The sequence below is a fragment of the Cygnus atratus genome, chromosome 15 (assembly GCF_013377495.2).
Source record: "Cygnus atratus isolate AKBS03 ecotype Queensland, Australia chromosome 15, CAtr_DNAZoo_HiC_assembly, whole genome shotgun sequence".
Taxonomy (NCBI): domain Eukaryota; kingdom Metazoa; phylum Chordata; class Aves; order Anseriformes; family Anatidae; genus Cygnus; species Cygnus atratus.
Genome location: NC_066376.1, coordinates 17944044 through 18088222, shown reverse-complemented (window position 1 = coordinate 18088222; position 144179 = coordinate 17944044). Strand labels below are relative to the sequence as shown.

At 37.4% G+C, this 144179-nt stretch overlaps 2 protein-coding genes and 1 non-coding gene across 17 annotated transcripts; all 3 read left to right on the top strand.

Moving 5' to 3' along the window:
* Positions 1-5045: 5045 nt before the first annotated feature.
* ERCC4 (ERCC excision repair 4, endonuclease catalytic subunit) lies at positions 5046-32603 on the top strand. Of its 3 annotated transcripts, none has more exons than XR_007708861.1 (12): positions 5054-5257; positions 5796-5976; positions 8768-8963; positions 10325-10532; positions 11583-11763; positions 12106-12234; positions 12820-12930; positions 14163-14754; positions 15513-15605; positions 16292-16404; positions 17481-18274; positions 31218-32603. XR_007708861.1 is itself a non-coding variant. In XM_050713731.1 (12 exons), exons 1-12 carry the CDS (start codon positions 5084-5086, stop codon positions 24778-24780), a joined length of 2535 nt encoding a protein of 844 aa, XP_050569688.1. In that variant the 5' UTR covers positions 5054-5083; the 3' UTR covers positions 24781-26338. The 3 variants fall into 3 exon arrangements, 2 of the variants coding, with proteins under 2 accessions (XP_035404698.1, XP_050569688.1); XM_050713731.1 differs by lacking the exon at positions 31218-32603 and adding an exon at positions 24776-26338 and having other exon boundaries at positions 17481-18032; XM_035548805.2 differs by lacking the exon at positions 31218-32603 and having other exon boundaries at positions 5046-5257; positions 17481-20738.
* A 2570-nt stretch (positions 32604-35173) lies between these two features.
* On the top strand, positions 35174-125797 carry MRTFB (myocardin related transcription factor B). 13 transcript variants are annotated; one of them, XM_050713729.1, is made up of 21 exons: positions 35174-35313; positions 37648-37692; positions 38397-38979; positions 43300-43425; positions 43531-43673; positions 44618-44872; positions 57316-57533; positions 91303-91368; positions 95011-95066; positions 95663-95738; positions 96713-96874; positions 97410-97594; positions 105298-105438; positions 106994-107241; positions 108844-108997; positions 111130-112155; positions 113590-113733; positions 116609-116767; positions 117066-117203; positions 118302-118362; positions 120350-125797. In XM_050713729.1, exons 7-21 carry the CDS (start codon positions 57380-57382, stop codon positions 120886-120888), a joined length of 3309 nt encoding a protein of 1102 aa, XP_050569686.1. In that variant the 5' UTR covers positions 35174-35313; positions 37648-37692; positions 38397-38979; positions 43300-43425; positions 43531-43673; positions 44618-44872; positions 57316-57379; the 3' UTR covers positions 120889-125797. The 13 variants fall into 13 exon arrangements, with proteins under 13 accessions (XP_050569686.1, XP_035404567.1, XP_035404568.1 ...); XM_035548674.1 differs by having other exon boundaries at positions 38154-38979; positions 44378-44872; XM_035548675.1 differs by having other exon boundaries at positions 38154-38979; positions 43499-43673.
* A 6873-nt stretch (positions 125798-132670) lies between these two features.
* On the top strand, positions 132671-132742 carry TRNAT-CGU (transfer RNA threonine (anticodon CGU)). The gene has a single exon. It is a non-coding gene; the product is annotated as a tRNA-Thr (tRNA).
* Positions 132743-144179: the final 11437 nt, after the last annotated feature.

Sequence of the window (144179 nt, the reverse complement as noted above, 5' to 3'; positions counted from 1 at the left end):
AATTTGTATGTTCTAATCCCTGCATTTTATAGCTATTCCGTTGGAATCAGAAGGATAAATACTCATTGAACTGCACGTTCCAACTATTTGTGATATATATCTGCAATTCAAACAAACAGTTTTTAAGTAATAACATTGCAAGATCATTTCTTTTCACAAATAACAACTTGTAGCACTCAGATAATGTTTTTCCAACATTTTTTCACTTAGGGCTCAGGAAATATAAAATGTTCAACTAAAATGGCAAAGCCAGATTTGCATTGCCACTGCTGTACCGCAAATCTACGCTGGCCACAGCTGTGCAAACGTTTCTGCACTTGTGATACCCTCTACATCCAGCCACAATGAAACACTTCCCATTGAATCACCAACTGTTTCTTTTGCTAGTACCAAAGTAGTTAATCAGTGAAAGTACTTCTGTGAAACAGAAACAGCTAAACACTTCTGAGTGAATACAATCACCTCCCTTAGAAACGTAGGACAGACTTGCATGTAAGTAATGCATTAATACACTTGATCCATCTGTCATTGATATACATTGCTACAATAAGGAAACCTCAACGTATGTCATGACTTTAATATATAGAAACTATTAAAGTGGAATATTCTACATGGTCACTATTTATCTAAGATGCACGTGTGGAGAAATAAATCAAAATTAATATTGTTCAGGGTACTTATTAAAAACTATCTTTAAAGCTTTTAATTTAGCTTTGCAATTGTGGATAAAAAAACATTGGAAATCATTAACAGCTGCTTAAGTTTAATTCTGAGTTTACTTAAAGCAAAGGGAACACAGTTGCTGTTTTTGTATGGCAATTATACCTAAGATGGAAGTTAAGGGGAAGGAGTTGGTAATTCCAGGGTCTCAGTCTGTGCAAAGACAATCTGGGCTGAGAACCTAACTTCCCTTACTAATGTGCCCTAACCATCAGACCATAGACAGACCAGTCCTTTAACTGGTGGTCATTTTTAAGCCGCATGTCACATTTAATTTTTAAAATAGTTTCATTGAAAAAAAAAAAAAAGATTTTCTTTTATGGGGGAAAGTTTTTTTTTGTGTTTCTGTTTGTTTATTTGGTTGTTTGTTTAATCTGCAAATAATTCTTTATGTAGACTGCTGTTCTTTATGTAGACTGCTGGAAAAAATTATATTTCAGTCCATCACAAATTATAGAAAGTGCCCACCGTAGGAGTAAATGTTCTAAGAACATGAAGAGATGTGGCTATAAGATGGGTTACAATAGATCTCAAAAATACTATTTTTTTTTCAATTTTGAATGTATTTTTATATGTACAGATAAACATCAGCATTTCTATTTTTATTGTTTTCCTCAGAAAATAAATTTGTTCATATTTTTGAAAAGCTAAATATATTTCCTTGGTAACCTGGGTAATAAAACCATGCATTGTTTTAGAGAATTTTGCTTCACAGTCTTACCTTTATAATTGTATCTCCAGCAGATCATTGTTTTCACTAAAACATGAAGAAGTACAAAGATGTATTCGGTGAGGTAATGATGCAAGGTAACAAACACCAGGACTATGGCTGTTAACCTCTTAAAATTCATCAGCTAGTGAGTTTAAGGGATAGTAAACTATCAAGTCTTACGAAGAGCAGCTGAGGGAGCTGGGCTTGCTCAGCCTGGAGAAGAGGAGGCTCGGGGCGACCTTATTGCACTCTACAGGTACCTTAAAGGAGGCTGTAGTGAGGTGGGGGTTGGTCTGTTCTCCCACATGCCTGGTGACAGGACGAGGAAGAATGGGCTAGAGTTGCGCCAGGGGAGTTTTAGGCTGGATGTTAGGAAGAACTTCTTTACTGAAAGGGTTGTTAGGCACTGGAATAGGCTGCCCAGGGAAGTGGTTGAGTCACCATCCCTGGAGGTCTTTAAAAGACATCTAGGTGTAGAGCTTAGTGATATGGTTTAGTGGAGGACTTGTTAGTGTTAGGTCAGAGGTTGGACTGGGTGATCTTGGAGGTCTCTTCCAACCTAGGTGATTCTGTGATTCTGTGAAACTAATCAGAGATAATGCATCAAACTGTATGTAGGATTTTAGATAAATAAATATAGTAGATTTTATTTATGATGAAGTTGGTTCTGTGGGAAATTGTGAAATGCAAGAATTTTTAGGCCAAAGAAATTGGCCAAAGAAATTGGCTATAGTCTTATTAGTTGGATAGCACAACTGAGGCTTAAAACACCCCCTAAACCAGTTAGAGATCTTTCTCAGTCGATAAAGGGGTCGATCAGGCTAAAATCCAAACTACAGACCAGGCCAAATATACACTAAAAAATCCACAAAATGGGAAATCTCACCACATTTTCATGGCTGAAAATACTGAACTTTTCTTAAATATGACAACAGGATGGAAGACAAAACGTCAATATTTTAAAAAGAACATAAAGTAAGCTTTACAGAAGTTATCTAAATACTGGTTTTCTTCTCACAGATAGTTCTCCTCAGCTCTTTACATTATAAGTAACAAAAGTTTGTTAACATAATACACAAGAACTGTCAGTCGTTTTCAGACAAGGCTGTTGTCATTACACAGATAGATTAATGACTTAGTCATGGCTTCTTGCATTGTTTTCTTCTCTAGTAACGATTAATAGTAACTTGTCAAAATTACAACTTTAAAAACAACTGGTTGTCAAAAGCATAGCGTACAAAGAAGATTCATATTAATATTTTTGATTATATTAATGACTGAAACAAGTAATAAGCTTACGTCCAATGATTTGTTCTATTGTCCTACCATACAATTAATCTGCCTCTCATATAGCATTAATATTATGAAATAAATAGGTGATTTGATGCATTGTTAAAATGTGCAAGTACATTTCATTCTTGTGAGGCTGGTAACAGGCTGTACCAACCATTTATCGGCTTGAAAGTAGCCTATAGTTTGTTTTTATTTTTATAAATAAAATACAAACCATTTTATATGGCACGGACCTCCTACAGTTATTCGTGTTTACTGTGTGTATATAAGTTTTGTTTAAAATTAAAAATAAGCCGTCATTGTTGAATACAGAAATATATTGTTCTCCTAACCTGTCATTGCCAACTTAAAAGTTATACATCACTCGTAATTCTTAGCATTTTATTTATACTGTACCTGTACAAGTTATTTCTTGTGTTTTCATGGAGACTTTTTTTAATATTACTCTGTTTCACAAAGGAAGGGAGGAAGGGAGGAGGGACTGCAAGACTTTTTAAATCTAAATTCTGCTCTCCCAATATAACCCTGACAAATGACAGCCCTCTACTGGTTAATGAATATATAAGGAGAAGTACATCTCATAACAATTGTACATTAGTACTATATTTAGCCAAAGTAAATACATATATATATATACATACAGTACAAGGGGTAAGGGGGCGGGGGGAAGGGCTACTAAACTGCCTGAATTATTCCATTTCATTTGGACTGCTTAAAAATCACTATTTCTAATTCAGGTGAGAAACATTTGTATAAGGAAATGGTTGGCTCCTAAATTCTATGGACATCTCTATAGAATATTGTAATTCTTCAAAGTAGCAGCCTTATTGGGCAACAGCTTTTCATACAATATCCAAAAATAGTAATAAATGTTAATAATAATCATCATGTTTTTGTGTAAATGTTTTGGCCAGTAAAATCATAAAACATCCTGAGTTGGAAGGGGCCCATGAGGATCACCAAATGCACCTCCTGACTGAAGGCATGGAAACAACAAAAATGAAATATTGCCCATGTAAAAATACTATTTTTCTGACTTTTTTACAGTCTAAAATAAGTTTAAATGTGAACATCAGAGAGCTGAGTACCAGCCAGCTAAAAATGAGAACCAAATTATGGTACTTGGCACAAGAGTTGACAATGACACCCAATTTATAAAGAAAAAATTGTTCAGGTATCAACATACCTGAAATGGTACAACAAGTGTGTGAAAAAAAACTCAAGAATAGTCCCAATATTTTATTACTTTATGTCCATTTTTAAACATTTTTTCTGCTTTGCCCTGAATGTTTGCCTATTAAAATGCAAATGACTTCTAAAATAATTTGAAAACGTCCTATATTAAATGACCACATTCAACAGCTAAATTTGCTAGCATGTGGCCCAACCAAAGCAGCACCCGTCTGCCCTGTGGCAGGCCCAGAAAATGTCCAGATTTATCGTTTTATTTTATATTTTTGCCTTGGCACCCATTTTGGGAGCAGGCCTGGGGCTCCTCTCAGCGGGACACTGCCAAGCTGAGGTGCTGCTACCTCATGGTGGTGAGAGAGGGAGTTAGGAGAATCTTATCAAGTAGAGATAGAGCACTGACAGCATTAAACTAGGATGCTACTTAGTGTCTTTGCTAACTATGGCGCATTGTGCAAATTAACTAAAGCAAGAAGCCTTGGGCCCCTTACCAAGGTCAGTCTCTTAATAAGAATGTGAGCCTATCTTAAGAAACTGGCAGAAACTGGTCCTGCGGATGGACAAGAGCCAAGGAGCAACTGAGTCTGTGCAAAGACAAGAGGTCAACTAGCGGTGACGAGGAAGAGTCATCAACCTTCATCCCCACGACCCCCGACGACCACCACCAGGAGACACTGTGCAAGATCAGATGGGAGGAATTTATGGAAATGACTCCTTGGAACTAATTTTAATATGAAGCAGGGACAGGTTATGAATATGTATAGGCGTATTGTGAAACTTCATGCATATGTAACTCTTTACTGCATATAACCAAGGCAAGTTGCCGTGTCAGGTGCGCACTACTTTGGTGGGTCTACCCCCTGTGCTGGCCAGCACTGAATAAACATACCTACTTTACAATCTGATCGTGGAGTCAATTTTCCGCAAGTCAGTGGAGCGCAGGCTGAGATCAGCCAGCTTCCTTGGTTAAGAAATGCCTCTAGTCTGTGACTAAAAATGAACCATTTGTAATTAAAAATGACCTCCGTACCTGACCCGGGCCCTCAGAAGACCCGCAAGTACGAGTGGAGGCAGCGCCTCCAGCCGCGTGAGGGCGCCGCTCCCGCAGCCGCGGCGAGGCCGAGGCGGGCCGGGCGCAGGCGCCGCTGTGGCGGGCTGGGGCCGGCGGCCATGGCGGCGCTGCTGGAGCACGAGAGCCAGATCTTCCTGGACCTCTTCCACCAGGACGGGCTGGTGGTGTGCGCCCGCGGGCTCGGCATCGACCGCCTGCTGCTGCGCTTCCTCCGCCTCTACAGCGAGCCCGCCAGCCTGGTGCTGGTGCTGAACACGAGCCCCGCCGAGGAGGTGAGGGGAGGAGGAGGAGGAAGGAGGGATGGAGGCGGCTGCCCGGGCCCGAGCAGAGGCTGCCCGCCGGCTGCTGCCGCCTTGGAGATGGGGTTTGGCGGCTGGGGGCTCTTCCGCGGCGGTTTGGCGGGCCGCGACGGGCCGTTGTCACTTCTCGGGCCTTAAGTTAGTATTGCCTGCTCCCTGAAAAAAAGAGCTGTTAAAATACTTTGAAAAACGCAAGAAAAAATTTTCAGGGTACTTAAGATCCATCGAGTGGCAGAGTCTTGTACTTTCTTAAATATTGTCTAACTGCTATTGAAAACACTAATGTTTCTAAGTCACCTGAAAGGGTTTGAAACTTAGCAAAGTAAAACATCAAAATAAAACATCACCATAATTCTGACTTCCTTACCTAGTATCTTACACTGTCATGTTTTTATGTGGTTGTGGACAGCTCTGCAAAACTAATGAAATAGGACTAATTGCGATTCTTTTTGTATCTATTTCATCAGTTGTCAGAATGAAGTCTGTTGTGGTTTTACTGCATTTGTTTTAGGAGTATTTTATTGATCAACTGAGGTCAGACGGAGTTGTTCATCTTCCTCGGCGTGTTACCAATGAGGTTGCAAGTAACACTCGCTATGAATTTTACACGCAAGGAGGAGTTCTCTTTGCAACAAGTCGAATCCTCGTGGTAGATTTCCTTACCGACAGAATTCCTGCAAACCTGATTACTGGTAAGAGCTTAATGAAGTCAAGCCATGACTGAAAATACATAAAGCATAATTCTGTTGAAAGAGTCCGACTGACTGACGTTGAGGTTGAAGAATTTTTTTTTTTTTTACAAAGACTGAGGTGAAAGGAACAAATATGTAGTTCTTTCTTTTTTTTTTTTTTTAATGGTCATCTTTGCTCTAAACTTGTTTGCTTTATTTAATCACACAATTTGAAATCATCCACATTCTTTTTAGGTAGTGGATAATATCCCTGTATGGCTTTCTGATATCAATAATAAACTGGAAAACAATCAGCAGTTAAACTATGCCATGACGTAAGAAACGTGGAAATTCAGAGTGGCTTCATTGCTTTCCAAGGAAAACAACTGATTATACTTGAGAAAATAGTGTCCAGAATACTCTCCGTAAATGGCCTGTGATTGAAACTGATTTTAGATTGCATATTTATCAACCATGCACACTTGCTGGTTTTTGCATTAATGAATTAGTCCTGATGATTTTTCCTGTCAAATAAAATAATGTCTTACTAATCTTCTTGTAATATCTCAGATGCTGTCTAAATAGCAATATTATGAAATAATGTTGTTAAAACTTCGCAAAGATTTTTGGGCACAGCTTGTGACTTTATTTGTTGTTATATGGAAGTTACACATGAAGGATGTTCCAATTGTCTTGTTCTCTAATGTTCTGGTCCCCCTCTCCTCCTGACCTCAGTTGTTTTTATGTTCTTGTCGAAGCTGGAAACCCTCTTACAGCCTGGAGAGCTAGTAAAACAGATGCCTGAGAGTATAAGAATATTTTACTGGTATATAAATATTAACATCTTTATAATGTTTAAACGCAACAGAATACTAACTGTGTAGAAGAATATAAGTTTTTGCTTCATAAGCTGTATCTCCTTCCTTTTAGTCAACCTTTAAAACCTCAAATCTGTGAAACATATTGAACAGGTTCATGCTAAGGCAAATGGACTCTAGACTTGTCTGTTTTTTCCAACTTTAAAAAAAAAAAGTAAACGGTTCCTGGGCACCTCCTTCAATTTCTGTTCTTTGGCTCCTTCCTGTTCACCTTTCCCCCTTATCCTGAGGAAAAATGCAAAACAAAATAAAACACGTTTGGGTTTTGTGTGGATGAAAGGAATAAATGCACTAAAGATTTTTTTTAAATTACGGACCTGAAATGACACAGAGTTGTTATACTCGTCGTCATGACACTGGAGGTCAGTGTGACAGCAGTTTTTACAGACCTGGTACTTCATTTAAAGCTTGGGTAACGCACGTTTCTATTGGAAACGTACTACGTGTGTGTGAAGTTGTACGACAAAACCAACAAAAGCTTGTAATAGTGTTTCTTGAGGAACTAACATAGAAAAAATACAGTAAAGTGTTGGTGTTAGAAATATCATTTATAAAATCACTGAAGAATCACATGTGAATGAACAGCTCATGAACTCATAAATTCAGCTGAATGAAAATAAGAAATTATCACTGCAATACATAAGTACTCCTGGTGGTTTGGGCCAAACAGAAATGCTGTAGCAAATAGTATAGTCTCATTGGCCTGTAACAAACTCTCTGTCTCCTGTAATTTCCATTCAGTCACATCTTGAGAAACTTGACGATATTCAGAAATGAGTGCAATTGTTACTATGTCCTGAAAAAAATGACTTTGTGGGAGAAATGTATGAATGTTTTATCCATCTTTCAGTGGATTATTCCATGACTTGATCATGAATGGTTAGCAGTTGAATGAAAATCCTTTTCATATAGATGCTTTCTAATTTGCAAAACAAAGACATCAAAATCAGTGGCTAGATGCTGAGTTGAAGAAACTTGCTGTAGAAATTAGATGCACTCTAAGTTTGTCAGCTTATCAAGGTACATAATGAAGCCTTTGTTTGATGTCTTTTGCTTCCATTTTCGAAAGGCATTTATTATTCCATTGAAGCTGTGAACAGGTAAGTGTCACATAGGCCTTGTCACTAGGGGCAGAGCGGAAAAAATACAATGTGCCATTTTACACAATTAGGTATGAGGAAGGATAAGCCTTGGTTTTAAAAGGTTTTGGCTGAGTGAAGTGTAAATCCCAAAAGTGTTTACCTCAATATGCTTAATGTAGTTCAACTATTGTTTCATTTCTCTGTACTGAAATGTGTATGATAAATCTTTTTTTCCTAATACCCATAGCCATGAAGAAAAATGTTGGTGTAATCGCTCAATTTAAGGTCCCTTCTGTCCTCAAGTGGGAATATGTTCATAGAACGGGGGAAAAAAGCACCAGAAATGTTTTCAGAAGTTCTTTGAATATCACAAATACTTGAACTGTTATCAAAAAAAAGCATATTTGACAACTCTAACTACAGAATTTGTGTAATAAAAGAATTCAAAACTCACGGGCTTGAACTTATCAAACTTGCTTTGCAGAAATACTGTTACATCTTGCATTCACTCTTCTCCCTTTCAAAAAGCATGAGTTCAAGTGCTCAAGTTTTTCTTTAAGAGTAAAGAATTTTCAAAGCTGTTAGGTCCTGCCATTTGAGTGCAAGCTTTTTTTTGGCTCAAGATGCATCACTAACCAAGCTCTGTTACTGGGAGATTCCATGGTACTGAAACTGAGGAATCACTTGGTTTGAACCCTTAAAAGTTTGTTCAGTGTCATTTTAGAAGATTGAAATTCCTATTGTACTTTATTTAACAAAAACAGTTAGAAGAGTAAGACAGACTTGGAAAATGTATACAGTATTCAAGTTCTCTTTACTACTTTGTAACTTGGAAACCTTTTATTTTGCCAGGCATTTTGGTATACAAGGCACACAGAATCATCGAGTCCTGCCAGGAAGCATTTATCTTGCGGCTTTATCGCCAGAAGAACAAACAAGGCTTCATTAAAGCTTTTACAGATAATGCGATTGCATTTAACACTGGCTTTTGCCATGTGGAAAGAGTGATGCGAAATCTTTTTGTCAGGAAACTTTACCTGTGGCCAAGGTAAGATACTTCTTTATTTCATTGAAATCTTATAATTATTAAGGTTGCTACCATGGATTCCTAACAAAATGAGGTTTATGTAGTCGAACTGCTTATCTCCGTTCCCTATTTGTATTCTGAAACTAATTTCATTCAACTTGTGACAGAAGAAATGGTCTTAAAGACCTACATTTCTCTAAGTATTTTTGAAAATAGACTAGAATTAAATCTTTAGGAGGCTGAACCTTACAGTATAGCTGTGCTTTTAGCCAGTAGAAATCACAGCAGAAAGTGATAATCTAAATAGCTTAAGAAAAACATTATTTATTGAACAGATAATTTAAACCATGAAGTAACAGGAACACAGTCTCACAGTTTCACTGCTTATGGAAGTATTTTTTTTCTGATTGTGGTGAAACTCTACGGATATTTATTTCTTTGTGTAAGGTTGTGTTGTGTTTTGTTTTGTTTTAATTTTCCTTTTCATGTATGGGATATATAAAGAATATTTCTTGATGACTGATGGAAACCAAGCTGCCAAGTCTGTGGTGTGCATTAAGTCTTCCAGGAGCAGAGCCTGAAATGGGACTGGGCAATTCAGCTGATTACCCATTCATTGCTCTTGCCTTGGGCAGGATGTCTGCCTTTTTTTTTTTTTTTTTCTGTCCAGTCTAGAATGTACATCTTGTGTACTCACACTCTGCATTATAAACTCTACCTTTTGGTATTACAAAGATGCAGAAATGAACAACACAAAGCTCTCTGAATTTTCCTTCTTGCCTTCTGAACCATGAAAAGACCTGGGGGTGCAGCACAAAGTAAGGAAAACGCTCATTGAGTTTCAGAGTTCTTCAGACATAGTGTTCTTCTCCGTGCCTTATTCTGTTTGTAAAATAAGCTGGCACCTTTGTAACTGTGTGGTTAGATTGGATTATAGAGGCTGTGTTGGAACAAGGACCTGCTACTTATCCAAAGCTGGGGATGTTAAATTATCTGCCAGCAGATCCATGTGACTTCAAGGGATTTGTGAGTCCATTACAGTTTCTTCCTTATGAGATTTCTGTTGTTGTTCTTTTTCCTTTGAGGTTTGTTACTTGTAATGATGATGTGGAATCTAGTGCAGTAGTTCTCCATGGATCAGTCATCAGAGCTACAGGCTCACATGCCTAGAATGAGAACAGTCATAATCATGAAATCATCAGATGGTTTTATGAGACCATTCATAAGACTGCAGTCTTTGCATCTGTAGAAGTGGATTCATCTTGCATTTAGCTTAATTTACATTTAAATCGTTTGTAACTTTAGTTTATATGAACTTCTTTATAATTACAGTATCAAGCAAAACATTCATGTGAATCCTAATAAGCTGTTTTTCCTCATAGATTTCATATAGCAGTGAACTCCTTTTTAGAGAAGCATAAACCTGAAGTGGTGGAAATACATGTGTCGATGACCCCTGCTATGCTTGCTATCCAGACTTCAATCCTGGACATTTTGAATGCGTGTTTGAGAGAACTCAAACGTTACAATCCAGCTCTTGAAGTAGAAGATCTATCTTTAGAAAATGCTATTGGTAAACCTTTTGACAAGGTAACCATTTTGATTGTTTTGATATGCCTAATTATAAAGGAATGTAGATCTTCAAACTGTCCATCATGCAAACAAAAATATTATTTATAAAATAACTAAGTAAGCAGCAGGTGATGTTACGGTTACTAGCAGGATTTTTGATGAATTAGTATGATTGTTCGCCTTTCATTTGAAAAGTCCCTATATCAAGAACATCCTGATCTGTGGTTGGTGTAATAATATAATAATAATATCATTTAGAGATAGGTATGTATTATTCCCTCCCCCCATTCATTTGAATTTCATACCTGTATTTTCTATTTTCTTTATTAGGAGAAGCGCTGTAAAGCACATTTGTGTAAATAATATGCACGTGCATGCATCTGTTGTATTTTCAACCATCGTATATGTCCATTAACTGTGTGTGCAGTGTTATAATGGACAGATCTGCAACATGTTTGGCATGCGTATGCTTTCTGTAGGGTAAAATCATAAATTTCAGCCATCATAGCGAAACACTTATTAACTGATACTTACTGTTGATGTGAAGCCTTCTGTACTTGAAAAAATCTGGAGGCTTTTATTCCTCTGGCTTTCTATGTTGTGTATCTGCATCATACTCATATTAATTTGCAAATTAAATGACATTTTAATGTTTTCTACTTTAGCTAAATAAAGAACGCTAAACACTAAAGGCATAGGCCAGTACCTGTAAAATAAGATTTTTCCTTTTTTTTTTTTTAACTGATGCTTATATTACCTTTTTTTTCGTTAATATAGAAAGGAAAAGATGTACTGAAAGCATTAAATTGTAAATAGCTGCTAATCGTTGAATTGCATGTATTTGTTGAATTTATGACTTTACATAATGGCATCTATATTATAACTCTGCAAAAAATGGTTACTCATCAAAATAAATGTCTCACCATCACATCTTGACTTGGCTATTTTTTATCCCAGTTGGGATAAAAAGTGGCAAGTGGCATCTCCTGTAAAGGAAAAAAGGGCATTTCTATCTTGATTAGTATAGTAGAAATCTGACATCCTGAATTTTCCAATTTACATTTCTAGACAATACGTCACTACTTAGATCCTCTCTGGCATCAACTTGGAGCTAAGACAAAATCTTTGGTCCAGGATTTGAAAGTACTGCGTACTTTGCTACAGTATCTAACTCAGTATGATTGTGTCACTTTCCTCAATCTTCTGGAGTCACTGAAAGCAAGTGAAAAAGCTTTTGGTGAGAATTCAGGTAAACACTGAATAACCATACAAGTTAATGCATGAAACAGAGAAATGATGATCTTTTTAATTAACATTCCTAAACATATGAAGGTATCTAATTGGGTTTTATGTAACTAGCCATACGGGCGTAGGTTTTTATTGACAGATAATGCTTTCATCTTCCCACTTAACTGCTGTTACTTAACAGCGTGAGATTTGCATCACATTTCTGTCTTTTATTAAGCTAGTAATTACATAGTAAGCAGGTAGCACAGGTAATCCAGATGAGAGATGTGAGGCTATTATTGGAAATGTCTGAAGCATGTACACTTCAAATGTCAAACTATTAATGTTTTCTTTTTCTCTTTAGGTTGGCTGTTTCTTGACTCCAGTACTTCGATGTTTGTAAATGCTCGAGCAAGAGTTTATCGCATTGCAGATGAGAAACTGAATCAGAAAGGCAAAGTCTCTGGAAACAGTGATGTAAAGAAGGAAAATGGTACTGATCACTCCTAATTTTGAGAGTGTAACACAATTTCAAACACTCTGTATATTATTACTTGTGCTGTGGTTTGTTACAGGATCTTACACAGCTCTAGACCTCAGTCTGGTAGCTGGGATATATTGAGACATAATCTTTGTTCAAAAAGCATATAATAAACAACATAAAACAGTCACGAACAAGTAGGGCATTCTTTTCAGTTTACTTAGCTGATCATTGGGAGAGCTTTTATGGATTGTTCTTGAATTACATAGATTTCAGCTTGATCTTTTGCATTTTATATGAAGGGATAAGAAGCTGCCATTACTTTAAATACATATATATTTTTTTATTCAAGAGTTTCAGAATTGAAGAACAAGTCAATACTTTAACTTTTTGCTTCATTAGAGCGTTTTTCCCCATTTTTAAATGATTCTGTAAGAGTACTCTCCTACCCCATCAGCAAAACAAGTCACATATGTAGACTGTTGAATATTGTACTTGCCAACAACCATCACACTATTGACATTGAACCACTAATTTAAAGTTCTGAAGGGTATTTTGGCTGTAAAAGCTGCTATGTTTAATCTTACTTTGTTTCAGAACTGAAAAGGGAATTGGTTCTAGAAAGTAACCCAAAATGGGAAGCTTTGAGAGAAGTACTGAATGAGATTGAAAATGAGAATAAGAACAGTGAAGACTTCGGTGGTCCAGGTGAGAAAATACTAAATGAAGTAAGTTTTCACAGTACATCTGATTTTCTCTTCTATTTGACTTTTGAAAGGGGTAGCTCTAATTCTTTACTGTGATTATACTAAAGAGCTGGTTTTAAACAGTAATTTGTAGACTTAAGACAAAGCGTTTTATATATCGTCACCGGTAGGATAGATAGTTATAAGACAATTATCTATTCAGTTTATCCCAGTGCAAATCAAAAGATCTCATCTGCTGTGGTCTTTGTTCTAAATAACGAGGCAACTTGTACATGTTCCAGCCTTCTACAGCAATTAAAGTAATGCAGAAATAGAACTGTTTCATAGCTTTACAAGCTGTATCAGTCTGTTACGCAGTCTTCCCTGAACTGTTCAGACAAACATAGTCCCCTTGCTTGGATTGCAGAGGGGCATGGACCTTCAGAGGGCTAGAACTATAGTAATTGAGGTACTGCTTGGTTCAGGTTCAAAGAAACAGAGGTTCCATCTTTTGCCCATTCTGTCTTATACATTTTCTTGGGCACCTAAAAATCTCTTCTCCAGGAGGTGCAGCTTCTTGGGTAGAGAGAAGAAGGTGAGTGTGTATCCAACTAACTGCGTTGCTGCCTTTCCTATTTTAGGACTTTTCATCCCCTTAAATTTCACCAAGTTTTATTTTAGGAAATAGTAAGGGTAAAAAAGTGCTCTTTTCTCCCACCCACAGTGTTCTGACTATGGATAAGAACTGGCTCTCTAACCTAGTGTTGTAGGAGTTTATCTGAGTCAGCTTGCAGAGAATTGTTATTCAGGGCCCACAAACGTCAATAATACTGTGTGAAACGTGTTTTTTGGACTCCCTAACACAACTGACAAAGGCTGAAAACTAGAATAGTCTCAAGTTCTCTCTTATCCCACATTTAAAAAAAATAAAAAGTAAGCATCTGAGTATGTTTCAGCCCATGCTGTATGTGCTTCATTTCAAATGGTCAAAAGAAAAACCTTACTGTTTTAGATGGTGTAAGAATAAGGAATGCTGAACTTTTATTAACCTTCTCTAATCTTGGTTCAATACAAAATATGATGCAACTTACACTCCCTGGAAGTCCAGAACAACTGTGACCACCAACTGTAAAAGGCATTTGGCAGGCACGCATCTAGGATCATTAAAAACAATTTGCTCAAGGTGTCTTGTAGCTGGATTAAAAGAACTACATCATAACAGATTATAAACGTGATATTGTTTCTTGACTGCAGGGCAAGTGCTTATTTGTGCCAGTGATGACCGAGCTTGTGCACAGCTCAGGGAGTATATTACTGATGGAGCAGAAGCCTTTTTAATGAGACTGTATAATAAAACCTTTGAAAAGGATGAGAAAGCTGGAGATGTGTGGATTAAGGACAGAAAAGCCATCAAGTCCAAAGGAAACGCCAGACCAGACACAGGGCCTCAAGCCAAAAAAAACAAACTCACAACTTCTTCAAAACAAAACAAACACAAGAAGCAGCAAGACCAGACTATAATCCAAATGATAGGGAAAACTGAGGAGAAAAACAAAGAGGAGTTGGATGTGGAAGATAACAAAGAGTTAAACAGTAGCCAAGAAGGCAGTATCGATGAGACCATTCCTGAAGATTTCCCTGTGAACTTACCTTCAGATTCTTTCTACGGTATTTTCAAAAACCCACTCACAATTATTCATCCGTTGCAGGGTTGCAGTGATCCCTATGCTCTCACCAGGGTATTGCATGAAGTAGAACCAAGATATGTTGTGTTGTATGATGCAGAGCTAACTTTTGTTCGGCAGCTGGAAATCTACAAGGCAAGCAGGCCTGGAAAGCCTCTGAGGCAAGTGAACTTGGTGATAATCAAGACTGTTCTTGGTCTAATTTTAGTCTTAAAAGAAAAAAAATATCTATTGTGCACTTCTGACAGTCGAGGCACAAAATGCATCTAGTGATCTTCTTAAGCTACCTTTTAATTCCTGTTTAGCTTTCTTTTTAATTTTAAACAAAACTATGTTGAATGTAATTGCAAGATAATTTTTACTTCCCACTAGGTATTTAGTCCCTTAATAACAGAAACGCACCTGTAATAAAATGTCCATTCTATAAAAGGCAGTTTGTTCTATGTAGAAGATAAGATATCCTCATGCAAATACACAATTTGAAGTCTTATATGTTTTGGTGTTTTGTGTGGGGTTTTTTGTTTGTTTTTCTTTTTTTTCTTTTTCCTAAATCAGGACAATTGCAGATTGTAGTTAGTTATACATAGTCTTCTGGGAAGATTTTAAAAATAGTAAGAAAGTAACTTCTCCATTATATTTGCTTTGTGTCTGACTAAAATCTGAGTCCACCCTGGTTGAATCCCAAAATTTCAGTAAGCCTAATTCTTCTTAAGAAAAGAGAGAAAAATGGATATAAGGTTTTTTGTTGCTGATTCTGGAGTATCTTTGCAGAAAAAAAAATGATGTTTTCAGCTTACCTTTTTAAGGCAAATATCAACTTTTCAGGCACTTACTGCTACTAATCTTAAATATCATTTTTTGGTGTCTTTTTTTAATTTACTAAATAGTTTTGTGGGTTTTTTCCCCTCTAAACATACAGGGTGTATTTCCTCATATATGGGAGCTCAACAGAAGAACAGCGCTATCTGACAGCTCTGAGAAAAGAGAAGGAAGCCTTTGAAAAACTCATTCGGTAACAAAATTAACCTTTGTTATTAATTTCTTACATAATTCCCTTAAGTGCTCACATTTCAGATAGTGAAGTTCTTAACTGTGTGAAGGCTTTAAGTAAACTCCTAATTCAATTGCTTCTTAGATTCTTAAAGAGAATTTTCTTATCGATGGAAAAAAACAAAACCTTCCTTTTCAGAGTACCTGATATTTTGGCTTTTTAATATGAAAGTTCAAAGACTACCCAGCATAACTGGTAGTTTACTTGATTGTTTAAGATTCTCCTTTTGAGAAACTTCTGAAAATGTGTTTTTGTCCGCAGGTAACCTATGTTGTAAGGTATTTCGAAGGCTTTCATGACTTAAGTAGTTTTCAGGACCAAACCAATTATTTTCTTAGACTGCATGAGATAATGTCTTCTCACTGAGTTATACTCCTAGTACTAGTCATTAGTTCTTTTGTTGTATGTGCTCTATGAAATTCAAAAAATATAGAGAGATGTTCAGAAGTACTACAAATTGAAAATAAAAGTTCAGAATCTAGCCCAAACAATCTGGAAATCCTAATGAATTGCGTTTCTAGTCGGGTTTGCAATTAGTATTCAACTACATGTAATTTTACATCTCAGTGAACAGTACGTAAATGTTATGAGGTATTCGTCATATATAATTGCAATTTTTCAGTGATTCTTTGTTTGTGGTTCCTTAGAGAAAGGGCCACTATGGTTGTTCCTGAAGAAAGAGAAGGAAGAGATGAAACAAACTTAGACCTTCTGAGGGATGCTAAACCTGCCTCTGTTTCCACTGACACACGCAAAGCAGGTGAGTGGTTTCTGAAGCTGGGCTCGCAGCTCTGAGCTGAGGCTTGTAACCTATTTTGTTTAAATCTTGTCCAAAGCATCTGGGTGGTAGAAGCACGTGGATTCTGCAGTCCTGATGGAAAAGAAGCATTATCTACCTTAGTGCATCTCTCGCTGTCATTCTGAAATAGCAGTGAAGTATGTTTTTCTTTGAAAAGAAATTATAGATTAAGGAAGTATTTTACCGTTAAGACAGATACCATTTGGATTGTTTCTGGGCAGCCTGTTGCCTTCAGTGAGGTGGAAAGAAACTAAAACATTAAAACTGAAGTCTACAGATAGTCAAGTGATGTGTTTTGTTCTTGAACTAGTCAATGTTTGGGACTTCTGATCTTGGCGAAACAGATTGCCTGAATGAACAACTGCAGATCATGTATTTGTCTTTCTTTCCAATAAAGCATCTTTTTTTTTCTTTTGTTGCATTTCTAACTGTATGTTTGTTCCCTTCCTCTGATGTATATTGTGTCTTCATCTTTACAGCTCTGCCTCTATTTTTCTTAGCTGTCATTTTTTGAAATCTTGCTTTTCTTTACCATATGCTCTCTAATCTTTGCTGTGATGTCTTTAGTCACCTCAATGCTGTGATCTTTTCATGTGTCCTTTTACAGATAGATCTATAGAAGTTAAAATATATCTTCTACAATGAAATGCCATATTTCTGTGGGAAACAGCTGGAAATAAAAAGCAGCAGCTTCATTATCTGATTTTGCAGGAAACATTTTAGACATTTTCTTCACACATTTAAGTAATTTTCCTCTACAGTTTAATATATCTCATTGTCACTACACAGCGTATAGAAGGTAACATGATAGTTCTATTAAACTGCAGAGCATACTCCATAAACTATAGTATATAATGTGGCAACTCATTTGTCTTTAAAGTTTAAAATTAAATAAAGTCTAGATTTATTATACTGCTGAATTTGAGGTATAATGTGAAAGGTGAAGTTCATCCATTATGGAAGTGTTGGCATCACATGGGATAGCTAGAGTTGGAGGTCATGTGTTAGTTTGGTTAACTCTTTATTTTGCTCTTCAGGTGGACAGGAACAGAAGAGTACTCAACAAACTATAATAGTGGACATGCGGGAATTTCGTAGTGAGCTTCCATCACTGCTTCATCGTCGTGGTATTGACATTGAGCCTGTTACTTTGGAAGTTGGAGATTATATCTTAACTCCTGATGTTTGTGTAGAGCGGAAAAGTATCAGTGATCTTATTGGTTCCTTAAACAATGGAAGACTGTATACACAATGCATTTCGATGTCCCGTTACTATAAGCGACCAGTTCTTCTGATTGAATTTGATCCTAACAAACCTTTTTCCTTGATTCCACGAGGTTCTCTACGTCAGGAGATTTCCAGTAGTGACGTTACTTCTAAACTAACTCTTCTTACACTCCATTTCCCAAAGTTACGTATCCTGTGGTGTCCTTCTCCCCATGCTACTGCCGAACTGTTTGAAGAGTTAAAACAAAACCATCCACAACCTGATGCAGAAACAGCAATGGCTATAACAGCAGATTCCGAAACTCTTCCTGAGTCAGACAAGTATAACCCTGGCCCTCAGGACTTCCTACTAAAAATGCCAGGTATTAATGCAAAAAACTGTCGTGCCTTAATGAACCACGTAAAAAGCATTGCAGAGCTAGTGACTCTGTCAAAGGATAAACTCTCTGAAATTTTGGGTAATACCATCAATGCCACACAACTGTATGACTTTATTCACGTGACCTACAAAGAGGCAATATCTAAAGAAAAAAACAAAAGATGACTAATGGAACTGAACAACATAAGTTATAGATGAGCTTTTCTCACACAGGACTTTGGCAAGGTACATGAAATATTTTAACAAATGCCCTCTAAGTTAACCAGCTGTTTCCTGCTAATGCTGTTCCATCAGTTTTAACATTTAAGTTAATTATTACTGTAGGCAAGCTTTATGAGGAAAAGAAAGTTTTAATAGAGGAACACAAATACTTTTTATTCTTTCTATAGTACATAATAATAAATTCTATATTAGCACTGAATGAAATAAAATTCTTCATCAAGCCCATTAAAATTAAGTGCTAAGACTAATAGATAGAGGTGTTTTCTTTTGAAAGCTATGTCTTGTTAAAGCAAAAAATGTACGTTTTGATTAATTGTGTCACCTGATGCATCATGTATCACTTTGCTTTTGCCATTTTTATTATTAACGTCGTGCTTTTTTGAAACTGCCAGTTTTCCACTGACAGTGGTGGAGCTGTTTGAAACACATCATGATCACTTGTGAGGAGTTTAACTACTTTAGAAGAACATACTTGGAATCAATCATGAATTTTAGAACTTTATCATAAACATTCGCCACAGTAAACTGTAATTGAATGGTATGTTGTCCATTATATTTGCCTACTTTACTAGAAGTTATAGTCATTTTTGACATTCCAAAATTGATACAGCTCTGTCTTACTACATCTTGTAAAGTGCATTCCTTTGGTCTTGATTGGACACTGTGACATGTCCATGATGGCACAATACAATATTATTCTCAATGTGCCTTATTTATACTTATAAGATACTTTACTTTTCAGTCAGTTTTGATAGCTCTTTCACCTCATTCACTTGAAAGTAGAAATACAGGTATACAATTGAGACAATTCTTTTATACCAGAGAATATTTCCTCTCATATAATGCAGTAGTTTTCTGAAAGTATTAACAGTTCTTCCAATATTGTCTTATTCCTATGTCCTATTGCACTTGCATTTTAATATCTTAAATAGACCATCTGTCAATAAATTCAGTAAAGCTATTGTCACTTGGAAGGTACCTTTTAGCATTCTATGTAGCATAAAGCAGGGAGAAAACATGATTTTTTTAATAGTTTGTGAATACGTACGTTGTTAAAAATATGTATTATGCACTGAGCTTTGATATGACAGCTATATAACAAACTGCAATTGCTAAAAGATGGGTCATTACCAATTTCTCTAACGTATTCACATTGGCTGTTTACAAAATCTTTGTCACGACTTGCATATATATATATTTGTCAGATTCTAATTCTAATGACACGATTTCTATAATTAAAGGAGAAAGTATTAATTTTTTTGTATTCAAGTTCAGAAAAAAACTGTATTGTGCACTTTAAGATTTAAAGTATGCTGTGCATTTTAAGGGTGAATTATGAATTTGTTAATTTATAGTCTTGAGCTGTGACAGATTTCCAAAGTGAACATTATTCTGCAGGTGCAAATTTCAGTATTAAATAGATCAATAACAAAATTTAAATTGATTAATTTAAGCAAATTTAATTTAAAATTATGGTAATCGTACATATGTCTTCTTTCTGATTTGTTTGTATTGAGATTTGAACATTTTTTATGTTTAATGTGTAGCTAAGATGAGGGTTTCTGTTGCCCTATATTCTAATTTATTTCATTTAATATAGAAGGAAGTCTTTCCATGAGATTTTCTTATTCAAAGCAGTAAGGTCAGAAATGTTCGGTGTTGAGAATGCCATTAAAGTGGTGCTAAGAAAACAGAAAATGGTACTAAAAGCATAACTATCTTGAATGCGTGTCCTATAGAGCTTGGTACAAAAAAAGGAGCTGAACAACCTTTCCAAACATGTATTGTTCATTAAGATATTAACTGTTTATTTGTTTTGGTTTGTTTGTTGCTGTTTTTTTTTTCCAGATGTATTGCATGTCAGCTTTGTCATGCAATGTTGGGGTTTTTTTGCCCTTGGATTTGTGTAAGGCAAAAATGAAGGGTATGTGAACAGGTTAAAAAAGTTGTAGCTTCGTTTTGTATGGTAGATCGAAGTCATATAAGGCAATCAAGAAATAATTAGATTAAATTTCGTTTGTGTAGAATTACTGTGACTTTTTTTTCTGTTGCATGATTTTTTTCTTTAAAATATACTGCAATTATTGCATGGCTTTATTACTTGTGAGTGGGTATCTTATGTTATGAGGTTAGATTACAGTTTAGGTTATAGTAATATGTAAATGGTATGTAAGTGGTTTGAACTTCTGGGGCAGTAGGTACTAACTGTGAACAGATGGGGGAGATACCTTGTGTTGTGAAACCCCTTAATGCTGAAATAACCAAACCACCGAGTCACACTTCACCTGTATGCAGACACAACGAAGTATTTTGGGTAGATGATGAAAATCCGTATGATGTCTTCCCTGGCCTTACAGTGTTCTTTAGCTTGCTTTCATCAAAAGTAAAGAAATTGCACATCTGTTGTCATTGCTTGCCTCTAAGTTTGTGCTATCTAAAAACAAATAGACACTTAATACATGAAACTGGGGTGTTTTATGCACTATTTGGAAGTAAGTTAGCAAGCTGCTTTTTTCTGAGCTTTCTCCTAGGCTTTGCTTGCTCAATGTTTCTTGTAGAGTAACAATAAAAACAAAATCTCTTCGGAACAAATGCAGCTTATATTGGCAAACATTGTTTTGCACAGGATAGGTTGTGTTGTAGTACGTATGTTTAAGTTATCTGGATACTATTTCCAGTAGTGGTGACACTTGCAGTTTCTAGCTACAACTGCCAAGAAGGCCTTTTGCTTGCCCTGTTGTCTGAGCAGTTCCCTAACCAAAACAAACTTTATCTTCAAAATGACTTTTTCTGCATGAACATTAATTGCTTTCAAATTTATGTTTGCAAAATTAAATATAAGCCAGCTGCAGAGAAATCCACACTGCTTATAAAACATACAGCCATACTGTGGAAAAGCAGCGACTTCTAAAAGAAGTGCAAAAGCTTGAATGCGAGTATTTTTATGATTGTGAGGCTTTCTCATTTGCAGTGACAGCAAAACCACAAATAATTTTTAAAAATAAAAACATCTGTCTCTGAAACTTTCCTCAGTCATCCAGAATTCCACTTCTGTGACTGCAGAATAGAATCCAAAAGCTGCCATAAAAGTTACTGAATGAATACATTTTTGTTGTGCCAAACAGCATAAAGAAACATAACAGAGGATTGTTAAAGGAACTTGTCAGCATTGCTTAACCAATTGACAGCTTTTATTTCAGGCTCCATAAACTGGGTGCTACCAAGGTTTACAATCCTTTTGTAAGTGCTATTTTAGGAAGAAGTTCTCTTTAGCTCTTACACAAAGACAGTCTAAATTAAATTAATATTCAGTTGATCTGTTTTCTACAGTATGCAGTTTTAAGAAATGCAAGTAGGGTTATAATCTGAAAAAAATCAGAAATTATTGCTACAGGATTTCATAATACTTTGTAATTATATCACATTTACTCTTTCTGGATATAATAGCAAGAATCCTGGATGTTTGCAGAATCAACACAAGCATAAACCCGTTGTTTTTTTGTTGTTGTTGTTTTTGATATAAAGTCCTTAACATCTACTTGACTGATCTACCTTCTTAACCTGAAAATATAATCACTGGAAATACATGCAGTAATTGTTCATAACTTTGATTGTATACACTTTTTCCTCACAGTGTTTTTTTTCTTTAAGTCATCCTCTCCAAAACTTCTATTCTTGAATAGTATTTCTAAATATTCTGTTCCATGGTTGGCTAGCAACCTAGTCAAGAATAATCCATAAATGATGAATGCATTTGCCAGTCATGTTTCTCCTTTCTGCTATTTTCTAGCTTGTTCTAAAGTTAGCATGAGAAATAATATTCCTCATCTACAAGATATGGGGGAAGAATTAAATATAAAGAATCTCTCTTAATTTATCAGTTAAAAATGACTTAACTGCTAACAGTAAGTTTGGTGAGACTAGTAGTGTGTAATTGTTAGGTAAATTTCTTGTAATCTGTAGTTGGTTTGGTCTGTTTATTTTAAATCAAGATGTAAGTTCTAAAGTATAAATTTGAAAGGTTGCCTGACACGTGGCACAGAAAAATAGTGAAAACTTTTAAAGATACTCTATTAGCAAATATTAAACCTTCCTGCCTCCCTCCACTGGCCATTAAAAATCATGTTCAGACACAGTCATGTTGAAATTTGACCCAGAATGTAGTGGAGTGATAATTCAGAGCCACAGTTCTCTCTTTAGCTTCAATAGATGAAACATTGTGATTTGAAGTTTGTTCCTTAGCTTTAGCTTCTCTTCAGCCACTTCAAGGGAAGCAGAAGCCTAATTACTGAATATAAACAAACTCTTAGCTCTTTTCCCTACTAACATGATGCAGCTAATTTTACGTATACATTGGAAAGCTCAGAAAAACAGATACTAAATAAAAAGGGACTAGGAGAATTCTCTAGAAAACAAACTCTCTAGAACCATTAACTTCCCTTTTATCCTTGAAATCAGCTAGTAGAGTCTGAGGGGGAAAAAAGTTACTCCATTTGTAAAAAAGCCAGAGAGAGAGAGAATGTACGTGACTAAATGTTTTGATAAGGTTGTACAAGGAAATACTCGAGTATGTTTTAAAGCTTCAGTGCCTCTTATTTTGAGTACAAAATGTTAAGAGTTCATCTCCCAGATATTTCAATATAAGTAGGATAGCCATTTTTACTTTGCTTTTTTGATCTGTTCTTTACAATCTTCTCTGCAAGAGATGTTCTCAGCAGCACTGTCTTGAAAACCTGGAAGAAATTTTCAATAGCTTGGCTAGCCGACGGTTGCCTAAGGGACGAGTTCTTTAGTTTTACAGAACTTAGTGAGTGTAACCAGGGCTACTGCACTGCTATGGTGATTTGTTGTCTAAACAGAAGACGTTGCTGCAATACATCAAAATGGGCCTGCACGTGTACTAATCCTAGTGTGATTTTTAGAGCATGGCAAAATGATCTTAATCCACAACTGCTATAAAACAGTATTCCCTGGAATATTAAATTATGGTTAAATAGATACTGGTTTTTAGATGGCATTTACCAGTTCTGTTTGCAAAAGCTTCCCTCTGTAAATAAAAAGGTGATTCCATTTCATGAACTAGGTTCAAAGAAATTACTTGGTTCTGAACTAGATTTCAGAAATGGCTAAGTTAGCAACCCCAACAGGGAATACTAATCAAAGGTTTTTAGATAGGAGCCTTACAGGAGGACTTTTGGGAATGCCAGAATAAAATGTATACTTTTCAATGGTAAATTTTTCAGAATAAGTACAAATATATATTGCAAATATAGTATAAATTTGTAAGTTTTATTTTAAAATCACTATTCCCAACTGCTGCACCTTCCCTTCGATAACTAGTTAATTGAATTCAAATTCCATAAGCCTGTACTCAGAAAGCTCACACATATATGCTGGAATAATACATAATTGGATTAGCAAGAACAGAAATTTCCAGAGTAGATTCTGTGAAACAGTTCTGTAATCTCTCTTCAGCAACAATTGCACGTTGTCCACAGAAACACACAGAAACTGGCTTTATGGCTTCTTTGAAACTTTTTTCATATGATTGCTGTGTTTGCATTATTCTCAGGTTCTCCATTCAACTTCTACCTTTCATCCGCTTTTCCTATGTTTTTTTGTTGTTGTTTTTTTACCCTAACTGTATTGTTGTCCACTTGTTTGCCTTTCAGCAATGCTGCTACTGTACTGCTGCAGTTTGTGATGTGTACTGAGCAGAAGTAACACTGAGCTCTTTGTAAGACTGGCTGCACTGGAGCCTTGTCCAGTTCTGAACATCAAAGGGCTTATATCAGAAATGTATTGTGCTTCGTTTCCATGTTGGTCTCAGACTCGAGGCATGTCACGCTTGGAAAACTGACATGTAGAGAAAACACAGAGCAACCTCTTGGCAGTTCTTGCAAGATGTAATCTTTGTGTTTTGGATATTATTTTTTGGAAATGAACTAAAAACAGACCAAATATAGATACAATTATAAAATTATAATCAGTTGATAGTATAAAATATTCTTAACCCTAGAAATAATGAAACGTTTAGCTGCAACAAAATTCTTAGAATCTGAAGCGTAAATAGCAGAAGTTGCAAATTTTCTTGTGGCATTTATATCACAAGACCCTTTTAACAAATTACAGTAATATAATTGTCAAATATTCAGAGCCTGCAATAACTTGTATTCCATGCATAATCATTTGTATCAGGACTTTGGAGATCTGCAACAGCTAAGAATATTAACGCTGACTATGTCTCCTACTTCCATTTAAATTTTCTTCCACCAAATCCCCCTACCTGGCTCTTCTGGTTGCCAAGGTATGCTTTGTTCTTGCTTCATCTTTAAAATCTGCAAATGTTCAGAGTTGGAAAAAACTACAGACTTAAAAATTCACTGTATGTTTCTGTTAAACTGTTATGTGAGTCTAACTGCTAAAGCATATGCATTCTGAAGTGTATCGATCCACTTTTTTTGTAACTTACAGAATGTTATACTGCATTTATTATTCTTGCAGTCTGAAAGTATTGTGCTGTGACTACCAGTTGGAGACAAGAGATGCTCCTAATGGACATGTAAATGTTCAGATCATCTTCAGCTACACCACAACAGCAAAAATTGAGAGATCCTTCAAGAAACTCATGTGAAATACAAAAAACACCTAGAAACATTTGAGGCATGTTCTACTGCAAATCTTGATGCATGAGATGCTATCTATAAAGAGTCTTTCAGAAAGTGAAAATATTTCAACCAATGCCCTGAACTGCAGCAATAAATCTGCTGTATTATATTTCCTTTAACCATTACAGTAAACTATTATTTATTTTTCAATAATAGAAGGCGTTATATTGTGCATCACCCACTGACAGGTCCAAAATCATGATTTTCTTTTTGACTTGTATTTACTTGATGGGAAGGTTTGAATGATCAAATTGTGATCTTAATCTTCCACAAAGATTTACTACCACTAAAATGTGATTGATTTTTTTCTTCCTTGCCTGCAGCAGCTTCTTAGGTATCCCTGCCATATTTCTGGTGCTTTGAATAACATGTGCTACCCCTGACAGAGGAGTTTCAACTCACATCCACTGGGAATCTCTGACTTTCCTTCCTTCATTATCAATTTTTCCAGTAGTGTGTAACTACATACATACGCATTTGCACATGCACACACACACAGAGTGTCTGCTATGTTGGGTAATATGAGCCTGCACTTCTTCAGCATCTGTCTCTGAAAATGACCCTGAAAAAGTAAGCTAAGCCCATCCCTGTTTCTATATATAAAACTTTGTTTAAGTGGTGGACTGCACCAAGAATAAATAATGAGGTAATTCTGAAGATCATTCCCAGAACAGTCAGCTAGGATAGTTGCTGCAAATCAGAGCTATCTTCTATCCTTTTTTAATGGTTTTATTGTCTGAAGATGAACAGCGTCTTATCTAAATGCAAGTTTATGAATAGCACAATATTTCAAGAACAAAGCATTCATGCTCTTAAGTGGGGGGTTGGAGTGTTTGTTTACTGAATGTAAAAATTGTTAAACGCTTAAATCAAAAACAATTAAGGATTCTAACGGGGGCAGGGGAGGCTTCCAAGTATTCTCAGTCAATCAGGGAAGACTACCATCACATTTTTTTCCAAGGTATTGTGCAGATCTTGTTTATCTCGAGTAATGATTTAAACTAGTAAATTAACTACAAATTTTATCTCAGAAAAAAATACAGATTTTAGAAAGATTTAAACAGGTATATTGTTTTTTTAACTCTAGCTGTAATAGGTGTTAAAGGCTTGATAAGAAAATCCTGGTTTTGCTCTTTTGCTTTGTTTCTTCAAATGTATCAGAAGTATACATGGGTCCTCACTGTCTTGGTCTGTGCAATAATGCATAGATGAGGTAAAAAGTAGCATATCGAGTTCAGTTCAGTAATTCAGGCACAGTAATGGGGCAAGCTTGCTGGTGATTTCTTATATGAATACAGTAATGGTCTTTTTAATGACTGTGTGAAGGTCTGTAACCTGACCCTTTTGGGGCTGAAAGAATAGAAGTTGTAGTCAAATACCAAACAGACTCTCATGAGGAGAGTATTGTGCCTGTTTGATAGATAATAAAATAAAGAGCTTAATTCTGTTGTGCACTTGGTGATGTATTTATGTTGCCTGACAAACAGGGAGCCAGAAGAACTAAAGGCAAAGGGATATTCCAAAGTTGATAAAGCAAGTCTATGATGAAGCATGAAACTGAAATTACAAACTGACTCATAGATCAGTTCATACCTGATTAGTCTTATTTTTGTATCCCTCTCTATGCTTCTTCAATTCTGAGATAGGGTTATTTATTACCACTTTCAGGTAAAAGTCTTAATATTCCTTTGACTAGCATACACTGAAGAATTTCTCTTGATTCCTAGCACTGCTGCATCAATTCACCTTGAGCGAGCCTCAGCCACAAAAGAAACATTCTGCCACCTCCAGTGTGGCAGCTAGCTGTGGTACTGCTAGCTCACTGGGAAAACCTTTCCAGAGTCAGCCTCTTCTTACCTTCTGGGTAGTCTCTAACCGTACCCTGCAGAGAGGACGAACAGGTATTAAGTAGTGGCATGGAGTCAGGAGCCCAGACGTTACTGTTCAGCTATGACAGCAGCAGTTCCAGCCCTTGTTCAAGGCATCAGTTTTGAACACTACAGAGAAATTCAGGCTGGCAGGTGGGATCCAGCTCAGACCTAGAAAATCTACAGCTCTTAGCAACTGTAATTAACTTGGCCCTTATTGTTAGGGTTACTCTGCTTAAACCAGCAGATTCCAAAACAGGATCAAGGCCAAATCAGTTATGAACTGTTTTCATTTATCTAAAAAGCTCGTGTGGACTCAATTTGTTATTGTGTGTTAAGAAATAGTAAGTACAAAGGATTACGAACATATGTTTGGCCTAGAGAAGAAGGAGAATGCAGTCAGTGCTTCAATTTTGAAACATCTTATTTCATCATAAGCTTAATGTTCAAAGCTGACACTGGAATTTCAGTAAATAATGCCTCATTTTCAACTAATTGTGCCTTCAAAACATCCAAACCTTCAATTTGGAAACTCGAATTAGCAGTCAGGTATATAATGGCTTTTTTCTTCACATGTGCAGATGCCAACTAGAAGATCAAGGCATCTTATAAGTACTGCATAAAATAGACTGAAATAGAAATGAGAACTCTTTATTTAACATTAGCAAAGGAAAAAGGGAAAACATGGGGAAGAAATGGTTATGCAACACAGGAAAGGAGAGAGTCTACCTCTCTCTTTTAGCAGAGAAGATGTCTCCTATCCCCTCTTCTTACTTTAACACTTCTGCTTTATCACTCTGTATTTGAAAAACTTATGCTTCCTGCACTCGTGATCTAATATTTCGTGATCACATCTCTCTGAATCACATCTTACACTAGGAAGGTGCTTACTATTAGCTCTTATGGGTCATTAGAGCTGGAGGAGCAATGGCTTTGTGCTTTTGGTAGGGCACACCTGAAGCCTAAAAGCCTAACAAATTGTTTTTCATTTCATAATAAAAATGCTCACATGGAACCAGTGAGCTAACTGCTGACTTTAGATTGAGTATGGTTGTGAAAAACATACAGCCACCAGAAGAACTATGTAGCAAAGCCTTCTGAACGTTTTTACAGGCAGCATTTTTTTTTGTATTTTTATAAGATTTCTTCACCTAAATTAATAGTTTCTGGTAATGACAGAAACCTGAAATTTGCAAAAGCGTAAATTGTAACTCGCGATCTAGTCCACCTTTACTTTTACTAACTAATTAGGACATTGGAGAATTAATATATAAGTAACCACAAAAAAAAAAAAAAGTCATTATTTAGCAGTTATTGTATTGTAATTTTTTAGGAGCCAAAAATAGTACCACTATATCACTTTGCAAATGCACTGGTACATCAGACTACCTTCCTGTCAAGAGTACCCCAAATTTTACAGTTATAAATCCACCTTAGTTCCCAGTAAGTGATATGCCAAGATGGTCTAAAACTCTTAAGATGGACCTATATGATCTCCAAGACAAGAGCGTGGGGTTCCTTCCTCTACTGAACCAATAGTAGATCATGAACAGCTGACAACACCATACACCACTTGTCCACTTGAGCCTTGTTTTAGGGCTAAAAAGAAACTAAGAAAAATGTAAATTAAAAAAAAAAACTCCTATGCTACATTGTGTCAAAACTGCAATTTAAAGTTGAAATTCACCCCAGTAAATTTATGTGAATTCCCCAGTACAAGCATCCCTTTAAAGTATTTGAATTGAATGATTCGAATTTGAAGAATGAATTCTTCACTCGGGTATGAGGTACTTACATTCTAAGCCTGGCAAAGTGATTAATGGCACGGGCAATGTAAGTCTTGATTCACACAGAAAGCATCTGCAGATTAAAAAATCAAACACTAGCCAAATTATAACACTCTATTTATGCCTTCCACTCTGTGCATGTTGAATGATGGCTGTGGCAAGTGAATCAAAGGGGAACTTTACAGCTTCCCAAATGCCCCAATCAGAGAGTAATTAATTGGCAATGTTTCTAAAATATTTTTTTCAACCTGGGGTCCAAATAATTTCCTAAAGAAAATCAAACCTAGAAACAAAAGCAACCTTGTGCTCTTTGAAGTCCCACAAAAAGACACATGAAGCCAAAGTGTTTGGACTTTGGTGTCCAAAAGGAGGTGTGAGAAGCTGCAGAGGAGGAGTTATAGCAAGGGGTGCTGAGTGCTCCTGGTTGAGACGAAGTATGTGCTTCATAGAACAGCCATCTATAGAAGCTGCAGTCTGTGGTCTCCATCCTCCTTAGGACCCATTTATGTCTTGGTCCATGAGGATAAGGACACACACGCAGCAGCATGGGACAGAGAAGAAGAGAAGCCTGAGCCAGCGTTCTTGGGCTGAATCACAGCTGCCTCAGCATGAGCATTGGTGACGATAAGGCTGGGTTACACCACTCCACCTGTCACATCATTCCGATCACAAGGAGCAAGCAGAACAGGGACATGCAAAGGATGGTGCCGGAAAGGTAGGATGAACATGAATAATTAATTTTCAGGGAGTGCAAGATGATGTGATCACCTTCAGATTTTCCCCCTTTGTTGCTAAGCAGCATTCCTTAGTCACAAGCTCTGACTTACAAAATGAACAGCAGCCTCCGCACATTTTGCTATTTTTACATTTTAAACTGTTCTTTTGCCAAGCTCTCATTATAACCATATTTCAAAATGCTTTATAACGAAATAAGATGGCACTGAGATATTTGCATCCCTTGGGAAAAGGTCTTAATTACTGCTTGGGACAAGTAGACCATGAACTCTCCAGTCTCCAATGAGGAATGAGCAGAGCTTTCATATCCTGTGTACCATAGGAAGTGCTTTTTGCATCTCAAACCAGAGCTTTACATGAGAAACTGAACTCACATCAAACAAAAGGCAAGAGTATCATATGGTTGGTTCTGTATTTTCATCATCAGTTTCAATTTGCACTAAAAAGATCCCAGATTTTTTCCTGTGGTGGTGGTGAACTAATTGTAATAATTCTTCCAATCTTTATTAAGGATGTTGTTCCAATGCTCAGACCCCATTCAATGCTCTGGGCATTCTGACAAAAATGAAAATTAAATTAACTGCCTCTTTGTGTGAGGAATTCTCTCTCTCATTTAGACGTAAACAGCTGGCCGCCAGTGTTCCAAAACTGAATAACTAACATCCCCCCTAAAATATGCTCTCCTCAAATGCTTTGGTGCAGAACCAAGCATTTCAGAACTCCTAATTCTCAAAGACCAAGAGAAGCAATTGACAAAGAGTTCAGGATCTTTCAAGGGCAGGAGGCTCTTGCAAGGTCAGCTAAACTGGCACCAAGATGATAAATAATACTAATTCTTGGTAGACCCTTTACTGAAGACCAATAAATAAGTAATATCATTAGAACTTTTTTTTTTCCCCATTGTCAAGAAGACTTAATGGAGATTCCACCACAGAAACACAGAATCCATCATTAGCTCCATAGAAAATCATTTCTCCAAGGGATGCCCAGAAAGCTCCCTAGGTAGAAAGCGTAACACAGGCACAATGGGATGATATAGGGGATTCATGTACTGCGTAGGAAGAAATTATGAAACAAGGAAGCTATGAATAGGATTAGAGGAAAGGAAAGAGTGGGAAGATCTGGATAAACTGTATTCAGACTACACGGACAGCTGGCACATTGTAACAAACCATTTTTGTTGAGCCATACTTGATTCCCGGTTTCTGCTTTTTAGGAGATACCATATAACATCCCATTTATATAGCAAATCAAAAACTCAGTTCAAAAAAAAGAAGATATAACTGTGTACAGTACTAATTCAAACCATAAACACACGCCTTCATGTGCTACAGAAAAAGCTAGCTACAGGAAAAGTTTAGGCAACTTGCTTATAATCAATGACAACGACTGCTTCTTAAAGAAAACACTGTCATAACAACCTGTGCATTACTATTACTGCTAAAGGCATGCAACATGCAGACCTCAGTATTTTTCATATGTTAAGAAAAAGCTTAAGATGACTATTCATATCATATTTCTTGTAGTTGCATATATTTCTACTTTTAACTTTGAATTTCAAAAGGTTATAAATATTTTCATTTTTTCAGAAACAAAACTATTTAGTGAAGGTTCTCGTGCTGGTTGGTTTGCTTGCTCTGTTATCTGGAGAAAAGAGAAATGCAGAAGCTTTTAATGTTTAGCATCATTAACATTCAACCTTCAAACAAATGAAAATACAGAATTTAAATTCACAATTAATATCTGTAACTGCTGTGTTTGTTAGTGCTACAACCTCAGGCATTAACAGCCAACCTCTGCTTACTAATTTAACCAGTTATCTGCTGGGGGTTTCCTTTGCTTCACTCTTAACTATTCTGCTGGCAAATACTGTCTTTTTCTCTTCCAGTCTCCTTATCATATAGAAATAAGCGCTACTGCTGCAGCTTGGACCAGACGTACACCTGGACTAGTGTCCTCCCTCTGAGAGCAGCCACGGTAGGACATGTCACAGAAACACCCCTGTCCTTTGTGTCCTGGTGCACTCAGGAGCTGTTGGACTTACTCTCTGTGAGAACCATCCATTTTTAACTATGCTTACTTTTTGTTACAGCCTTTGTAATAAAAGTGTTAAAAGCTTATTCAAATCCAAACACACTGTATCAACAAGTCAGCTTATCCACTTTCCCCTCAATTATTTCAAATTACTCATAAAGGCATTAGACCTCTTACAAAAGCTCCACTAACTCCTCTAAACTATATCCTGTACTAATGTATGCACTATTTTTTTTTCATTCTTATCTTGATCTCAAGCCTTTAAGGAATATTTTGGAATATAATAATTACTATTCATTTGAGAGTGACAGAAGACAGAGTTATCATCTGCCCCTTAAAGACCTAGCCAAAGAAATGTGGATTTATTTCTCTGGAAAGTGAAAATAAGGTAACTACATCTGCAATGTGACCAGAAAGTTTGCTTCTAGCTTGGACACAATCAAAATTTCCTACCAAGCAGTTTCTGCAGACATACCTTGTATTTGAACTACTCTTGGGCTTCAGTGGTCTTCCTTTGAGGACTGAGTATGCTCTGTAGATATGCTGGAGAAACTGGACTTACTTTCTGACAAAAATGCTTGCAGCAATGAAGAAGTATTATAAAATGTTTTTCTCATCTGATGGATTCTAATAACACATAATTAAACTCCTTACAGTTAATCATTCAATAACCATTCAAGATCTCAAATCCTATGTACTAACTGAAACCTGAGCAGAAAAAAATAAAAATGCTGTGGTTCAGTGGTGCTCCTGGGTAAAGACAGATTTACAGAAATACTCTGAAATGCATAGGTTTTCATGGTACATGCAGAAATTGATTTTATGGATATGGATATATTGTTTCCAGTGCTTCAGTGGAGGTATATTTCCAACACATTCTGCAACAGCATTTAAAGAAGTCCTAACAGCTTCAAGATACTCTTATGATGAGAAAAAATAAGAAAACTATTTTTATGGTTAGCATAATTCATTTGTATGGCATTTCTGTTTGTAAAGAGGTGTAGCTGTATGATACACTTCATCTGAGTGGGTGCTAATTGTGGTTGGCAAGGTAACCCATGAATAAAGCTTGTCTCTAAAGCAGCATAAATTTGGCTATGTTTTAAACCAAGTACTTCAGTTATTTGTGTTAGGAGATGCAGGCTTCAAGTGCTTTCTTGAGAAGGATGTTACAAATGAACATCACAATGCCTGAATGAAAAAAAAAAACATTACTTGAAAATGTACACTAATATTTTTAAAAACTCCTTGCTAGAGATTACACAGAATGTGGTTTTATTGAGTGGTACACATGAATTTCCTTCCCAGAAAGCCGATGTGATTCTTCTATATATTTAAAAAATACTTATATGTCAGATACAGAAAAATATAACTGAAGACCTGCTGGATACATGTAAGACCATGTGTTTCAATAAACAGCAGTAGGAAGTTATTATTTATAATTAGTCAATCAGATGCACTGGTTACTGTATTGGCAGCAGTGAAATTCCACGTTCATATTTAGATGAGGAATGACAGCAAGACATCCTTAATATTTCTGGACAACTGAATATGCTTCTTCTCTGTATCAACTCATATATGGATTTCTTGCCTGAAAGACCCATAATAAAACCGCTCCTGTCTGGTATGCTTGAGAAAAGAACTGCTGGGAAGCTTTTGGAAAAGACAGCACTCTGAGCACCACGTTGCATGTAAGGTTTTTACAGGCACACCTCAGACAAATATGCTGATAATTGTACTAGCACAGATTGTGTTTGATATGATTTTGAAATGTGTAAAATTACACAAAACTGTAGGAGTGAATTTGGTAATTTTGTGCTAATTTAACATTAATTACAGAATATGTTTATGGTGTGCTTTAATGAATTTTCTCTCATTAATAAAACTGATCAGTGTCTATATTTCTAGAAAAAATTCTTTACATAATGCTTGTACTAGAACTAAAAAGCATATATAGTTTCTGAATTTTTTTTGCATTTTTTCTTTAAATGCTATCCTCTAAAATATACAGCTTACAATCTCACGATGAAATAAATACTTGTTATAAATCATAACAAATATTGAATTTATGTAATATTTTGGATTTTGAAATACTGACATCGTATAATTTGTCTGCTTTTTCTGTTTAGCAGTTTATAGCAGGAGAACTCACGAGCAGCAGAGTGAAAGGAGGCCCACCTTTCCTTTCAACATCATTACTCTACCTGTTCAAATTGTTCCACCTCTATTTACAAGTATTGCAAGTAAGGGCGTAAGGGGCTCACTGTTATTCTTGGAGGCAAGTGCTGAGTTCTGTGGTTGAACTTTTCTGCAGAGAGAAGGAAGTTTTGTAAAAGTTCATACCTAAGACAGGAAAGGTGGTGCTCAAAGAGCAGAGCTATTGTGTTGTGTTGGACATTTCCAGGGAGCAATTATAAGTCAGAAATTGTTTTCAAGTAGTTATTTGCTTGTTTAAATGCATTTTCCTTTTCATGCACTGTCTAGTGCCACTTGGTTGTTTAAAAAAAGTCCAAATACCCTCAAGAGATACCTTTGTGCATTAAACTCATCTTCACCAGTTCCAGCCAAATGTCTTTACTATAACATAAATACATCAGTTTCCTCTATTGCTGTAGGTTTTGTGTGCACTGTTGACTATGTAGGTGGGGATTTTTTAATTGTTGTTTAATTATAAGTTTTCCTAGAACTCTCTAGAGCAAGTTTTTACTCCAGAACTGTGAAAAAAAAATAGATTTGAATATTTAGTCATTTTGAAGGATGATGTACATGTTCTAGGCACGGTCGTTGGGATGACTTGACGAAGCTTCCTTGATTTGTCCATAGAAACTAAATGTTAGAGATAGAGATGTAGCCATGTTCAGCTGAATCCCTGGTTTGTGTTAAAATGCAAATATTGTTGAATAAATGTCAGTTTGTAAATGTCTTTCCCTTATCATTACAAATTTCTGACCAAATTAAAAGCATCATTTCATGGAAAAAGGCCTTGAACTAAAGGAACTGGAGTTTTTTTAACTGCAAGTCTTCCTACTTCCCTGTTAGGCACACCACCTCTGCTACTCTTTGTGCTGTTTCTGTTAACAACGATGGCTGTTTGGTTGGATGTTATAACCAGCCCCGAGTTCAGCCTGGCATTTCTCTCAGTGTGAGATGGTAACATTTGGGCACAATGGACACTCACTGAAATAATGCCTTTTATCATTTTCTCTGTTTTAGAAGTTTTAGGATCGTCTCCAAATAGCATAATGGCAAAGCAGGAGTAAGATCTTAACCTCCATGCCATTATACAGCCTTTTCCCCATTTTCTTAGAAATATGCAATTTGAGATACAAATTGATTTTGTTGAATTTCACCGTAATTGCTTTGGAACCTTAATTTGATTTATTAAATGCGACACATTGAGTACTTAGCTGAAGTTGTTTGCAGCGCTGCTTCTAACAGCGGCCACACATCTGAACTATTTTACTCAAAGGGTGGCAGAAATAAATCTGGAGTGAATCACAGGTTTTAACGAGATCTGCACACAGCTCACTGCTCAGTATCTGGGTCATTGCTCTTCTTAGGTTGTTTCTGAAACTGGTTAAAATCTGATTAGCTAAGTGTAATGTAGAGGAAGGTAAAAGATACGTATCCTATTTAAACAGAACAGAAGTAATACCACTTCCCAGCCCGCCAAACAACTCTTTAAATGCCCAAGCGCCGCCCCCTCCCCGCCTCCAGCCCGCTCTCACCTCAGCGCCAGGGCAGCCCCGCGGGCGGGTGGGGGAGGGGCTGAGCTGCACCATCCGGGCACTCGCCGCCCCCTCCCTCCCCACGCGTGAGGCGGCCGCGCAGCCCCGACGCGCGCGCGCACGCCGCCCTCCCCGCCCGCGGGCCAACGGCCGAGGCGCGCGCCCGAGGGCGGTCTCGGCCGCAGAGCTCGCGAGAGGACATGGCCGCGGCGGCGAGCGGGGGTGAGCGGGGCTGACGGGGGCCGGCGGGGCGGGGGGTGGGCGCGAGGCCTGCGGGCTGAGGGCACGGACGGGCCCGGCTCGGCCTGGCCCGGCGGGGAGCGGGCTGCCGTGAGCGCTTCGCTTCTGCCTCAGCCGGTGGGGCTCGGCCTGCACTGCCCGGTGGTGCTCCGAGCTGGGGCGGGCGCTCGGTGGGTCGGGAGGGAGGCGGGTGTGTGCTCGTCGCTCTGGAGGGGAAGCTGCCTGCAGCAGCTGTACGGGCACGGACGGAAAGGAGTGGGGTGAGGCTCTGAATGAGGGAGGGAGCAGCGTGCCTGTGTGTGTCTTGGGTGCCATAAACATCTGCCTTTATTCTGCCCGTGGGGTTGGTGCTGTGTCCGAGTACAGAGAGGTGCTACTGGGGCTTCTGCGACTGCAGCACAAAAACGTACAGGACTTAAAGTGAACAATTTGTTAAATTGGGAAGTAAATGTTATAAAATCATCTTTTTGTGCATATTTGACAAACAGCGCATAACTTCACTGTCAGCGTCTAAAAGATCGAGACTGACTGACTGTGCTGTGAGCCTGCTGTGTTCTAAAGTTCACCTTTATGGGAAGGTGATTGCACCCCTTCTTCACGCCACTTCTTTTGCCTTGTGGTGGAAGAATGCCCGGGTTTTGAGTTAATTGGTGTTTTAGAGCTCTCAAAGGCACAGCTGGCATTTCATGAAGTTATTTTCTTAATGTTTGACATGTTATCAGGTTCCTTCCTGAAGTTTTCTTTCCTATGTAATTAGCTGGGGCTAATTATGATTTGGTGGTATAATTTGTGTTTAAAACTTGACGTTATCAGTGCTGTCTGGTAATCACACTGTTTTTTAAGAAAATAAAAACACATGGAAGCTGAAAATCCGTAGTATGTTACTGGAAGCACAGAGCAACTTTCACAACTTAAATATATTTGGAGAAAAGTAGAAGACCGTACTTGGTGATTTTTTAGGAACAGTTACACAGTAACATGAAAATCATGTAAAAATATTTACCATTTTTAAGTTGTGGGATTCTGCTGAATGCTTTTTTTTAAAAAAAAGCTCTAAAGGTGGAGGTTAATACACATATTCAGCCAAATTTAATGTTTATATACATAAGCCATTGCTTGTCAGCGTAGAAATCAACATAGATAATTCACGATGATATTATGGATTAATGTGTTGTTGGATACGGAATATAGTTGGTAGTGTTTGCTTTTTAAAAAATAAAATGACATTTTGATTATTGAATAATTAATTATTGGAAGGAAAATGGGATACCTCTTCGTATTAGACCATTTCCTCCTGTAGTACATCTTGGTATTTGTCTTTTAACCTCTTCCTCTTGCATGTACGTTTTTTTATGTGTTGTAACCTCTGTCATTGATACATATAGAAACCATAACATCAGCTTCAGCCTTTGGGCATGCAAACCTTTACAAGAAGTAAAACCCTATCTATAGGACTCATCTCTCAGAACAAGAACCACTCTGCGAGGTTGAGTTGTCTGGAATATTTTGATACCTATGGGATCAAAGCCAAAATTGGAAGAACTCATTAATGTTGTATGAAATGGCATTTAATAAATGCCAACTCTAAAGATAACTGTGATTTTTGAACTTTCCTAAATTTAGTACGCAGTAGGTTTCTGCTGGCATAATCATGTGTGTGTGTAAAGAATCAGAGTCATTCAGGTTGGAAGAGACCTCTAAGATCATCTATGTACAGACATATTCTAAAATGTACAAATAAATTAAGGATTGATGATTGAGGAAATACGTTTGTGTTGTCATAGCAAAAAGACAAACTTTGTGAACAGTTTCGTTTTTCTTCATAAAGGTTCCTTCATATTGGAATCTATACGTAACTAAAATATATTTCTGTTAGTAAATGAAGTTCAAGTGATTAGATACAAAGAGCATTTAAACTTTCAAGTGTGGAGACATTCCAGCTGTAAGGGATTATGCAGGTAGGACTTGAAGGAGCTAGAACTTGTCTTTTGTACTGCACTTGAGTTAAAAGGGGTGGGTAATGCACTGTTATTCTTGCCAGAGGTAACTAGAAAGACAAAATTAGTGTGTTAGTTTGGGCAGTAATGTGAAAGGTGCTAAAGAATGAGTCTAGAGCATATTGAAATTAGTTTACCTTCAGGGTTTTTAACCCAAGAAGATACTTCAACGTCAAAAGTGCAAACGCTAAGAAAGAACAACTTGTATCAATGTATTAGTTTCCTAGCCAAAATAACATATGTAATTTTTAAAATAAAGAACCTTTGTGACATTTTTTGTAACTTTTGTTTTTCTTATCTTTACTTTCCCATTGACCAGAAATGTGCTGAAACAGACACTATAAAAGGAGGATAAAAATACAAGGTAAGTGCTTTATCTTAAACCTATTAAAACTTTTAAGTTATGTGTTGTTTTTTTTTATTTAACGAAACTATTATGTAGCTGCTATTTTTTTAATGAGCAGTGTATCACTTTAAGTTATGCTGGTTTTATACCACTGTCAGAAAGGGAAGGTTTTCCGAGAGATACGTTCTCATACAAGCAGGAATTTGGGGATACATATTACCCATGATATATAAGCTAAAAGCAAATCATTGTGATACTTCTGCTTAGTTGTTGGGTATGAGTGTTTTTTAATCATCTCTTAGAATTTTGCTTTAAATACTCTTATGCTGATTAAATCATATTTTCTCTTTTTTAAAGGACTGTCATGCTTGCAAGCCTTTGCAGATTTTGTTAGACTTTTTCTAAATGTTAGTTTTGATATTGGTAATTGAAACTTTGGCCAATACAGCATTTTGTTTATTTTAACAATTATTTTACAGCGACTCAAGCTAGTACCAGCAGAACACGTTACAGTACAGCACTTCCACAGTACCACCAGACCGATGCATTTTGATTAAATACATCCAGTTATAGATGAGGAAACTTATTTCTCAAAGGGAGTAACTAAGAACGTTTAACGGCTGCTGCTAGAATTGTACTTCAGTAAGCGTTAGGGTAAGACTAGGGGCTCAAGTAGCTTCATAAAATAAGGATGTAAGTTATATCAACTTAAATATTTGCAGTTTTGAAACAGCATGCTTCTGATGTCCAGCTACTACAGAATTGGTGAAAACTCTGATCCTGTCCCCTCCCTCCCCATCTTTTTGTATGAGAAGAAGCAAGAGCTTTGTTTTGGGGAACTAGGAAGGGATGGTTTTATTTTCAGAATTACCAAGGCAGAGCACCAAGCTTAAAGTCTCCTTGATTACTTCCACTGAGGCCCTTCTAAGATGTTACAGAGTGTTGGCTACACCTCTACTGAAAAAGCCAGACACTGCACACAAGTTTGATGGCTAAGAACTGCTCCAGAGACTGGAAGAAGAGCAAGAAGTACAAAACCTTCTGGATGTATGCAGAAGGTACGATGTATCTGGAGCACTGATGTGTTCCAGCAAATCTGCTTACAAACTGAAACAGACCAGAATCTACCACCAGAGTATCCTGGCTAGGGAGTGTGATGTAGTAAAGATAAGCACATGTACAGTCTGACTTTAAAAAACAAAGACAATTTCCATTTGTAGTAAGAATTGTTAAGCATGTCTCTAAGAGTGTGGTGGTCAGCCTTCATCCAGACTTACCATATGTGTAAACGTACTGAGTAATGGGGTAAGTTTGACTTTCCTGGTTTTTAAATGTTATCAGATACTTCATCGACTCATATTTATTCCGTCATCTTAAGATGCAGTGAATGCTACCAATAATGTACTTAGAAATGCTCAACATGTCATTTCTCTGTGCTACACCTAATCACTTGTGAAAGACTGTTGAAAAACTGTTCCTTTGAAGAGCACCAAAGATGTGACTTGGATAGCTTCTAGATGGTTTTGAGTTGGGTTGCACTATCTGCTGCCTTGTCTATACATTGCCTTCTCTTGTAATTTTTATACAGGTCTTACACAAGTAGCTTTAATCACATTTCTGAGAAAATTATCTCAAACAACTAATTTCTTAATAATATTCACAAGGTTGAAGTTAGTAGAGAAAACCCCCAGCAGCCTCATCAGGGAAAGGCAGACAGAGTTCAGCAGTTATTTACTGTGGTTGGCAGCAGCTGGCTGGACAGTCAAAATACATTTACTCTGGACTACCCATATAGCACAAGTGAGGCACAGCTGGGAACTGGAGTTACAGATAAATATTTAGAAGACAGAGAACATAAGCTTATAGGAAACTAAACTTTATAATTTCCACTGTACTTGGAACAGATTTGTCAGTGTTTGACCTTACAAAACATTAATACATCCATCTCAGAGTTCAAAAAAAGTCCTGACAATTATTTGGTATTGTATGAAGAGTAATGATGTTTTTTCCAGTAAGACTTTTATATACTGTACAGGTATATGACAGTGACAAGAGAACCAATCAAGTAGTTGTTAGGGATGGATGAGATCGGAGTCTAAACTGTTGGAGGAAACAGGAGAAGAAATCATTCAATTGCATGTACTTGGAAGAAAATTGTGGACGATTGAACTGTTAACAAATCACTGTTTTTCAAAGACTAATTGTATTTGGTGATAAGCATTCACCTCTAAAATCAGTAAGAAATGAGGAAACAGACTAATTAAAAATAGTATTTCAGTTGCTGTTGTACCAGTATCGTGTCAAATCACTTTTAAACTCTTAACTGTTGTATTAAAAAAGGCAAATGTAGCATGAGAAATGAATAAATGATGTTCTTAGTATAACAGGAAGGTGCCAAAATGAAAATGTAATCATAGTCCACTTCAATATTCTATAACTACACTGCTGGATTTGTTAACTTACTGTCTCTTTCTAACCACAGTATAATAATTTGCAGTTTATCTGCATACTAAAGGTAAATATGAAAAGTCTTCCCAATTTTGTAGTTGTGCCAAATCTCATTCTGTGTTGATTAATAATCATTCATTATAGATGTATTATTCATCTCTCATGATAACCAAAAATACAGACTTAGGTGGTACGTAGGAACAGCCAGTACACCATTCTGCTGACAATGGTGGGAATTGTGCTCATGTGTAGTTGAAGGGGTGAACTTAATGCTGAGCTGCTTTAACCCCCTGAGGCAAGACTCGTGTAAGTTTCCAGTATTTGTTGCCTATCCAGCATGAGGGAAGGGGGGTGAGGATGACAACGACTTTCTTTGTCAGTAAATACAGTAAAAAAAAGTTTAAAAAAAAAAAAAAAAGTAAATACAATACTTTGTAGGTTTATGTTGCTGCTGAAAAAGAGTGGCCCAACTGTTGCTGTATCTGTGATATTTTGGTCTCTTTTCTATGCAGTGAGAGCCACATAGTGGGTCAGATGAAGGAGCTGATCTGATGGAAATTAAATCCTGTTTCTAAAAAAAAAAAAAAAAAATATATAAAAAAAAAATTTTTTTGCAATTCTAGTCCTCAAAATTGGTAGTGGTATGTGAGTGCCAGTACCAGAAGCAAAACAGAGGGCAGAGCCAGAAACAGTATTGGTGAAATTGGGGGGAAAAAACATCTCAACTTAAGTCGGTTCAAATACTTGTAAATCAGCACCCTGCAACTGTAGTGTTAGGCAAAAAAAATTAGCAACTGGAAACACTTAAAGATGGAGGAACTTGTTTTAATCTGAAGATTAGGTGTGGTTTTGGGATGCATTCAGGCTACTTGTAGACGAGGAGGTTGGTTGGCTTACGTTTGGCAAACCACTTCATGTTCTGGTTTAGTGTATCTGCAGCCTTTGATTCTTACAGTGAATCTACCTGCTACTTTTTTAGCAGCATGCCTAAAAAGATCAACAACTGAAATTAAGCCTACTTGCACATCACAACCATGAACGTTTCATGTTTGCATCTTTAAATGAAATTATTCTCTGCTGCACTAAGCACAGTGAACCCATCTTCCTGGCATCAATTTGTAAACAGTATTCATCATCTGAAGTTCGAGAGCCTAAATTCCATAATAATTCACTTTGGAACAAAGCTTTTTCAAACTTTTCTTCTGTGGTAAAGATTGACAGCTGCTGTAAAACTACTCTTTAGTGTTGTTGAGGCTCTGTCTAAGCTACTACCACAAAAATCTTCCACATCCTGAATCTCCAAAGCAAATTCACATTACAGAATTTATTAAACAGTGTTCAGATTACTTTTATTAAATCCAGATGTTAATATAACAGTTATGCACTTGTGCAATAAGCTGAATCTCTGTGATCGTTGACTCAGTATTTTAAGATTTCATATTTGGGTACTTGGCTAAAGTCATTATTTAAATGTTTGAAAACTGGCTTAAACCTGGGCATGATGCCAAAAGCAACAAAATGAGAGAGAAGTCATAGTTGAGCTCCTTTTTGATCTTCACACTGAATGTAACGCAAATGAGCCAAACATTTAAAAAATAATAAATAAAAAAAGACAACACCCCTGTTTTTCTTCCTTTATTAAACTGTGAATTTATAAGGTAATCAGCCCTAGATTATAGCCCTGAAAAGTGTGGACAATGGCATTTTCATTTCCGGATTTTGTTTCTAATGTTAGAAGTCTACTAGAAGGCTAGGAAACATTTGCTGAAAATTTGATTTAAAAATTCTGGAGACATTAACATTAGTTTGTCAGACATTCCTTACTTTAAATGAAGGAGAGGTAGCTCATAAAAATTCAGAAGCAAAGAAACTTGTGAAAATAGAGTTCAAGTTGGTGTATTCCACTGAAGTCCACTTAATACCTGTAAGTGGCTGTTGTTTCTCAGTATTTCCTATGCAAAAAAAAACCAAACAAGCCAGCTACTGACATTCTGTCTAATTACGTTGCAGGCACAATCCTTTATTTTTTTCCCCTTTTTTTAAAAGTGAGAATGTATTCTTTGTTAAATTAATCCTGAAAAGCTTTAAGTGTTCATTTATGATGTTATATGCATTACACAAAGTTGAATGTACGCTTCAAGCTTTTCAGGATTTAGGACCAGATGCTAGTGAAGCTTTAGGAAAATAATAGCTGTGCCTTAGCATAAGCAAAGAAATCGCTGTATAAATATCATTGTGGTGGATGTATTTGTTCTTGCATCACAGTATCATAGATGCAGTAAGTTTTATGTACAGATGATCTATTTTACACCGAATATTCATCAATCTAAGCAGTGAATTATGGTCTGAGTAAGTGTTTATATTTAAATGTTATCTATAAGGAGGTGTTACGTCACCAGTAATCTCGTTTTGTGTTTTAAAATGCTATCTGCATAAGTGGTATGCGTTACAAGTATTTTTGTATGTAGTGAATTAGCCATCCTTCTCAGCAGGTTTGATTTTTTTATACGTAAGTAACTTTGTACATGTGAAAGCAAAGGGGTGTGTTTGTATTTTATTTATTTGGTGCTTATGCAGTGGAAAAGGGACTTGGAATGTGTGCATTTTGAAAATGGAGCTTGCTAAATATGCTAAAATGACAGAAATTAATGGGATCTTTACATTGATTACAGTTGAACTGTACTATTTGTGTATTATTTAAGGAGTTTTTGAATGGACTAACAAATCTCTTTGGCTATTTTGGAGCATTTGGTTATTCATTATGATATCGTGTTACTTGGTAGGAGATACTTTTATAGCATATTTTTAGGGCTGCTTCTTTAAAAAATATCATCACAAAAACACGTTGGTGGGAAATACAACTCAAAACAGGTAACCAAAAGGAATTCCCTAATGATTCTCTACTTTTTTTTCATTATGTAAGTTGTACTCTTTGTATAGCTATCCTCTACATAAATATATTCAGTGTAAGATTTTTGTTAAAGATTTATATGCCATGTGAATTAGAAAATATAATTTTAGAAATCATTTTGAAGCAGCTCTTGACACCATTGAGTAGTGATGTGTGATTTTGTATTATTTCAAATCTGTACCATAATTTTCTTCGATGGCAATATGCTTGTTCACACACTGTCATTCTTAGTTATCCTTGTGCTTACTTCAGCTCTTGTTTTATAGCTTTGTGTCCAACAACAGAAGGAAATGTGTTCACACCTATTAAGACAGTTCTGAAGACAAATTCAGATGCTCGTTGACTTAATGCTCCTGTGCAACAGCACCATTGAATGCAAAATTGACAATAAAGTAATGTCTTTGCATGTTACTTCTCTGTTTTAAAGTTTATCTTCACTTTAAGTGTTTTTGTTTGTTTGTTTAGTAAAATTATGGGTTTTAATGCTTGTATTCTAGGGCAGTAGTTGAATTTGTAGTGATGAATGTATTCTTGAGAATCCTGCATTAAGATATAAATACCAACTGCAAGTGGTGAAAGTGACAGCAATACTTGCTATCATGGAATACTGAGGAATAGGACCAAAAGCAAAATTGATCAGGTAATGGGTCATTTGTTTGAGACTTGCTGTTATTTCTTTAAACAATTCCAATGTTTCTGGAGTTCGGCTGTGGTTTAGGTAAATAATGAATATAATCACAACGTCAGACAATTATGTGAATTTATAGGAATAATGGAAAACCTCGTTGTTTTCTGCTTAACGTATGACACACTACAATTTCATCTGGGGTTTCTGTACAGCAGAAAAAATTAAATATCCTGTTTGAGGGTACTAGTCACCTTGTTTCTAGTAAATATTTGATTAAAGAGAAGTTGCTGCTTACACAGTCTTTCTTATTTCTGAATTTGTATGGGTTATTTATATTAATGCTCCTTTGTGTCAATGTCAGTATAGCAGTACTTATTCTTTCACTTGGTGCGAGATAAAGGTTTTAGCAAATGCTATCAGTTTGTGCAAAATGTAAACCAGCCTTATGGCTACAGGAATTATAAATCTTCCAAGGTGAAACAAGCTTCAAATAATTCACTCTATGTCTGTAGACAGTTTAAACCAACTTTCTCCGCTTCTATGAATAACAGCGTGTAATGGCTGATTTCTCCTGGAGTCAGATCAGCATGGTGAGGCAAACTGTTCTGGCTGCGGTAGATCCGAGTTGAGTGGTTAATGACTCCCTCCTTCCTCTGCCAGATGTTCCACCCTTCCTCTGTTCTGCCAGCTTAACCATTTGACTGCTCTCTTACCAGGTCCTGTAAAATGAGCCTAATCTTATAAAAGCATTGCATAAAACTGGGAAATACAGAAAGGTCGACTCTGGGAACGGTTGAAATGCAGATGGTAGCAACCTACTTCAGTGCATCTTTTTCTGCCCTGAGGAAGCTTTGAGCAGAAGTAAACAAAGACAATAAGGAGAGAAACTAGAAATCTGAAATGGAGGATGGAAAAGACACTGTACAATACATACCATTCTCTTTCCTTTTTTTCAGACTAAACCAGATCAACTAACTGAAAGGAGACTTCTGAGCCTAGCCACAGTTATAAATTTACAGTTTCTTAAATATTTGGGGGCAGTAGCAGGACCAGAAGATAATCCAAAAGATGGAGATCTGTAGCAGTATGTGGATGTAGTCAAGAGAGTTGGTTTCCAGATAATCTCGCTCTCTGAGGCACGTGCTCATGAGAAGAAAAGATATAGCCAGGAAACACACAGAGCACTTTTGATGGGTAAAGTGGAATCTGAGGTAGGTGTGATATGAGAATTGATTTAGTGATACATGGAGGATAGAAGAAATAGCAAATACGGGAAGAGGAATTGAGAAGGAAAGCGGTTACTGAATTGATCAAGAGAAGTGAATAACTGTGATCTGTTGCCAGAAAAAAAAGTAATGAAATAAAGCCACAAGAAAAAAAATGGGGCTTAGAGATTATATGGTCTAGAGATTATATCTTAACAGACAATGCTTGATGAGTGTCTTGTTTTGATCAGATCATCAGTAGTTTCCCAACAGAGTCTCGAACAAAACTTTGTAGTATTTTTGCAAAAACGGTTTTAATGGGGTTCAAAACCATGTGTCTTTCGGGAAGGAGTGGCACTGGATACATTTTTCAGCCTTTTTGACTGCTATATTCATGATTAAATACTTTGTTTCAGAGTTAGTAAATTGCACTAGCCAAAGTGTTTTAGGACATACCCTGATAAATTACATTTGATGACTGTTAGATGATGTCTTACATATCAGAAGGAATATTAAAGCAAGTACATTTCTTGTTGTGCTGTTGGAAGACCAACAATGTCTATTGCATGAATAAAATTTAAATTACTGTGTAGGAGAGAAATTATGGCTTGAACTATATTTCAGACTTAAGAGTTTGTAAATTGTCTGTTACCCTAGTTTTGATGTGTTCTCGAAATGTTCAGTAAGAGCTTTTTCTGCATCATGCAGAAGGATACTAGGAAAATATATTAAAAACATTTTTTTTGGTCTGTGTTTTAAGGGTTTTTCTGCTGACCCAGCAGTTTAGACATGGTCATAATAACCAGAGATAGGACGGTGCATATCATCTGACAAGGGGGTAATTTGGTCATCCAGCATGACTGCGGATGAACTTGGTGCTTCTAACAAAAATGACCTGTGTTTAGTCATCAGACCTACTTAGTCAATAACTATAGTTTAAATTATTTAAACCTTTGAAGTAGATGTTCTAGTGGTAGCAGGTGTTCATTAGGGAATGACCTTTAGTAAGCTGTTGAAGTTTGGTAATAATAAGGCAATGTTGCACTTCTTATATTAGTATAACAGAATTCATTAACAGTTTTCCTTTTTTATTTTAGAAATGCTCTGTTCTTTACTGGGGGGCAGTTTACAGACAGTCTGTCTTTCAAACTCATATGAGTGTTAAGTTGATTCTTTGTGTTATCACTTTAACTGGTAAGTTTATAAATATTATTTTCCTTTAAGAAGATCTTTGGAAGTAATCAGTCTTAATTGACTGAGTGAAATAATTTGTTGCAGTCAGGCTTTCTCAGTCTTCAGACTACACTTGTAAAATTTTTTTATCTTCAAATCAAGAGGCCTTCTTTCTGTGTTTATTAACTTGCTATTGAGTGGTTTTGAAGTATTTCTGAAGGCCAGTATGTTCTTCTCTGTATCAGCTTATTCTTGAAATCGGCCATTTCTGCATAAATGGAGGACCTTTTCTATTTAATTTAAAATGGAGAGGCATGAGAATGATAATTGTTTTACAAGGGGAAGATTGAAGGCTTTACAAGGGGAATTGTTTTACAAAGGGAAGGCTTTTCTCATTTGAAGTTCTAATCAGAGAAAATTCCAAGAAATGGAGAATTTAGATGTGTTACGGCTGCTAAGTCTAACAATTTATGCAGAAATCTATAGTAAACAGTTTTATAGTTACCATCTTTTATTTATTTATTTTAATCAAGCAGCTTTGTAAAGAATGAAATATTGGAACATACAATAGTTTAACAGATAAGACTTCTTTTAAAGTGGCCTTAGGCAACATAAACTCTCCTGACCCAAAGTTTCTACCCTATTAGTCTTTAGCTAATTTCAGTATGGAAAATGGAATTCCAGTTCATTTTAGTCTTGGAGATCGTGAGAAATTGCTTCTTAAAGCAGTGAGGGCATGGACTGTGGATTATAGCATTAAACTGTTTAGAACATCAGAGTTTTCAGGCACCATACTAATAACATACTTTTTCTGTTTATTTTAGAGTATGGGTGTAGATCTGGGGATTAAGCTTGATCTACTCATAATTGTTGTTCAGTACTCATAAAGAAACAATGTAATACGATTTCCCTTCCTGTGGTCTTCCCTTGGTAGCAGGGAGTATTGTGGGTCTTCTTAGATGCATTATAGATTTGAGAAGTAAAAAGGTTGGATTTGTAAAAAGCATTGTTTTATTTTTAAAGCCAAAATATCCTGTTTCTGATATATCTTCATGCTTAATTTCCAGTGTTTAGGAAGTTGGGGTTTTATTTTTTTGTTTATTTTTACCTGAAAGCCGGTGATTATATATATAGATTTAGCATTCTCTTGGTATACTTCATGACTGTATCTATGAAAAAAAAGGACTTCAGGTCTTGGGAGGATGCTGTGAGGTGTAAATCTATTACAGCTGATATAATTGCAGAGACTTTTTGTCTCTGCTGCATAAAAAATGAGGTCACTTCATACGATGTGGGATGTGAGCAGTAGAACCACTGTTAAACTGTTCACTGTTTTGGTTCACTGTTACCAGATTTAATATGAAACTTTGTACTGTTTGCTTCTAGGTAAGGTGTAATAATTGTTCTTTGGCTCTGCTGTGTTAGTAGGTAAAACTTTGAGAAAACAGGAGTTGAAGACTGGGGAGGAAAGAGGTTGTCCTCCTAAAGCCATGGTCTAAATAACAGCTGATAAATAAGTGATGAAACCACTGTGCTGTTTACCTTTTAAGTGTGTTCTAAAGTTTGTAGTAGATTTGGTAAGCCCTGATTAATACTTCTAAGCCAAACAGTCATATTCGTCCAGTTCCAGTAACAGTTTTGGCTAACTGGAGTAGGAAATGTGAGAAGTATATTGACTGTTGATCTCATTCTGACTCTAGAATAATGATAAATACAATGGAGAATAATTCACATGTTTAGTAGAAGAGTAGGCAATAGAATGAAGTGGGACCGGGACTGCCAAAACTTTGTGTCACTGCCTCAGGTTAGCTGAGAAAGATCGGCATTTATATTCACACACCATTCGTGTGATGAATACATGTATATAATGTATGTAGCTGTGAGTTATCCCAGGGTAACAAACCCTGGGAGTCTTCAAAATCTTCCAGTTGTAGATCATCGAATGATTTGGTCTGATCAGGACAGCAGCACTATAAATATTATCTCTAAAAACTTACAGTTTAATTATCTTTGCTTGTACTTTTGTTGCTACTTAAAATGTTACATTGTCCAATGTAAACTAAGTTGTTAAAAAGAAGAGCTGATCCCTTGAACTTTTAAGTCAGACATTAATCTTTTGGTACTAGGCCTCTATTTTATTTCTAGTTAAAAGAAACAGAATGGAGGAGATTAAATACTTCTAATTACTTTCAAAGTAAACCCAGTTGTTTGGGACAATTAAAGACATAGAATGCTCTGCCATGCTTTTTACAGGGAGGTTATATGATCATAAATGAGAGGAGGCCAGAAAAGACAATCCTTACTTTAGAAGAACTCTAAGCACTTAGCATAAATCATATGAAGAAAGCATGGTAAACAGCTGCTACTTAGGTTTTACAGAACGTTGATTTTTTCACACATTAATCTGTCACCTTCTACGTTTTTCTTTTGTCCGCTAGTGGGTTAAATTGGACAAGTTGTAGAAATTAAGAATAATAAGTTGACTAGTTTCCATGGGAGCTAATTCAAGTTATTGTTTGCATTGTTAATATCTGAAAATAGTTGTGTTGGTACAAGTTAACAGGCAACAATAGGTTTGTGAAAGAGATTTTCTGTGCTGTCTTGAGGTTATGAATAGGGACTGCTTAACAGCATCATCTGGCTATGTGCATTGAGTTGCAGTTCAGACATACTTGCTCTGATATTTGCAAAATCTCTTATATTGAAGTTGCTAACAAGCCCTAATTATACAACGTGATTTTGAATTCATGTCAAATTAGTATTTAGTTAATTGTTGAATGTAATAATAATTGAAGTTCTGTCCTGTATAAGTTTATTGTATTTTTAAAAGTTAAATATTAGTCTTTTGGTATTGAAATACAGTATTTTACTAATCTCTGTAACAGTGTGTAGAAATAAAAAGAAGCAAAGTATATCTTTTTCAAGAAATTTCATTTTACAGAAATCATTCTGTGACATTCAGTCATGCTCGTGAAGGAAGGTAGAGAGTAGCATGTTTAATGGGAAACAGTCCTGCAGTTCCTTCCTCTTTGACTTGAATCGTAATGCTTTCCTTGCTTTGTTCAATTCAAGGGCTTGGTTTACAGGCACTAAAGTAAACAGAATAGCACCTGCAGCTTAGTCATAAATGGGAACATCTTGAAGTAGCTAAGCAAACAAATGAAATCATGGAGTTGTTTAACCTTTTCTGAAATGCCTTGGAAGTTCTACCAACACTTGTTTTTAAAATTGAGCAACGTTTTGGCTATCAAAGGACTCTGAACGTGTTAGAGTTTGATCCAATTTATTGATAAGTGTTACTTTCTGAACTGTCAGAGCTCTTCTTTGAAAAAGCGCTCTCTCTCTCTCTTAAATAAATGCACACTTCTAGGACAGGACATGACACTAAAATATCTAGTAGTCATATGATGTGTTCATATAAATATTTGACCCTTACTCTGGACTTGAGCTATCAAGTGCTTTTATAATACCAAAATGGACATTTGTGTTTTGATTTTTATAGGTTGTCAACTTCAATTACATAAATACATTCTGCTAGCTACACTATTTATGTTTCCTAGCCACAGAAAATCATGGGACACGTTATCTTATAAAGTCCTTCCACAGAGTTCTGTCATAGTCCAGAGGAACTGAACTTGCTTTTTGGCAGGTAAATTGGAGTTGCTCTTGCAGTTACATTTTCTTGCTCTACTTAGACTTTGTGTAGTTTTCTAAGTTGAGTATAAATGTACTTGCTACTTGCGTTAACACAGACATTTTAAATTTTGGTACAGTACTAAAGCAAATGCAAAGAAAATGGTGATCAACATTGACGTCTTAGACTGACAAATAGGAATGTCACATCTGAATTTCACTGACCATTTACAAAGGGCATATTTCCATCCCCTGTACTATGTATGTGTGTGCATCTGTGTGTCATATCTAAACAAGATACTATTTTGTGTTTTACCTGTCTATTTTAAGGTATTTTTATGAAGCTGTTTATTTTTGTAGAACTAGTGAAGGTGTGTTATAACAGCCTTACATGTATTTTAAAAGTTGATTCAGCTGAATGACTTAGCCAACAATGCCCGTATTGAGACAATACTAACAATATCCACAAAAATGATAAGATGAAATTATGTCTGTTCGTAAGATGATCAAAATTAATAAACAAATAAAATGTTGAAGACTGTATCTGGATGTCCTTTCCTAATGACAAGCCTTTAAAGTGTTGTTGCCGTAATTCTTGCTGGTACTGAATGCTTAGGTAGCAGCTGTTAGGAAGGATGGACTTACTAGTTGTAAATGAAATAACAAATCTTCATATCCTGATCTGGAGTGTTCAACATGAGTTAAACCTTCATGAACTTACTGGATTTCTGCTACAAATAGTACTGTACTAGAAGTTAAGCATAATGTAGCTTCTAGTTAAAAAGGACTGCGTCAGCAGACGTTATGTTAAAAGATGTTCTGGGTTATCAGAATGGGTTAATAGATGCTAGCATCGATGCTTAATTTTTAATAGCTTGCACAACTGCCTAGGTGACCGTATCTCCCTTTCACATGATAGACTAGCAAAGCAGTTCATACCCTTCTTTCAAGAAAGTTGTTAACCATACGTTATCTTTGAGAGGCAGCTAATCCTAGACTCAGCTTTTTTGTTTGGTCTGTCAGACCATCTATTCATGGATTTTGGTGCACACTGCATTATTTTTGTAACTGTTTCTTAAAGGAAGTTGGTAGATTTGAAAAGTTCTATAGTCAGTAAGCAATTCAAACATTAATACCATCTTGAGGGATTGGTTTGGTTTCAGTGACTTGTATGCTACGCATATTGAACCCTGTCTTGTTTACTTAAAATATTTATTAGAAGTTTATCGTCTTGGGAAAACTTTATTAATTACCATTTTAAAGTTCACTAATGGTAAACACAGAATTTTTTTGTAATATACCTAATTACTTAAAAAATTTCAAGAGACCTTGAAGTATTTAAATACTAAGCTTCACAACATTGCCATGAACTACATCCTTTCCGCTGAAGGTTTATGGGAGACCTAGAAGTTTCTACCAAATTATATTCAAATAGATGAGTTTTGAGGGGTCAATAATGTGAATAAATCATCTGTATTGCTCTACATGACAACTGGGTAAGCTACCAGCTTTGGGGTTTAGCGGAGCTGTGGGAGGCTGCCATCACAGAATCAAGCTCTCTGCCTGATAATTAATTTACACTTAGAGCAGGCCACATCTCCCATTATGTACCAGGTGCCTTTGTTTGGTCTGGAGATGGTTCAGGGAGGAATGCATCACCTGGTGTTCTGTTGACTCATTCCCTGCCTCTGTCCAGATACAAGTAATTTTCAGTTCTTTACACAGTTAGCTACTGTAGCACATTGCTTTTCAGACTTTAATTGGTCATAATGCTTAAGATTTCAAGATTTCCATAAAGAGAAACTCGGTTTAGCATTGTCTTTGTAATATGCAAAAGTGGTGAAGTTTCTGGAGGTCTTGTAGTGTCTGTTCACTTGTATTAATATAGGTAGAGTAGACAGTTATAAAAAATTAATCTCAATAATTTCCCATCCACTATGGAATTATGTAAAACGAGGGACATAAATCTTAACAGATAACAGAGTGAGCATTGTTCTTGCAACAGAGGCAAACTCAATTTGAAACGTTTAATCAGTAAAAGTCTGAATGTCAAAAATTAATTAGATGAATCAGTTGATTTACTGATAATGATTATTAATAACAATTACTTTCCATGTCTATGTTCATTTTGTACTCAGTCATGTATATTCAGCTTTGCTGGTTCTAAAAGCTATTTCAGTAAGTGGATTTGAAACCTACAAGGAGAAGGGGGGGCAACTTTTCTGTAACAGTTTATTCTTATCGTGCTGCATGCAAAAGGGTTGGTTGTTTTTTGTTGGTTTTTTTTTGTTGGTTGGTTTACATCCTCACTATTTTTAAAACACCAATATATTAGAATTTGTCTAAAAGACACAGGCTAGTGATTTTGCAGAATAGGTCTAAGTGTCTTTTAAATACTTTATAAGTATTTCCAAAGTTTTTTTATTATTGTTTATCATTTGATTTTGTAAGTCTTTAGAATTTGGGGAAAAAATCTGTATACACAGGCAGAAAAAGGTATTCAGAATAACTATAAAGGGAAGCCTAATAGCTTTTCATGTAGGAATTTAATATCTCAGAAGCGTAATAGGATGCAAGCACAGCTGAAATAAAATTGTACATAGAGGTGCTAATATCTTCTAATTAGAACACATCATAGAACATTTTAGAGGCCACCGTGAAATCATTATGTAGTAGCCTGAAGAGCAGCACCTGTAAATGCATTATTTGTTTTGGTAGCAGACACCTGGATCTTGTATTTCTTCAGAATCACAGAATTGTAGTGGTTGGAAGGGACTGCGAGAGATCATCGGGTCCAACCCCCCTGCCAAAGCAGGTTCCCTAGAGCAAATTGCACAGGTAAACTGACTTGAGACAGACTTCAGCAGCCCGGTCCTACTTCTTTCTTAATTTTCTTTTCTTAAGGGGTGCCTTCCTGATAAGGTAGCATGCCAAGAGGAATCATTTTTTTAAAAAAACGTTGCATCTTTTCTTCTCCTTGAAGTGGGTAGTTAATCCCCAGCTCTTCTTTCTGGGAAATCACTCTTAGCTCACTGAACCCTATGGCAGATGTTAACTACAAATATTCCTCTGTATTTTGAATATTTATGTCCAAGTGCTGTCTGCGTTGATTCTGTGGAAGAAGGGAGGTACTGAGAGCCTTCCAAGAGTCCGACCACTGGGACTCAGCTAATTTGAAGATTAGAGGAAATTTATTGTAGGCATATCTACACACTTGATAGGGCCAGCTGCATTGTGATAGCATAGTTCTTGCCCTTATGAGAGTGGAAAGAGGAATTGCCAAATTAGTCTCATATTGTGACTGAGCACATTATCACAGATACAAAATGATAATGCTCGCTGGACAAATTGAAATGATATTTGAAACTGTAGCTGTCCTCTAAGTGCTTATTACCACCCTAGAGTTAGAGACCATTGTCCCCAGTATGCAGATTTTTGATTCTTCCAAGGCACAGACAAGGAGATCAAAGAGCTTAATGGAAACGACTTTTGTTGGCAGTTGTTACAGTAACCTGCTGGATATGGTGCTTGAGCTTTTACGAGTCTTTTTTAGTGTTTCCTGAAACACTGAAAAACAAACAAAAAACCACACCCATTTGCAATTCTAGTATTTTTCCCACTGAAGATTCTGGTGTATTACAAACTGATAGCTGCATCATTTAAATATTCTTAAGTTTTATAAATGGAGAAACTGGAAATGACCTAAGTTCCTTGCAGGTGTAAATGAGTGAAACTGTTAAAAACCAGCCATTTGCCTTGGCCAGTTAAAATGCACTGTGATTCTTGAGCTGTTTTTTACAGCCAATTTTGTATAACACAAGCTGACTTAACTACCTAATACCATCCAGATTTCACAGGTTATGCTGAATAAAATACCAGCTCTGGTGTCCCAAGTGGCAGAGAAGTATGCATTTTCCCCCTTCTGAAGGTTTTTCTAAGGAAATGTACTTTGTCTTTTGAAGATAAAATGTTTAAAAATAAAAGAAGCGTTTGTCTTCAGCAGTTAAGAAAGATAGCAACCACCTACAATCTGCGGGAACACTTACATAAGACGGGTACACTGTACAGCGGCTCCTTGCCAGCACTGGCACATTGCTTCTGCATGCCTGTCAGATAAATGGGAACTGAAGCCTTGCTTCCAGGGTTGGTGCATATTCTATTTTGATAACCTATTCTGAAGGTTAAGTAGGAAAATAATTTTGTTCTAGTTTTCACTTTACTACTCTTTCCCATTTTTCCTAATTCTGTGTAAAAATCCCCCAAACCTGAAAGCCTTTGGGACAGTTGGTAGAGCGGAGTAGTTTTATTTTAATTGCTACAAACTAAAGAGTATTACATTTTTCAAAATTTTGTAAATAGAAATGTTTTTCATACCAAACAGAATGATGGTTCATACAACTTAATCGACTTTCAGATGCCTTAATTTGAAGGGAGTGGAAACCCTGGAAGTAACACCTGACTGCTGTCTGTCAGATTGGCTTTGTAGGAAATGGTGCTTTCTCAGGTTGTGCAGAGTAGAATATTGAGACTTCCATTAACAGTCTGGATATTTCAAAGAAAGAAAGTATTTTTTCATGTACTTTTTTTTTTACTGTTGCATTTGAGCTTTAAGTTATTAATACACTTTTGTGTCTAGGCCTGCCTAAAGTCAATGGTTACATAGATAATGGTTACCATCTGTAAATGCAGATGACAAATATGAAATACTTCTTCAAGACTGAGGAGGGTTCAAATAAATGAGAAAGAGGAGGCAAATGTATTTTCTTTAACTGTAACGGTATCACAATTGTAATTGTATTATGGTATGGTACACTAAATTGTAAATCAGATAAGAGTTTCTCACATCTGCACATGATGTCTGGATAAAGCATTCATTGGTCAGGGCTTAATTTTAATCAAGGTAAACTAATGTTTTCTCCTCCTGTTTTTGTGTTTCAGTTGCTGATTGCCAAGCAGTTGTATTAGAAGTGTTAGAAGCATTAGAATGTAGTTTGGCTTTTGCTCTAGTGTTAGAAGACCACTTGGGAATATACCTGGACTTCTAACAGCCAAAAAGTGAAAGGTCTTACAACATCCTTACAGCAAAAGTTGAAGGAGGACCTTCTGCACCTAATGATGTGTTGTGACCTCACCCAGCTCTGTCGGTCAGTGCAGACAGCAGCTTGAGGAAACAATAGGAATAGCTTCCTGCGTCTGCTGTGGTACTTCAGGGGGCATTTGCTATTGCACACTACAGCCTCTTTTGGTTTTGCTTCATAGAGTCCTGTTGCTGTGAAATTCTGTACTGTTAAAGGATGGTATACCAATAAATAGTGGATGTTTAGGCTTAGTGTTTATTTAATTATTTTTTAAATTTACTTTTAGTGGTTAAAATGGTGCACATTTTTTACTAAGGTTTTTCCAAAGTTTTTAAGACAAGGAACCTGCAATATCTGAGGCTTTGCTTAACTTTCAAATTAAGGTTAGAGTTCTGAATTGGAGAACTTTGTTTTTAGAGGCTTCCTAGTAACCTAACCGAGTTTGGATATTGTATGAAACCATAGCAATAACTCAGATTTGAGATGCACAAACAGCAGTATCGTCCTGTGTTACAGCAGAACAGCAAGACACAGCAGTCATAGGTAGCAGCAGCAGAAGTTCTTTTCAAAGAGGGGGATGCAGAGGGAGAATTCTCGGTGAGGTTTCCTGAAGGTGGTGGAATTTCATTTTCAGAACTTACCAAGACAAGATACTGAGCAGCTGGTAGCCCTACTCTGGGGCAAGGGCTCATTAGGTGACGTCCAAAAGGGCCATTCTCACCTGATTCAGTCAGAGTCGAGCTGCTTTTTGTGTAAGTCACTTTGAGTTACAATGCAGTGCAATGAGGGATATCATTTGACGTGGGGTGTAATTCAGGCCTGCCTTGTGCTCAGTTGAATCAGGATAACTGAGCCACGTTTATACACAATCCTGGAAATAAAAGTAACGAATGGACATTTAAGCTAATTTATCTGCATGTTGTGGAAGTGATAAAAGTTTTATTGGCTGAACTTAAAGCAAGATATTTAGTTATCTGACATAGGGAATAGAGTCAAAAGCTAACATGCGGCATATAACAGATGTTAAACCTTTCATACAAGGTGTTTTATTAATTTTCATATGGATTTAAATTAATGAATACAGCTGATGTGGTTTGATCTCTTTGAAAAGTGACTCCAATGTGTAACTCATAGCCAATACACCGTGGATAAAATGCCACGATTACAAGCAGATAAGCAGCTAAATTTTCACTTAAATTCTGCTCTGAAGAAACTTGCTTGGTTAATAATGTACTTAATTTGTATGTGTGAGTGGGAGTTTGAGGAGAGTGTAATGTCAGTAAATCAAATGAGAGCTGGGTAAATTATTCTTCTAAAAGCTAAGAACAAAGAAAAAAATCTTGCATAACAGTAAGTTAATGTCTTCATTTAATGTGAAAGCACCAATGGGTAACTATGGAAAATAATGAAAAATATGTACTTAACCATCATAATTGTTCTACTGAAGTACATATCAAGCAGTACTGGTTATATTGCTTACTTTCAAATTGGTGCTTTCAGCAACAAGATTTTTACCCCTTTCTGTAGTGTAGACCATTGTTTTTGTCATCTTTAATTTTTTTAAATGTCACTTGATATATTCTGATTGTGGTCATTGAAACATGGATTGCATGTTAATGGCCTTTAAATGTACACCCCAACACATAGGTATTTATATTGTGCAGACCTAAAGTTTGAAGTTTAAGGCTGAGTATTGGCAGCAGTGGTGTTTCTGAAGAAAAATAACTATAACTAAACAATTTAACAATAGTGAGATGTTTCTCTGGCTTTATGTATCCTCGTGAATTTTCCTTATTGTGTATTGCTTATGTTTCCAAGAATCCATGGATGAACTTTTTTGAAGTCCATAGCGATTTTAATGAAGTTTTAAGGATTTGATAGAGTTCTGTGAGCTATGAAAAGCCTGTACCAGTAATCCATGCTTCTGTATTTTCTCACTGCCAACTAAGTACTACATGAATGATAGAAAGGAAATAAATAATAAATTAGGACTTATATTCCAGTCTGTAGGTTATTTTACAATGAGTGGCTAGTATGAAGTACAATTAATTTGAAAATTTTCATGGCAACAACCCTTCCTTGTTAGAGAGATTAAAGATTAACAAATCCTTATATGGCTCTTTGGTGGTATCAAGTCCTGAATTAATATCAAAGTTGATTATTAAACCTAAGGAAAATTGTGGAGTGTTTCAGAAAATTAAAAGTTGTCTGTATGTTATGTGTTAATTCAGCATTCCCTAATAAAAGCTAATGAAAAAAGAAATTTCACTGACAAATTGTCTGTGTCACGTGCTAGAAGGTAGTGCACGGGAGCTTCTGGACATCAGTGCTGAAAGTTAGCATTGTAGGTCTTCTGTAAAACTGGCAGAGAAACTGTCCTGCTTCTCAGAACCAAATGACTGTTAAATTGCATGTAAATACGTTGCTTAACTGCATTTTTGCAAACCTGTGCTCTATGTGGAAAAATTTTAGATAATTTATCATTTTAAAGTAGAATTTTGTGTGCAGAGGAATTGACCAGAAGCCAGCAGTAACATGTCTACATGATTTTTTTTTCTTCATTAGTTTTTATCAACTGTAGCGTGATTGAGACCACTTGCTCTCCCTGTGTCCAGCCAATTTTAACACAATGGATCACCTGGGGACAGCGGATGCCGAGGATGATTCTGGCTCCCTAACCCGGCTTGCTCCTAGCCCTCACAGCGAAGCAGTTGCACATGAGTTCAAGGAACTCTCCTTGCAGTCCAGTCAGTACTTACCTCCCCTCAACGAACGGAAGAATGGTGAGTGCAAAAGTGACTGTTCTCCTTTACTCTGGGGTGCTTAAATGTATGCAATGGGAATAACGCAGTTTGTTTGCTTTCTTCAAATAATATTATTGACTGCCTTCACTTGCTTTCCCAACCCACATTATGTAAAGTGCTACAGTGATTGCTTGCTATAAAATCTGTCCTGATCGGCTTCACCTGTCATGACCTTAAAACTCCAACTGGAGTACTTTGCTGAGGCATATAGAATAGAGAAGTTTATATTTTTAAATATTTTTTAAGCCACAGATAGTATATAAGAGACGTATTAATAGGATATTTTTGAAAGGAGTTGTGTTAATACCAGACAAAAAGGGAAAATTACCAAGAACAGATTTTTCTGCAAAAATAATAAAGAATTGAAGTTTCACGTTGTATCCTAGAAAGTTTAATTCACCACATAGTTTAAGATTGAACAATGAAAGAGAAATAAGATTTACATTTCGGGAATCTTTCCAATATCTGTTCTCATTGTTGATGTTGGCATGGCAACTTAGAAAAAAAGGCGTTTCCACTGTTGCAGTAGGCATCGGGAAGAATTACGTCTGAATCCAAATGTAGGCTCATTTTTATTGGGAAGAAGGCAGGGACCTTTTTTGTTGTTTGTTTTCTCAGACTAGTATCTTATAATAATGAAAATGTGTTTTGTAATATTTATAGTAAGTATTGGGAACGTCGAACATATGTAAATGCAGTATTTTGTTTATTAAATCAGTTTAGCTACAGTAAGTTATTAATGAATTCAGTTGTAATGGTACAAGCATTAGTTCATAAGAAGGACAGCTATCTGAATATCCCCACTTTAAAGCAGAAAAAATTGGGATATGTGTTAGTCGGCTGCATGTGTATCGAATAGCTAGGGACGGGTCCAAGTCATGCTATTCTCCATTTCAGAAAGACACGGAATGGTGTCTGTGATCAAGATGCCTCTGTTTATGCAAGTCCATGGTGCTTTGTGTGCGTACCCTCAGTACTCCAAGAAAGACGAATGTAACGAAGGGAAAATATGACGGGAGAGACTTAGGCTTAGCTTAAGTAAATGTGGAATGACTGCCACTTTGAATGCTTGAGCTTGTCTTTGACAGTTGTTTCTTTATTTTTGTCCGTGTATGAAGATCCTGAAATACAGAATACTGTGTTAACCAATATATTAATGAAGTATTTTAAACTAAGGGATCTGCAGCTAATTTATTAATATTTTGACTCTATATCCTTAAGAATTATTTTCTGTAAGAAAACAAATCTGTAACTTGGGAGACATTGCTTTTTGTTGTCTTATTATAGAATCATAGAATATCCCGAGTTGGAAGGGACCCATAAGGATCATCAAGTCCAACTCCTGGCACCGCACAGGTCTACCCAAAAGTTTAGACCATGTGACTAAGTGCACAGTCCAATTGCTTCTTAAATTCAGACAGGCTTGGTGCAGTGACTACTTCACTGGGGAGCCTGTTCTAGTGTGCGACCACACTCTTGGTGAAGAACCTCTTCCTGATGTGTAGCCTAAGTCTCCCCTGCCTCAGCTTAACACTGTTCCCGCGGGTCCTATCACTGGTGATAACGGAGGATAGGTCACCTGCCCCTCCACTCCCACTCATGACGAAGCTGTAGACTGTAATGAGGTCTCCCCTCAGCCTCCTCTTTTCCAGACTGAACAGGCCCAGTGACCTCAGCCGTTCCTCATACGTCTTCCCCTCTAGGCCCTTCACCATCTTTGTAGCCCTCCTCTGGACACTCTCCAACAGTTTAATGTCCTTTTTGTGCTGTGGTGCCCAGAACTGCACACAGTACTCGAGGTGAGGCTGGACCAGCGCAGAGTAGAGCGGGACAATCACCTCCCTCGACCGACTAGCAATGCCGTGCTTGATGCACCCCAGGATACGGTTGGCCCTCCTGGCTGCCAGGGCACACTGCTGGCTCATATTCAACTTGCTGTCAACCACAACCCCCAGATCCCTCTCTGCGGGGCTGCTCTCCAGCGTCTCATCGCCCAGTCTGTATGTATAGCCAGGGTTGCCCCGTCCCAGGTGCAGGACCCGGCACTTGCTTTTGTTAAACTTCATGTGGTTGGTGATCGCCCAGCTCTCCAATCTGTCCAGATCTCTCTGCAAGGCCTTTCCACCCTCATCTGAGTCCACAACTCCTCCAAGTTTGGTGTCGTCGGCAAATCTGCTCAGAACACCTTCTAGTCCTACATCCAAATCATTTATAAAAACATTGAAGAGGACTGGCCCTAAAATGGAGCCTTGAGGGTGACCATCCACCAGCCTGATGTGGCCCCATTTACCACAACCCTTTGAGCCCTGCCCATCAGCCAATTGCTCACCCATTGTATGATGTTTGTGTTAAGTTGTATGCTGGACATTTTGTCCAGTAGGATCCGATGGGAAACCATGTCAAAAGCTTTGCTGAAGTCCAAAAAGATCACATCAGCTGGTTTCCCTTGATCGACTAGATGGGTGATCTTATCATAAAAGGAAATCAAATTTGTTAGGCAGGACCTACTCCTCATGAACCCATGTTGGCTGGGACCAATGACTGCCTTGTCCCCCAGGTGCGCTTCAATAACTTAAAGGATCATCTTCTCCATAGTTTTACCAGGCACTGACGTGAGACTGACAGGCCTGTAATTGCTAGGGTCTTCTTTCTTACCCTTCTTGAAAACTGGCACAACATTTGCCAGCTTCCAGTCTACTGGGACCTCTCCAGATTCCCAAGATCGTTGAAAAATAATTGAGAGAGGTCCCGCGATGACGTCAGCCAGCTCTTTAAGCACCCTGGGATGAATCCCATCCAGATACATGGACTTGTATGGATCCAGGTGGAGCAGCAAATCCCACACACGTTCAGGGTCGGTTGGGAGTTTGTCATTCCCACCGTCATGGTCCTCCAGTTCAGGGCACCCTGGGTCCCGAAGTCAATCATCAGTGACAGAGGTGAAGAAGGCATTAAACGTCTCTGCTTTGCCTATGTCATTGTCTGTGAGGAGACCTTCCCCATCAAGTAGCGGACCTATGTTTTCTTTGGTTCTCCTTTTTCTGTTCACATATCTAAAAAAAAAAACACCTTTTTTATTGTCTCCCACAGACATGGCCAGCTTCAACTCTAGTTGGGCTTTGGCCACACAAATTTTCTCCCTGCAAATACGAACAGCATCCCTATATTCCTTCCTCGTCGCCTGACCCTCCTTCCAGCAGCCGTACACTTTCTTTTTTGCCTAAGCTCCAGTAGAAGATCCCTGGTCAGCCAGGCCGGCCTTCTGCCCCGCTTGCCTGACTTCCGATATTTTGGAATCGCCTGATCTTGTGCTTTTAGGAGGCAGTGCTTAAAGACTGACCAGCACTGATGGACGCCAATGCCTTCAAAAGCAGTTTCCCAGGGGATCTTGCTGACTAGTTCCCTGAGCAGCCTGAAGTCTGCTTTCCCCATATCCAGGGCTGAAGTTTTGTTGACAGTTTTCCTTCTGTCACCATAAATTCTAAACTCAACCAGTTCATGGTCACTATGACTGAGACGGCCGCCAATTGCCACGTCTCCCACAAGACCCTCTCTGTTCTCCAGCAACAGATCTAGGAGGGCACCTTTCCTAGTTGGCTCCCTTAGCACCTGCATCAAGAAGTTATCATCTAGGTGCTTTATGAACCTCCTGGACTTGGTTGTGTCAGCCATGTTGTGATCCCAGTTTTGATGTCTGGCAAGTTGAAATCCCCCATAAGGACAAGGGGAGTCGATCTTGAGGCATCTCTTAGTTCTGCAAAGAATAATTCATCAGCGTTGTTGTCCTGGCCAGGTGGTCTGTAATAGACTCCCACAACGACATCCCCTTTATTTGTTCGTCCCTTAATCCTTACCCAGAGGCTCTCAACTTTGCCATCGCTGACTTGAAGTTCCACACGGTCCAGCCCATGCTTCAAATACATCGCCACCCCGCCACCTCACCTACCCTGCCTGTCCCTCCTGAAGAGCCTGTAACCATCTATTGCAACACACCAGCCACAGGACTCATCCTACCAGGTTTCGCTTATGCCGATGATGTCGTAGCTGTGGGACTGGGCCAAGACTTCCAGCTCATCCATTTTATTCCTCATAATGCGTGCGTTTGTGTAGAAGCACTTCAAATGTGCCTCCCTACACGCAGCACCTTGTGTAGCCGACCAAAGGACCTCACTAGTACACAGTCCCTCTGATTCTAGCGCACCATCTCTTAGCTCATCACCGGCGTGCCTGGTTTTATCCCCTTCCCCCTTCGACTCAAGTTTAAAGCCCTATCTAGTTTAAAGCCCTTATTATTTGATGTCCAACTGATAACCTGTTTTCCTGTACCAAAAGCTCACAAGATAGCTCACAACCTTTTACCATTTTGTCAAGGAAGCACCACAAATACATATTTAAAGAAAGCTATTCCATAATGAGACTAAACATGCCAACACTTAACTCATAAACCTCATGAAGAAGAGAATGTAGTGGGTTTATGCATTCCCTGTGTGTAATTATACCCCTGGGAAATTTGTTTAGTTTTTTAAATTGCCTGTAAAATTGAAATGGATGACTCAGGTGTGTATGTTGACTCTGAAGTCAAACCTTGCATTTTCTGAAGGCTAGTAATACAAGATTCCACTAAATTTAAAAGCAAAAACGCCTTCTAAGATTGTTAGCTTCTAAATTTCTTTAATGAGCAACCTTGCTACGAGTGTGTTAATTATATATTTACCCTGTTCACTTAATTTCATTCTTCTGTTACTTTTCTGCTTTTAGGAATACAAATAAATTGTCAAACAAGCAGTAAAACGAGGTGTGCAGCATCAAATCCTAAACTTAACCATGTTTGTTGTTGAGTATTTAATTTTTAGTTCTTCCATATCAGACAGTTGTTTCTTTTCTCTCTTTCATGAATTAGTGAAATAATTTATAGGTAGGTTTTGCGTTGTCTTCAAATACAAGCTGCTAATTGTTTATTTTCCAAAGAAATGGCAGCAGCAAGAGATTCTAATGCTTGGCTTGTGGAAATAAGAGCAGAGATTTTCATAAATAAAGTGTAGGGGGGGGAGGATGAAGATTTTGAGAAGCTGCCTTTCATTCCTCTGTGCCAGTTGACTTAAGAACAGTTAGCCATCATTATTTATCACAATTCTTCTTATTACTTAGGATCCTTTTGGGCATTTGTCTGGAGTAAGTATCAGGCCACCCACAAAGATTTTAATGTCCTCTCTGACAAAGTTTAATTGTAGAAAGTTCACGTAATGGGCCATGGTCTCACATGGTCTTTTTTATTGTCTCCCACAGACATGGCCAGCTTCAACTCTAGTTGGGCTTTGGCCACACAAATTTTCTCCCTACAAATGCGAACAGCATCCCTATATTCCTTCCTCGTCGCCTGACCCTCCTTCCAGCAGCCGTACACTTTCTTTTTTGCCTAAGCTCCAGTAGAAGATCCCTGGTCAGCCAGGCCGGCCTTCTGCTCACTTAGTCTTTTTAGAAGACTCACTTAGTCTTTTTAGAAGACTAAGTCATCTGCTTCAGAATTGTTTTCAAGACAGTTGTAAGCATAAGCTTATTGATTTTTAAAAAAGAAAAAGCTCAAGAAATAGAACTGCAGAAGAGACAGAATTCATAGTGTTGGAGCATGTTTTTTGGAGGAATACAGTCTGGTAGACGCAATAAACAAGTGTTTGATGGGCACCAGTGCAATTTCCTATCCTTTTCAGTTGTATGGATCTTTCTAATACTGTTTAAGCATCCTGCCACAGAGAATACTCTTTCAGTAAATTCTGAAGTGTACTTAGAGGAGCATCCCAGTACTTTCCCTGTCCTTATGGGGAAGAGTTGACTATATCTGACTTTATACTGATAGATATTTCTTCCAGAAACACAATTTTGTGTTCAGATTATTTTCTTAAAAGAACAGTCAGAGTTGTGGGCACTGTGATCCTCCAGAGCACCCAAACTGTTGCTCACCTGTAATTTCAAATTTAGTCATTTTGGTTCACAGGAGAATTCAGACTAAAATTTGGTAGAAATGGTGAAAGTCAAGAGAAAAATCATAGAAGTAAAATGTGAATTTGATGTATTCATACTAAAAGTAGCTTCAATACTTACTATCTGTTTGGACAAGAAGAAAATCCAAAATTGGATTTCTTCTGGAGTATTTTAACATGTCAGTATTTTATAAAGTCTGTAAATATATGAGACTTCAGTACACAAAAACACAACGGCATTCAATAGAAAAAATATGGAATATATAAGTTTTTTGTTGTTGTTGAATAATTTTATGCAGGAAGCATTATAATTACTGTGAGCTTCGGTAGTCATCCTTTAAACTTTGTTTACTTGAGGGAGACTTTTGGCAGTAGTCCAGTAGAAGGCTGAATTATTCTAGTATTGTTCTGCATAGTGTTAAGCTGACTTTCCCAAGTCAGTACAGAAACTGCATTTCAGGCTTTGTCATTGACACTACAGGTGTGTGAGGTTTATGGTTTGGTTTGGTTTTACATGGAGGCGGTTACAGCAGGGTAACAGAAACATGCAATGAAATTGCAGGCACATGCCTGGTGAGTTTGAGATGATACTACTTCATTCTTTTTTTTTTACAGTTTACTTCCCTTCCCCTGCCCAGTCTGTCTCCAGCAATCAGTCATAGAGCAAAACTTGCATTATGGTTCAGGTGAGCATAGCTCAATATTTTTTGGTTCAAAATCTCACGGTGCAGATTAACCTCCACTGGAACTGTTGTCCTTTGAGTTGACAAAGAAACATTTACGTGCTCTGCCAGCTCTGTTGAAGAGGTTGTAACTTCCAGTAGAGGACCAATGACAAGCAGTTGGAGGGAAAGAGAATCTTAAGCTTCTCCAGCCATTTACTAAATGCAGGAGTTTACTCCCTGAATAAAGACAAAAGGGTAAATTCTTCAGGGAGTGTGAGGGAGAGAAAAGAGCAGCAAAATATTCTTGTCCTCTCAAATGTAATTCATTCCATTACAAAAAGACTCTGAAAGAGAAATATTAACTGATTAACGTTTCATATTCTAATTGTAAGGCAAGTAATAGGAGTTTTCAAGTTGATTTGCTAGATGAAAGTTTTATTGCAGGGCTGAAATACTTTAACGGAGTCATCACTAAAGCCAACATTTAATTTTGGGGGATTAGAACAATAAACTGTTTATAAAACATTGTATGTGTTGATCTGTAATAACTCAGTGTATGTGTTTGTGTGTAATAACAAAGAATCACCTTTCTAGGATGTTACATGGTGGTCTTCTAGACTGTCACAATTTTAAAGTTTCCCTTTTAATTTGACCAACTTTTTTCAGGTTGACAGCTGTGGGGAATACTGAATTGCTGATTAAATTTGAGTTTCTCATTAGTCTGCATCTATTTCTGGATAATTAGTCAATACACACAACACATTGATTGTGTAAACTTGTACTCAGTTGATTGCAGTGAATTATCATGATAGCCTGTTCTCTGGAAGCCAGTTCATGTTCAACTTGTTAGAAAGCAGCAAAAGTTATCTTTTCAGTGCTTCTGATTTTCATCCCTGGTGATTGGACACTGAAGATATACCTGTAATTCTGGCAGTCTTAACAGCAGCCACTGGCATATAGTCCATGGCTGTGGCGTAGCAGTTGGACTGCTCACGTAAATGGAGATTGGGAAGCAGAGTGCCGTAGTCTTAAGAGGCTCCTGGTTTGCATTCCTGCCTGCAGGATACTTGACTGTGTACAGTTCACCTGTGCTTGAAGCTGGAAGGACTCATCTGTGTCAGGCTGCTATGTCCTTAGGAAGGCCAGCAGCTGGGGGAGGAGAAAAGTGACACAGATGAGGCTCTTTGGGAGCGAGAGGAAGAAAAATGATGACTAGGTGTTGTGTAGCTGGACTGCAGTGGAGGAAGAATGACAAAAGTGGCAGGCAGCATGGCACAGCTGAAGTACTAGTCAGAACAATGTGCTGCCCACGTACTGTACCGCACTTTCACAAGCTTCTGTCTGAGAGCCAGGAGGTGGCAAGGGAGGGAAGAACAGGTTGTCTGCTGCTGACAGCAGGAGGGTGGATGGGGATGGTGCTGCATGCAGCCTTCCAAACTGCTGTTCCAGAGCCAAAGGGTGGGAAGGGATCGCACATGCGGATGCCATCAAAGAAAAGCAGTACTGCCAGAGCAAAGCCTTCTGCATGCTGAATTAGTACTTTCCCAGCACTAGTGAGCATGCCATTTGGGCTGGGAGAGGTAGGTGTGAAGGTCTTACTGTCAGGAGCTGTGCAATCAGAGTTGTTTGAAGGTTACCAGCAGAGTCAAAAGTTTCTAGCTTCTGCCTTCAATAGCAAACTCTCTTGGCTTTCCAGTGGCTTCGTAACCTATCCCATTGTGCCAGAATTGCCTTCATGTGACAATGGCTACTGGTTTCTGAAAGAGAGACAGTAAATTACTTCTGTGCAGTCATTATCTGCAGATGAGTGCTCGGTTATGTTCTTGTAAAATGGGTAATTGGTTGGATCCTATACAGGCCATTGACTGTCCTTTACCCCTTTATCCGCCCACTTCAGCTCTTGGTCTTGGCTGTAAACAGATTGTGTGTGTGCACATGCTCTGTCCTTTGCATTGTGTGGCAAAAGAGTTCTGCCCCGTGTTGCTCGTGGGTGTCTGCTTCTCGGAGTAGCTACATACAAGGTTGCATTCGGTTCTGTGTCGAATTGTCCAGTTTGTGCTGGAGGAGGGTAGAAGAAATTGTGATGTGTCTACCGTGGCTGTCTGCTAGATCTTGTGCATTAATCTTTAATGGCCAGCAGCTAATGTTTTACAGGAGAATTGAGCTAATTGAGAAGAGATAAGAATGTTGGATGGTTTGTCAGGAAAAAAACCTTGAGGGACATCGAACATCTTTACGTAAAAGGCAAGACTGGAAAAATCCCTATTAAAAGAAATTAGTCTTATGAAATTAGTGCCTTAGGCTGCATAAGAACAAGAGCATTCAGGAACCAAGACCTTAAGGTATTGAGTCAGATGAGAATGACAGCTTCCTATAGGCCACTATAGCTCCTATAGGAATTGGGGGAACCGTAGTGAATTACTGTGAAGATAATAAAAATAAAAAATCCAAGTGGTGTGTATTGCGTAGTCCTAAAAGATCCGTGGAGCCAGCTCCGATACAGACAGTTCTCAAAATAACTAAATGAAATCTATATTGCACTTAACCTAATGATATTGTTCAGATAAACTTGATGCACCAGGGGAAATTTTCTGGCATCTAAAAGAGTTGTGGGCATACTGTTTTTCCTGTTATCTCTTATCTTTCACTCCCTCATTAAGTAGCACTGGTATCATACGTTCTTGGCATAGCTTTATGGCTTCTGAACAAATTCTTAATCCTCTCTGCACTTAATAGATTTCAACCTGCAAATTTGATGCTAGGGAATCAGGTCAAATTTGGGATATTCTCCTTGTGTTCATCTACGTCAGTTTTTCCCCCTTTAAGTTCTCTGATTAGGCATGTTTTTTTCTCTCCTAATGGTACAGAGTAGGCTACTGTGCATAGAAGTTACTTTCTGGAGACAGTTTGGAGAGACAAAAGCAGAGAAAAATGGATAGTGGGAACAACAAATGGAAAACTTAGTTCTGATTAAAGTAATAGAGTGGCACAGAAAATAATTGGAAATGTCACCTTAAATTTAAAGTTCCACAGTCACTAAGCTGTAAGCAATGAGATCTGGAAAACAGCATACAGATGTGATTAACGGCAAAGCCCTCCTGCAAAGAAAGTCAACAACAACAAAAAAATGAAGTGTATTGTAAAAAGACAAACCTAGATAAAGAAGTATACAATTTATGAAAGTACACTCTAGAGGTGTATATATGTAATACCGTAGGTTGTGTGTGCATACGTGTATACTTCTGTATATAGTATGTACCATATAGATGTATAGAGTAAGTTATAAATGAAGAATGGTTGCCCAGGGAGGTTGTAGGATCCGTGAAAACCCAAGTGGGCACAGATCTGAGAAACCTGTTTCAGCTGACCCTGCTAGAACAGGGAGGTTGGATTAGATGATCTCAAGATCTCAGCTGTTCTGTGATTTCTCTCTCCTTTAAGTTTTAATAGTCCACGGAACATCCAGTGCAAATATTCTACTAAAGAATCCGTTGTAAGAACACACGATGTTTTAATTAATATGTGTTCGTATGTTTGTTTGTTTTTTTTTTAAGGCATGGTGTCAGCAAAAAGAACAAATGACTTCGTGAGGATTCTTTTGCCTCCCCCCTCCCCCCATAAAATTTGAATGTTGTCTCATCTGTTATAAGATGAGAGAGCAAAATGAGTAGGTACTGATTTCCCAGTAAGTCTGTCTTTGTCATTGGTACTGCCAATTCCCACAATCCTAGCATTCCCAGGGCATCAGTCAGTGTCTACAAGGAACAATTTTCAAATATTAAAGCATGTGAAAAGACATACAGGCCAAAACTCAGAGCTCTCTAGGGACTGTGACCTCTTAAATGGAATATATTCTGACATTTTCACAGGCTACATGAAAGAATTCCAGCAGGGTCATTCCATTTGGTAAACTTCTAAACAAACATTCTGTCATTTTAGCTTGATTTATAGATTTTTATTTTAATTGTCTGCTTATTGTGAAGAGATTAAGATGGGAGACATGACCTGTGACTGACTCAATTTAAGGCATCTGGTATATATGAAAAAAATCCTGTTAGAGGGCTTGGCATTTGACTGATTACAGGAGATATGGAAAGTATGCTTTCTTTTAAAGAGATCTCTTGATCAAACTGACTTATTCTGACTTTTTTTTCCCTGAAAAAATTCCTTGTGGATAACTACTTGCATAGCTAGAAATGAATGTTAATTTTAAATTCCACTGTATAATTTTTTTAAATTGCTAGAACTAAATCCTAGCTGCCTATGTTATCATTGAAATGTTAGCTTGTGATACAGCCACTACAAGATGGTAAGGTGGTGCAAACAAACGGGTACGTGATGTGCAGAATTTATTATGTGAGCCCTTAGCAAATCATAGATGGCATGGTGGGTGACCGAATACTGGCCTTAAAAAGTTATGTTACGTATAATATACTTTTAACAGCATATAAATTTATATACCTATATAAAAGTATATATGTGCAGTTAAAACTGCATATAAATAGTATTTATCTAAAAATAGTTTTTGTGTGTTTTTGTGTGTTTTTTACATATATACTTTTATATATGTATTTATCTAGATGCATATACATGGGTGCAAAATGGTGGGGAATCTTTCATTTAGACAGTGAACATTGACAACGTTAATTTTTTTTTTGTCCACTTCAAAATCTCATGGTAGTGAAACAGCTTAAATGCCTACTTCTCCTCTTATTTATTTATTTATTTGTCTAGAGTTTAAATTCATCTGTATCGGGTTTTCCATGTGATTGCAGAGCAATGAATTCCATACGATGTGACGACTTGGAATGTACTTTTAAAGCAGTTGTTGCTTAGTTATTTGTTTAACGAGGTTAAAGTTGCACACTGCTAGTGCTTGGCTCACCAGGCCACTGATGCATAAAAAGGTACCAGGGCTATGCCGAGTGGCAGGCAGGCAGGCACTGTGGGGAGCCTGGTGTAGCTGCATTGTTTCCTCCTGTACCTTGTGATTTTGGAGAACCTCAAGCAGGCAATTCCTCTTTCTAAATAGTGCTTTTTCTATAGGCTGAAGGTTGGCAGAGCACTTGAAAGTCTGTGGTGCAGGAGGATGGGAAGAAACAATACCACTTTGCTTAGATTAAAAGCAAACAAGCGTGTATGAAAACACTATGCAATACATTGTTATTAAATTAGATGTTGCTTGGTTTTTGTTTAACTGACAGAGACGTTCCATTCTGAAGCCTTTATTGTTCATTTCACCCACTTATATGCAATATATACAACTTAAATTGAAATTAAAAGGAGAGGTACTTCTACCCTCTGAATGTAACGCAAATTCCAAGAGGTGTATTCTATATCAAAACAAAAAGCACCTCATGTATCTTTTACTTCAGCTTCCATTTTTGATCCACTGATGTTATTTGTACCCCAGTTTAAACCTGCAATTGATAGATACAGTACACATGGCTTACGATTCTCTTTTAGCTGTAAGAGATGGTTGTGTTCTGGTGGTTGATAGAAACTGGTGTTTTAGCCACAGTTTTGTTTCTAGCTTGTTATGTTTTTTGTATGATCCTCAGCGCGATCCAGCTATTTGTACTGCTGAAAATATTTCTTTGGAAACAGGTACGTGTTTAGATCAGAGAGGTTATACACCCAACGTTTACTTTGGAAATGAGTAGTTCTCTTTCAGATATTACAGAACATTCTGTATTTAAGTACAGTCAGCAGCAGAAGGATGAGGTGAAAATTTAGCTATTTGAAAAAGGGTTTTGGCTATTGAAATGTCAGTACAGAAGAAAATCTGTGTTAGTACTCATTTAGCTTGAAGCTACCTTACAGCTGTTACTGAAATCTGAGGATGGTCATTTGAAATGACACTTAAAAACAGTTGATAGTTTCACAAAAAGTGGAGGTCCCCAATCTTACCTTCTTTTCCACTCCTTATTTGTTCAGTGCATTTCTTTTATTGGCTCCTGTGTACATCCAGTTACAGGATTAACCAATGCAACTGCTTAATGGCATAATTTCCTAGCAAGAAAATGAATGTGTTTTTGGTTTTGTTTTTTGGCAGGCCAACTATTTGAATTGGGTTACTGTGAGATTAGACCAGAGCCAGTACAAAGGAGGCGAGATGATTGTGTAGTTAGAGCTGGGAGTGGAACACGGACAGAGAGCAGGGAGAAGGAGAAATGGAGAGAAGTTGGAAACATCTCCTTTGGCAGTGGCAAAGGTGTAATTTGGCTTTAGAATGAAACTACAATTTTGCATTATTCTTAAATGCTGGGTTGCCACTTGCATATAGAAACCAATAAATATTGCAAGTAGTAGTCACTTTAGGAGATGAGTGTAATGAAGAAATTTTAAAAAATAAAAAATTCCATCTGCAATGATTTAAAAATCAAAATGGGAAATGGAGTATCATAGAGCACTAACAGTTTGTGGTATGTCCATCCTGCAGACGAGCGGTAGGTTGTTTTTGGGACGTAATCCACTGGTCCTATATGAGTCTTTAGCTCTTTCGTACTCAAGAAGTTGGATATTGTCCTAAGTTATAATACAATAATACAAAATAATAAGGTTGAGATGGACCTGTGGAAATCATCTAATTAGATTCTCTAATGTACATGAACACAAATCAACTTGATGCAAATTAAAACAGTGGTTTTTTTACTTAAAATACAGCATGTACAGGGAATAGTAGTAGTTCTTCCAAGCAAAACTGCTTCGCTTTTTTTAATGTTATTGCTCATATGAGATTCCCTGAGATACAAAGGTATCATGAAGTGTCTAGTTACCTTTTTCCTTCCAGTCATTCTTTCCCCTTCACTCTTTTCTATTGTTAGCAGATTATTCTTCTTTTGCCACTTTAACGTTTGTTCCCTAGTCTGCTCAAGCTTTCACAGTTTCTATTGTGCTGTATAAAATACAACACATAAGATGTGTATCCACGTAAGGTGTTTTTCAGAAATAATCTGTGTCTTTGCACTGTGTTGTACCATGGAGATCCAGCCTGTGAATCTTTTTTATTTTATTTACTCAGATTTCTTACTTACTTAGCCTCAAGGTTTCTCTATCGCTCTGTAAGCCAGGAATTTTCTGCACTAAACCCCTGCCACTTGCAAACACACAAGAAAAAAATGGTCTAGCTTCATTTTGATGTCTGCCCCTGCACTGATCTGTACAACTATAAAAATGACTTGCATCTGTACCTGATCTGGGGTTAAGACTATAGCCATAGGAATAGATTTTTTAAATGTATTGCTACTGTGTGAATCTGCAGTCTACTGATATGTCCTCCAAAATGTCTTTCTCTGCAGTTGTGCAGGTTGAGTCTTTCTAATAGAATGAATGGGAAACCTCTATCACCTTCATCACTTCTTAAATGTTCTTTGGTATATAGTAGGACTAAATGACATTTGGCAATTTTAAACAGATATATAGCATTTCATTTGGTAGTTGTGTTATTCAGTGAGTATGTAATAAAACAGCCTAATTATGTTTCCTTTTTGTAACTTTTCATTGGTAAGACTCGTAAGTCTGTTTTGTAAGAAACAGGTGATGTTGGAAAATAAACACTGACGTTACAAAGAGATAGTGGGTGAATCCTCCATTCTCTGAACTCTGAAATTTACTAGGATTTCAACAAAAGTATTATTATCAAGTGGCACAGTCCTATATATATATTTATTTTTAATGTGACCAACCTCTTTCAGATAGAACTTTTTTAAATTTGTGGATTCAGTTCATTTGTTCTGCTTATTTTTTTCCTCTGCTGTTTGAGGAGGTTCGTGTCCTATACAAGATAACCCTCCTGAAATCTTTAGCAGCTGTGGTATCGATACTTCTTGCTTAACAGATTCTACCGCAAAGTCTTGAGGTGAGAGGTACTCTCTTAAAATTGCAGAAGACACTTAAATAGTTCTTCAAATGCTGTTCAACTTGGAAAATTCAGTTTAAAAAAAAAAAAAAGATTTAACATTTCTGTCAAACTGTAGGTTAGATTATATTGTTTCTTTTCTCAAGAGCAGTGTGACTCACTCCTCTCAGGTAGCATGGTATTACTAAAAATAACAAAACATACTTGTGGTAGAGAAGCAGAAGGACTCCACTTCTGCTTGTGAAGTCTGTACTTTGCCATTGAATAAAATTTTGAATGCTGGAGTAAAGTGCCATTCAATATGAATAAAAATGGCAGGGAAGGGCTTAAATTAAGACATTTGTTTATCAGCTCAACTGTTTTCCAAGTCAGGTTCCAATGGATCTGTGTCCAGCTTTACTTGCAGTAGTAGGGTCTTTCCTTTATTAACCTAATGCGAGAGAGACATTTTTCAGGTACTGGGCTTGGCTGATAGCACTGTGGAATATCCTGCTCTTAAGGAAATCTTTTAGTTTTTGATTGGATGAAAAGTGATTGTCCTTTAATATTTTTTAAAATTCAGTTTGTACTCAACTATTACTGAGGGCTAGCTTTTTTTTTCCCCAAGGCCAAAAAAAAAAAAACCACAGTACTTATTTGCATTCTAGAAAGAAACCTTTAGATTAACTAGACAGTTATATTCACAGCAGCAAAATTGCAACAGATTTAATTTAAATATTACAATTTCATTAAAATGTGTATAAACACAGAAGTGCTGTGAACAATCTTTAAAATATGCCTAAAGATTTAAGTCCTAAATGTAGAATTCAAAGAAAATCTGCACAGATACTACACTTTTTAACTACTGGATGTTAAGATACTTTTGTTTCAATTTTTCTCAGTTTGTAATTTTCAGTATTGGAAAATGACAAACTCATTGTTAATGCAACACTAAGAAAAGATGCGACTGGCAATCTAGTGTAATAATACAAATTGCGTGGAATGTGAAAGATGGCACTTTAACTCCCATACTTCTGTTGCTTTGAAGAGTAACTATGAATAAAGCCGTTAGCTGTTGAATATTTTCCTTTGAAACCAGTATTTCATGTGCCTGAGAAAGGCATTTATTTGCCTTTGCCTCATGGTCATCTTACTCACCATGCCATTGCCAGCCATTTGTGAGCAGCTTTCTTGAATCTTTTTCCTGCACTCACTTTTACATGTAGTATTTTCTTTCCTTTTGCCCACAAAGCAAATTTCCACTAAAATTTCGTATTGAAACCAACTTACATGTTGAGAATCCACTACAAGAATTTGAAAAGAAAAAAGTGACCAAAACCTGAACCCTAATTTTTTTATTTTGCTTGGAATTTATTTTCTGGATATGTGGAGTTTCTCAACAGTAGTTTTGTTTCTTATGCTTAATATTTGGCTGGAGGCAGTGAGGAAGTTCATTTGATTTATGATGAGTTCTTCTGTGGTAATTTTTCTTCTTGTGTTTGAGAAAAATCACTGCAAAAGTAGATGTATGGGAATTGCCTATAATTAGTCTTTAAGCAAACTGTAATTTAAGCTGATAAATTTTAAATACGCAATGTGCAAACAACAAATCTTTAGGCTGGGAAAGCTGCCTCAAATCATTTATGCTGCAGGAATTTTTCTTTTGCCTGTAAGCTTACACCTCCTTCCCATCTGCAGATGGGAGCAGTTCTGGCATTCCTCCTCCCAGCAGCAGGAAGACAGTGGAAGAGAGACTTTCCAGTGGTGCTACTTGTTGTGCAGCCCCACCACAAGTGCCTGGGAGTTCACTGTTCAGGCGAAGAACCTTTGCACTCCTTTGTGTTGAATGATGCTAGTCTTGCAGAAAGATCCGAAGAGGCAAAATGATTTTTCTCTAGTCTCCAGTTCTGAGTCAGGAGTATGTTGTTGCATGTAGATCTGTTCAAATCTGATGCCGTAAGAGTGAAACGTGTTTTCTGAGTGGAGATGGCCTTCATAATTTCATGCTGAAAGATTTAAAATATAAAGTAGGGGTATGGAAAGTCTGTTTAATGATGTTTTCAGGCCAAAGGGAAGGGAAAATGCATCTGCTGTAGTTAATTTTGACATACTGTGACTATTTAAAATGATATATAGTTTATTTGCTCTAGGTAAGTGAAATGTGAGTTAGTCTTCTAGTCTTCTGTTCCTGTACGGCTCGTGCCAGGTAATTTGAGGGAGATCCCTTTCTCCAAACCTTCCTGATTGACATTGAAATTGATGACTCGTGTGAGATGAATGTAAAATGCTGGAGAGAATGGCAGATCAGAAGCTGTGCAAGGTAATATTCCTAAAACTGCTGGGAACAATAAGAAGTGTAACTGTAATACAGAAAGGAAAATAATAAAATACTTGTTTTTTCAATATGTACAGAAAGGAATAGAATCTCTCTTAGATTGCAAGGAAGCACATGGGAATCATGAATGGCTTTTCCCACTTAGGTCTGCTAGATAAATCTCTGAAACAAAGCCGGGGGTAGCAGGGAGGAGGTTCCTCAACGTAATTTTTTCAAATACTAATAGGCAGCTTTGTTTACTGATGAAACTTAATAAGTAATGAATGTGCCAGTCAGGCAAAGATCAAGTATTTCTGCTGCCTGCAACAGTGTGCAGAGAAGCGGGGGAAGGGAGAGAGTCCTCAGCATTAGTTTGTCTTAGGTATCAGCGAATGCTGCTCCTTCAGCAACTGCTGGATTTATTTTTAACTGCTTGACTCATTCTTTGTCAGATGATTGACCATCAAGCTGCGTATTGAAACACGAATGTGCAGAGGAAGCAAACATAAGTAAAGGAAAAGGGGGAGTGGTTGTCTGGGAAGAGAGGTGGGGATTTGGGAGTTGTGCTTCACATGCTCTGTGCCTGGTGTCTGAGGGAGTTACAGGCTCCAAAGCAGACTGAGCGTATTGCAGGTCAACCACGAAAGTGAAGGATGATGGCTGCTTTCGCCTGTGTGAAGATGCAATTGCTCATTTGTTAGGAGAAAGAAACTGGAAGCAGCGTTTGGGGCAGCAGTGTACTGCTTGGTGACTTATTAGTATTTTTTCCTATGCTGGATGTTGCCATTCTAAAGGATTCTCATCATGATTGATAGCTCCAAGAAGCAGCAACAGGGCTTTTCCGAGATTTTACCTGCAGGAGATGTTAAGCCATTGAAGGAGAAGGAATGCCTGGAGGTGAACAGCCAGAAAAGTCTCAAGGAAGGTTAGTCACTTGCTGCTTGGGGACGGGAAATGCAGAAGTACTGTGCATATTCAGTTCAAGTATTTGCGGTGTCATACTGTATGTCAAGAAGTATTTTTGTTCATCAAATTAGGTATTGTTTACCCTCTAAAAGCTAAATTTAGAAATTACCTGAGACTGTTAAAATAATGATGGTAATAGCTTGATAGAAATTGTATGAAGAAAAATGAGTGATTACTCTCTTCAGAGTAAAATGTAGTGCTAAATTCATGAAGGACTCTGAAATTTTCTGTAAATATTGCACAAAATGCTTCAAAATGGCACTGTTGAAATAAATACAATGAAACAATGATCATAAAATATAACACTACTAAAAATAAAACCCCACAAGGCGTTACAGACATGTATTGCTATCTTATTGTCAACACTGCACTGCTTTTCTCAGCTACTGTCTTTTGTAGAATACCCTCCTCCCCCTGACACATTAGATTTGAGCCTGCTTTCCAGATACCTGCTTATCAAATTAATTTATATCTCCTTATATGATTGCTTTTAGATTGTGCATGAAATTGACACAATCTACAAGCATTAGTTCGCAAAATGTCAATAGTTTGAGGATACTTGGAGCTTTATTTAAGGCTGACAAACATACATTTAAAGTATTTGCTAGGCTGTGGCAGTAATACTGCTGAGACATGGAAGTTGTCTCATTCCTTCTAGCTCGAGGTATTCATCTAGCTGGCCTGTGTTAAGGGGGAGAGGGAAGAGACCTCTGGAGGTCAGCTGCGAGCCCTGCAGAGGACACTTGGTTAGCTGGTGCATGTTAACATACCAGGCTCTTTGCAGATCAAGACTCAAACTCCAACTTTGTAATGAGCCAAAACCAAGCTGTATTTTGTAGCAGATGAAATCCCTTCACCCCTTTTCCAGCACTCTGCCTTGGCTTTTGCTCCAGATATCATTGGGTTGTCTGGTGATGCAGAGATTTTTTCCTCGTTCTTGTGACAAGACTGCTTTCCTCCCCTACCCCTGCTACGCAGGATGCCTTTCTCAGAATTTCAGTGCTGGGTTTGGTTTTGTTTTTAATTTGGAAATTAATAACAATTAAGATAGTGAAAAGATACCCTGTATTCCTTACGGAATTTAGTAACTGACAGTTTGTTTAAACAGGAAAAAAAACGCGTTACTTAGCTCTTAAGTTAGGGCTGGAGAAACACTGATCAAAAAGATAGAGAATGAGTACAGCACTGATGCATGTAACTGTCTGTGGCTGAGAGCATAACAGTTCTGCTTCCCTTACAGCACAAAGGTACTGCCTGAAAGACAGTGATAGAGAGAAAGGGCCAACAGTGGCTTCTTTTTCATGGTGGATGCCTTGTCAACCCCAAGCAGGTTTACTCAAACCTGCTGCTGTGACCTCTGAAGCTGTGTGGGGCAGCAGGAACAAGGCAAGGAAGTTTGGAGAGGGACAGAGGAATAAGCATACAATTCTGGAAAAAATTGTAGGAAAAATGCTAACAAATGCAAACTACGAAGAAAAAAGGGGAGAAATAAGTAAAATAAAAAATACTAGCACGATGGATAGTGTAGGTGGGCTAATAAGTAACCACATTAATTTTTGTCTTCAGTCTTTTTTGAGTATGTCAGTTACATAGCAAGTGGCTGAAAGAATGTACAGTAATGACGGTCTGTCAGAGTAGGAAAAAATCTACAATTAGGGGACACTCGTACAGTCTAAATTCATGACTGTTCTGGAGTTTATCCAGTGCATAAAAGAATATGTGATTGTTTTCCACAATCACTATTTTTGCTTCATTTTCTCTATTTCAGTACCTATTCGCTGCTTTCACTTTTCATGAGTGAATATTCCTAATTCTTTTATCTTTCCTGAATTTTGCAACCTAATAATTAAAATAATGAACCTGTTTTTGAGAGTATGAATGGACTACAGGATCTCCTTCCAGCCTTTCTTCTTTCTACAGCTAAGCAAAACCAAGCATTTTCTTTATTGTAAAATGAATTATCGAAGGCATAGCAAGTGTGACTGGTTTTAAACAAGAGACGCTAAAGCAGACCTTCACCTTTTCCATTTATAATACACATATGTAGTTCAGGTATTTTACAGGTTTAGAAAAATTCAATTGCAGTTAATTGTAATAAATTATTTAAATAACAGCATAAATAGTTTTAAAACACTTCTCATTTTACAGAATATATTAAATTAGCTCATGGTGGGATTCTTTCTCTTTTTAAATTCAAATTAAGATGAGACTATTTTAGCAACTGAATCATCATCATCCCTGTCTTGTTCTGAAACAACAATACGTACGAATACCATCTGTATGGTTAAAATTTAAAAAAAAAAAAAAAAATTGGGGGGGGGGGGTGGGGGTGGAGTCCTGGATGAAATATGTAGAGGTCTATGTAATTCAGAAGGTGGCATAACCATTGCTTCCTAATGTATTTTGCACAGATTTGATAAATATAAAAATCCTGAGATGATAGTTTGCTTATTTCAGCAATTAGTATTGTTAGGTACAGCCCTTTTTTTGCTTGGTATTTCTTTACAAGGAAGAAGAGTTTTGGTGGAAACACAAATCCCAACACTGACTTCAGCAAATTAATACTAAATGCATTGGAAGGTTACATTACAAAAATGATTTTTTTTTCTTTGCTTATGCTAATGACTTCTCTCTCTCTCCCCCTCTCTCTTAAAGTATCTGATAGCATTGGAAAAAATCCTCTTACTTATCCTACTTTCTTGTAAAAAAGATAAAAATAAAAAATCTTACATATTGTCTGTTCTGTGAAAACAGAATTTCTTAATAAGATTTTCTTAATTTCTTAGTAAGATTTCTTATCAAAATTACCTTTTGCATGAGCAAGGAATAAAAAAGACTTCCTCTCTAAGGCTTACTCTACAATGATAGCTAAATAACTGTTTTAGAAATTCCTAAAGCATTGACTTCTAATGTTAAGTGAGCAGCCATAATATTTAACAAATTCAGGTGAAAAGCTTTGGATGAAATCAGGACATCTTTGTGCATACTTTTAGGAAGAAAGAGGTAGTGATCAATAATGTGTCTATTAGGAATACGTTTTGGCTACAGATGAGGTTTCTAACTGAGGAGTGAAGTGAACATTGGCAATTTTACCTTGTACCCTAAATTGTTTTGATACAGAGATTGCTGAGCTCATGCAAGAGCGTATGACCATGCAGGAAAATTGTTGAAGAGAGTACAAAATTGATGAAACCAATCAGTATGGTCCTATCTTTCATATATTAATCTGAGCTTCAGAGTTACTAGTTGCCTGCAGGTTACTGTAAGGAAAAAAAAAAATCAGGAAGGATTTTTTTTTCCCACCTTAAAGCGTAATTTATTTCCTGTATTTGTATTCCTTTTCCATTTTATGGCCTTAAGGAGGAACTGGAGACTGGTAAGTGCTAGAAACAGGATACAGGGTAGAATGAGTGAAGTACAGGGACTTCTCAGGTGCTTACTGGAAGTGTCTTCATGCTATCTGGTTAATAGATTACCACATTTAGGCAGGAGTGGTTTCTTCCCTTCCTCCCATGCAAACAAATCAATATTGAATGAGAATTGTTTTTTAACAGATTTCCTGCTATTGATGGCATGTTGCATATTGGTGGTACTCTTGACCTCTACTGCTCTCCTGTGGTAGCATGTAATACTTAAGGACTTTGCTGGTATTCAAAAAAAAAAAATTAAAAAAAAGCTCTAAGTTTTCTTTTTATTTTTTGAGGTGTTTTATGTCCTCGCTCATCAGTGGCATTCTATCAGATATATTTCTCAAGACACGGATGAGTAAAATGCTGAAAAAATAGTATGCCTGTTGACTTAGTAAAGGAAGCACTATAAATGCAAATATCCTGATCCTGTGAGGCTGTATTGAAATTCTTAACTTTATCTACCGTAAGCAGTCTTTGATGACAATGAGAGAATTGTATGTCTTACAAGTAAATCAATGCTTATTCCACTTTTTTTCTTCAGTATAACACTTGAACAGACAATAAGTATATGGTAGTACTATTATAATAGATACACGCTTAAATACTTTAATAAACCAAGGTCACAATGTATTAGTTTGATTTTGTATGTAATCTATATACAGTTAGAGGATATGAGGGATAACCAGGAATTGTAAGGAAACTTGCTATGGCAATTCCAGTCATGCCAAGATTTCTTAAAACTTTCACACAATTTAGGCCTAAAACTGCTGCTGCCAAAAGTGGGCATAGTCTCATCTATCCCTGCCAACCTCTTCCTTATGTTGGGATTAGTGACTATGTAACCCTGAAGCAAGCTGGATCAGTGAGTAGGTATCACTGAAGACTCTTTATTTCTGTAGTCTTAGTTTTCAGCCAGATTGCATTGACCTGAGAGCCTGCACCTTTGCCAGTATTGATGCAAGAGGAACAGCTGTGGTTGGAGAGAGGAAGAGACCATTCATTGTCTTTTCATCAGCATTCTGGTCTTAGATCACATTAAGATATGAAACCACACTCTGAAACCACTGTCTGTTGTTGCTGTGCTGGAGGGTTTTTTCTTTCCTTTCACAACGCATCCAACAATGCATGTATATACCTCAGCCTTTTTAATGCGACGTTCTTTTTAATGTAGTGACTTCGCTGTCACTGCAAGCAATTTGAGTCATCCACAGAGCAGGCACCCACAGAAATTGGATGTTGTCTACATAGCAGAGTTGACACAATGCCATAGCTTACATCTCAGTTTGCGATCAGGCACTTAAGTGTAAACCCACCTTCTTCATTGTTTTAAATTGACGTGTAATCTTGTGACCTGGATGATCTGCTTGGGTATGTGTTTTGTTTGCTTGCCCTTCTGTGCCTCGGAAGAGCCTGGAAAATGGAGGTAGTACCTTCTCTCAAGAGGGCTTGCCTGGAAATCATCTGTCATCATTCAATGTAATATGCTCCAAACTATCACAGAGCAAGTCCGTACTAGATGTAGAATTTGAACCCAACTTTCATGAGTCCCTTGACAGTACATTTCTTGGCTGACAGCAGTATTGGAGGAAATGTCAAATAAGTTTAAAAAAATAAAATCAGAAGACTGTACTAAGCAGAGGAATATTGCAGATTTAGAATATGTACTTATTGTTAATATACTGAATATATGCAATTTTACAAAGTGCTTGAAATGAAAGCTTCAGTTTATTTAGACTTTCTACCCGAGATGGTAGTGATTTTTTTCATTTTTAAAGAATTGTGAAAATCCAGGTTTTGCTTTTTAGATCTATGTACAGATATATATATATATATATATATATATATATATGTATATATTCATCCCAGCAGACCTTTCAGTAATTTGTTTGGAGGCTTTTGCGTGTTCTGACTTGTTTCCAAGCAACATATTCCATAGCAATAAGATATGATACAGATTGTTCTGTTTCCTAGTCATTTAAGCTTCTCAACTGATGATAAGTTATGCTTCATATTTTTTTTTAAATGTTAAGTTTACATCTAGCTATCTTTCCCATCTAGCTTTTTGTTTTCTAATTTGTCTGATAATGTTACTTCTAGAAACAGTTATATGTACAATATTACTGGCTCACAGACAAAGCTTAAATCACTGCGGTATAGTTTAAAAGATTTGGAGGTCCTGCAGGATTTCCCTCCAGAGCTCTGATGAGATTATCTGAAACGGCCCTCAGTAGTCTCACTGCTATAATTTATATGCCGAAATGAAGTATGACTGAGTAACTGCTTAAAATGAGTATGAACAAGAGACAGTTTTACTTTTCTTAAATTATGTTGGATATAGTCTTAGCAGAAATTCACATACAAAATAATAGAAAAAAATACATTAAAACATGAAAGAATGAGTAAGGATATTTTTTTTGGTAAAAATAAGCAGAAAAGACTTTTGTTTTTTAAATGGTACTTTGGCATACAAGAGGATTTTGAAGGTTTTTGAACCTGAGTAACACATTCACAGGTTTAGGTAGTGTCAGATTTCTTTGAATTATTTATTTAAAATTATTTAACATTATATTATCATCTTCAGGCTGTTGGGAGGTGAGTACAAAAAATTTAATGTATTTTGTGTACAATTTTTAATGCATTTGCGTATAATGCTGTAGAACTTAGAATCACTTCCAACAAATTACAGGTAGCAAATATTTTCATAGCTTTTCCCTCACCTTTCTTCCTTCTTTGACGTGCCATACAAATGAAAAGAACATTACATAATCAAATTTTGGGGTTTGGACACATACAAAATGAGTAATACTGGGTGCAAACTAGTTACCATATTTTGTAACCTTCCTCGAATGTGCAGATTGTATAAGCTGTTCTTTATGTTACTTAGTGTATAAAACATTCAGTTTACTACATTTTCATTTTTATTCACAGAACAATTAAAATTAGTTGAAAAGTTTAACTGTTTTTGTCTCAATGAAGCATTTAATGAGTTATTTAATATAAACTTAGCACAACACCATATAGAGTTCAGAGATAAACGTTTATGACTTAGGCGAATGCAAAACATTTGCCTCTTAGTGTAAATTACTTTTTTTTTTGCCTTACTTAGTGTAAATTACGTTCTGCTTAGAAAATGCCATGTAAAAAGTGTGAGCGGATGCTGTTCGGGGTTGCAAGGGTAACAACTGAAAGAGGTGTGTAGTTAAGTAGTTGGTGCTTGATTTTAGCAATTCTGTAATCTGTTGTGAGGTCAGTCCAGAATTCTAATACAAATCTGATGATTTGATTGTTTGTGTAGTCCACCTGCCATCTGATATAATACTCTCTCCTCCTGTACTGCCACCCTGCCACTCCTATACTTGTATTAATCTTATAGTCCTGGTGCCAAATACTAGTTATAAATAACTTCTGATTGAGGATTGTATTTTACGATATGCACAATACAATAGATAGAATTACCTTCTGCAGCAGTCCTTCACTGCAACTAGAACATCTGTTGTTAACATCTATTGCTCTGTGCTTCAAGCCCAACATGTTAGAGACTTTGGCTGTGTAAAAGCTGTTCTAAGCTGGCAAAAAGAAATTGAGGCTTTCTGTGTAACAGATTTTAATTTAAAGGAAACGGCCCTGTTTCCAGCACTGTCTGTTCCCATGGCAGCCAGCCTAGCAGCCCGCACTGGAGTTCCTACCACTCTTGGAAATTTCCAAGGGAGTATACAGGAATGTTGGGGATGGCATTTTCCCGTTTTTACTTGCAGTTTTAAGGACTTAAATAGCTCATATCAGCTGGATTTTAACTTTGAAAGAAATAATGAGTTGATTGCATAAAGAACATTTTTGAAAAGTCAGTACATAATTTTTCTTCTTGCTGTCATTTGAAAGAACTGTGCACTGTCTAATGAACACCTCAGTGATTTGGTCTTTCATCTCTAATTGTTAAATGTCAACAATTATTTTAATACTTTCATAGTACCTCTGTAAAAAAGACAAATTTGATTAGAAATTAATAGGATACATAATTGTGTTAGATGTGGAGTTAGGGCTAGAATTACTGCACACAGTATGAGTTCTGGTATTTTTTCAAGACAAGAAGCAGTGGTGAAAGCTTGCCAGTCAGTGTAGATAGTGTTGTTTCTGCTGGACAACTATCAAATTATTTTTGGCCTCTACATTCCAGTGCTTGTGATTATATAGTACTACTTTGAGACACCTTTTCTATAGGATACAAATTAGAGATTTGTAACAGAGTGATGGCTGCAAATCATATGCAAACTTTGTTTGCTCTTTAGTAATACACTTAATTTTCACTTACTCTGCTGCTCACACTGAGTAAGACCTGACTGGACTATTCTAAATTTCTTACCTTTCAAAGGATCTTTTACAGAACGGGATGTATACTTAAGTGCCTATTTATTTGGGCTTTCTTGCATTCAAACCAGCATAGCAAGGTGTTGAGGATCTGCTTGGTTTGCCTCTATAGGCCTTAGTGTTTGTGAACTTGAACAGTAGTCAGTGTTTGAAAATAGAGGCCATTAACTTGGTAAAATTTACTACTGTATGAAAATATGTTTCAAGATGAGACTTCTCCTTTTTGTACCATCCTCTCCATTCCCGTGGGTATAGAACTGGTGGTTCCCTGGTATGCTAACATGGGAAGAAAATGGTAAGAGTTGGGAGTGCCAGCCTCTGGCACTCATGGTTTTTCAGATGGTGAAAAACCTATAGCTCCCATGAAGTCAGAAGACTTCTGACTTTGTGAGTCAGATAACCTGGTCTCCTTACTCTGAGGAAGGATTATGCATCATCTTTCTGTCATTAAGTAATAAATAAACTATGTAAGTTTGAATGATAATTGCAGTGCCCAGAGAAAACATACAGACATTTTGGAATCTCTTGGCTTGGTGCTAAAGTGTTAATCTTGAAATCATACACTGACTTGAAAATAAAACAAAATGCCCTCCTTCCCCTGACAAAACAGGAGTTTGGCTGACCTCTCTGTGCATGGTTTTTATTCAGAAGCAGTTCGAAGACAATTCTGTAGCATGGCAGTGGTGTGAAAGGACGTTCCTGCCAGATAATGTAAAGTGCAAAATATTTGTTCTGTCATTTAGCAACTATATTTGCTCAGTGGTGTTAACATAGCCCTTCTTTTGCACATGCATTTTAAAAATGAGGAATGGTATTACTGAGGTTTGAAGCATATTAACATATTTAAACCTTTGTCAATTCTGGGCCTTTATTTTGGAGATCTGTCTATGATTTTAGATGTTATGTAGGTAACTGATTTTAAAAGTGTGAAAGTGAGAAGCAAGCAATCAGGCAACAAGCTGAATGGGTGCAGCCAGATAAGAACAATTTGTTAAATACTATGTTTGAGTAAGAAGCACCCCAGGGGGACTTTGTTTTATAATACCTTGTGTCTTTTGAATTCTCCCTTCCCCAGATGTCACTGTTTTGTCTGTAAATGCTTATTAAAAAATAATAATAAATTGAACAAAAAATACAGTATAATAACTTTGTCTAATGCCTCAATATGTTTCACATTATTTGGAAGCTCTATTCTCCTGTCTCAACCATCATTATTACATTTACCTTGTTATGTGCTACTGACTGTTAAAGAAATCTTTTGCTATATGGATTTCTACATCTCTATATAGTAAACAAGGTCTGTATTAGATTTAATTACGTTAAACTAACCTGCAATCTATTGTATAGAGAGTTTCTCACTGAAATACATCAGCAATTCTTTGCCAAAATTGCAAAGCTGAGCTCCATTCTCACATCTTTCATTCATCTTTGAATATAATTTCATCACATTTTCCTTATTAAAAACTTGTGATTTAGTTTACGTGACTGCCTTCTTCCATACCATTCTGGCTGTTACTTCAGCTGCTTTGTGGGTTCATATTTCCTTTCTAGCTTTTCACAAACTTCATTCTTAGTTCCCTTCCTTTATACCTATTACAGGCTCATCTCCATTATAACGATACTAGTCTGTCTAAAATGTGTGTCTGCTCAGTTGTAGGGCTCAGTCTGTCTAACTACAATGACAATATAAAGGTCATTACTGCCTGTACCATGACCATCTGCTTTGGCACTCAGACCTAAGTCAAATATCCTCTTTGACTGGACTTTTGTCTAGATGATTCAACTCTTGTAAAGATATTGTCATTTCTTCCTTAGAAACATCTCTGCTTCCTGATTTTTGTCTCCGTGTGGCTAAAGTTATTTTAGTTCCTTACATCTTGTTGATGTATAAATACTAGCTTTTTTCCTGGTTTGCTTGCTTTGGAAAAGTAAATTTTTTTTCAGCTTTTCAATTTTTTAAAAAAATACATTTTTTTCATTCACAGTGAATTTCTATTTAGAAACTTTTTGTTCTTTAGTAACACATTTAGTTGTTCAATATTTAAACAACAACAACAATCTGACACCAAACTTCTTTCTTTCCTTCTTAATTTTTGAGTTGATTGCAAAAGCAAACATCTGGTTTTCATCCAACTTTGTTTCTGTTGAACCTCCTTGCTCTGATCAAGTCAAAATATTCAATGATTATCTTCTGATCCTATCTTTGAGTCATCTTTTCTTCAGTATTCTCCCTGCAGTGCTTCCCTATTAGTCATGCTACAGGCTGTCCTTTCTTGACTATGTAATACATATGTTCCTGATATTTATTCAGTGAGTGAGTAACATCAATTTTGATAGCTTTCAAAATCCACAGTTTTTATGACTGGTTGAGACACACATGGGACAACTTCAAAAACATACGTGATGTCCAGTGTAGGTTAACAGGTGATGGGTGTGCAAGTAGTATTATCAGAAACCATAAATATTTGTTACACATATTTCTGCCAAAAAATGCTAGAACTTAACATCTATGCACATACAGTTTATGTGCAGCTACATACTTACAGCTTTTCTCATCCTTCTGCCATAGTACTCTACATACTATCCTCTAAGACTACGTTGTTGAGGATATAGATCACTTTTCACTCTTTCTGCAAAGCTTAAGCCAAATATCTGATCATAATTGAAGCCACAAACCATAGATACAATACATTCATAAATTATATAGCAGGATTTCCCATCATCTACATTTGGAGTAAATAAATGTTCATTAAAGAACTGGTTGAAACCAGGTGGAAAATAAGAGATAAGCTACCCACATTCTTAGCGTTATTTTTTGCTGAGTAGATTTACTTTGTCTCTCCTTTCCCCATTTCCTGTGTGAATGCTGCCAATCATAGCCATGGCCAAGCTACGTTAATTTCAAGAACTGACAAATTCCATCAGCCACAAATACAAATAACATATCCACTGGGTATGTTTTTGCTGTGTTGATGCTTCTGTGGTGTAGGGCCGTGTGCAGTTGCATGTAAGAGGGAGTCGGACCCTTTCCATGTTCCTGACTCCCACCATGCAGAAAGCAGAAACAGGAAGCTGCAGGAACTGCAGCACACCTAACAAGTCACAACAGCCCACAACAGTGGGCTTACAGCGTTCTAAGTGTGTTCCTCCTTGACAGTGTACCAGTGCTGCCATGTGGTACCTTACTACAGCTTGCATGTTCCTAGTGCTGGTTCAAAACAGCACTTTGACACAGAGACTTTGGTACGCTGTGGAGTTTTTTGATTTTTTTTTTTTCTTCCAGAGAAATCTCAGCAGCTGAATGCACCTCAGGCAAACCTTTAAAGATGTTTCAAACGAATACAAGGAAGTATGTATTAGAAGCATTGGAGTAGTTAATTAGCTTAATTGTATTGGCAGTCTGCAGTATGAGGCCTTTTCAACTTGCTAGTGAAAAATTAAAATGCAATAACTGCTAAATGCTGCAATGGTAGGATGTGTTTAGACTGTGCAATGCAATCACATGACCTAGTGGTAAGCATCTGTGTTAGTGCAGTAGAATGCCAAATAGAAATCTGATCCTGTTCGTATGAAAGATGGAAAAGCATTAGTCTGAGAGTCATGTCAATATCTGGATCTGGGGCAGGCAGATCTAGGAGTAATAAATAAAAACAAAATGCTGATAAATCTCCACTCCTTTCTATGCAATTTAACAGTTAAAAAAAAATACTTACAAGCTAAGTAAAAAGCATTCCACATACCACAAATGCATTTTTTCTTAATAAATGTCTTTCCTATTATGTATTGGTAGGTGACTCACATCAATGATAGCATTCCCATGCTGGTTGTAGTTCTGCTTGCATTTGCTACTTGACTCACTGCATTGCAGGTAATGGAATTCTTCAAAGAAATACTAGTTGATTTACTTGCTGTGTCCAATGAGGTGTATCAGCTCCACCCTGAACACAACTTATGGTAGAGGAGATAATTTTGCGTGAAGACCTTGAGCCTGCAATAAAGAAGCATGTGTTTCAAAATTACCTTGTAACTAACTAGGTAAAAGGTTTGATAGACGATCTGGGTTTGTAGTATGTTTAGTGTTCCAGAAAAGTTAAATCTAAGTATGGTTTAAATCTGGACTAAATACAGCTGCATAGCATAAATGTGATTCCTGCCCAGAGCAGGACATGCTTTTCAGCCCTTTTTTCACTGCTTCATAGTAGTGTAAGAGAAAGCATAGCCATGAGCAAAGAAAGAAGAAACTCAAGTTTTAGTCTTACTCAAGACCACAAATATTGGGTCTGAAATACAGTAGTCTTGGCATGCTGGTTATAAATTGTCTCGCGTCATTTGGGTAGGTAAAACTTATTTAAGGTTCTAAAGGGGTTGCCCATCTAGTCTTAAGACTAGCTCTCAGTTTCAAGCAGGAGAATCCAAACCAAGAGTGTACCAGAGTGTTTTGTTTTCCTGTAAATACTACAACTGCTAGTGGATTTCTCAGTGCTTAGTGATACCGCAATACATAAATGCTAGAGAAGTAACCCCGGGGATAGAAGTGTGACATTACAACATTACACTGCATGCTTAAAATGCATTTCCATTGAAATGTGCATTTCTTGCAGTTTTCTCTAATAATGTGCTAAGATGTACATTAATAATGTGCTAGTAATGTACGTTATTTTTCTTAATTCACATATACTTGTATAAGCTTTGTGGACTTTTAAAGTTGAGCGTACAGTTGCATAGGAATGTGTTTGCACATGATTATACCCTGGTTTTTTGGGGTCAGATTGGACTCTTCTAAAAACAAACAAACAAACAAACAAAAACAAAAAAAAAACAAGCGGCTTTCTGCAGAAAGATGTGAAGAAAGATGCTGCCAAGCCCAACCTAAGAACCAGCCCTGGAAGGAGTGTGCCACCAGCACCATTTGAGTGCTTTAATTGGTTCAAGACTACAGGCAGCACAAGTTTGCTTCTCATAATAAAAGACACCATGTGAAGAGGTCACAATTTACATGGAGCCACATGAATTAAGGAAGACCAAAAATAAATCAATCAATCCATTATAAAATAATTCTGCAGTTAACTTCTTATAGCCATTTAATATTACTTGGAAAGTACAAAAAATTAAAGCAGGTATTTTTAAGTTTTCACAGGAATGCAGGAAATTTTGAATAACTTTCCATCACTTTACTTTCTACTGCTGTTGCTTTCATGTTCTCTCATTTCTGTCCTTTGCAATTCTTGTGTAACAATATTGTGAACTCTGAACACAACTGCCGTGGCACAGCCCTGAAATGTTTGTATTTAAATTCTCAATGTTTGTGTCACATAAGAAAATAATGCCCTTGTTTTCAGGATTTGCCTTGCTATTCCTGGTAGTAACGCTTAAGGCAGAGGAGTATCCTTCCTGTACTGCAGAACAGGAAATAAGCTGGTTCCTTTCAAATTCTGAAAACAATGAAGTTTGTCCTTAGCCTAATTTTTAGAAATTGCATTCATTTTGATGTTCTGGACAATGCATTAGTTTGTTTTGCTTCCTTGTGAAATACAATGGAAAAAGCATGTCATAATCATACATCCATAATAAATTATCAAGGCAGCATTTGAGAATGTAAATATTGCACATTCCATGTATTTTTTCTTGACCAAGCATCTTGAACAAGAGATGAAATTTCACATTTGGGTAACAGTTATACATGAAGTCCTGTGTAAATCAGCACAACCACAAGGGGGAGTGAACAGTAGAATAAACAAACTTTTTTTTTCTGGGAAGATTTACAACAAAATGCTCTAGTTTTGGAAAGTGTGGGGCCTTTATGTCTAAGCAATATCATAGAATGGTTTGGGTTGGAAGGGACCTTAAAGGTCATCTAATTCCAACCCCCCCCTGCCACATGGGCAGGGACACCTCCCCCAGCCTAGGCTGTCCAAATCCCATCCAGCCTGGCCTTGGGCACTGCCAGGGATGGGGCACCCCCAGCTCCTCTGGGCAGCCTGGGCCAGGGCCTCAGCACCCTCATTTTAAAAAATTTTTTCTTTATATCTCATCTAAACCTACCCTCTTTAAGTTTAAAGCCATTCCCCCTTGTCCTATCCCTACACACCCTGACACAGAGTCCCTCCCCAGCTTTCCTGCAGCCCCCTTTAGGCACTGGTAGGCCGCTGCGAGGTCTCCCCGGAGCCTTCCCTTCTCCAGACTGAACAACCCCAACTCCCTCAGCCTGCCTTCACTTTGATCATTTTCGTGGCCCTCTTCTGGACCCGTTCTACTAACTCGTCATTTACCACAGCGGTGGCTTGCTTAAAGATACAGTGTTGTAAGGCATCACTCACTTCAATAGCCCTATAGAATGAGTGGTGTTAATTTAGGCCCTTGTTGAGTCCTCTTTTTTAGTGAATGCACAGAACTTGGAAATGGCTTTAGTTATACGTGGGTATCATGGCAGATTCAAGTACGTAACAAAGAAACAAAATGTTTTAAATGTTTCAGTGGTTCACCTGCACAGAAATGCCTAATTCTTTGGGCCTGTCAGATGTGAGACCCTGTTCATCTCAAACTGTGTTTGTCTCTGAAGCAGGGATAATAAAGGCAGAATAAACAGTGCCCCAAGTAAGAGTTTGTGATATCCTGGAGAAGGCTACTGAGGTGCAATAGCTGGAAGGGCTCAGTTTGCACTCCTGTTATTTCTGTGTTCAGTTAGGAGTAGCTCTTCCTATTTGCATAGCTAAAAATAGGTATTGTCAGACTCAAAAAATGCACTGCATGTTATTAACTTCTGATGATGTTGCCAGTATAAATAGGAAAAGAAGAGGAAGAATATTTTTTAAAAAAGTAATCTCTCAGATTTACTGATCTTTGACTGAAAATTTTTGTCTTCTAGATGATGGTGTGGTTTTCACCCTAAATAGTTGAAATTATATAGCTCAAGGGGAGACACTTATTAATCGGCAAAGTCTCGGTCTGTTTCCCTTTCCTGTCTGTGGTGTGTACAATTCATAATTATTTACGCTAAGAGGCTTTAACCAGACTTGTTTTGAATAAGGTACAACGTGAAGTGGCACTTCATCTAAGCCTTAACCCTAGGATTTGTATTCTCTAAAAGCAAAACACAGTATGTTTCTAAGATTATGTCTATGACTATATATGTTATTTTTAATTTTTTTATTTTATTTTTTTTAAACTGGGTAGCTTTCAGGACTTAATATTTTAAATGTTGAAATTCATGCTATCTACTGAACTAAAAGTCTGGATCAGTTTAGATCCATTTGTCTCATTCCAAACATTTAAAATCATTTCAACTGGTCAAGCTAAGTTTTGGGCCACTCCTGCCCTTCCCCATAGTTTTTGTGTGGTTGTTGGTCTAGTATTTAATGTGTGTTGTGTTGGTCATACTTAGAGTAGCAACGACAACGTTTGTACATTTTATTAAATGTAACGAACATAAATTATCTCTGAAATTGTAACCTGTTTTTCCAAATTTGACGATATTGGTTTTATTTGGTCCTTTAATCATTATGATAACAACATATCTCTGAATCAGGAAAACAACATTTTCTGATGTTTAGAGAGAAGATAAGGACTCCTCCTGATTGTATCACCCTTTTTTTTTTTTTAAATAAGTCAGCTAAAATCTAGCTTCAGCTCCTTGCATTTCAACAATATTGATTGATTTACATGTACAATAAGCCTTCATGTTTTAAAAATAAAATCCGTAAGGATCAACTAAATGTATACAGCTTTTCTTTTTTAAATCCCTGCAAACATCATCTCTATCTCAGCATAGTGCAGTCATGTAGGATTGGTTTAACACGTTTACAAAGGCTCTATAATCATTGCACATTGCAGTTTATGGTATGAACTCTTTATACCTCACTATGTTTTCTGGAATCTATTATCTAATAATAGTGTTACAAAGAAAAAGATCTAATACTTAATACCTGTTATGAGACCTAAGTGGTAGGAGGAGTGGACGTACGTATGAAATAGACCCTTTATCAGATGTGACTAAAAAGCAGCAAAAGCCATTATAAATAGGGATTGGAAGCAATTGTTCCAAATTATGTTAATAGCAGTTGATCATTAATGATAGTTGTCTTAGAGGTTACTATCAGGTTACTGAATGTATATAGCAAAAATATTTCTAAAGTTGAAATACTTGGCATCTTTTGAAAGTTGGTTTTACACTTTACGAGGTATGCTTACATACAAATGTTGTCTTTTTTCAGTACTTCAGCTGAGGCTACAACAAAGACGGACACGAGAACAGCTGGTGGACCAGGGCATCATGCCACGTAAGACTTGCTTTATTTCTAGTAATTTTACTACTATACTGTATTAATTATGAACTCAGTATATAAAATAACGGAGATTAGCACGTCCCTGAGAGTCATTAAAAATAGCTTTATCATTTGAAAGGACCAGTGGGATCTTTTTGGTAATCTACATGAGCGTTCAGTTAAAACAGCCATTGTGATGAAAATGCAAGGATTTGCAGAAATCTCATTTTATTTTCTCTTTTCAAATTGTGACTAATCTTACTGAAATAAATTGAATTTTATGAATGAGTAGACATCAATATCAAAGCCAGCAGTCTTTTAAGAGTAGGATGGCAAGGGTTCCAAAACAAAAACAAAGGACACACAGAAGTTATGACGCATGCCAAGAAACGTCTTCTGTATTAAATCTTGTATGGCGGTAGCTGTGATGCTACAAGACATGAGGCAATGACTTCAGCTGGGTGTCGTACTCTGGACCATATGACCTAATGCAGAAGGTGCTATGCATCGGCCTTTTTTGCCTTCACCTTTCTTGCTGTCACTGAGTATGAATACATTTCCAGGAATACACGAAGAGGCTATTTGTTTGTGGGTTGGTTTGTTTTTTTTCTTTAGAAGATCATTTTAGAACATTTTTTCCAGTTGCCAAAAGTTCCTGGTCTATTTTCCACATCTAAGTTGGTGTAAGAGTTTGGTATTCTTCTCTTCCAAAACGAATTATGTACTGGTAGACATCCAATGAGTGCCTTTAGATGCCATCTTTGAAGAGTTAAGATGCTGCTGATCACCTTTAGGGTAAAGTGTCTTGCTAAGGCAGCAACGTCACAAAGTTCATAAATACAGCTGGATTGCTGTCAGAGTTCTGTAATGCTGAGCTCCTGACTCTTTGACCTGGCTACCTGCCATCCTTGACAGTTGTGCAAGAACTTAGCAGTTATTCAGTAAACCATTTTTATCTCTCAGTTCCACCATTTGAATTTAACTGCAGTTTATAGTAGTTTGACAAGCAAATAATGTTTGTAAATTTGGATATTTGTTACATTTGGATGTCTGAACTCACAGCACTTGTATTTTGAAAGTAATTGGCAAGCTTCATGTAATTGCACTTTATTGTCGGAATCTATATTCTACCTTATTGCTTTCAGTCTGCTAGAGATAGTGGTTGTTTCAGCAGCACTACGATACCTAAAATCAATTTAGGAATCATAAGAGGGTCCTCCTGAATAAAGAAATCCAGTAGCCTAGAAGTCAACTGCGTTTAACCCTTCCCTTAGATATCTTTTGGTGTTTCCTCTACTTGGGATCCCAGTGACTATGCCGATTGTTTTGTATGATGTCTTCTAACTTGTTTTGGAGAGCAGCCTGGCCTTAGAATGAGAGGTGCACAGAGAACATTGAGAATCCATAAGTGGACAGTGGAGGATGAGACCAGGCTCCAGATAACAGATCCAAGTGTAGAAAACATTCAGATGCACAAGTGATTTTTCTTGTTAAAAATATATATAATTATAAATAGCTCAGTGTGAACCGGTGAATTCTAGCTTGAAAGTACAGTATCTTAAAGCTAATCTCATGTTGAATGTTTCTGAGTACTCATAAGGCTTCAGATTGCTTTGCTAAAGCATCTTCACCTTCTCAGGTCTGTAGTGTTGATTATCTTCAGGAACTGAAATAAGTTTCATTCAAAAGGTGGGAGCCCTCCTGTTGGTCTTGCTTCAGCTTCACCTGAAGAATAACCAGGCTTTGTTCTCCAGTTAAAAGTTCAAGTCATTGCTTTTTCAGTTTTTTTCCCAAATAACAGCCTCTGTTGTACCCTACAATTAATGAAGACTCCATCAGAGTATATGCCCTTTTGGGACCTAGATCTGTCGTGAGACTTGAATCCCATGATATGGACTCTGATGGGTACTCCTGGCCTCCTGCTCACTTTTGTCCTTGATGGTAGCTCTTCTGGTTGCTTTTAATTCTGCTCCAAGAGAAGGAGAAATGTATATATTTATGAATCATTCCCCATAATGTCCTCTGGACTCTATCCTAAGATGATGTTGGTGTTACACTGTAACCAGGAAATAAGCCTGCCATCTTTCTTCTCTAAGCCTCCTGTTTTTAGGGCAGACTCCATACTTCACACTCAGTGTCAGGATGGCTTTCTAAAACTTCGACTGGCAGATTCTTTTTGAGCTGTTAGTATCCACCACTAAGAAATGCAGGATCTGGGCTTTTTGCATGCAGCTGCTGTTAAAGCAGATAGTGAGCTGTAGGCAGACCACCTGCACAGAGCACAGTCTGCCAGAGCTGAGGAGCTTTCAGTTGCTATGGCAGGGCTGCTGCTGTCTGTGGCCACCTGCACTCCCAGCCATACCAGCACGGAACACGCAGAACGTGCCGAGGGTTGGTGCAGTGTGCCACTGACCAGTACCAATCACTGATTACAGAAAGGACACTGAAATCTTCCTCCTAGATGGAGAGGTTTATCGATTATTTACCTTTCACCACTTGCTGTAACGTGCTTACCCACTTGGAAAAAGATTATTTTCTGTAACTGATATTCCGCCCCTTGCAAAGGTTCTCCTTTCCCCCATAGTTCCTCAAGATACTGCCCTATGGGTGAGAGCAATTAAATAGCACCATCTGCACTCCAACTTCTTTGCTAAGCGTCAAGAAGAGTGAGAGTTTGTCCTCTCTGGATAATGTTCTCATCTACCGTAGTAAAGCACAGATACGCTTACTGTTGGACTGTACACATGGGCTGTATATCATAAAAATCACCACTTACTGTTAAGTAAGCTTGCTTCGTCTCTGAGGTAGATGTCTGTGCTGCAAAGAAGCAGTGGATTTAAATCATAGGAAGGAGGAGTCAAACTGTGGAACACAGCCATATCTTCCTTGGAAATGTCTCTGCAAGTTTTGAAAGACAATACAGATGGCTGTCAGTCAGCAGTGTCTGCCAGAGTGGGTTGTGAGTGGGTAGAGAAGAGCTAGGTGATTCCTCGAGGTCCTTTCCAGCTGTACTGTTCCAGCGATTTACCTGGAACTTTACTTCTTATTTCAGAAGTACACATTTTTTTTTGTAGTACAAAAGCTTTCTGCTGCTGTTGCATGGTTTTCATAGTAGGGGAACAGGCTTTCTGAATACAACCTGTCTTATTGAATATTGCTTTGAAATGATATATGATGTAAGATCATCCTGTTTTCAAATCTGAACATTTAAGGCTTCTACAAAATTCTTAAAAAAAAAAAAAAATCAGCACAAATAGTTCTTAAAGGACAATTCATCTCTCCCTAGCAACAGCAAGGATGAGGTATAGATGGATAGTAATACAGTGGAATAAATGAAACAGTGTGGGCACTCTAAACCCCACTTCATAAAATTTCTGCTGTGGAACCATTTCGGTAAACAGACCCCAGTACATAGTGAAAAATTTAACTGTTATGTGGTGCTTTCTGTTAAAATTATGTATTCCGTGTGTTCTGTATAGGAGTGATACTCCTCTCTGTTAAATATAATTGAATATAACTGTCATGAGTCGAATGTATGCCTGGTCAGATGCAAACACAGATCTGAGATGGTGTTAAACAGCCATACAATCCTACTGACTACAGTATTTCTTTTGGAAATCACTTCCTGGTAACTTAACCTTTACTTTCCCTTCACAGCTTTGAAAAGTCCAGCTGCATTCCATGAGCAGATAAAGAGCCTGGAGCGGGCCAGGGTAAACCACTTACTGTAAACTTGCTATTAACATCTGAAAATGGACAGTCAGTTTACAGGATACTAGTTCTCAAATTGCTTGAAAAAAATAAATCCTACCATTACAGTAATAATATGTGCTTGTATCTTAGAAGAATCTGTTAACATACTTGTGTCAAATCTCAGGGGAAGTTTCTTAATCCTTCACAGATTAAGCAGGTGTGCAGGATAAACTATGGTCAAATTGTTAACACGTATCTACCTATAGTCTAAGGAAAGGATCCTTGGGTTAAATTATGCTTGCGTTGTATGCTTCTGTAGCAAATATCTATTCTATAGCATTGTGATTTAGTGGGGGGGGGGGGGGGGTAAGGGATCAAATCCAGAAGTGTTCCCAACTTGTTTTGGAAAGATAAAAATTCATTAACACTGCTTGACTGGGAAACCAAAACATAGCAAAGCAAAATCCTCTCTAGTATCCCCGTTCTAACAGAGATGTCTACCTATCTGACTGCAACTGCAAATATTCATTGTTGGACATCAGTGAATTACAAATGTACCAACTTCTTTGTGCTTTTTCTGGTAAATACTAGTAACATTTTTTTCATTTCTTTGAAGACTGAAAATTTTTTGAAGCACAAGATTCGCAGCAGACCAGACCGGTCTGAGCTGGTCAGAATGCACATCCTCGAAGGTACGTACCCAGATGTATGTCCCTGTTCAGCTGCTGTTAGAAGGAACTTCTGCTAGACACTCAGCTTTCTAACTGAATTAGGCTTTGATGTGAATTATTTTTAAATGTTTATATGCTGTTTCTCTGCTTTTACAGTGTCTGTTGTAAACAGTATTCTCAATCACTATAATAGATATAACTGTGGCTGTGTATTCTCAACTGTATAGTAGAACTTCAAGTTCTACTCATTACCCTAAAACAACCTGGCAGTTTTGAGCATTTAAAAAAAAAAAGCCACCACCCAATCTTTAATAAACTTGACTTTTTGCTTGCCTTGTTATTTTCCTTGCTGCTCAGGTCATTAGAAACAATAGTCTCTTTTACGAATGGGGCTGGACTACTGTTTCACCATAATCTCACCAAATACAGGCATTACCAAATAACCATAATCCAAGTCAGTTTAATATCCATTAGTTTTCAAAACGTGCATTTGGATGCTAAACCCAGAGAGGAATCTCCATATGGACAGACTATCTCCATATTTTCATGAAATACAATTTTGAAGATTCTCTAATTGAAAAATCAGTTATCAGTTAAATCTTTACCATAGCTCACACTGGTAAACATCAGAGCAGCAAATGCTATCTTCAGATTATAATTAGCATTCGCTATTTTATATTCCCTGCTTTACACTTGGACATGTTTACCAAAAGTATTACCACTTCTAAAGAAGAGGCTATATTTATTAAAAGAAAAAAAAAAGCATGATAATGGGGTGGAAAACATCTATTCATAATATATATCTATATCCTTACTATTAGTTTGAGGATTTTTAAAATAATTCTTGAATGCTTTTAATACAAGTACAATGGTTGTAGCAAAGATAGATAAAGATAGGTACAAGTAGAAGGGTTATTGCAAAGATGGGACAATGCTGGTTGTCTTGGAACTGGGGAAGGGATGGAACAGAGTATTTAAATCAACATATCTTTTAGAGACCTTTGCAGAGCCTTCGCTACAAGCCACTCAGATGAAACTGAAGAGAGCTCGCTTGGCAGATGATCTGAATGAGAAGATCGCTCAGAGGCCTGGCCCTATGGAGCTGGTAGAAAAAAATATTCTGCCTGTAGATTCCAGTGTTAAAGAAGCAATTATAGGCAAGTAGAAGAGATGCAGCTTACATTAACTCTTGAGAGCAAAGTTCGCTAGAAGAAAACATACTTAAAAGTTTACTAGTTCTTATTTTTCTGTCATGAATTATGACTGACATCATTTAATTGAATATAGTTTTTTATTCAAAACTATTTTAATTCAAAACTAAGTTAGAAATACATAGAGTATAATACTCTAAAAATACTTCTTAATAAAAATTCTAACAATAATGAAATAAACATGTCCATTAATCTGTCATAGCTGTCTGTGTGCACTGCAAATATGTTGAACATATCTTTTGGTCTCTTACTAAAAGGAACTTCTGCTATGCATTCGGTTTTATTGATTCATTTAATATGATTTATATGGCTGTAATTACTATTAAAAAATACAATTAATACTTAAATACATTATGCTCAGACTGTCCTGAAAACTGATCAGTTTCCAGCAGCTAGCTAATTCTGCCACCAATGTCTAAATTTAATTTGTGTAAGTAAAAAGAAATAAATTGTTTTGCTTGTTTCTTTGTAAACATTCTAGCAGTTGGACAAGAGAATTATCCTCAAGGTTTGGATGATTATTCCTTTGATGAAGACAGCAGTGATGCTTTATCACCAGATCAGCCAGCCAGCCAAGAATCCCAGGGTTCTGCTGCTTCCCCTGGTGAGCCAAAAACAAGTGACTCACCATCACCAGTAACACAAAATGCCACTGCTTCAACGCAGGTACAGTTTTAAAATATTGAAGCAAAATCTCCACAGTATATTTTATTGGTCTGGCACTATAGATATGGGGTATAGTTTCATATGAAACGAATACCTTTGTTGTTGCAAAGGAGTGTCTGGGACTCCATTTTTCTGTTAAGTGTTTATAAACTAGTGTCCTGGTTTGGTTGTTGGCAGTGATGAAATTCCCATTCCATAAATTCACTGAAATTCAGTATGGCTAGTAGGACAGCTATGGCTTTCCCAGAAATTGCTTAAAAGGTCGTATCCATGGTTTACTCCAGCTGTTATTGATTACTTAATGTCTGTCTTCATTCTGGACAAGGTCTTGAACTTACTTTAGAAGTATACTTAGCTGAAACAACAACAGTTGATGTCAGTTCCATTATCTCCAGGACAGTCCCTAAAAATAGAATTTCCCATATAATTTACATGTTCTCTCCTATAGATGTTCTATACTTAAGGAATTTACTATTTAACAATTGAAAGTAACCTCCATGTTGATTTTTCAAAGAGGTTTTTAGTATTTTCTTAAGTAACTTATAAGCAAAGGAAAATAACTGTGCCATGGCACATGAAATATTGTCTTTATAGTAGAGCATTTAAGTGTATAAGGTTTTAAAGAACAGTATATTCGTGGAATCTAAGTTTCATTTAGTGTTTTAAAGTTAAATTTACTGTCCACTGAACAGTGAGAGAGATCTTGAGTTGAACAACACTTCACTGTTTTTAACAAGAGTTCCAAAAATGAGTTTTGAAAGAGAACTATTCTAACCAAACTTAATTTTGTGATCTGAATTGGACATTAATATTGCCTACTCTACCTTAAACACATTATAAAAATACTGATGTAAAATAATTTGCCAAAACGGTAATGAAACAAACATCATGCTACAAATGAATTTCTTTAATGTTCTGTTAACTACTGAAAGCACATGGTTATGCACGTAGTCAATTACCTGCATGCTTTCTTGAATATACAAGGCACTTGCCACGCATATCTTTGTCTTCACCTTTGAGCTAATCACTAAGTTTATTCATTAATAAAGAGATGGATGTATCTATTTACAGGGTACTGTTTAGCTTAAGAAGATGAAGCTTGTGCTGTTTTCTGTCGTGCCTCAGCTAATAATTTTAAATTCACTGACTAACTTAAGCCCAGTTTGAAAGAGGTGAACTCTTTTCTTTGAACTAGATTTCTGCAACTTTCATGAAATTTTTTGTCTGGATAAAGAGATGCAAATTAAGACTTCAGAGGAGGGAAGGGCAACAGAGCTGTTACATGTTGTCTGATAGCATCTAGCACTTGCCTCGTGTGGGTGACATGGAACAACTAAACAAAAGTAAATTTCCAGTTGACTTGTGACTGAACCTGAATGTTTTCTAATGAATTCACATCACAACACCCTCCCTCCTGCTGTATTTCACCTGAGTTTTTTTGAATTTTTAGTTCCCCTCTTTTGCATCTTACTAACACATTAAGCATTCAATTCATTGTCTTGCTATCTGTGTGTGTTATTCTTACAATAATTATTACGTATAGTAAATATGCATTGAATAGTAACTGACATTAAGAGTTAGGATCTATGGATGTGTATACTCATCCTGTCCTTTATGAAGTGCTTGAAGATAATTTTAGAGACTACTATTTTTTATTGCCAGTTCTACTTTTCTTAGAATTGTTAGGTTAGATGATGGTAGAGATTCCTCCAGAAGTGTGGATTTTCTAGGTGCAATCTTCTGTAAGGCACTCTTAAGACCTCTCTGAGCTAGATTCACATGTGAAGATTGAGCAGCATTCATCTCCACTCATTTGTTTGTTTATTTGCTTGTTATTTGAAACTGACAGCTAAACAACTGACAAATTGGTTATATTTTGAGTTCTACTTGCCTAGAGCAACCACAAGTTTGTGTGTATGTGCTGAAATTAATAGTAACAAAAATTTTGCCTTGTATCAATGCTTAATTAGTTACTGAATCAAATACACATCTTCTGAGCAATTGCATATGCTAGAAGAAACTCCTTGATCCTGAACTACTGTTTCTCCCAGTAAGCCCATCTTCCTGTTATGCGTTAAAAAAAAAAAAAAAAAAAAGCAGCTACAATATCACAGAACTATAATTTATATTCTAGATTGATGATTGATTACTATATTTACACTTCGGTAGTTTCCTTGATGGAAAAACTTAGGTTTTCATCACCTAAGTGATTTCTAAATGAAGTGAAGTGATTTATAATCACTTGGTAGATCAGTTTAATAATATTGCATTCAGCTTTGTGTACTTGATACCAATATGCCACACGGTGTATATACAAGTACAGAAATTTTAGTAATGTTGTAAATTTTGTTTAATTAGCAAAAACGTTTTCCATTAAATACAGTAGTATTTTTTTTAATAGCGTGAATAGGATGGAAATTCAAAAGCTTTAGCACTTAAGCTTGCTTCATTTTATGCACATCTGTACCCAGTAAAAACAAGTTGGTTTAGCTTGTGTGGCATAAATATTAAATTTTATTTTTGAAAAATTTAAGAATGGATTACAATTTGACCAATAGATGAGTGGTACATCTACTTAGGTTACTGCTGATCAGCTATAATCTGTACTGGATTTTTTCCAGGGGGACTTCCTAAGAGGGTTCCTTCATCACTTTCTTAATTGCGCAAAGGAGAAAAGAAGCATAATTTTGCACTTCGTGTTATTTTCATGCTTGTCCTTTTAATAAGCATGCTTTTGGAAAATGTGATTATGTATTTAAACTGCCAGAGGATTTGTAGCAAAGACAGGGCTCTGCATAGGGAACTATGCTGCAATTTTTAAAATAAGACAAAAACAAAAGATAAGATAGAACTAAATAGTGAGTTCTTACTGTACAAAGTAAAGTTAAATTAAACAGCTATATATGAGATAGATACTGTCTGTCCTCCAAGGACGTTATCATGCAGTTGTTTTAACGGCCATGGACAACTCAGTACTCTCTCCTTGGTTTTCTTACTACTGCAGTAATTCAAAAAGTATTGCAGAATTCATATTCAAAAACAATGCTGGACACAAAGTACAGCACATCTGTTCCATTTCATTGTTCCCTAACATACAAATTAAGACATGAATTGAGTTTCATGTCAAGAGAATGTAATTTGTGTTGAATAAACTGAAAACAAACCACATGAAATTAGATTCCTAAATAAAGAGTTGGGTTCCTAATGGAGAGTTAAATAAAAATACTCAAAGCAATAGATGCCAAAAGCTTTTCAAGTAGGAAGCACAAGATAGATATGCGACTGCGCCAACAAAGTAACAGAGCACTTGAAGCTAATTGGAAAAGCACTTCAAATAGAACTACAATCCTCTGCTTATGGATTTGATAACACATTACAGCCACTTCCGTGTACAGATCTAAAACACAAAGCTGTTCCTCTGCAGAATAAAGCAGATGCTTACCTTATGGTTCCTTTTCAATTAAAGAATAAGAGCACAGCATGTCTCTACAGGAGATGTGTCTGGGAAATTGGTCCTTCATTCCTTTAATTTCCTGTGACAAATTTTACATTCTATTGCAACAGAAAGTACAAAGAACGTTTTGAAAATAGTGAAGCACAGCCAGCGTTCTTTTCAAAGCTTCTTCCTCCACGCATTTCCAGGCCTCAGAGAACGTAACATAACTTTGAGAACCTTCAGCTCTCATTGACTGATGACCCGAAACTTGATTTCACCTGATGTGTTTGCATCTGGTAAGGATTAGGTGCTTAATCACACCACTCTAAACAGATCAGATTCTTGTGTTCACAATTCTGAAGACTTTAAACAGTTATCTTCAAAACAGTTATCTTTAAAACAGCTGAAAAAGTTTGCTTGATGAGAAAGAATGTAGTAACTGCTTTTGTAATAGATTCACTGCTAAGTGACTGCAATATATTGACCTGCAAACTGCTTGTTTGCAGTTAGAAGAAAATGCCTAGAAATAATATAATCTATAATTGGAAATAGAAGATCTGTTCATAAGAAGTAATCTTTATATTACTTTATGATGTTAATTTTTTTTTAAACTAAGATTAAAAATATAAGTAAATGATATGCATGGTTCATTGCTTCATCTGGCACTTGCAATAAAATGGGGAAGTCTGTAAAAAGCTTTGTGTTTCATGTAGTCAACAATTCTTTGTAGTTTAAGATAACAATGTAGCGAAAAAGTAATTTACTCTTTGACAATGAGATTGTTTAACACCATGAGTTTCAAGCAATAGAATTTAAGAGATTGTTTTTAGAAAGACACCAACTTTTCCATTTTAAAGGTTTTTATTGTGTTTTTATTGTATTATCATTATGCAGTTGTTCTCGTAGGCTATTCTCCTGTTTAGGGTAATCTGGTATGTGACGTTTTGATTCAAAGACCAGCTAGGTGGTTTTTTTTAAACATTACTGCTATAATTTCAATAGGCCTTTAAAAATTGATGGCAACAAGAATACAATATGTTAGAATACAGCATCCATACACCTTTTTTAAAGGGTAAGTCCCTCTAAAGTCCCCTGCCAATTCTTATGCAAGTCCAGCAAATAACAGATACTGTGTAGATAAGGGATGCTTTCCAGAGCAAACACTTTGAAAGTTGGTTATAAAAATAGAGGCATTTATATCTTTAGCCTGACACCAGAAACTGACATGGCAGCAAGACAGGCATGTGTACAATGTTTCAGTGACTAGACATGGCATACTGAATCTTGCAATTCAGTAAAACACTACCAGAAGTTACTCCTCTGGATGGCTGGGGTACATTTTGCTTTTTCACCCAGTGGTAAGATACAGAGCTGGTTTCTTGCAAATACGTTGTACTGCATATGCAACTGTCTGTGCTTCAGTCACATAAGTTTTGAAATCACAGACATCTCACAGACACTGCTGTTAAGAAAGTGGGAAAAATATTACCAGAAATAAAGTTCTGTCTTATGGACAAAGTGAAAATTGCCAGGAGTTTAGCTGATTGAGACTTTGGAAAATATTTAGCTAAAAAAAAAATTGAAAGAAGCATCAAAAGCACTATATAGTTTAGATAGGTTAAGACAAGGTAGATATAGCTGACTGTTTGCAGCTGGCAGTTGGAGTTTCTTAACCAAGGGAAATTAACTATGTCATCTGTCTGGATAAACACAGTATAATATTAAACACTAGCAGAAGTGTTAATAGAACAGAAGAACAGAAGTGTAGAATAGAAGTGTTAATAGTATTAAACACTGGAGAAGATGGAGATTAGAAGAAATAAGACAGAAAGAGGAACTACTGGGTTGAAAGGAGGTTGATGATAGCAGTCTGCAGGAGTTGATTTGGGGACAGGCTGATTTCATATTACCATTAACAGTTTTGACATTACTTTTAAGAATGGGCCACATAGCAAAAGTTGGAAGGCTTGTTCAGCAGAGAGTTGGACTGTTATTATGCAGAAGGAACCATTTGATTTGTTTTTTAGGGGTAATAGAAATGGAATAATTTTTAAAAGAAATGTATACCACATTTCCTTCCCATGAAAAAGAAATGTGGAAACCTGGGGACTCTGACTTAAAGAAAACTGAGGAGGAAATTAGGGGACAGCGGAGTGACTGTGAGCTACAGTGTCCATCCTCTTTAAAAATGCAAGTGCATTGGAAGAGAGGATCCCAGTAGAAGTTTTAATCCCACTGTACCAGGATCTAGTGAGACTTAATGTGGGATATTCTATATGTTTCCAGTTACTAATGTCCAAGAGAGACTACGGAAAACTGTAACAAACAGGACAGGATGAACATAGAATGGAAAATCTCTTTTATGAGAAAAGAATAAAACTAAGTTTAGCTAGAAAGACAAGGTCTGAGATCTGCTTATGTTTAGATTCTATATCCCATCTAATGGATATTCACTACCCAGGGAAATAGGTTTTAAATTAGAAAAACATTTCAGCACAGAATGAATGGATATGACAAAGGGAAGCTCATTGAAACTTTATTATTATGTAAGAAAACATTTGGGAATTTTCTGGCAGGAGCAGTGGTGCCAGGAGAATAATAATTAAAAAAATACTAAGCCTATATGGAATTCAGTGAGTTTACAGAAGAAATTATACGCTTAATGCTTGTAACAACAAGGGAACAAACTCAGTAAAGTCCAGGCTACTGGGTTATACCTGCATAGTAGCATAATAGTGTTGGAAGTCAAATACAAAAGAAATGCGCTTCCTGCCACAGTCAGAACTGTAGTTGCTGTGAAACTACTATAGAAAGTTATCCCTTCGAATTACGTGTCTGCTCAGCCGCTGTGTGATTGTTCTGAACCAAGAAGTTCATTTTCTTGTGTTGATGTTTGACCTTCATGAAGGATTTTCCTGAGAATAATAGCTTGGGCAAGAAGATTCTCTTTGCTTGCACACAATTCTGACTTTACAGATTGAAAACTGTGAAGGCCTCAACTGTGCAAGTAATAAAGTCGTGTTTTTCTAAATACTGTGTTTTCTTTAACTTCAGTAGGCACCTTCGCTATAAGTGCAGTGTGTAGTGTACCCAGGGTCAAATTTTAATGTTGTATTATAAATGCTGCTTCAAACACAGTAATAACAAATGGTAGTAGCTCTGGTCACAATTAGTAACAATGCATTCCATTCTTCCTTCTGTTATCTTTAACTTTTCTCTCTCTTTTTATATTAGTAAAATTATATAATTAATAGAATTCCCTACATGGTTCTGTATAAAACGATAGGAACTTTTGACATCCTTAAAGTCTGTAATTCTCTGGTTGTAGAAGCCTTCATATACAAGTGTTTGGTAACACTACTAAGGAAAGAAATTTACAGCTTTTCCTGTAATTCTGACAAAGTTAAAGACATGATTTCTTCTTTTATCATTATCTTCTTTTATCATTACAATGCTAGGAACAAAGGTACTTCAGTGACAGCTGTCAGTTCTCGAAGAATTTTGCAATTACAAAGTTAAGTAGTAGCATCAATTTGTTGATTTAATTCTGGGGCTACCCACCAGAGACAAATATATGGTAGGAGTAGTTTTGGCAAAATGTTCCTGACTTAAATGGATGAGGTTACTTCTGAAGGTCCTTCTAACTCTTTTTTTATGAATGTGTAAGAGAGACAGTTAGTAATTTTTTTACTGAAATAAAATTTTCTCATGATGCTTCCTTTCTGTTTGTTTTTCATGTATGTTAAGAGAAGAAAAAGCAAAGCAAACAACAACGTATAGGTTATGAAAAAGCCTTTTTGGAGGGCTTTTTTGGTATGTTTTATAAATCCTTTTGGGTTATCATGCTTTTAACTTTAAAAAAAATATACTAATTAAGAAAAAATGTTTGTTGTAAAATATTATGATATACTATAAAAATTGGTATTAAAATCAATTACTATTTTGCTTTGGTGAGACGAGAAGTAAATCCTGTATTAATAAAAGCAGATTTTGGATACCTTTAGATGCAGCATTTAAAATGCAAATAAGAAGTAAAGGTAAGAAAACAGTTTCTTACTTGCTATATTTGAAGTGTGCCAAAATGTGCATTTATAGCACACTTGTGTACATATACATGAAAGAGTCCTATTTTTGCCATTCCTTCTAAAATTATTTTTCAAATTTGACGTGATAGTAAATTGTCTTAACCTTTTCATGTTTTTTTGATTATTCAGATGGTGGATGTTTTTAATGTTTCTCTTTCTCCTTATATTTTTTTTAATACTAGTATCCACCTTTAACCTCTCCAGTTCCTGAATTCCTCAAAACTCCCCCTTCAATCGAACAACAGGTTACACGGTCTACTGTTACAACCACCGTGACCACAAATACTGTATCTGCAGCAAAGCCTGGGCCAACATTAGTGAAGGTACATATCTAAAAGAATGGCATCTGAAGACTTTTCTTGATCTGTTTTGTTTTCCAATGCTATATTTAATGAAAAAAAGTGAATAATGTTATAGTGCCAATAACCAGCAACAACTGCTGTCAGTGTTCAGGAGAGCATACTGTGCTGTTGACTGAAAGATTTGGTATGCTAAGATCAGCTATTAACCACATGTAAGAACTGGCTCATTATTTCAGGAGGTCCTTACAGGACAGTTGACCAAAATTTTCAAGCAGAATTATGTGCTACATAACTACTGAAGTTTTTGAAAATGCATAGAGAAATACAAACAATAGATTTTTGCAATGTTGATTTTCTGTTTGAGAAATTCATATTCTAATCTAGTTTTGTACAGGGAATAATTTAACAGGAACAGAGGCAACTACATTAATAATCTATGTGTAGCCAAACTAGTGAACAGCATTGTTCCTTTTCCACAACTATTTTCATAGTTCATTTACTGTATGAGCATAAAGCCCCATTAAGTTACTGTATCCTTGTATTTGAAGATCAGAAAAGTGCACTTAATTCTTTCTTTTGAACTGACTTAGCCAGCAGCATGGAAAACTTTTTCAAATACAATTAGAAAATTGTTTGTGTTGAAAAATGTTTATATTTCAATTCAGCAACTTTGCCAAAGGTCTTCAGCTCTGTAGTGATTATATATATATGTATATGTAGACTTCTACCTAACTACATGGAACTAATTCTCAGTTAAATTTACAAGGATGACTTGTAATAGGCAATTTGGAGTATAAATTTGGAGTTACCTAGTGGAATCTTTGGATTTATCTAAGCTTGTACCGGCTTACCAGCAGGACCTTAATGACAAATTTAGATATCCCCAAAACAGGCAACCTGTGTAATAACTGTGTATGGATCAACACAGGATTTCTGCTTTGATACCTTCTGTATGACTAGGTAACTGCCTTTAACTTTTCACTCAAAATAATTTCAAAGAGCTTTAAAGGAAGAGGGTTTTACCAAATGTGCAGGTATTGCTGATAAAAGGGTGCTGAAAGTTGCATTAAAGTATTATTGTAATATTTAGGACTGTCTGTCTGCTTTTAATCTAGACCTGTAGGCACTGACCTGCAATCCTGTTTACAGATGGAGTTTAAGGTAGTAGCTTTTACATGTATGAAGTGCTGAGTGGCTTTGGATTTGGCTCTTTAAGAAGAATGTTTCTTTATAATGACAGGTCATGATTAGCAGAACCCCTTAGCTTCATTTGTGCCATCTATTAACAGAATGTTCACATATTATGATAACTATATTTAGAACACATATATATACAATTATTATAATATTTCACGTATTAGAACAACTGTAATTTCTGATGGCCCCCTTCTTGTGCACACAGTATAAAACAGCTCGAGTACATTAACTTTTCAAGGATGGTGAGAAATGCTTTAGAGTGGGGTTGCATATGTATTTGGCAACTCTCTTTGCAACAAACACATTGCTGTATACTTTGTATCTTGAATAACTGCTTGCTGCTGTGATAGTTGTTTCAATCTTTTCCATCCATAAATAGCAAAGCCACCCAAAGAACCCAAATGATAAGCATCGGAGCAAGAAATGTAAGGAACCTAAGCCAAGGGTGAAAAAATTGAAGTATCATCAATATATTCCACCTGATCAGAAAGGTGAGAAGAACGAGCCACAGATGGACTCCAACTATGCTCGTTTGCTACAACAGCAGCAACTGTTTTTGCAGCTGCAGATCCTGAGCCAACAACAACAACACTACAACTACCAGGCAATTCTACCTGCACCACTGAAGTATGTGAAGCTCTGTTTGTATTTTCTAAGTGTCCATTAACGAAGATATGTATATAGCAGTTGCAGACTTTTTGCCTTAAAAGTAAATGTGTTTTGCAAATGTTAATAGACAGTTGGAATCCAAGAAAACTTAAATGGCATCAATGTGGTTATTATTTAACCTCATTTAACAGCAAAGTGATGAGGTAGTTCTCTTCTTAAAATACTCTTGAAGTCTGATAAGCCTATAACTGGTCCTAGTTATTTTTAGTTTGATGTGGAAACCAAATCTCCTACCTGACAGATGCATGTTTTCCAACCAGAGGCATATATGAAAGAAGCTCAAAGGCATTTATGTGAAAGCCAGAAAATTTTGTAACCTTTTTCATTCAAATTTGATAGAGGTATGCAGACAGAAGAGAAACGTATAGACAGTGGCTTTTACAAAGACACGTATTATTTTGGTGTTTTTATTGTCTTTTTACATCAGTTGCATAGGCCACTTTTGCTGTTTTCAAGTAAAAAGAGCCTTTAAATTAGGTGAAATTGCCTATTCTCTATAGCCCCATCGCTAATGCTTATATGAACTCCGTCAGTGTTGATCTTCAGCACTTTCAACGCTGAGAAGTGTACTCTCTGATTTATAGCTAGAAGCAGTCAGAAAAATAATTCTTAGCAGAAAGAGAAGCTGACTGTCTGCAGTTTCATTCTTGCCATCTAAGACCAGCATTTTTTTTCCTAGAAGTGCTTCTAGTGTAACATGCCACAGTTAGTCACAACCTTAAATTCAAGTGGCTTTCAACTTTTTTTGAAGTGAGTTCTTGCTGAGTTATTTTTCCTCAGCAAGTGAGGCTAGAAAAGTAAAAGATACCATCTGTGGTTATATTTATAATTACCATGTATCCTAACATTTGGACTAGAGATGTTTCTGCCTGCTTACCCACGCTTCTTATGTTCCGTTTACTGACATTTCAGAAACGTTTCCTCATAAATCACTTGAAAGAAATAAAGAGCTGATTTATGGTATCCAATGTAAATGGTGGCATTTTTAAATTTTTGACAATTATTTTGAGATCCATGTATGAGATTCTTTTTATGGGAGTACAGCTGACTCAACACATCATCTTCAGAGGAAACTGCCTTCACATTGGTCCTTATTCTGTTTCTATGGACACTGGACCTGTATGTACATGCAGTTCAAGCTTTTTTTTTTTTTTTTTTTAACTGACATCAAACAAAAAAGTAACTGGTTGCCCTAGTTGATGATGAATTTGTATAAACTGATCTTGAGTCCATGGTATCTTTCAGGGATACTGTGACAATAGTAAAAACTATGAAGCTTAAATTTGTACGTTTAGCTACAAATAAAATATCAACATAATATTCTCTATATGTTTTCTTTTCTCTGTGCTGTTCTATTAAAAATATTTTATGTTAGTCATGTTCAATGTGTATTTATGAATATTTAATATATAATAAATATGTATTTTATATATTAAGTTGATAGATGCCAGATTCAGAATCAGAGCTTCTTGATTGAAAACAATATATGAATATATATATATATATGTAATATACATTTAGCACTAACATTATTGTCCCCATTTTTCTTATCACTTGAAGGCCACTGAATGACAAACAGAATAACAATGGGAAAATGCCACTGAATACTTTGAACAACAATACACAAACATCAGCTGCCAACTCACCAAGACAAAACAGTAATATTCCTAGCAGGAAACCAGGACCTCTACCTTCAAGCTTGGATGACTTGAAGGTAAAAAAATAAATAAATTTAAATTTGTCTATTCTTAAACATCAGTAGAGGTCATTTCATGGAAATTGTTACTGTCAAGAATAAGCCTGGATATTATTTAACAAGGAAAAGTGTATTTTTCTCTTAACTGTTTAGAATAGAGCTGTGAAGTTTTCATACACGCCTCTTCTGGACTTAAAATATTTGTTTTGATTTAGCCTCCTCACAAGCACATGCTCTGACAATGACATCTCTTTCCCAAAGAATTAGAAGAGGACAAAGAATTTCAGACATTGTATAAGTACGTAATTTGATGGTAGCTTTGTTAAACTGTGAGGTGTACTTCATGTCAAATTTCCCTCTGGCGGATTTTAACACTGGGACAATAATTTTAGTATATCAGTGAAGAGGTTTAGTTAAGCAATAAAATTGAAAAGATGTCCTAATACATATTCAGAGGGTTTACTGGTATAAAGTTTACGTGGAAATAACACTACTAAGAGAGAAGAGAAAATAGAGATTTTCTCATCAGAGTTCAGCACATCATCTGAAAAGAAATACTAAATTTCAGAAAACCTTGAAGTTATAAGTAACTATAGACTCTTTTTAAATTCTAGTATGAATGTACCGCATATAATTCTTCCTTCTGAAAAACTTTAACAAGGATTAATACTGTGAGGGACCTACTGTAAATGAATCTGAAGAAAATTGGGGGCGGGAGGGGAGTTAGATTCAGATACTTTCAATAGCAAGTACTCATATGAGCCAAACTTGAGGAGTAGGGACATCTAGTGGGCAGTTAATTTCTCTCTTCCTTTACCAAGGCGTTGGATTCTTGAGAGGTGGGTATTTTTTAAAAACTTGAAGGAATAAAAGTTGAGGTTTCTGAAGAAGAGATTCTCAGGACAGTAATACATTTTTATAAGATAAAGCTAATAATTCCATATTTAATAAGTCTACAAGATGCAATTCAAACTACGGTGTTTGAAATAAGCTTTGGAATCTTTAAGTTTATTAACTATTAAAATATTAAGCCATATCGGTTAATGCCTGAATTTTTTCTTTGCAGAGATTAAGGTTCTTCTCTTACCATTTCTGCATAATTTATTGGTATTCCTGCTAGTGCGATAACAGTAACCTAAGCAATACCTGCTGCTGGTGGTGTTTTTAACACCGAGTCATCTAAATCAGTTCTGATAATTTAGAATTTAGAAATGCACTGCAGAAAAATTGAAAAGTTGGAATGCTATCTCAAGCAAGTCTGTAGGGGATACTAGATGGGGGCAGCTTGGAGGGGAGTTGATTATCATTGTTAGGTGGACAGACACTTAATATAAAATTGACGTGGTTCTTAGAAACTTGTTATGCACAGATATTTCCATGACTTTTCTTCATTTCCTAATCATGAAGATCTATACTTCAAAACCATAGACCAGCAAAGTACTGAAAGATTACTGAGATCACTCTACCTCAACTTCTCTTAGAGAGAGGTGTTTATAACATATTTTGAAGCACAGTATTAATTTACACTCAACACATTTGCACTCTACGTTGTCTGTGAGGATTGAGGATATTTTTCTATCAGAGATTAGATTAATTTTGACTGCTTCTGCTTTTTAATTTTTGAAAGAAACCCATTTAGCACATAGCTGTACCTGTTCAATTGCTAATTAGAACAAAAGCCGTTTGTGTTTGATATGTCTACTGAGCCATGCAAATTACCTGATAAATTTCAGGTAAAACACATCTACCTGTCCTGGTAGTGTGATAAAAGGGTTCAGCATGCTAGTATTCAGAGCTTTTATTTATATTGCTGCCACCCCCTGCAGCTTTTCTTCAGAAGTTTTTAGCCCACAATTGAAGTGCTTTCATTTTCAAATTTGTAATAGGTATGAAAATTCAGCGTAACTCTGCAACTATTCATTGTACAGCAACTGAACACTACTAAGGTTTTGGCCAGGTAACCACTGAAAGTAAGTTGCTGGTTGTGGAAATGTGCTCATGATCATGCACACTGTCAGAACCCAGAGGTGGAATAACTAGTGAATATGCTGAAAAATATATTTTCTTACTAAAATATAATAGGGTAAAATATATATAAATACGTTTTTATTTATTTATTTATTTTACTGTCAAACTTTATTTTATCTCAGGTAGCAGAGCTTAAAATGGAGTTGAAATTGAGGGGATTACCAGTGTCTGGAACAAAAACAGATCTTATTGAGCGTCTGAAACCGTATCAAGATCTTAATAACAATGGAGTCACTACTACTAGCTCTGTTACAGTAACTACTTCTACTGGGGCCACAGGTAACACTGGGGAAGTGGCTTTAGCATTTCCTATTGCATCACTAAATAAAACAGTGGCTAATACAGTATCCAGTTTTCCTTCAGAAAAAACAACTACTGGACCTGGCGGTGAAGTAGTAAATACTGAAAACATTAGCTCTCCTTTGCCTATATCTCCCTCTCCTTCAGAACAATCTAGTCTAAGCACAGATGATACAAGTATGGCAGATACTTTCACAGAAGTGATGACCATGATGTCTCCATCCCAGTTCTTAAGTACTTCACCACTAAGAGCAAATACAAGTGATGATAATCAGAATCGCAGCAGTGGAAGCATCTCAAGCATGGAGTTTGATGTAGCAGAAAAGGACCGCAAGCTTCAAGAGAAAGAAAAACAGATTGAAGAGCTCAAAAGGAAACTGGAACAAGAGCAAAAACTTGTGGAGGTACTGAAAATGCAACTTGAGGTTGAAAAGAGGGGACAACAGCAACACTCTCAGACTTCTGGTAACTCAGCTGCTTTGGAACAGAAGCAATTCAGTGCTGCTGTCAAGGATGAAAACGCTCTTACTGACTGCTTGAGCACAAGCCAATCTGTATCTGCAGCTAGTCATTCTTTAGGACAATCGGTATACACTAGTGGCCAGAATCCAGTTGCCAAAAAGGCGGTTGTTATCAAGCAGGAGATACCTGTGGCTAAAGCTGAACCTCAGAACGCCATTTCTCAATTTTATGTTAATCCCCAGAGGCAGCCACAAACTGCAGTTGTTGCCCAGCCTCAAGCTTTACTGACTACCCAAGGAACTGCACAGCTGCTCCTTCCACTATCTATCCAGGGACCGAATTCTACCACTTCAGTGCAGCTACCAGTTGGAAATATAAAGTTACAGGTATAGGTGTTTTCATTTTTCATCCTGCAAACTACATGTCAATATTTGCTTAATTTAATATAGATAGATAAATGTGCTGTTTGTAAGATTCACTGGTAAAAATCAGTCTTGTTTTTGCTTTAGAGAAAAGCTTAGTAACATTTATTAGCCAACCTGTTTATAACTTCTTCTAGTACTTGCTTTCTTTGTAATCTTGCAGTTTTGGCTTCCCAGACTCTTTTTCTTGAATAGTATTTGTCTTACTGTATACTGCTACTGCCTCTGTGCATGTGGTTTTAGATTTATACTTCCAAATTCCACCACTTTACCTCCAAAAGAAACAGCTTAAAAATCAGCATTTTATTTTGAGATATACCTGTTTTCAAAATGTGTTCAAACTTCCTTGTGTGGTGAGGGCCCATTACATTTAAAAATGGGAATCCTAGATTATAGTGCTCCAGTGGAGTTATAAAAAGAAACCATGGTTACACAAATATTATTACTAGGCTGATTATAAGGTGGTATCACTGTGAATAAATACAGCATAAACCCAAATAGGATATAAATGCAGAGCTATGAGGTATCTGACCAGGTTGAAACAGTTTAACATCGTGACCTGTGGTAGAATGAAGGATATACCTCCTCGTGGCACTGTTATTGCCTGCTAGATGGATGTAATCCCCTGCAGGCCTCACGGTTACTGTGCTAGCAGACCACTTCTTCAGTGCTGGTGTGTGCTTGCTGGTTTGGCATGCTGTGAGCCAGGGCTTTGTGTTAGCATGTGTGCCGTCACATTTAGCAACACGTGAGGGCTGTAAAGTTCTGATGGGGCTGGACCCTACCATCTACAGTGTAAGAGCAACTCTTGGTAACTGCCCACCCAGACAGATCTTTGTCTAAATTGTTCTAGAATCCTGCTAGAATTCTCTAACAACCTTAAGCAGCTTGTTCTGCTATTTTAACTTCACTGCTATTGCAGAAAGTTTTCCTAGCTTCCAACTCAAATGCTCTTTCTTAAAGTCAGACACGTCTTGCCTTTAAAAACAGCAGTGGTCACTAAAAGTACAATGATCTTCTTAACACAACTTTTATATGTGATGGAAGTCTTGTGTTGCATCATCAGTTTTGTCTTTCAGGTTACTGAAACACAGTTAATTCTTTCTTACTGGTTGTGCTCTCTGCATCTCCAGCTATTTTCATTGCTCTCTGATGGACCCTCTCTAGTTTGTCTTCATCTTTTTTTAAACTCTGTTACCAAAATAAACACTACCCTCTAGCTGGGAACTCCCCAGTACCAGACAGAATAAAAACATTTTGTCTCCTGTACACAGTTCTCATTGATACCTCTTAGAATAAATGCTATAGATATTCTGCATAACCTATAGAATAGCTTTTAACATAATGTGATTTACTGTGAGGTACAAATAATGCAAATATTTTATCTTCACCCTTTAGGCTCAATCACAAGCTGGAATACAGACCCCATCACAAATACCTTCCTCTGGCCTGGGCCAGACAGCACCTCAGATGCATACTCCACAATCAAAACCAAACACCATCATGCAGCATGCACTTGGTCAGACCCAACAAATCAGAAAGGTTTGTGGATAGCGATAAGCATTAAGCGATGTACTATTGTGTATTCTAATTCTAGGCAGTGCTTTTACAGTCTTTTTTGTCATGTGTGTCACATACAAATGATCAAGTCACTTAACATCTCTGTACCATGTTTTTCTTGTGATAACATGGGCTAGTAACTCATTCTCTTTCCAAAATTTCAGTCCTTGTAGGACTGCTTTTTCAGCTGCAAATAAATATACAAGGCTAAAGACTTTTTTTTTTTTTTTTTTTTGGTCTTAATGGTACTCTTATGGCACACGCTCACTTTGTTCTTCCTTATGCTTGGCACAAGCAATATACTAGCTATTCCAGTCAGTTCCTCGTATTTGCCACCAGCTCAAAATGGAAGATTCTGGTAGGCAGTTCTTCAGAGGAAGCTTTTATCTGTAACTACAGATCTTCATTCATATCCAGGAGTTCCTTCTAGTGCTCCTCCTTTCCTTGCTGATTTCATCCTTACTGATGAAGAAAGCTATGGACTCAAGCACTAGGGACAGCAAGTTCAGTGAGTCAAAACCCCACTATACCTAGGATACTTCTCTTAGAGAAATGCAGGGAACAATGCAGAGAGAAATCCTTCTCTTCCTCTATATCCAAAACTATCAGCCCTGAAAGTTCCCATTCCAAAACGGATGTTTATCAGCACTAGATGCACAGCTTCGAGTGCCAACCCAGTCTTGTTCATATGGTAACTGATACCAGCACCAGCCACCACAAAAGAAATAGCTTTCTCTTCCTTTGAGCCACATCCAGAAACCAAGAGATTGGTTTGGCTTCCTTATCAGTGCTGTGGTCTCCATGGCTTCCATGACTTAAGAGAACAAGGTTTTCCAGTCTGCCCCAAAGAAAGATAATTTAGAAACTATTAAAATTTCAAAATGAAGAGGATAATTTTGATGGTAAGTTATATAACTTCCACTCTCTAGACAGCTTGCTAGTAAAGGGGAACGCAGCTAAATGAGCATCATCATTCTCCAGGCTGCCAGGTAAAGCTGTTTAATGGGCAGTGAGGTTACCCTACTGAAGTCAAAACTGACTGACACATATCCAAAAAGCAGATTTCCTCCAACTTGTCTGGGATTTGGTAAGGGGCTAACCTTATTTTGGTAATTTGACAGCTCCCCTATAGAAATTTTCCAGTCATCCTCAGGCACATACTTGTGCCAGAGACTGGCAGTTTGCTTCCCTTGCTGTGAAGGACTTCGTGGAAGTGATTGCAGGAGATACCCAGGAGTTGTACCCTCTGGTCTTTCCCCATTCAGCGCAGTTGCCATGGAGAACACCGTGCTGGATCGCTCCAGCAGGTTTCAGCCTACATCTGGTGGTGCTGGAGCTGAGCAGCCAGCCTGTACTGCTGGTCTGCTCACATCTACTGCAGTTCCTTACACAGGAAACCAGACAGTGTAATTGCATGATTTTTTACATCAGAATGGAAAACACCAATGCAGTACAATAGATCAGGACGGTTGTAATATGCATTCAGTATTAGTTCTACCTGGTTGCTGTTTGCGTTCCTGAGCCTTAGGTGTTTCAGCAAGCAGACTGGGCCATTCCAGCTAATGAACTGTGAGTAATGCTGTTTGTTAATTTAACATTTCTTAGTGAAGTTAGTCTTCCTAATAACAATCACCTCCATAAACAGTTGTTTTCTAGAATTAGTTTCCCTCAAATTCCTCCAGACTTTCTCAGGCAGCTCGGCTTTTTATGCAAGCCAGCTGATTATTCCACTTCGTTGCTGCTACATACTTGTGGTGTCTCTCCGCATTCTAGCCACCAAGTGGCCCTGGTTCTTGAGTTAATTCAGGAACAAGGAGACCTCTCCACAGAAAGGGCAACAGTTTTCACATAGGTGATCCATGTGGCCAACAAACTGCATTAATCCCTCTCAGAGCAGACCTCAGTTGGTATTCAGGCTGCACTCCACAGAGCTTTTCCTAGCCTTATCTCCATCCCTGATCTCAGATTTGTCACACCTTTGTCACAAAGGTATCTGGGAGTGAAACTGAATTAAAACAGTCTTATGCACTCAGATTGCCTCATACAGGCATGAAGGCATGTTCTGTGAGGAGAGGCTGAGGGCACAGGGGTTGCCCAGTCAGGAGGAGAGGAGGCCGAGCGGTGGCTTCATGGCTCCACAGCTCCCTGAGGAGGGGAAGCGCAGAGGGAGGTGCTGGTCTCTGCTCCTGGGAACCAGCAATGAGACGCAGGGCATGGCTCAGAGCTGTGCCTGGGGAGGGTCAGACTGGGCACCAGAAAATAGTTCTTGCCTGGGAGGGTAGTCAGACACTGGGCTGGGCTTCCTGGGGGGTGGTTGGTGCCCCATGGCCGTCAGTGGTCACGAGGCACGTGGATAATGCCCTCAGGAACATGCTTGAACCTTTGGTCAGCCCTGAAGTGCTCAGGCAGTTGGACTTGGTGATCTTTGTAGGTCCCTTCCAACTGAACTACTCTATTCTCATTTGTATCCGGCTAGAAGGTGGTTCATTGTATTGACTACCCACTAGGTGGGGAAGTTATGCACACTGTATTAAACTGTTCCATACTCTTTTGAATGTATATCAGAAAAAATAAATTACACTACATCATGCTTCCTGGAAGATCACAGGAGAATATTTTACTTATCAGGGATGACTAAAGCATGTCATGGCACAAAGTTTCTTTAAAAGAATAATAGCTCTAGATTTACACATCAATCCACTGGAGGGAAGAACAGGTACAGATAACATCCCCTTAACAGGGAATTTAAGCAAGCAAGTATTAAAAAAAAAAAAAAGTCTTAAACTTCATTAAATGCCATTTACCCAATATTATTAATTATTAAAAATACTAAGACTGATATATTAATCCTTTACAGGTTTTTCCACCTACCACATCCAATACAGTATTTTCCTATCAGACTGCACCAGTTACAACACCTTCACAGTCTTTTATTAATAAAACATCAAATTCTAACATTCATACTGGAAGCAATCAGGCTCCGTCTGTTCAGAATGGACCTGCTACTCCTAGTAAGGTAAGATCAGTCCAACTGCACTCCATGAAGTTCACTTTTATATTAATCATCTTAAATAATGTGTGACTGTATATATTGCAGGTCTCTCAAGAAGGAATAACATATTGTATATTTTAATGATGCATATGTTTATATATCATGTGTGAGAAAGTAAAAACTTATTTTATCCCTCATATTATACTATTGTTGTTTGTAAATATTTAGATTGGTATGGCAGAATACTATAATCTGTACAACATGATACATCTCAATTTCATTAAAATGTATGTTTAGACTTTTTTTTTATTATTTCATGCAGCCTGGCTCTCCTTCTCAAGCCCAGCCTTATATCGTTCAGCAATCTCTCTTCAACAACACAGTATCCAAGACAAAAGATCCCCCCCGTTATGAAGAGGCTATAAAACAGACCCGCAATATTCAGACATCTCACCGTGAGGTAGTTATTTTTGCTTGTTTAGTTTATTAAAAGAATTTTGTTTCTTCAGAATTATCAGAGTCATTGTTTATTGCAGTTTTTTCTTTGGCATCAAGATTTTCTAATGTACTCTTAATATTCTCATAACTGTATTTAACTGCAGGATTCATGTTTTTTTGATGAAATTAACAGATATGCAAATAAGTCTTAAATTATCCAGCTGACGATAAATATAATCGGGATAACACTGCTATTGCTACTTAACAATAACTGTAATTCAGTGGATGTATGATACCCAGATTTCAGACATAGAAAGTACATTGAAAAGTACTTTCCCAAACTGAGGAAACTTGAGGAAAATGTGTGCATGTGTGTTTATATGCACATACGGATACATATATACACACTTGAACAAACGTGCTTGCTTGAAAGGAGGCTTTATTTAGTGAGCTTGGTGAATAATCCTACAGGGTGCTTTGTCAGTTTACTGTGATATCCTTCAGATTCTAAGAAAGTTGCAAACAACCCTAATGAGCATCCCTAACCTCATGCATTTCAGAATTATCCCGAAAGAGATACTTTCATATTGACTTAGTATTGCGTGCTATTTTTGTGGTGGCAGGCACTCAGACAGAAGCATGACTATCTAATGTCATTTCATATGTTACTGGCATGGGGAAAAAAAAAAACAAAAAACATACAAACTATATCGTATATGATGGTTATTCACAAGTTGCCTCTTAGAGAAAGCAGTTCAGGTTGTACCCCCATAGACTAGTTGCTATTCCGAATATTTCCCTTCTGCAAAACAGGGCTCGCAATTCCCCTTCTTATCCCTACTTTTCTGCATCTCTCTTTTAGTTTGCCTTCATGAAAATTTTGTGTTGCTTTTCATATTTTTTTTCCTATGCCTTTGTACTGAAACCAACCAGAGGAATTCTACAAGTGTCTCTCCAAACTCTTTCTCTATTATCTAGATTGACAATTTCATAAGAAGAATTTTGGTCTTGATCATAGGTTAGTACATAGGTACTGCTTAGAGAGGCTAGGATCAATCAGCTTAGAAATACTACTTTCATACTGCATGAAAAAGAATAACCCTTTTCTCCTGCACTACAGATTTCCAGTGCACACAGTCAGCAGATGGATGATCTTTTTGATATTCTCATCAAGAGTGGAGGTAAGCCAAGTAACATCTGTGTGATGGAGAGATTTAAAACCTCATAATAAAAACTCAGTACTGTAATCAATGGATTGAAAGGAAAGAATCCTGCCAGTGACAGGAGGTATCCAGTCTGAATGAAGCTAGTATTCCTGAAAGTTTGTGTTAATTACCTATAAAAGAAGACATTTACCAAAACACATACAGTCAAGCAGCTGTGGAACTTCTTTTCTTGCAAATTAGCCCAGGCAGACTTTCTCTGTAATCCACACAGTATTCAAGTGATTAAAATAGCACCTTGCATTAGCAGAGACATACTTTATAAAGATTGAAAAAGTTGCACAAGTCCATATTATACTAAAATTATACCATAAAAAGAATAAGGGAAGAGCAAAAGCATGTTGATACTACTTGTTTTCCAGTAGTGTATCTTTGATATTTAGAGCTGATAAGACAGGATTATATTTAATGAAATGTTATGTATGAACTACATAGAGACATTAATGAGCAACGACTTTCTATGTTAGTTGAAACAAGACAGCTATCAGAAAGGAAGTGAAATAACCAAAGCAATATATAAAGTAGCTTTGCAGTTTATACAGGAGGCTTTTAGGCATAATTAGGCTTTGTAGACTAAGATGCCATTACAATACTGGGAAAAGTTCTGGTGCGAAGCAATTCAATTAACTTAATGTTTTGTACTACTGTCTTGTAAAGATCTTGACAGCAGTGAATGCCAGAACATAAGTGATTTGATTGTAGGCTATGAGAAGATTTTAGCCATATTCTAAACATCCAAGTATTTTTCTCTTTTTCAAAGCAAATTGCAAAGTCAGCTGAAGAAAATGGAGTAGACAGTGACAGTGTAAGATAAGTGACTTGCGCAGTGAACAACACATACTAAGTTTACAAATGCTTTCAGTGCTCTTATTAAAACATTGCATCAGTAGTTCAAAGAAGCTGTACCTCTGAAACAGAGGATGTATGAAACATTAGCATGCTTATTTAAGTATTTGCTTCAAATATGGCATTACTAAACCTATTTGATTTTAAGGTAACAACTGCTCTGTATTTGCCAAGTTGCCACAAAAAGCAAGAACATTTTCTGATTGTCTTTATGAAAAAGGAAATAAATATTCAGGGCTATTGCACTTACATTGCAAGTTCTACATTGAAAAATGTTTAGTTTATTAATGTACTCTAGGAGAGTGAGAAGGTTAATTTCCTAATGTTTTGCCTTTACTAAGCGATCATTTTATAGATGCTCTTACACAGATATAAAAAATGTACGTTTTCCTTGGAAAACTGGTACAAAATATATGGTCAAGTGCATTTTTGTTGGCAGAAACATCATCTGTGCTAGAGGATTTACTCACATATTTTTGTCTGTCAAACATTCTAGACCTAATCTTATTTTTGGACTCCATTCACATGTAAGAATTAATTGGAACTTACCTTGCTTTATTTCCTTTTACTGCTACTACCACTAAATTACTCTTCTTGATAGAAGAGTAGTTTTCAAATTCTAGAATCAGTTATGAAAGCATCCTAATCACATTAAATGATTTCTTAGACTAATTCGTCACAGTGGACACAGTATGAATTAAACAGGTATGGAATTGATAATTGGTTCAGATACTCTTTCCTATGTAGGGAAATAGATGGTTCTATAATTATCCTAGTTAGAAGAACTATAAACATGACGGAGGTAAAGCTGTCATCTAGAGAACTATTCCTTTTCTCATTGATACAAGTATTCTCATCAGCTGGAGTATTACTTGAAAGCAGAACTCCAGAATTTGTTTTAAAATATTTTGTTGTTCACAGAGTATCTGGCATACTTAGTCTGATGTATACATAGTGTTTGTACTATCAGAACAGCAAAATGAGTCTTACTCCATTGAGTTTACTGTAGGTACATCTCAAAGTGGGCAAAAAAGGTGTAGAAGTTTCACAGTATATGTCATTATCTTTTTTGAATTCTGGTTTGTTTGTTTTATTACAGAGATTTCCCTTCCAATAAAGGAGGAACCATCTCCCATTTCTAAAATGAGACCAGTAACAGCCAACATCACTACAATGCCAGTGAACACAGTGATATCCCGCCCCCCACCCCAAATCCAAATGGCCCCTCCTCCTGTGTCCTTAGAACCGACAACCAGCTTGTCTATAAGTCTGGAAAATCAGCTTGAAGCCCTCTTGGATGGAACTTTAACTTCAGGTAATGAAATTCCTCAATTGACAAGCAGCAGTGAAGACAGAGAGTCATTTTCTTTAATTGAAGACCTCCAGAATGATCTGCTTAATCACTCCAGCATTTTAGATCACTCTCATTCACCCATGGAAACATCTGACCCACAGTTTACCACTAATAATTCTTGTCTATCTCTTGACCTTCCTGATACAAATTTAGACAATATGGAATGGCTAGACATTACAATGCCCAGCTCCTCATCTGGACTTACCCCTCTCAGTTCTACTGCCCCCAGCGTGTTTTCAACTGACTTTCTAGATCCACAAGACCTGCAGTTGCACTGGGATTAAGCTATAGGCAATGAGAACGTGAGCTGCAAATCTCTTTCCAGCAGAGGTCCATTATTACACTATTCTGATTGCAGTTAAGATAATTAAGATAGCAATGTTTGGAAGAACAAATGCTTGAAAGTAATTCCTTATTGATGTTCAAGTTTACAATGGTGAATTACTTTATGCTCCTATCATTAATGCAGATCAGGGCCCTCTGGAAGCTGTATTTCACAAGTCAAGAAAGGATGATTGTGCTTACTGATTAGAAGTACCCCATGGGAAACTCATCACAAATATATATGAAAAGTTATGTCTCTGACTTTGTAATGCTTAAATGAACAACACAAAGTGGATAATCTTAGAGAAGAAAAAGTGAGGCTTAAATGTCTGTATTGACCCAGTGAGATGTCGTTTGAGAGAGGGTGAGGTATCACTGCACTTCATTGTTCCTGTGGATAGCCTGAGCCAGGTTCAAAATGAATTGTGAGGGCAAAGGCAAGTAGAAGCACTGGCTGGTTCAGTGAAATTTCATATCTCTAGTCTCTAAATTTGTTCAAGTTTTTTTATATTTTGGTTTTGTGGTTTTTAAAACTCTTCCCCCATTCTTTAATCATGAGGGAAGAATTTAACTGCATCCAAAGGGATATTAAGTGTAACTGCAAGAAATCCACTGTAGCTAGGCCAGGTAATATTGAGAACACTGAATTTTCTATTGCAATGCTCTGGATTTAATAGCTAGGTTTTAATGTGTATATCAGACAGTTATTTGTATACTCTTTTCAACTTTGTATAGCTTATTTTTGTGAAGAGAGGGGAACAGTGGTCTTTAAGCAACAGATTACCATAATGAAAATAATAAATGTCCTAATTTAATTTATCATTGAGGATATTTGTTAGTTCATTGAATACAGTATCTCAGCATATTAGAAGATATGGAGGAAGTAGAAAAGTTTAATTAATGCAGTTATGCTCTATGATCCTGCAAACATCTGTGCAAGAACAGTCCCAATGCCCTCAATGAAGGGTGTTTGTAGGATCAGGCCAAGCTGCAGGACAGTACTGACAGGACAACCATCATTTCTAACAGAATCTGTATCTATTGAATAGCCTTGTCTACCACTACATAGCATCAGGGAAGCTAAACAGAAGTTGCTCAGTAAGAATCCTAAATAGCACACACATTACACTATAAAAGACAAATAAGCAGTATCAGGATATACTGTTTTGGGACGAGAAGGCATATTTCATACGTATAGACAACAGTGGAAATAAAGTTCTTAACTCATAGCACAGCACGTAAAAATACACTTTTAAGCCCTGAGTTGTTGTTCCTCAGTCTATTATGAAAGCAGTCAGGAAAAAAAAAAAAAAAAAAGCTAGTATAAGCAAAATACTTCAAAATTCCATAGTTGTATCTCAGGTGATAGCTTTTAAATGTTGTCATGGATGACGTAGGCTTATAATCAAATACAATTTGAATTATTCCGTGAGGGAATTTCTAAATTAAGAGAAAAGGAAACAGTCCCCTATTTCATGAACAATTGAAAGGAAATATGTGTTCCAGTGTGAAAACTGATCTTATCTCAGAACGCCTTCCTCAACACCAAACTTCAAAATCCAAAGTTCTGTAGGAACAAAATTTGAAATGGCATGAAGCTTTTGCTTACGTCTTGGAGTAACAATATGTGTCAAACAGTACCAAAACAAAAAGTACCTTTTAACTGCTTAGTAATCTGTATCACATTAAAAAAAAAATCATGTTAATATCAAAGTAAATACTTTTGTCATAAAATTTTGTGGAATTATCTGCAAGTTCTGTGTCTCCAGATAACCAGTGCAGTCCGTTTTACCAATGTTAGAAAATTCCATTGACTTCAGATAAAATACTGAATTATATCAATGATTGAGGGTTTAAACTGGCATCACATCAGCCACCTGCGCTTTAAATCATTATATATCTTCAGTAGTTTTACTGGCCAGGATTTACTTTAAGGACAGAAAAACAATCTATCAAGATTTTCACTACAAAAGCTGAAAGACATACATCCATTCTTGCTGTGCCTACTATACTTGAGTACAATATCATGTGTGGACTGTCTGCCTTAAATTTTGATGCTATATTATTCTTTAATAACATTGGACAAATAGATCCAACTTTTTGCATTCCTTTTCATCATATTATCTTGGGAGCTAATACTCTGAGATTCTAAGTGCCCTCAGCTATTACTAAAATAAGAATTAAAGACTCTTGGTCTGATAGGAACAAATCTGAATGAAATTTATATTGTTCTACAGTACTGTCAATGTATTATGTGTGATTCACCACACATCATACACGTATGTATGGTTAGAATGACCCCTTTTTGACCCTGCCTCCTGATTAAATAAGAGGCAAGTAAATTTATTGCTAGAGGATAAATTAACCTAGAGCAACTGTACTGTCATTTTTTATGTGCGTGTAAATATTGCTTAAAACTGGCAAAGTCATCTTGCTACAAAACTATCCTCATTGGCAGTGTAGGATGTTAATTAATCCATAGGAATCTATGTGCAGAAATAAACTTAAACAGCTGAGATGTGTTGTTACCAGTACAGTATAGCTTTCTTACTCTAAAAGTCTATTTGCAAAAAATAATAATAATAAAAAAAAAATTAAGGGATCATTTTAGTTTTTAAAGTACAAATACTCTAGTGTAGGGAATGTGTGATTTTTTTTCTTTTTGTATATTTCAGGGTTATGTGTATTAAAACCTTATATATAATGGTTTGCTTTAGACTTTGTTCTGGAATGTGATATATTTGCCATAGTTATATATGCCAGTTATGGCAGAAATAGATTTTGCTTAGATTTTTGTGTGTGCATGTTTTACATGACAATTTTTGTAACACAAATACAACACATCTTAGAAATGTAATCATGACTGTGCAGTTTGACTGTACAGAACTGAATATTTCTCATTAAGAGAACAGTTGCAAAGGAATGCACTGGCACTAAATTTGCCATAAAATGGCTGCAATATGCTAACAGAGGACGTAATATTAAATGTGCTGTTAGTAAATGCTTACAAAGTAATTAAGAATACCGTTTTATCAGTGTGAAATTCAAAAGTTGGTGTTTACACTTCTAGACATGGAGAGAGCTTGGCCATGTTTTGCAGGGCTAATGTTAATCAAGAGGAGTAGCATCCTGCATTTAATACAGAAATGGTATTTGTTACACACTTCTAGTGCCATACAGCATTAGTTAAGGCAACTAAGTTTACAGTCAAAATTTTATTTAACATTACAAATAGTTAAGGAATCGTTGTCATAAATTTAGCAGTTGTATCTGAGAATAAAATCAGTTTATGCAGTTGTTCTTTACAGAAATTTAGGGTCTAATCCAGCGGTGTGGGCTTGCAGAATCAGCCCGTTAAAAAGCTGAGGCCACAGCTTTTAGAAGCAATCAATGCTTAATGCTGAAATTTCTTTTCAAGGTATTTCTAAATTCACCAGCAGGGTTTACCTGCAAGGAAGCAGGTGATCAAAACAGAAGTTTCAGCTTTAAACTTTTCTGTTACATAATCTCAAACATTCAGTTGCCTGAAAAGCATAGGCACCATAATTGGAAACCAAGCACAAGCTGTTGAACTGCTTTCAAGGCAGAGAAAATGCAATCACAGAATACATTTAACTGGAAGGGCATTATGTAATCAAAACACAATAAAGCTCACTGATGTATACAATTACTTGGATGGCATCTTCAGTATATTATAAACTTACAGCAAATTCTATTAAAACTGGAAAAAAAGATCTTCCACTTATCTCTAGTAAACGTTTTGTCGAATTGCTTTATTTTGTGGTCTCTTAAATTGCCTTTTGATGATTTCTAGACCACACTACAAGTTTTTCTTTTGCATGAGATACGTGGAATGGACTTGCATATAGTATATACATGGCCAATAAAGAGTATCCATTAAAACGTGAAATAATCTCAAATACTCCTTTTATTTGCTACAAAAAAAAATATAAAGTGCAAAAAAGAGACACCTACATTATTCTGTACTGTCTAATACTGAATATATAGACATATAACTTAAAAGCGCATGAATGCATTTTTAGAAATCTAGCCAAGAAAGCCATTCTTGCTATGAGAGCAAATTCTCACTAAGAGGCAGGGAATGGTTAAAAACTATATAATCACACTATTTTTATAAAAAAAAAAAAAATACAGCTCAGATATTCAAAAGACAGTCTAAATTAAATTATAGTAATATAAAAATTTAAATAGGAACCAAAGCATTGCCATTTATATTGCCAAAGGAGGCACTTTGTATTTTGAAGCATAGGAAAGTAAATCCCCGGAAGTATTACCCATACTTTTTTAAAATTAAGGATGTAGATATTTTCAAAGCTGTTTTTGATGTTTAACAGTGCAGATTTGTTTTTGTTGTTTGAGAAATTTGTATTAAGTACTAGCACAGGCTTTTTTTCCAGATAGGATTTTCCTCACAGTACTGCTTGCAGTAGAAATAACGCTAACCCTAGTAGGTGTTTCTCTTCTTATTTTCATAGTCATAATTATGTCTTAGCATCTCATTTTGTGAAAAGAAGAAGATAGATACCTGTTTCTAGGGCCATCTTCATTTAAGCACTACTTTACTAAATGCAAATTATGGCAATCAGGGCGTCAGTTTATGTATTGCCTTTCTATAAGAAACCATGATGCCTTTGTATTTGCTGTTTGCACCCCTAAAATCAATTCCATATGTTTGAATGCCATATGTTTTGCACATTGTACTGTATATATGTAATGCATACTGTATTTTTATATGTGTAGTACATTTATCAAATATTTTGTACATAGTGGCAATATTGTAGCTACTGAGGAAATGTTTGATATTTCAGCATTTTTGCTAAGTGTCCCAAATAAAAAATGAAAACTGTGTTTAGTTGTCTGTGCTTACTTACTAAAAGCAAAAAATGCCATTTTAATAGTTACTGAAATTTTGATTCTTGTGAGTCAAAAACATTTTGACTATGCTTCCCAGTACCTTTCTCACAGAAAGGAATGAGAATGAAATCTGGACTTAGACAACAAACTCCAAAAGCCTGACGGCTTGTCTTTAGAGTCAGACAAAATCTGTAAGGATAAAGATGTCCTGAACTTCCAAAGTTTTTGTTTATTTTCAAAAAACAATACCAGTATGTTAGCTCCTTCTCTGTTTTATTCTTGTCTCGATAAAATGTAAGGTAAGAACCCTGATGCAGATACCCTGATTTATAGAGCTATTAACTACCTTCAAACAGATCAGGACAAAAGCAATAGGCAAAGCTTTCTTTTACCTTCAATAAGTGTTTTATTCAGTATTTCTGTCATGAAAAAAAAAATCCCGATTTGTGTATGAGTTCCAAACTATCTTATGTAATGCATACATCGGACCTGTGCTATTCTTCAATATATTTGAAATGAAGTGGCTTCATAAAAATTAAAACAATTGTAAACAATGACCTTTTACACAGCTTGTGAGCCATACAGTCCTTACTTAATGTCATCTCACTTTCATGATGTGCACCTGCTGAGGTTCACCATCCCCTAAACCTCGTCTATTTACTAGTTCACTAAAAAATGACTTTTTGTTTGGCTCAATCCAATCTTCAAAAAATAAGCTTTCAAAAATATTCCAACATTTACACAGTAATTTTTAGAAGGTAAGTACAGTTTGGAACGGATGACTTTTCCTGGGCTATCCAAAGAGTAACCATGTGGTAATTGCTCTGACAGCATACTAACTGCAGAGAGGTATTGAGTAATTTTGCATGTTTCCTAATTTTTTTTGTTTTCCATTATGAGCCAAATAGCCTTTCATGTAAGTCCTCTAAAGTCTAGCACCAGAGCAGACTTTAAAATTACATAATGTATGCATTGACTGTTTGTGGGAGTACTAAAAAGATCACTGAACAAGCACTAGTTTAAACCCATCCCATCAAAAAGAAAAATCCATCAAAAATCAGGAAGCGGTGGTAAGACTAGGAAAAAATTAGTATGGGTAATGATTCTAGTACATGTTTTTGTCAGCCACTGAGAGTCAAGTCTCTTGCAAAATTCTCTTGAAGATAATCTTGGACTAGTCAACATCCTTTTCTGGTAGAGAGGGGAACAATAGGCCACGCATCTTAAACCTGCCACACATCTTAAACACATTTTAAATCTGACTTTGAGTCAGGTGTAAAAGCTAGAGCAAAAGCGAGACGATACTCTGATATTGCTCTGCCTCACAGTGCCAGGGTGAAAAAGGAAGGAGGAAAAACCTACAGCTTCCTCCAAGTGAGGTTTTTCAGGGAAGAAAAAGGACAACTCAAAATACAGAACAAAGGAGGCATTTGATCGGCACCCACTCCTGTTGTGAATGATTGCTGCCTCAGGCATGTCACTGCCCTGGAGCAGAGGGATTGGTTCCAATGACCTGCTCAGATCAGGCCACAGCACTACATCTCTTACAAAACTGTGCCTGTGAGACCAGACAAGCTTATGAACATTCCCCAGGTAGGCTGCTGTGTGTGTTTGACTGTTAGTGTAACCTCAGCTGTTACCGCAACATTTTGCTCACTTACGCAAATGAACCTTTAAGGCCTCATAGAATTAAGTCAAAAGCTGTTAAAATATAACTGCAGATTACTGGATTGTATTTCACCTGTAACACAGACTTCTGCTCCCAACTGAGTCACAGTGTCACTGACAGAAATAATGCCCAAGTAAGTTTACAGGGGTGATCTCATCAGCTACAAGACACTTTATAGTACTAATATTGGATTAAACAAGAACAGAATAGTGTTTGTACCATTTTTCTGGTTAGGACCTACCTGTAATTCTTGAACAACAGAAAAGAATTTCTAAAACCCAAGTAAGTACAAAGCATAAGTCTGTCCTATGAGAAAATAAGGGATATTTCAAAACGGTAAGTCACAGAAAGGATTAGAAAGTGATTTGTGATGTAGACAGGGCTATACCAACTTTCGTTCATGACTTTCCTAAATTGTTCCAAAGTTTTTGAGATGTGCTAGATTGTGGGATTTCATATTTGCATTTTGTATTCTGCTCAGCTTATGTTTTAGAACAAACAGCCCTATGCATTTCTTCAGGAGAAAGTGCTATGAACTTTTCCACTTGCACACGATTATTTTCATCATGAAGCTGCTTCATTTTTTGCTATGATATTTCCATGTGGAAGCAATCCCCATAATAGATCACCCACCCTTTCTTTATTAAAGGCTGTTTGATGCTGATGACATTAGGATTTATTACACAACCACATCTACTATCAATATGGAAGTAACCCATAAAACTGAACAATATGCCCTGTAAGTTTTGTAAAATACCTTTTCTGTATGAACTTAAATCACTCTAAAAGTTTTTAGGCTGTATGTGCCACAAACTCACCTTCAGGTATCACACTCCGAACACAAACATCGGAAAACAAGAGCAGCAGTTTTTCATTACGCCTTTGTGCATTGCAGAATTAGTAGTATATAGTTAGAGTGTATCAGTGATAAATCTCTTGTTGGGTCCCAACTGGCAATTTGGTATTTTGATAATGTTACAGAGATTTATAAACACATAACCCTCCCCCACAAACTGTGCTCCTTTTAGTGTTACAGAGTAAACACCAACATGGGGAGGGCTGTTGAAGCTTGCAATCATGCTGAATTGACTTCTTCCACAAGCTAAAGCCTGGCTTTCAATAAGAACTGAATATATTAGACCATGCTCTACAAATGGCTATCAACACAAGAACCTTTCTTCTGTACAACTTTAAATGTTATCTACTTCTGCCTATTAGCTGGTTGTGTATTATAAAAATGGTGCTTAAAAATGATGGATTTCTTAGAACATTTGTGTTTGTGATTTTTCCTTGATAGCAAAGAAATCGTACACATTTCCCCATGCGCCACAATATAGTCTACAACCCCTTTGAGAACATTCTAAAAGAGAACCAAAGAAATAAAGGGGAGCATCTAAGATGTAACTTTTTTTTCCCTTTAAGTGTTGCATGAGCTCAGCAATACTGTCATTCTAGAGCAAGACAGGAGACAAAACCAAATTTATCCACAAGTTACCTGACAATGAGTCTCCAGCCTTCTCTGCAGAACTGGGACTGCTGGATCACTCTGCCATAGTACTTCATTGTTCTTGAATCCCTCCAAGACAACTGCTGTTGATTAAAAGTGAAAATAGTGTAAAGAAACATTCTTTTATAAAGCGAGGACAAAGTCTGACCTCCGCTAATTGGTAACTGAGGAGCATAGCAGCACCCCCACAGCGTATAAACACAGTTATACAGGTGCACAAATACTGTGTGACTGTTGTCCTGTCTCCTTGGAACAGGGAGATTTTCAGAAAGCCCTAGTCTTGTACATTAAAATAGACAACAAAGATCTGTCCTAAAGCAACAGCTTCATTTCATATGAATGATGCTTAGGAAGGAAAAAATAAATAAATAAATAAATGCTGTTTTCTCTTTTTGGGCAAAATCTCTGACATCATCTTTTCAGTGTCAGAGCCTTCTAAAGACTTTCCTTTAGTAAATTTGGGTTGTGTTTTAAAGCAGCTTTTATCAGAACAGTAAACTCCCCAAGGAGGATTCAGCATAAATAATAAGGGCTTTCAACACAGAGCTCAAACAAGGGTAATGACCAGCATAAAAGACACTTTCAAATAGAAGTATAAAGTGATTCAGTCTTTTAACTTCTGTATTAAGGTAGCTGGAGTTAAGCAAAAATTAGATAATATCTGTCACCAAAGAGATCCTGTATCAAAATCCTGAGAAACACTACAATAGTGTGTTGGGCAAAACCCTCCAAAAAGTATAAATGAGACATGAGCAGAAACCTTTTACAGGAGAACTTTCCAAAATTAATCAAATATTCTCTATCCTAAAGATATGATAGCCCGAGATAACAAACAAAGACTGGAGTAAGTAGCCAAGAATCTATCTGGTCCTCTGCTAACTACATTCACCTCAAGTCCTTGTAGCTATAAATTGGAACACCAAAAACAGAAAAAAAAAAAAAAAAAGAGGATGAGTCAGACAGAAACCATACATACAGCAGAATGAATGAAGAATCAGAAATCTATTATCTGACAGATCCAAAGCACATGTGAGTCCTCTCCATTAATCTCTGATGTGAGCTGGTCTGTCTCAGCAAGCCCCCTGCCCTCAAAGGTAATTCTGGGAACATCGTTCTAGGATGTCCTACTCTCAGTCCCCTCTCGAAGGGGGTAAAGTCACGAAGCCACAGTGTCCAAGGAACCCAGAAGGTAAAGCACTGACACAGGAACGCTGTGTCAAATACTCTGGTCTCAAGGCCTCCCATAAAGAGAGATCTTACTCGCTTTCAGACATGCTGGCTTTGGTTAAGGCATCACCATCCACAGGGGAGAAATGCATGGCCTGTGTTTTGCCTAAGTCTGCACCGACCCCCTGCAAAACTGCCAGGGTGAGCTCAGCAACACTGTCATTCCAGAGCCAGACAGGAGACAAACCCCACATCTGTTTGTACATCCTGCCACCACTGAAAGGTTGCCAATAGAGAAAGAGGCATGGGAATGATGTTAGGGATCTAGATTAACCATATCAAAAGTGCCACACAACCCCCCAGGTTCTCTTTAAAAATAAAGTTGGCTGTTTCTTTGTGGATTTCTGTGTTTTTTTGTTTATTTGTTTGTTTTGTTTTTGTTGTTTTGTTTTGTTTGTTTTTCTTGGTTTTGGGGTGGTAGTGTTCTTTTCTTAATTGATATCTAGGAGCTACCCAGACTACAACATAAAAACTTCATTTGGATTTTAAAATGTGTAATTGTCTGTGGTGTAAGTCATAAAAAACTATTGTTCCTAAAAATTGTCCTTAAGCAGCACTTTGTTTAGATAGATACTAACATTCTTCTTCCTAGAAGCACCGAGGAAATTATGCTCATGAAGAACGGGAACTTTCTTTAAACCCAATCAAGTATTTCTTCTTAGTCTACTGAGAAGATCATTATGATTTCTTCTTGAATGTCCCATCTCCCCATACAGTTACACAAGAACTTCAGCATTAGAAGTTGCTTTACAGTTAAATGCTATTTCTGATGCCATCTGAATAAACTTTCAAAAATGTAAAGAGATAAAACCTTCATGAATTTCACAAGTCATTCAAATATTCCTCTTGGATTCCTCCCACACAAAATTACTTCTCACCTCACAAAGAAGATACAAAAACCACCAATAAATCAAACACAGGTGGGGCCTCACAGGAATTGTGATGACAAGTTACAGCTGGCAAATACAGCAGATAAAAGTCCACATTTTCAAATAAGCCAGTAGGCCAGAAACAGCAAGGACATCAGTCATACATGATTTATTAAAAATCCGTCTTCATCAGCTAAAAGCATTGCCCCTGCATAGTCATTTGTTATCATCGAAGCAGCAGCCGTGAGAGCAGAGCACAGCAGCCTTCACGTCCATTCCTACACATTCTCACACCGTGAAGCACTGCAGTGATCAAATGACCAGACAAAACAGTACTGCCCTGGCTTCGTGAGCACTTCATTTTCCATAGTCCAGAGCTGGGGACGTCATTTGAGACTAGCAACATACAGACTAGTAGATACACTCCAGTATCCGGGCTGCCCAGACCATCAGCTCTCTGCCCCAAGGGCTGGAAGAACAGAATGAAACACCCCTGGGACAGCGTGCCCAGTGCAGCACTGGGCACACCCTGGGCTGATTATCCAGGAAGCTAAATTAAATTAGTTTAGACATAATTGACTGCAAGCGAGACTAGTTCAAATTGCTCTGCATTTGCTGAAACATAAGTGTGCATAGAGTAATCGTGGAGATGCTGACACATGGCAATTCCTAAACAAACTGAAGTTTAGTTGTACGTTTAGGCCACAGGCTTGCCTGGTGACTGCAGTTCAAAGAACATCCCACAAGCATGAGGATCCTTTTGGCACACCCACTTTAGGCCACCATCAGATTAGCAATGCCAATCCCAACTTTTTAGTTGAGAAAGTGTCTCTTTTAGCAGATTTACACGCTTCTTTCACCCAGACAGGGATGACCAATGGTGGCTGGGCCCGATCCCCCCAGGACAGCAAACAAAGCTCCTTTCATTCAGAAAGGACCAACACTCCCTGGCTGCCCTGCAAAGGCTTTGCAGGGGGTTTAAAAGGTTCTCCACAATGAACAGTAGAAGAAAACTGAAAGCTTTGTGTCCCACTGACACTAGGAAATATCCAATGCAGATCCAGGAGATAGAAAAACATCCACTGAGGAACAGATGCATCTTTTCTGCATTGTACACTACGTTTTTACACTGTACAAGCGCCAGGCACCTAAACTGTATTTCTACAAAGTGCGCTTAATTCACCATTTATCGTGTAATTATACTAATGCTCGCATTTATGCTTATTTTCTCGGCGGAGGAACGTTTTACTCCCGCTTTTTATTCCTCCTCTCCAAGCTCCTCTATTCGGGCCGAGGACGACTACTGGCTTCTAACCTGACTAATGTAAGAGTGCCATCTCCCGGCAGAGGGAAATAAAATTTAAAAAAAAGGTTGCAGCACGGCCTCGGCAGGTGCGGCCTTCCCAAGAGCCCCCTCAGGTCCCCTCAGACCCCTCAGATCCCGCAGCCCCCGGCCACTCCCTCACGGCGCCTGAGGGGCCCGGCCGCTCGCATCCCCCCGTGCGACGCCCAACGGTCACCAGGTGCCCGCGTACGCGCACGGCCACGGGAGCGGCGCCAGCGATAGAAAGGCGTCGGGTGGGCCCTCCAACGCAGGCGCGGTGGCCAAGTGGTAAGGCGTCGGTCTCGTAAACCGAAGATCACGGGTTCGAACCCCGTCCGTGCCTCGGTGGGTCCGCGTGGCTCTCGGGGGGTAGATTTCGCCCCTCGATGCTTTTTTGGGGGAGGGCGGCGGCGCGGAGGCCCCGTCCCCACACGCAAAATGCCGCGGGCCGAGCGAGCTGCGGGTGGTTGCGGGCGATCCCGGAGAGGGCGAGGCGCTGAGGAACCGCCGCGGCCGCGGCTGTGCCCGCCAAGCCCCGCCCATGAAGGGCGGGAGGGGGGCCCGGCCTCGTCTCAGCACCCCGGAGGGCCGGGGCTCGCCCCCCGCCTGCCGCTGGTGGAAAGGCAGCAGCCCCCCGTGAGGCGACCAGCTCCGTCTGGCGTTAGGCGAGAACGCAAAATGCCGCTGTGCTGCGGCACCCGGCCCAGCGTGACGGGGTTTTTTGGGGGGTTTGGGTTTTTTCCTCATGTATTCTGCAGCGTTGTCGTCTGGAATTAAACGAACGCAGATGTTTTGATAAGTATTTACATGAGATTTTGTGAAATCTTTTACACTTGGTGAATTCTGTTGGTAGGTCAAAATCATACTTCAGGTTGTATTTTGATTTAAATAAGGGTGGTAACATTCATTGTGTCTCAGGCTTCTTTGTGTGGGCTTATTGTTAAGAAAACAATCAGACTATATTCATTACATGTAATTAAAATTTAATTTTTTTACACTTAGCTTACTGCCAATATTCATGAGCCCACAAGCAAATGGGGCCTCACGTGATGAAGCGTCCACAAAGACGAAATCCTCGTGCACACCTTCCAGCTTGGTTTTGAACTCTTCCACATGTGCAACCAATGACAACACTGCCCAGGCTCCCTGGAGAGAAGAAAAATGTAAATTATTAATTTTCAGCAGTGACACTTCCAGCATGCAGAACATGCAAAATTACAACCCAGAATGTTCTAAACCAGTTTCTGTTTTCTCAGATATTTCTGCTTATGGATGTGAAGGACAGGGAGTGTCCCTGAAGCTGCTCTCATGGAGGGTTTTCAAATCCAGACAGGAAAATCAAACTCAAGGACAAAACACGTATCTGATAAATGCTGTTTTGTGTTACTGCAGCCTCGGGGATAAGCCGAGAGCGGAGCCACACACACAATACTTGCTTGTTTCTTTAAATACATTTATGAGACTAAACCAGGTACGCACAAGAGCTGCAGCTGCATCTCCGCAGCACAATGGCTTGAGGCCTGTGGTTCTGCTCTACAGGGCACATGTGTAGAAATTAGGGGATACATCGTGTCAAGATGAGCTTCCCTTCAATATCTTTTGCTGTACCCTGTACTGCAAGTTCATTGACGACACCACCTCTGTTTCCAGATTGATCTGCAGTGTTTCTAGCCTTAATAAACCCCCCAATTTAAAAATTCCTAAAGATACCCCTGGAGTCCATCAGAAATGGTGTCCTTAGTGTCCAGGCAGGCTGATGAGGTGTGTTAATCTAGGGTGCATAGCAGTGGTGACAAGCCATGCCACGCTGAAGCAATGTCATCCTTCCAGTGGGGCCGGGGGCATCAGCGCAGGTTTGTGGGTCCTCCGGCTGCAGTGTTGGCCTCTGCTCACTCCTCTGGGCTTGTGGTGAACCAACAGGGAGCAGATCAATGTTTCCACCCAGTGCGACTCGCAGAAGGACACTGCCATCAGCAAAGTGGGGAGTGGCATGTGTGCATCCTGTCGCACCATGGCGTGGGTGACAACCACCCAAATTGGCACACTCAGTCTCATCAGTGAACATCGAAGGCAAAGCAAATTCAGTGTCATTTCATCACCTGTGTTCTTTTAACAGTCTCGTGCTGCCTGAGTTAATTGAGTTTACATGTGACAACCAGTATGACCAACAGAGGACAGCACATCCATTTCTTTCAATGATCAAAGATCCCGAGCTTGAAGCTGCCATTCACTTTTCACTCAGGAAATGAGAGTGACTGGCAGAGGAGAGCGGCGTGCCACAAATAAGCCTGCCAGCTTAAAAAGGCCTTTTTGCAATTAACTGGAGCTGGTTTGAATTCCAAGAGATTACTTCCAATAAATCTACCTCAACCCTGGCCTTACTGCTACCTAAGCACCATGGGTACGCCTCTGCTCTCTGTGGCTGGGTTTTGACGTGGTTGTTCAGGGGGCGCCGTGGAACTGGGTAAAACATCCTCAGGAGTCAAAGCACATTTAGGACTGCTGGGTGACATCTGCTAATTCCCCTTCAAAACTGCAGACGGACAAAGTGTCCATCACCAAGTTTGATTAAATGTTTTTATAAAATAAAGACATAAAGCCAAACTCAGGTGGTTTTATTGCATCTGATTTGGGGGCAGAGAAGACTTTGCCAGTCATAATGAAATTCAAGGAACAAAACCAAGGATTTTGCATGGCTAAGGGGGATTTCATTACAGGAATTCAATTAACCTGCAAGAGTTGCACACATTGAAATCCATTATCTTTCCCCAAAAGCTGGCTATTGTGTTTTATATAGAAACCTTTTCTATAAAAGTTGCTGAGTAAATAATGCTTTATTAGAAATGCATTGACATCTTTATAGAATTAATAGCATATAATGAAATTTTTATGTTAGTGCTTTGCAAACATTAATTACATTTCTGCTTCCTATGAAATGTAAGAAATGGCTTTTTATTGAAATGATTGACAGGACTAAATAGGGACTGGGTGTTAGGCTCAAGCAGAAAGCAAATACAGAGCTTTAGGAGATAGACAAGGAATAACAGAGGCTGGTGGACGATATGTAGGTCCGCTGCAAGTATAGATCCACATTGTCACTCTCGGCCCAATCCTGTGAATTGCTGAGCAGAATTAATTAACAGACTAAGACAGCAGTAAGGCCATGGGGACTGACAGTGCTCAGCAGTTCTTCGTATCTGGGCCTGTAAATAAAAGCCAGCCTACAACATTCTTGTTCATGTGATCAGCAATATCGTACACATCTACTGCAATCACATGAATTATTCACACTGGTGTAGCTTGAAAGATGTAACCCACAAAGCCTGTTTAAAATAACACAGGAGCATTAATTAGTGTTCCTGGGGCACATGGAGGTGTCATTACCATTTGGCCCGTTTTTCACTCATACCCATGTTTCTTTTATTTGCTGTGTGCGCAGGGCTGATATGGGGACAGGGGGAGAAAGTAAATACAGGAGATAGACATCTATAAACACTGGTCAAAAATGAGGAAAGGGGGTTACTGATTAGCTTTCTTCCCATATAAAGCTCCCAGATCTTATCACAGAAACGCGAGTTAACTGTTTTACCATTCTTCTTTTTTTTAAGCATTATCTGATCAGAGAAGCATGAAAAGCACTTTATTGCTCACTTGATTTTTTTCTCCCTGTGCTGGGAGCCCTCTGCAGGAAGCGAAGCTGAATTTCACAGATCTTCCCTTTCTGACGTCTCCCGAATTTCTAGGAATGCCCCTTCCTTCGTACTATATTTGGAGGTAGTTTCTAGGAAAAAAAAAAAAGCTGACAATTTTCGGCCGGTGCCGGCCCCACCACCGCGGCTCGGGGAGCCCGGGCCAGGCGGATTTGGGGAGCCTTCGGCTGCTCGCCTTTGTGGCGGGGCTGCAGGAGCGAGCGCGGGAGGGAAGGAAGGGGAGAGGTGTCTTTGTGGCAGCCAGGCGTGAACATCTCCACTTATTCCTTTGGTCTGCCTTTTTTTTTTTTTCCCTACACTTTTCTTCGTTTTTAAAAGGAAGAAGCGCTTAGGGGGGAAAAAAAAAAAAAAAGAAAAAAAACAAAACCAAACCCCCACCTTCTGTATTTTTTTATTATTTTTTTCCCCGTCTGCTTCTCCCCCTCCCCTCGCTGTGGCCTCTTGTTTAGCTCGTGGCGTGACCGTGATGAAGAAATGTTTCTGGGCGCCTGGCAGAGGCGATCTTTTTTATGTAATGAGTCAGGATTTTGCCAACGGAAGGAGCCGGCCGCCGACCGAAGGGCTGCTGCCTCCCTGCCGAGCCCGGCACCCTGCCGGGCCGGGGCCGGGGCCGCCCGCTCCCCCGGGACCCGCGGTAAGCTGCGCGCTCCTCCCGCGGGGCCCCGCTCTCCCCTCAGCCCTCAGGTGGGGCCGAGCCGCCGGGGCCGCACCCTGCCGCCGTCTTGGGGCCGCTCCCCGTCACCTGGGCGGCCGCTGGGGGCTGCAGCCCACCTGCCCCGGGCCGCCGGGGGGCCGCCGGGGCCCGCCGCAGCTACAGGTGCCGGCGGCCCCGTGCCCCGCCTGAGGGGAGGCTGCAGCCCGCGCGGCGCGGCCCCGCCTCAGGGCAGCGGCGGGAGCGCGGCCGGGACCAAGCCGGGCTGCTCTTGCTCCTTCTCCTCTTCCTCCTCTTCCTCCTCCTCCTCCTCCTCCTCCTCCTCATTCTTCTCCTTCTCCTCCCGCTCCCTCTCCCGCCCGCCAGCGCTGCCTCGTTCCCTCAGGAGGTGTCTCCGAGCACGCAGGGTCGGCAGGGACGGACGGCGTTCCTCGGGATTACCGAAAGCAGCACAAATGTAATAGTGTTTTTTTTTGTTGTTGTTCAAGCGCGGCGATTGGTTTCTTTTGACGTGACTGACAGCATTTACCTGCCTCAGGTCTCCAAGTGGGTCTATAATGAGTAAAACGGGTTTATTTAGAAGTTCGGTAGGGATTGTAAAGGAAGGATTTAGCAGTGTGTTCCTTTTGGCTGCAGATCTCTGCTTTTCTTCTTAAAAAAAAAAAAAAAGTTCTTAAAGCTGGGGTAGTCAGATTTGGGCACCCAGCTGAATACTCTAAGCTGCATCGTCAGTAGGAAGCGACCCGTTTTGGGTAAAGCGAAAGTACCATAGTGTGCTATACAGATAGCAAAGATAGAATAATGTCACACATCTCCATAACGTTTCAGCTTTACTTTGAAATATGGAGGAACAGACAAACGAGTTGATACTTTGAAAATATCTTAATAGATACTTTGAGTGCTGGGGCTAATAAATCCCTACATTATTCTGGGTGAGTTCTGTGTCATTTTATAGCCACTTGCAGAAGGTGCTGCTTAGCTAAACAAACAAATCATAAAATGGGAATAACAGCAAATAATAACTGCTAGCAACTCCTGCTGTCCAGGTAGTTGAAGGAGTGTATACCATGACTTGGCTACAACGTCCTCTTTTATCAGTCCAAAAATCAGCTCCTTTGTAAGCGCTGATCCCCTCAGTTGATTGGGCATATCTTACAAAGATACTTTGCTTACAAATTGAATCTCAGAAGGTTGTGGTTCCAGAGTCGGGGTTTTGGGGGCGAGATGAGCTTATGTTTTATCCAACTGGCCCACAAAGTCCCGCTTTTGGTGGTCACTTTGTTCTGCAAAAGAAACCAGTGCATTATGGCTCTTACAGAGGACACTAACCTTACCACTAAACTACGGCCGTGCTCAGAAAGCTACTCACTACTGCACGCTTTAAATAAGTAGCAATATCCTAACTTTACTGGTGTCATCAGCAGTAAGAAGCGGATAGAAAATACTAGCATTCCCCAAAGTTAAAGAGAAATAGTTTTCTAACTGTTGTTGTAGCCTGTAAAAACTTTTTTTTTCCTTAAAAACACAGCAAAGGCAAAGAAAAAGTTATGTTTCAAAGGGTGGTTATTTGACATACGTAAATTGGGAGAAAAAAAGAAGACTTTTCTAGGAAAGAGAGGCAGCTTTAAACTTGAAACCAACATACAGTCCTTAGGACCATGCATGCTGTCAGTCCCCTCCTCAGGTCTTTTGCTCACAAAAGGTTGCAGTTCTGATGTTTCTCTCTCTTCAACTGACTTTTTGTTTTGTTTTGTTTTCATTTTTGTTTTTGTTTGTTTTTTACTTGTGTGCCCACGTGCCTACATGTGCATGGTCTGTATCTATAAATCAATGTAAAGATTACTAATTGCTGTGCTGAGAGGAGCTGTGCAATATATTTTTATGAGTAAGTCTGAGCTTGGTAAAGCTGTTCAATTCCACGCTACTATTTATTTTTTGCTATCGATAGTCTGAAGAATCTCAGCATAGTATTTACTTCTAAATGATGTAGTTTTACTTTTTTATGGGATTCCAATAGATGTTTACCATTTATAGGTAAGCTGAGCTTTCTTGAGGCTCCAAATATGACATATATATTTAAGACAGAATGAAACACATGCTAAGTGGTATTGTGTGAGAGAGTATAATGGCTCATATACAGAGCAAGCACACACAGGAGCATCCTCTCGGTTGGTGTAAATGTGCCTGTCATAGCTTTGACATTTTATACTAGCTAATCACCTGCTTACATTACACGTGAATATCTAGACATGGTACTCACGTTAAGCTTGCGGTCAGATTCATTTTAAGTGCTGATCTACTCAAACCGAATCAATTCTATTACTTCAAAAAGGCCTGGAAATTCAGCTGGAGTTCCACAGCAGTGCTCTGCTAAAAAAGAAGTTGTTGGTATGTGATATCTCACATGACTGTGTGCAGGATCTGTGTACTCAGGCAAATGGATATTGTGCTGAATTATCAGTATTTTTCTATGGAATTCTGGCCTTTTACAATTTATAGCTATATAATCACTATACATATGAAATAGGATGTACCAAAACCTCAGTGCAACAAATTACTCACTTGTTTAAAGCTGAAATCTACCTTGGGAGAGCTTAGGTCAGAATTGTGCTGCTAACATGCCTTTTAGCCACTATTCTGCATGAAATAATGCAGCTCAAAAGCAGCATTTATGAGAAGGTTAAGTTTTCAGGAACCAATTGAGCTACAAATTTAACTGTAGAAATATCATTTTTTTAATAATAATACTTAGTTTGTGAATACATTACAGATATATCCAGTACTACAAGCTGTCAGATTTGGACTGGTTTGACTCCTATGGCCTCTTTGCTAGTCTTCTGAGAATACTCTGCTCTGCTGCTTGTGAGTTTTTTCTTTAAAGCTCTTAAATTGGAACATGTAATTTTGTGCAGCTACCTTCAGTAAGAGGTGCTGTACACCCTGTTAACCAGCTGTGTTTGGAAATCCTTTCAGATAGGTTCTCTTTGATTCTTTATTGATAATACATAAAATTCACAGGTATTCAGTTGTTGAGCACAATTAGTATAGACATGGAATTAACTATTTAAATGACTACTGAGCACTGTTTAAGAACGTGGTTATAGTTCTGCAGGCCTTTCTCATCCAAAATTTTTAATTACATTCTTTCCCATTACTAAGGCTACAGAAAGAGCTCCTGTTTCTGTCTTGTATGTGGTAAAATGGAGTGTTTTCTGCTCAGATGGATGCCACACATATCTCTCAAGCTTTAAATGTATATTCACCTTATGTGTGTTAGCCAAATATTAATGATTGGACAAAATAGTGACTGATCCCCTACACACTTAGGCTGTAAGAGTGTGACCTCTTTCCATCACGCTGGGTTTTCCCACAAAGTTTGCTTGCAGGATGGGGTGGTGGCCTCAGAGCTGTGACTCCTGGAGTGCACTGCGCACACAGAGCATTAATAATTGATGCCTGGTATCAGTTTATTTGAAATGGAAAAAAAAAAAAAAAAGAAATTTATAGAAGATAAAAAAAAAAATAGACAGTATGGAGTCAAAATTAATTTTCCTTAAGATAAAAACTCATGAATTATTGAAAAAATATTTTGAAAGATCAACTCCAATTATGTATTGCATTCCTCATTTATAAAATTGAAAGCCCTACTAGCTATGTTTTCTGTTTAAAATAATTTTAAATCTACATTTTTAGAATGACTTTTCAGTATTTTAAAGCAAAACTTAAAAAAAAAAAAAAGCAAAAAAAAAAAAGCTTATAAAACAGCTTATAAATACTGAGTCAGCAGAGGATTATCAAGTGGCCTGATCTGTTTACTTTTGAAATCAGTGGACACATTTTACCAAAAGCAGTAAGATCAAGATCTCCATCAGAACCTGCTGGCATGGTTTTGGGGATTGCTCTGTGGTCTGAGTTTTCTGAAAGCAGGGCCTCAGCCTTTGACACTTCCTGACCTCGTGTTACAACAGAAAAATTTTGTGACCCCTCTCTGATATAGCCATAGAAAAGGAGAGGGTGGTAATGACCCTGAGGTTGGAAACTCATGACCTGCAACAACTTAAAATTTTGCCTTACTAAAGGCTACAAGATCAACTGTCCCTTCCTCTGAAGTTATCCAGAGTTTTTCCAGGGCAAGAATGCAGATGTCCAAGGTGTGATTCTTACATTGTGCCTTGTTCTTCCCTCCCAATTATAACATTGCACATCAGCAGTGCTGTGCCTGATGCCACACAGAAAATCAATGTGAACACATATTTAAAACATATCTTTCAAAGGTGTCATCCCCAAAGTCTTCCTTATTTGCCTTAAAAATCATATTTAGCAGGTTAGGAAGGAAAAAAAAAATGTTGCTATGACTTGGAAGCTGCACCTGTAGTGGAAGAAGTGGTAGAAAAGTGGTTATATTACAGGCATAAAGACACTTCAGACCATGCAGCTTGACGATGAACTGGTGAAATTAGTGACTTTAATGAATTTAAACACTTGCCCTGTCCACAGTGCAAATCAGTTAATAATTACACAGACCTCATTGCAATGTCATATGCTTGTCTCTGTCAATATTAGGGAATTTGTTAAGGCACAAACATGGAAAAAAGAAACAAAGATTCAGCTTTCTTTGCCTGTTGTCACAACACCCAAATAGTTTCTGCTTTTAAGGCTTCAGAGCAAGGGTGATGTTTATGTGGGTGACCTGTGAACGCATAGGTGCCAGCTCAGGTTGTGGATTTTTTACATTGCAGACACACATTGATAACTTTAAGCAAAGCTATTTCCAGCTTTTCTGTTAATACTGCTGTAATATTTTAATTTAGCTGTTAATGGGAGAGGCTGCAATTCCCCAGTGTAATGTAATATTGATGCGCTTTTGCTATTTTAAGTAGCTCAGCTTCAGTCAGACAGTCCAAATCCTTCTAGTGGATTTATGGCCTTTCTATATGAAGTGACATAACACAGGAGCTGGACATCAGCTTTTGAAAGTAATATTTTTTCTTTTGTTTTGTAGATCAGGAGAATTAAAATAAAACAAGTAAGGCAAATAAAATGTGTTCTGTCATCTACAAGACACATACAAATGGTTTTTTTTGGAAAGGGTAAGAAAAAGCCTTTCAGGATGTTCCAGCATTGGCCCACAAGGGTCAGTAAAAATAATGGAATGCAGTAATTTTACCAAAGGAGTATTTCTATTTCTTATCTATTGATATTGTTGAAAACATCTGACTTGAAGTCAGATGAATCTAGATTTTTGCTTTGCTGTTGCTGCTGTTTGCATAAAAGCTTTCTTTTGTAACAAAAGGCCTGTCTCAAATCACACAAGCTGCACACACCTCTGGCAGGAGGTGCCGGGGTGCTGGTGGAAGTCAGTAGTATCTCCACTGAAATCGCTGGAGCTGCATCAACAACAACAACAAAAAACAATCAAGATCACAATAAAATTTCTGGAACCTGAGGAAAAAACAGGGTTTGTTTGCTGCACTGAAACTAGAGCAAACAAAGAGCAAATGCGTTACAAAGAACAACATATTGAGTAATATATGAGGAATTGATCACTGTTTTTTCAACAATATTATATTTTGTATGTTATGCTACAGGAATCCATTGAAGAATATGCCCGTTAGGTGGTATTAGTGTGGATTACTTGAAAAGTAACTTTTCATTAGGCGCGTCAATTGGATAGGCATAACTAACGGCTCAAGTGCACTACCTGCTTTGCTTTAGAGGTTATAAATATGGAGTACTCAGTCTTTACTAAAGTGGCATTCCTTTTTGCATTTGTGCTCTGAGCAGTCTTTATGTATGGAAAACTGCCCACACGGTTGTTTTTTGAAATCCTTTAAAATGAAACGTAACGATGCTGTAGGATTTTATCATGTATTAGTTTTTCCCATGAACTTAACTTTGGACTGTCACTGAAGTAAATCTTTAAAAACAAGAGATGCAGGTCAGCTGCTAATGATGATTATCCTGCTTTATTTTGTACTTTTTTGGTAGCCAAAGGAACAAAAATTGCCCTGGACTGTCTGTGCTTTCCACATAATGTTGTAGCTTCCCAGTACTAACAGTATTTCTAAGAGAGGGGCTTCACAATTCACTCTGGTGGACGGACAGAACCATTTAATACAGCCAAAGCATATGAGCTAGGGACTGCTTGGAAAACTGCAGTTTTCCTATGGACTGGACTCACAGGAAATTATGAAATCCTGAAGTATTGTTGGAAAAGTGCTCTAACTCAAAAAATTTTTCTTTATAGTTTCGTTCTTGATGTTCCACAGCATTCACCACTTCCTGCATGGCTCTTTACCGCAGGGAAAATGAGGGACTTTTGGGGGCAGATGTGTTTCCATTACACTATCATAATGCCCCTAAAAATCCTTATTGCTCTTGCAGTATTCTTCTGTGTTGCTGGGCCTGGTGTGAACTACTTGAAGACCTAGCTTATAAGTACATCTTTTCTCTAAAAACACTTTAAAAAAGCCACGGAGTTTATTTTGTTTATCTTATCTTATTTTTAGTTGTGTTTACTGTTGCTTAAAATATAAATGGCAAGATATGCAACCACCTGTTGATAAACAAATGTCATAAGTCATAAATCCAAGGGACATGCTGATAACTGCATGGTACTTAGGAAAAGGAATATATTTTGGCGTAGGGTGAGTGCTTCACTCTATTGGTATGATTAACTTGTTTTTAACGTAAGAATTCAGTGTGTATGTCTCTGAAAGTCTGATTCATTTTGCAGCTAATTTGAATGACTTTGTTACAGTGGACCTCACTTAGAATGTTAACTGCTTCTAAGAGCATACAGCAGGTTATTTACCAAATGAAAGATCTGCCCAATGTTTTTATTTAAATTAAATACACACACACAAAATCATATCTTCGTACGGTCCCCAAATAAAGAAAATTGAGATGAAACCTAGGAAAGACACTGTGGGTTCTCAGCTATTCTGTGCTTTTCCAATCAAAGGGTCTTTGTGTGGGCACGGCTCTTGCTGGGGCTTTTCAGGAAGGAGTCAGCAGAGTTCCCTGGGTGCTGCCCGGCTCCTCTCCGTACCCCTCTGGGTAGGGAACCTTCAGGACTACAGTGCCCACACTCAGTTTTCCAGGCACGGTTTGTTCCTGCTAGGTGGCAGGTTACCCAAATTCTGCAGTTTTCCACAGGTTTTTGCAGGAAAAGGCAGAACACCTAAATGTAAACATTGTTTGTTTTTGTCTGGGTATCACAGCGCAATATATCATCATTTGACATGTGCAGTGCCAGTAGCATTTATTTCAGTAGCTGTATGTAGGACACGCAGAGCTGGTTTGTGTAAAATGCACTCTTGACTTCACTACCTAGCTTAAAAGAAATAATAAATGTACCACATAACTTTGCCCCTCTGACAGGGTCAAGTGTCTTCAAATAGCCTTCAAAATCCTTG

Excerpts from the sequence above, each read along its gene's own strand:
- ERCC4 (XM_035548805.2), top strand. The coding sequence starts at position 5,084 with ATGGCGGCGCTGCTGGAGCACGAGAGCCAGATCTTCCTGGACCTCTTC. Across the intron at positions 8,964-10,324 it reads AAACTTTACCTGTGGCCAAG|ATTTCATATAGCAGTGAACT; the intron begins GTAAGATACTTC and ends TTTTCCTCATAG. Across the intron at positions 11,764-12,105 it reads AGCTTTTGGTGAGAATTCAG|GTTGGCTGTTTCTTGACTCC; the intron begins GTAAACACTGAA and ends TTTTCTCTTTAG.
- MRTFB (XM_035548676.1), top strand. The coding sequence starts at position 57,380 with ATGGATCACCTGGGGACAGCGGATGCCGAGGATGATTCTGGCTCCCTA. Across the intron at positions 91,369-95,010 it reads GGACCAGGGCATCATGCCAC|CTTTGAAAAGTCCAGCTGCA; the intron begins GTAAGACTTGCT and ends TTCCCTTCACAG. Across the intron at positions 96,875-97,409 it reads TGTTAAAGAAGCAATTATAG|CAGTTGGACAAGAGAATTAT; the intron begins GCAAGTAGAAGA and ends TAAACATTCTAG.